Source organism: Clarias gariepinus, chromosome 14 (assembly GCF_024256425.1).
Source record: "Clarias gariepinus isolate MV-2021 ecotype Netherlands chromosome 14, CGAR_prim_01v2, whole genome shotgun sequence".
Classification (NCBI taxonomy): Eukaryota; Metazoa; Chordata; class Actinopteri; order Siluriformes; family Clariidae; genus Clarias; species Clarias gariepinus.
Genome location: NC_071113.1, coordinates 17,004,172 through 17,148,350, shown reverse-complemented (window position 1 = coordinate 17,148,350; position 144,179 = coordinate 17,004,172). Strand labels below are relative to the sequence as shown.

At 40.5% G+C, this 144,179-nt stretch overlaps 2 protein-coding genes across 28 annotated transcripts in view; both read right to left on the bottom strand.

The window, feature by feature from the left end:
• Positions 1-33,938: 33,938 nt before the first annotated feature.
• tcf7l2 (transcription factor 7 like 2) lies at positions 33,939-111,426 on the bottom strand. Of its 26 annotated transcripts, none has more exons than XR_008365617.1 (15): positions 110,733-111,426; positions 110,477-110,543; positions 110,185-110,309; positions 85,979-86,080; positions 49,370-49,502; positions 47,896-47,998; positions 46,902-46,988; positions 42,004-42,144; positions 41,735-41,909; positions 41,506-41,613; positions 40,483-40,546; positions 39,706-39,756; positions 38,548-38,620; positions 37,894-37,966; positions 34,860-34,995 (listed from the first exon to the last, which is right to left on the bottom strand). XR_008365617.1 is itself a non-coding variant. In XM_053511192.1 (15 exons), exons 1-14 carry the CDS (start codon positions 110,919-110,921, stop codon positions 37,367-37,369), a joined length of 1,428 nt encoding a protein of 475 aa, XP_053367167.1. In that variant the 5' UTR covers positions 110,922-111,426; the 3' UTR covers positions 34,908-34,995; positions 37,349-37,366. The 26 variants fall into 26 exon arrangements, 25 of the variants coding, with proteins under 25 accessions (XP_053367148.1, XP_053367149.1, XP_053367153.1 ...); XM_053511192.1 differs by lacking the exon at positions 37,894-37,966 and adding an exon at positions 37,349-37,376 and having other exon boundaries at positions 34,908-34,995; XM_053511193.1 differs by lacking the exon at positions 37,894-37,966 and adding an exon at positions 37,349-37,373 and having other exon boundaries at positions 34,908-34,995.
• A 24,508-nt stretch (positions 111,427-135,934) lies between these two features.
• vti1a (vesicle transport through interaction with t-SNAREs 1A) overlaps positions 135,935-144,179 on the bottom strand; it is a 100,800-nt gene continuing 92,555 nt past the window's right edge. For both annotated transcript variants that reach the window (XM_053512247.1, XM_053512246.1), the window contains exon 8: positions 135,935-138,149. Coding sequence is in view for 1 of the 2 variants with exons in the window: in XM_053512246.1 (XP_053368221.1) it covers positions 138,056-138,149 (94 nt within the window). In the remaining variant the exon portion in view is untranslated. The remainder of the gene's footprint in view (positions 138,150-144,179) is intronic.

Genomic DNA, 144,179 nt, shown 5'->3' with positions numbered 1-144,179 from the left:
CAATAATTATCACAACATCTATTTCGATGCTAAGTTGCAGTCACTTTTGTATAGAATTTTGTATTGCTGATGAGATAGTCCAACCAAACTGTAAAGTCTTCTCCATAGACTTTAGATTTCAATGGGGTTAAGGTCAAAAGTCTGTGGTGGTCATTTTATGTGTTAAATGAGTCCTCATGCTCCAGAACAACTTTTTTCCCCAATTTGAGCTCAATGCATTTTGACATTGTTGTCCTGGAAAACACCCATTAGGAAAAAATATAATCTATAAGTGAGATAACCTAGTCATTTAGTGCATTCAGATCATCAGCTAACCTTATTTTGTTGACACATAACATTTCTGAGCCTAGACCTGACCGACTGAAAAACCCCAGATCATACCACTGCCTCCAGAGGTTTGTACAGTGGCCATGTATGATGGGTGCATCACTTCACATGCTTCCCGTCTCTTACCCAGACACATACATCACACCAGTGACCATTTTCCATTGCTCAAGTGCAATCATTATGCTCCTTAGCAATTTAAAGCTTTTATCTGATTAATATCAATAACAGTGATACAATGAGAGTTTCTTATGGCCACACAGCTGATCCTATGAGTTCTCATCACATTGTGCAGGTGGAAATTCTCTCACCTTCACACTTAAAGATAGCGGTGATTTATGTGATGCAACTTCACTAAGCATTAAATAATCTCCAATAACAGTCATACTGTAGTAGTTTATGATTGTTTTCTAACCCCATTTTTTTCACAAAGTTGGATGACCATATTCTTTTCATATTCTTTCTTTTTTAACCCAATTCCAGTAATTTTAGCTACATGTCCTTGGTTGTTTTCTCTGCTTGATGCAGGCCAATAATGTTGCCCTTTCAGAACACAGTATTATCATTTCTATGATCACAAAATACATACTTCTGCCATAGTAGTTTAATAAATAAAGTATATCAGTTAGGGTTAAAAGAAAGTTCCAGCTGAATCATATTCATCGCTGCAGTTATTATCTAATCAAAGGCTTTTTATTCATTAACTGCCAGTTTTCCTGTACATGTTACAATAAATTTTTAAGTCTGTGTCATATTATGAGTTTTATATGTCAAGCAGAAGTTAAAGGTAGCATAAAAGCACACGTTCTTTCTGTGATTGAATGCAGCACTCTTTTTTCTTGCTTAGTTGCATTTTTTATGCATGCTTATCCAGTGCATAATTTTTTATTTAAATGATGCACTAGACATTTTATTTATTTTTTTAGCATTTGAGAGCTAGTTTTTTTTTTTTTAAATAAATAAAAATAAAAAAGTTTGTAATCTCAAATAAAAACATATCCTTTAGCCACTAGAATAATAGGGCATGATTTAAGAATACAATTAAGCTAATCTCCTGTATGAGAAGAGTTCGTATTGTTAGAATAACTTTTTTTTTTTTTAAATAAAGGTAGGTCTTTTGTCTTTGTTTGAAGACAGTCGGTGACTCAGCTGTTCAGGCAGCCAGGGAAAGTTTATTACACCTCCTGACTGCCAGTACAGAAAAGTCTACCTTGGGTCTGGCAGTGGGATGGTTTGTGGCTTGAGTGGAACATCTGACAGAGGTGAGGTGGACCACTGTTTTGTACTGTAAGGGCTAATTACATTACAGTATGTATTTTTGAAGTCTGTAAATCTGTGAACATCTGCAAGCACTATAGGCACAGATGTTTAGAGGTTTAACTTGTAAAATGAACATGTGCACTAGGAGGCAGTGTTGCACATACCAAACCAAAACACAACAAAAACAAACAAACAAACAAACAAACAAATTAGAAAGTCTGGCATTTCACTGCAGAGATTCTTGTTTTTTATGCAGTATTAAATTATTTCAATTTTAAGAATCATTCATGTGAATCAAGAATTCAAATTTCTCTTTCAAACAACTCCATTCTCTGCATCTTGTTAGAAAATGTAAAAATTATTTTTTAAAGCTATTATTGGCATCGGTATTCCTGAGACAATAACTTTGCCATAATCCTACACATGTTCCATTTATCTAGCAATCCATCTCCTTTTTATTTATAGTCTACTCTACCCCTGCATGCTCAAAATAGTTGACAGGCAGAGAGGACCACCTACTGTACTTACAAAGATCTTCCAGATTGATAAATATAGATGGACCATACTGAAATAGCGGATTACAAAACAGCGGATTACATTTTATAGCTTCATTTTTAGTGATAAGTGTCACAATATAAGAATGGTTTAGCCAAACTGATTAAAAAAAAAATTACTTACAGCAGCTTTAATGTGTTGAATATCTATTCCCAGAGTACTGTTTATGCAGCATTTGTAGGGTAATATATGAGACCTTCATGGCAGCCCCTCTAACTCCTCATTAGCATTCAAAATCATTCTCTCATGGCTGTAACAGGGCATTAGCACAATCTGCTGTGAAACAGCACTGCACTCTGTGTCTGCCCCCTAGCATCATGATAATGCCCCCGCACTCAACTTTGTCTCTGACCCACAATGCTCTACTCTGTGGGGATTGTTCACACATGGGTTAAGCAGGGAAAGGCATGCCTCGGTTTCGAAGGTCACGTTCAGGAAGCGAGTGAGGATTTGTTCACATTGATGAATAAAGCAATAAGAAACCAAATGTCATATGTTTTACTGTAGATCAGACTATAGTATTTAAACAGTTGCATCAGCATATAAATCACATAAAAATGCTTTTTTTTTTTGGTATGTGTTCTTTTTTTCATAGAGCCATGCAGACATCACTGTTTAGGAGTCCCAAGATACTTGACCGAGAAAGACCCTGTTTAGCACAATCATTAGCTTTAATTTGCATTTGTGGTTCTTCTATAGTAAAACCTAAGCTTAGTTAGTATCATGGTGTGCCTTTGAATGTATGGCATCTCAAAGTCTTCATAGACACAGCACTCCTTAGAGACCCCACTGTCAAATTCTCCCCAGACCAGGCCATATTGATCACCTTGTTATTGACATGACACCAACCAAGCAGGGCTTTAGCTATTGATAACCAATGCTATTTCTGCCCCAGATCAAAACCCAATAGCCAGCTTTTATGTTTGTAAACACTATTGATTTGCATAATGACCTCAGAAAAAAGTACCTAGGATTAAGCAAGGACAACTGGTTTCCAGGATTAATTATGAAGCATATACAGTACCACTGGCCTAAATAAGATAAGCGGGAAGGGGTGTTTATTAAATAATAAACTCACTTCCTCCTTCATCACAGTAGACAAGTGCTGTATACCTTTTTTTTTTTTTTTTATAAAGATGCAAATTATTGGTGTGCGTTACAATCATATTCATTCATAAACAAGTTCATGGGGTTGCTTGTTTACCTGTTTTAGTTGAACAAACAACCCCATAAACTCATTCCGCTCTCCATCAGGCAATGTGGCACACTGACAGAGACATCAGGATTCACCAGAAGTCAAAAGGAAACTGTAGCTTTATCTTTTCCTGACATGCAGCCATCAAAAGTCCAACAAACATTTTCATCAAAAGTCCAACAAACTAAGTCAAAGACCTAACTGTATTTCAGTTACCGAGATTCATATGCAATCAATGATAAAGATAATAACTTAAATGATGACTATTGTGATTTTTATGGCTGCTATGATTCAATGCTATTCATTCAGTATTCGTGCTGTATATGCTATTTATTTCATTTTATATCCACATTTGCTGTATATTTGCATTTATGCTATTACAATTTAGTGTTTGGCAGATACTGTACCTTTATGTAGACTGTTATGTTTTGAAGCCTCTATCAATATATATATATATATATGGTATTCCTAGTGACCTAGTGAACCAGTATCAGGATATATATATATATATATATCCTGATACTGGAATACCATAAGTGTGTACAATCAAGCTGTTGAGGTGGTAATATAATAAGAAAAGCACAGAAGCAACACAAAATTTGGTGTGTTGGTCCACTGCGGCAAGGGTATTTAACCTACTGTCTTTGAACAACCAATGCAGCTTTACCACTGTCACACCTTAATGTTTTCCCTAATTATAGATGTATTTAATATAGAGAAGAAAGTATTGCAAGTATTTAGGCAACTAAATTATTTGGGAATAATCTGGGCCATTTACCTTGCTATTATGCTCTGTTTTTCACATATATTTTTCTCAATAACTTTGTAAAAAACACAGTTAATGTTACAATAAAGAGAGCAATAATTTAGAGATTTGTCTCATTAGAAATTTTTTAAATCCAGTGAATCGGGTAAACAATCCAGTGCCACTTGTGCATGTCTAATGCAAGTCTATCACTTGCATTAAAATGCATTTGCATTTGTAATGAACTGTAATTGCCAAAATATTTACAGTCCTTTTTTTTTTTTTTTTTTTTTACAAAATCCATAATTAAGTCAAATGTAAAGCAGTGACACTGGTGAAGAAATAGTGCAGTCCTTTGCTGGGCTGTTCTGTGAAAGTAGGTTAAATACCTTCCCACTACAGTCCAACACTCCAAATTAAAATTCAATGTTTAGTATTCAAGCATTTAATGAGAGAAAATGTTTTTACAACTGTAACACATAATAAAAATAATCACATTGTCCATGTGCTTTTCTTACTGTATTACTTTCTTAAAAGATTTAAGATTTAAGAATGATTAATCAATTACCCAGTAAATCAGCATCAGGATATTCAGTATTTATACAGAGACTTTGAAACACTTCGCTCTGGCTGAGTGCATCTGCTAAATGTAGAGTAAATGTGGATATAAAATGAATAGCAGATACAGGAGATACAGAATAATAAATTAATAGGACAGTTAAAGCTGTGGAAACCACAAGCAGCTATTAGGAAATTTATCATATTCCGGTACACTTTTTAAAAAGTAGAACTAATACTAAAACATGCATGATTACCACTGGATTATTCCAAAACAATTTATAATAAGAGCAGGCTTTAAGAGTAATCGAAGTTGAATCAACAATGCTCTCATTATTTTAATGGATACATTTAGTCTTTATTTATTTATTTATTTTTATTATTATGCTATAGATGTATCCTTCCTGGTGTCTCATTACATATATATGAAAATGACAAAAACTGACAGGCATTCTATTTATCCTGTTATCATACATTTTAATTGCCCAAATGTTATCGGAATTCAGCATTAGGTGCAACTACTGTCTAAGAAACTTGAGTCTTGAGAATGTTGTGTTTGTCTAAATTTAGATAAGACAGAGATATTAATTATTGGCCCAAAAACCAGTACACAACAGCTCTCACAATTCAGCTTGCATTAAAAAGGATGTACTGTTACTACCAGCTCCACAGTAAAAGACCTGGGTGTAATCTTAGACACTAACTTGTCTTTTGAAAATCTCCATATCTCCAATATCACAAGAACAGCCTTTTCCACCTTAGAAATATTGCCAAGCTTAGAAACATCTTATCCGTATCTGATGCAGAAAAGCTAGTTCATGCATTCATGATTCCCAGACTAGACTATTGTAATGCAATTACTTGGTGGTTGTCCTGCATTCTTAATAATCAAGCTACAGTTAGTCCAAAATGCAGCTGCTAGGGTTCTCACTAGATCAAGAAAATATGATCATATAACTCCAATATTAACATCCCTTCACTGGCTACCTCTTAAGTTTAGTTAATTCATTGCAAAATGCGTTTTCATATTTAGCTCCAAAGCTTTGGAATAGCCTTTAATGACAATGTTCGAGGCTCAGACACAGTTTCCCAGTTTAAAAGTGGACTCTAGACGCATCTCTTTAATCTGACATACGCGTAACTCATCCCATAACCTCATACTCCAGTACATCTATCCTGAATTCTTTTCAACAATTCTTTATTTTTCTACCCATCCCAAGGCATCTGGTGATTGTGCCAGCTTCAGTAGACAAAGGCCAACCCTGCGAGAATATTGAGGCATCCAGAGAAGGACCAGCTCTATCTGAATTCTGTTTTATAATGGTTTGGAGCTACACGTGCTGCTCCTATGCTCCCAGTGATCCAGACCCCACCTGGACTCTCCACCTGCTGACTCATCCCTGTGCTGAACTGGACTTTCTTCTTAATTAAAATAACTTCTGTTATATTGACCTTTCAGCTGCATAACACACATGATGTTATATAATTTCCCTCTTGAGTCTGGTTCCTCTCAAGGTTTCTTCCTATTGCCATCTCAGGGAGATTTTCCTTGCCACTGTCGCCTTGGCTTGCTCATCAGAGACAATCTCTTTATTATCTGGACACATTTTTTTCACACATATACACTTCCATAAATTTGCTTTGCAAATTTTCTTTGCATTTTTGTGAAGCTGCTTTGAGACAATGACCATTGTTTAAAGCGCTATATAAATAAAATTGAATTGAAAATATTGAATTGAATTGCGGATGAACACACATTGTTTTGATCATTCTTTTCCTAATAACAAGCCAAATGAAAAAAATAATTATTTATCTTGAAATACAGTCTAAAATACATAAATACATATTAAAATCAGCATAAGAAGGTAAAGATTGTAGTATGGTTAAACAATTTGAATATCATGAAATAGACTGAGCTTTTACTGTGTATTTGTGGTGTGAAAAGAGCTATAAGCAAATGCTGAGCATATGTTATATATTGGGTAATGTTTCAATTATTTTTTGCAAATTGAATTTTCTCCTTGGAACAACATATCTTTAAACAGGAAGTGACTGGCTACAAAGCTTTGTCTGTGCCACCTGACACCAGTGACATCTAGTCTTCAGAATTCTGTGTTTATTTCCTGATGCAAGGTTGACAGCCGTCACCCAGACGACTCAGAGGCAACTTTGGCTTCTTCACATGAGGTGAAATAGTGTCTGGCAACAGACCCGTGACACAAGATGTTGAAACGGAGGTATGCTGTGACTGTCTGATATGCGGCTAAAACCAGAAAGAGGCAGACTGGAGCGAGTGGGAGAAAGGAGAAGCAGAGGGATGGCAAGGGAGGGTGTGCTGTGTTGCTTTTATAAAATGGTGCAGATAAGAGCAGCAGGAGTGAGATGGCTCTCACAGACTTGGCTTGAAAAATAGAATAATTCCACATGTGCATGGCTGAAAACCACTCCCCATACACTCGCCGTTATTTACGAAGTGCTGACAACAAGGTCTGAAAGAATTAGTATTCTGTTAGGTAAATGTTTTCCTCTGAGGTCCTTCTCAGCAACAGCTTGCAGATGTTTGGCAAAGCAGCCAAAGAGCACACATTCTCACTGCAGACTAAATGAAAAAAGTATGTTAAAAAGTTCTCCTTCGACAAGCTCTTACTATGATGTATGATCTTTTTCACTGTTTTCTCTCTTATTGCACTATGCCAAAATTCATTATCACATTTTGGCTGCGGGATATTTATCACTGGTTTGGTAAATTCGGGATGTTTCCTCAGCACAAGCATTTTAATGTAGTACAAGGCTTGGGATGCAGTCTAGTAGCAGATTTTGTTGTGGATGTTGGTGCTCTAGCTTCAGCACATTATTCCTGTCTAAAAACACAGTTTGGCCCATACTGGAGGATAATTAAAACAATTTCAAGGCTCAGTTGCATCTCTTCATGATCACAAAAGGTGTGGATTTATATTAGTCCTAAACAAGTATATGGCCATATTATCCTGTTGTGTGTGTTGTTTAAAATCCAATTTTAACTACTTTGATTAACTTACAGTCCCATTATGGCCACCCTATAAAAACATCAAGTGCAACATTGTAAGTAGAATCCTGGCTATTTCATATGAAAATACAATTTATACATGATGCCTAATAGATTTATGCGTGAGCAATGACAGGCATCTGTCAATTTTTTTTTTTTTTTAAATTCTTAATAAAAAAGTCATTGTTTGGGTCAAGTACTGTTGTATTCTGATAAATCTTGTGGCTGAAAATTATTCATAACAATTAATATCATAAAAATGTAATTTGGTTTCTTACATTTCCAACACTAGTTTGAAAAGTCTAAAGATTGTACTGAGGCCCAGGTGTAACATGAAGAGCTTCTAAGCAAAGACAGGAAATGCTTCACTCTGCATCAGATAATATAATCCTATAAAGTAGAAAGTAGAAGACAAGTGTCTCATAGATTTATGAATTGAAAATGAATTATTATTCAATACACAGCTCTTTACACCTCGCTTACTTGCTTATTGCCCCTATTGGTGAAAACTTCTGCCAGTCCCAGCTTAATCCATTTAAACATTTGATTAAACCTTGTACAAACCTATCAGTACAGAGATTGCCTGATGCAGGTGGCAAATGCCATCTCTGTACAGGTAGCAAGTGGCACAGAAAACATTATTATCAGCAGGCTGGACAAAACACCTCTGTGCAGAGCTATCTGCCTCTGGGCAAATAGAGATCTTATCCAAGTCAGCGAGAGTATGTGTCTAGAGGGATGACAGTTTTTAAAGCTTTACTACGGTGGGCCTGGTTCAGTCTGCAGAGGACACCTCTGGTTCAAAGTTTGACCTCTGAGCACAAACATTATCGCTGCAGCTGCAAAGAGAATGTCTTAAGAAGATATTTAGATGATGTGATGTGGCCAAGGAATGCATTTGGTTTTACAGAATAGCTCTGTTTGTCTTGGTGCCTGCAGTTAAGCCAAAAATCAGATAAATATTACAAGATAAATAAAAACAATATTCTGTTTAATGGGTAGTAAACTGAATATTCAGTTAGTGGATGTTCATTCATTTGGTTTATTGACTTTTTTTTCATTGGAAGAAACATGAAAAAAAAAAAAAGGAAACAGTAGGAAATCTGGTAATGACCTGTAAAAAGTTTTTTATTTGCCTTTTTGTAGATATGTTGATAAGAGGTTGTGGTTGTTGGGGTTGCTGTTGTTTTAAATCTTATTAACTGCAAACATTCCCAACTTATTATTTTAAGTGAATTGTGTTTGGGAATTACTATGAATCTTTTAATACTTGTTAAAACTAACAGAAAGGGTAGACTCTTAAGTAAATAAAAGTTTTTTTTTTGTAGTTAATGGGTTTTTAGGGCTTTACTTAGAACTCTCTCCTGTAGAAAAACCTTGTGCTTGTGTTAGAGAAATATGGAGTTCTCTATAAACCCTATTGATATGGAGGTGTAAGGAGATGTACAGTAGGTCTGACCTGCCAGTTTATGGTGTTTAGTGTATTTTTCATTAAAATCAGTGATTACAGTACTTAATATAAATAATGGGCTCTATCATAAATACTTGTTTACTTAACTCTTACATGTAAAGCACTGGTATTTTGGATTGAAACTAAGATAAACTAAGAAAAATACAATCAAATGTTTTAAAATAATGAAGCAACAACAACAACAATAATACTAATAATAATAAGAAGAAGAAGAAGATGAAGAAGAGGAAGAAGCGTCCTCTCATATTCTTGGGTTTGGGATTTATGTATTTATGTATTTTTTTTCTTTTCTTTGATCTTTTGCTTATGGTGGCTGAAACACAGATGGATTGCCTGTAATTGGTTTCAACTCCATCAGCTCTGCCATGTCTGTGAGTCAGAATAGGAAGTAGCAAGCTCAGTGCATTCTGTCTCTCGGAAGTTCAGTGCATCACGAGAGGATTCACTTCAACGCATTTTTGTCTCTTCTACACTTCTTTCTATTCCTGATTCTTTTTCTCTGTCTCTCTGCTCATATTTTCATCTGCTGTTCCCAGAGTTGCTGTAAGTGTGCGAGTGCCAGAGGCTCGGAACGACAGGGCTTTTTTAATCCTCTGCTGTGTGTGTGTGTGTGTGTGTGTGTGTAAGAGAGAGAGAGAGAGAGAGAGAGAATGTCCGAGCCCAGTAGCTCAGTGAGGGACAGTCCAGCTCTGTTCGTCCTGAGTCAGGGCAGAAAGTGCGCTCTTATCTCAGGGAGTCATTATTTTCGCGCAGTCCTGCCAGACAGTTCGCGGCTACACAGTCAGTCCCTGGTCCAAGCGCGAGGGGATGCTGCACCTGTCAGGAGTAATCAACACACACCATAATCATGCGCTGCAAATGAGATGTGGACAAATAAAGATGGAAACAAACACAGACAGGAGAGCAGAGCGCTGGCACTGACAGATGTTGGCAAACGAACGGGCAGGAAAACAACACTTTCATTTTATCTTTGTTTCATTTGGCTTTCAAGGCGAGGAAAAGCAGAGCAAGCGGTGTTTTGTCTCTACACACTGTGGGCCAGTCTCAGACTCTGGTTGCTGCATATAGCTTTTTTCCTCCTCAGATTTAAATGCCCAGTGAATAATAGAGCTGGAAAAACGCAGGAACATCATTGTGCTGTCTCGGAAATCAGCTGAGAAAATGTGTGGTTTTATTTGCGCTTTTTTGTGAGAAGAAATATTGGAGCAGACTGATGTGTCTAGTATTAAAAAAAAAAAAAAACATGAACAAAAGGGAAAGTTTCGTGTCAGCTTCTCTATTTTATATTCTTCATCTTTGAATATTTTATTTCGTTTTTTTTAAAATAATCACAGCCCATAAATGTTTAAATATGACAGAACTCTAATAATAAATGTTCTTCGTAAAGAGATTTCAAACTAAGGACGTGTCATGGAGAGGATCAGTTTCTTCCTAAAAATAATTCTGTACATTGACCACCAGGTGGCGGTAAAGACACGGTTAAAAACACGCCAGGCTCTTTCATCGACCAGATCGATAAGGACGTTTCTGTGAAACACTCAAGCATATGGAAGACAAGAAGGCCTTTCAAGCGATCAAGGCCTAAAAGCATAAACAATATCTACAGCAAATACTCTTAAAATATATCTCCGACTGTTTTATGCCGCCAGATGTGTCTGTGTATGTTTCTGGCCTTTAGGAGCAGATTGGATAAATCGGTAAGCAATATTCTCAGAAGAGTCCTTTTATATAAGGTTATAGACTAGGGCAATGATCCAAAATCAGGCTTAATGTTTTCAGGAAGAAGGGAAAAATAAAGTATGTAGGTCGCAGTGTTCACTGGGCTAGAGAAGGAAACGTTATTTCTAATATTAGATCAAAAGAGACGGCGAAGTTTAATCTGTATAAAGCAGCGATTAGAAAGAACGGGAATTTAAACAGGAAAAAAAATAAGATACTGCGTTACATTTATAGTACAATTAAGTGCTAGTTGTCCTGCAAAAATAGTAATTCAGTTTTTATTTAAACCTTTACAGATGAGCGGCACGCTGATATTTTATTTTGCATAAAAATATAATTCAGTTTAGCCTATAAATAATATTTAGACTGTATAATAATAATAATAATAATAATAATAACAATAATAATAATAATAGTGGTAGTAATAATAGCAGCAGTAATGTAAATGCGCAAATTGCGCAAAGCCGAGATATAAAACAAAAACTAATTATAAACTACAAAATATAATCATTATGGTGTAATCTATTATTATTATTATTATTATTATTATTTACCCTAAATATACCCGTGTTCATTTTCTAATTTATTTAGCTCGTTAATATCGTACACGTCGTTTTTGTCACGTAGAAATAATTGCAAAAGAACATCGTTCATTTTTCTTTTCTCAGATGTAGACTCCAATGTGCTGAACGCATTGCATTTCTTTTTAAAGTGTAAGATCTACAACAACAAAAAAAATCAGTGTGATGTCATTTTCACAAAAAACTATTTTATATATATATTTTTTTTTTCACATTTTCTTTTTTACAGTTACTTAATAATACGTGCCAGTTTACATACATGCAGTGTTAAAGTAGAAATACACATCATTACAATGAAAACCTCCTCGAGTGTCTTTATAAAAAGCCCCTGGTTGTGCAGAGACGCCAGTGAGGAGACAGTTCTAGAAGCTGATGGTCTCTCTGATGATGCCACCTACACTTAGCACTGATGTGAACCAGTATGAGATTTGCATTTGCTGCCTCAGTTAAACCAGTGCTTTAGTTTATTGTGGCTCTAAATGCGTGGTGTGTTTGTGCGCGTGCGCTCGTGTGTGTGTGTGTGTGTGTGTTCAAATTCATTCAAATAAACCTTTCAATCTAATTTGAAATGTTTGACCAGACTGAAGCTCTGCAGTCACTAAAGGCACAAGAATCCTTTCAGCCAACTAAGGTTAAATGTCCTTTCTTTTGAAGGAATGTTTCATTTAACTAGATTTTCATTTAAACCATAATTATGGAGCTTTTTTTTAATAGATGGAATTACTGTTTACTTGTCACAACGAGTTAACATGCTTTTGCCTGTCACACTTTTAATTAGTTAGTTATCTATCAGCTGGGTGTTAAATGAAATGAGCGATAGTTGCTTTCCCCATATACAGTTAGTATTAAATGGGATTATGGGATATAGTTAATCATTTCATCAGTCGATCATCTCGTCTCTTCACACACCGAACATCTCCAGAGATCCAGGCAGACCTCTGTCACCATGGAGACATAGCTGTTCTTTAGCTCATAGGAAGAGATTAAAAGTGGTCTGCCTATTACTGATACAAACCCAGATTTGAATTCACAGCTATTGAAAAAAAAAAAAGCAATGATTGGCTTCTTTCCTTTCCTGGTGTGGTAATACACTCTGTTTGTGTCCGTGTGCATGGACAGGTGTTCTCATACACGTGCGTGATGTGACAGGGGCGAGCTCATCTCCTTTCAGCCTGATGCGGTGCACTCAGCAGGGGATGGAGCTCTCACACTCCTCATCTCTACTCCTGTCTCTGCAGAGCTGTCGTGCTAATCATTTAAACAGTGCAATCAAAGCAAATAATATGTTCCACCAGCAGAGAAGAAAGCAGGCAGGGTGATTATTAGTGTTTGTGAGGAACAGTAGTGTGATGGAGCTGTAGGGGACTTTGATTTTTTGTATTTTCTTCTGTATGCTGTTACTCCAGGTTCGGCGTGTATTTCTTCTGAAATTGTGCATGTCATCACGTAAATTTAAAGTTTTTTATCCAGTCTAGACAGAGAGAGAGAAGAAAAACAGGAAAAGATCAGCAGAGATCCAAAGGAGACATCTAGTGCTTTGATATTTTATTATTTCATGTTAAAAAGAAATGCATTGTCTTAATCCCGTGTATTTTCAGTAAGAGTCGAAAGGGGGGAAAAGGGACCATATTTAAACACAGAGTCGGGGGAACAGTCCCTGTGATAAGAGTAGCATCTAAAGAGCAGAGGTTCCTGCTATAAATAGCAGGCAATATTTTACTACACATCTGGCTTCAGTCTGTGTTTATTAATTCTGTTAGGTAAATATAAGATCTTTAATAAAACAGAGAAGGAATGAATCAGCCATGTGTACCCCTTTCTGTGCTGCGTAGGTTAATAGACACATTTGATTTCATAGTCTATCAAATATCTTAAAAGGGACTTTTTGGTTTCTTTCTTAAAATAACAAATCGTGAATGCGCCCTAAAAGCAACAGCTAAGCTACTTTGTTTAATATTAAAACCCTTAATTGTTTTATTTAATGCACCAACTTTGTTAAGATTTACTCGTATGGCATTAAAAGTCAATAGAGAATTGAGTGGAAAACACTTCTTATCTTTTCTAAGGGAATGATATTAAGAACATATGGGTCAGTGAAAGACTGAAATGGCAGAAAGCGCTATTACTGAAAAGCAGCAGCTTTGTTCCTTAAATCAATGCTTTTGCTCTCACAATAGTGCCTGTGCATTTATTTCTGCCAGGCACTGACTGCAATAAAAGATAAAGTGTCCTTGATGTAACTAACTTGTCCTGCATGTGATTTGCTAAAGAGGATGTGTTCTGTTTCTTCAGTAGCGTAGTTGTGCAGGGCCGCAGATGTGTTGGAGTTCAGGTCACACAACTCCTACATGAGATTTCACCCTTCTCCTTCTCTCTCTGTTCTAAAAGCAGCATGCAGCAAACGGAATCGCTCCCAGTTTAGTGCCAGGCTGTATCTTCAGAAAGGCTACTGGCTCCCCTACTTGAAGTTCTAAAACGCTGGAGAGAAATTGTTAAAAAAAAAATACTTGGGAAATTGTAGGTTTGGTTGACAGATATAGTCACTCAAAGTATTTCTGCCTCTTGTAAAAATGCATGTTGCAACATTTACTGAGGTTTGGGGTGTAAACCTATATGTATATACAGTTAAAGGATTCGGCTTATTGTGCACTTATGTGAGTCTGTAGATAACAGTGCGAGTATAGTATTTCTGTGTTAATTGTTATGTCTATGCAAAAGGACTAAGCTGATTGTTTATGGTGTTTTTATGAATCCTGTGTTGCATGTTCTTCAAATTGTAGGAATCACCAAGAATCCAAAGTGCTCATTTCCAGCCTGTTTATTTGTCTATCTCTGATGGGTCATTACGGCACTGACAGATTGTAGCTTAGAGTCTTTTAAACCCATTTTTGGCATCAGTGCACAAACAGGCAGTTTAAACACAGTATGACATGGCACCATGATTACTCCATCGTTCATCACTTTAATGTGCATGCAGTAGCATGGCACAACAGAGCAGCTGGCAGAACAGATGTTCATCAATGTGTCCATCAACAGGCTGATTTTTATTGTGGTTTTCAATGTGCATACCTTTGCCCTAACAACTCCATATGTTCTGTATATGACTAGATTGGGTTGAGATGAAAAGAAAGGTACACAGGGGGAGGGGGGGTTATGGGTTGCCTAATAATGCTTAGTTTCATTTGTTTTAAAATTGACAGCGAGCAGAGATGTGCCTTTTGGATGTCTGGGCACTAATTAGGAATTTGATTTAGGATTCGGAAATCTTTAGCAGAATCTAACTCCAGAGAAGTGCAGTCTTCTATCTCCTAGACTTCTGATGACCTCATCAGAAAGGATGCCATCTTTGGTGTGGTTTGTCTTCAAATGCTGTCTGAGTCGCTGAGGCAGAGAAAAGCACAGCCACAGATCTCCAAAACGAACGCATCTCCTAGTGAGAACCCAGCACATTCTCATACTTTCTTCCTCCTGCCTTTTCCCCCACCCGCTCACACTTGCACTCTTTCTTTTTCTCTTTCTGGCTCCTCTCTCTGGATGGTTGAAAGTTGTCCTGCCTTTTATTTTCAGCAGTATTAATTTGGTGAAGTTTGCCAGCTCGGCAGTGGTGCACTCCTTTCTCTTGACGTTTTGCTGAAGTTTGTATGCCACTCGAGCCTGCCGTCTCCCTCACTAATGATAGCGGTGTTGAGTCTCTGGGGAGCGAGGGGCCGCCTCGCTGCTGCCACGCTCCCGCGCCTCCCGCGCTCGATATTTTGGGAGGCAGGAGGGGCCCTGTGAGGCACATCAGTCTCAGCTCATATCCCTTCCCTTCCTCTTGCTCTCTCTCTGTTTCTGTCTCTCTCTCTCTCTCTTTCTCTCTCTCTGTCTCTCTCCCATTCCTTCTTTTTTTGTTGTTATTATACTTCTGATCACACATATACTCTGAGACTTGATTTTTCTCCTTCTCTTCCCATTTTTTTCTGCTTCTGATTTTAGAGTGAAGGATGAGAGTGGAAAAATATGTGCAGGGGGAAAAAAAATCCTTTTTATTAACTTATTCATTGTATATTAAATCAAGAGGTTTTTTTCCCCTCTTCTTCTCTTGGTTAAGCCAAATGAATGTTTAAAGAGGTAATTTACTGGGCCCTGGCAGGATTCACATTGTGTATTGCACAAACACAGCAACAAAAGGAAATTCAAATCCAGACAGTAACATGGCTGCATTGAGGAATCTCAGTGGGGGATCCAGATGAATTATACAACAATCTATGTTCTCCCTAGTTTAATTTAAAGCTCACTTTTCAAGGCTATTGCCTGGTTCAACATCACAGGAAAGAGTCTGCCTGTAGAGGTCAAGCCCATATTGACAAATATCAAGAGAAGAAAAAAAGAAATGCTATTTAAAAAGAAGAAATGAATAAGTTAATGTACGTAAATGTACTATTAAGCAAATACAGAGCAAAAATGCAATAAAGGATTTTTTTTTTTAACTATAACACACCTAAATCCTCTTCCTGTCTGCCCGTAATTTTCACGGCACAACACTGAGAGAAAAAGTTGGTATATTAATCATTTTTTTAGAATGCATAACATAAGCACATAGCAGTCTAAACACCACCAAAAGTGAGTAAATCATCTGTTAGCTGTTAATATTTTGGTAAAATGATGGTGTAAAAGTCTTTATAATGGGTAACTCTGTAACTTCAGTCAGCATCTCACCTAGGCTGTTCTGTTTCCATGATGTGACATGTCTCTAATTTCTCTCTCTCTCTCTCTCTCTCTCTCTCTCTCCCTCTCTCTCTCTCTGTCACTTTTAAGTCTTCACATACCCGTCACTGTGGTAGGAAATGACAGACTGAATCTTCCACACCGAATCTATTCACCCTGAACACCTCACCTCTGATTTCCATCACCTCTGATAGCTCCTCATCCAACACACCCACAGCTTCCTCATCCTCTTCACCTGCAGCTCCCACACCAATCACCAGAGCTCTTCATGGCACAGCCAGTTCATCTCCAAACTTACCCTCTGCCTTGCACCAGTTTGTCCTGGTATGGAAATGTTGACATTCTGACCTCCTAAAGAGAGAAACAAAATTGTTCTTGTGTGCTTGTGGAAGAAAAATGGGTGGCTCCCAGACACGGACTACAGAAACTCAATCTCCTCCTGGTGACTGAGTCAATCATAGTGTCATAGGATTGGAAATGTCTAAATCTGGTTATTTCTCTTTATACTGGCGAATCTTTACTTTGCCACAAACCTGTTTGGTTAGAGAAGAAAATGCAGCTTAGCAGGGTGAGGATCTTGCTCTCGACAGCAATTTGGTTTCATTTGTGTGCACGTAAATCAACAGGAAAAAGCAAACCATTTTTGTAAACTGGGAATTTACTGCAGTAATATTGGCAAAATGTTCTTGGAACTACTGTATATGTTTCTGCTGCATGTTGGACTTTTTTCATTAGTAACAGACAAAAGATGTTATTTTACTTATGTACCTTAAAGTTGTGAAATAAGTCTGAATATATTTATCCTAAAAAAATGTAGCCAACCTGAGCTCAAAAAATGAAAAACACAATCCTGATTTTATCCTGATTTTTACTAGAGGTATATGAGAAAAGACAAAACTCATATACTTCCATATACTTTAATGGAATCAGAGATTACCTTCTTTGTAAGACTTTATATATACTTTATAAGTCAAAGCTGTCACCAACCCAAAGAACATAGAAAAGTTTGTATGTGTGTGTGTGTGTGTGTGTGTTGGGTCAGGGGTTGGGGGGCTGCCTTGGAGCAGAATTGTAAGTGAAGAGATGGATTGGAAACCTTTCTTATCAAAAGCTTTACTGAAACAGCATGACCTCTGAGTGGGAGTACACACACCTGTTCCTTTAGGCAGCTGAAGAAAGTGTGTGTATATGTGTGTATATGTGTGTGCACTTAAACTTGTATGTGTGTGTGCACGTGTGGCCTCTGATTTTACCAATCCACCACTTCTTCTTTTCCATCTTTGGCTCAAACATGAATAAGAAGTGTTTGCTGATACTGACTGATACTTCCTCATGCGTAGTGTTTCTGTTTTATTGCACCATCTCTATTGCACCCCTTTTATATTCAGAGTGAGCCGCTGAACAGGCCTGAGTTCTAGTGTTCTGTTGATTGCATTGGTAAACATATACATGGTTATGGCAGCCCGAGGAATGCTAGCATTAAGATTAATGTAGTTGTGACAATGGATTCATCTCTGCTCGGGCATGGCTTATGCAGTCATTACAGCATGATTGACAGGTCATTGTCTTGTGTGTATGCTCAGCGGGATGTCCATAGGGAAGATAAGTATGCTGTTTGTTCAAGCATACAACCCTGAAATCTTCGACAAATGTGTGGGCTGTATGTTGTGACACATGCTAATTATCACTCAATCATCTGAGTCAGGTCAAATGTAGGCGATAGCATGAGTCGCAAAGACAATTCATTTTCGGAAATGGATGCAAAGGTTATGGTATAATTGTCCAACAATACTTAGTATTTTCAAACATGCTTAAGCCGTACTGTATATAGATCTTCGTGATGCCCTTGTATTGTTCTGCCTGTGTTTAGTGTTTTAGAAAAAGATGGACTGGTAGTAAATTAAATACATTTTGGGATTCATGAGAACATTTTATTCATTATCCGTTCATCTCAGCTGGATATTATGAACAAGTGCACTGTTCATTTTTTTTTTAACTAAATGTTTGCATAAAAACGAAATTAAAATTATTATAAAATTAAATGTTAACTGTCACACAGCTATGCTGTATGTTGCCACTCAAATCACATACAGATGTGTTTAATCATTAGAAACATAATAGTTATCTAAAACTGTGTGCATGTGTAAAATGATTAGATGAATCTTATTTATTAATCTGGAATTAATAAATCTTTGCAGAATAATGATATTCAACGGAGTAAAATATTGTCACCTGCATTTACAGTATAACCTATACTTAACTTCATGTGCATGTACAAAACTGCCATATCTTTCCATCTCTCCTGTGAAACATCCAGCAAGCACAAATGCACCCACAGAGACACTGATTCACACACATCAAGTTTGATTGATGAGGAAATGGAGGGCAAATTGCATTGTCCGTGCTGATGGATGGCATCATTTGGCTGTTGTGCTGATCATGTGTACCTAAGAGTTGACCCTACTTGCTTTCCCTACCATTGATTTGCTTGAGCTTGTTCTATTGTCATTCTTTGAATCTAAAGCTTGTCAAATCTTGTATTTCTATCCATCAGCCAGTGCTCCTACAATTCATCTCCATCTGAGGGGTACTGGCCGTGACTATACACTGGGGTCTGCACTCATTCCCCCAGACACACTACTCATTTCTGTTAAATACGCTTCATTTCTCACCTGTGATCCCCACTGGTCCATGTGTGTGTCGCAGAAAGTGATATGAATATTCATTGTTTCAAGGAATAAGGTGCATGTTCGGTGTATGATCCCAATACCAATGTGTTATGATTTGGTGATTTGATATATTTTTGGATTTCTGAATAATTCATAGCAGTGCGAATGAAACAGAAATACTTCTTATTTATTTATCACTGGTGCTGGTGTGTGGTGACAGGTAATGCTGAGCTGAGCTGATGGATGGAGCGTGGCGTGCAGGGACACCCTGCTTTATGAGCCACACTGCATTTGAATATTGAGAGCAGCTGTAGTGTCATACATGCATATTGTGAATTGTTTGACAATGCGTTATAGTCAAAATTGGTTGTATGAGACAGATGAGCAAGAACACCCTGTGCAAATTAGTAAGTTTTTTACTCTACTCCTGGACTTCTGTGGGTAAACACCTGAATTAGAAGTGAAAAAAAGACAACAACAACATTTACTAGCAATTTGTTCTTGATGTGATGCTCATATGGATACAATTATTACATAATTAAATTAATTTACTTTATATTTTGCAAATTATAAAACTTTTTCAATAGTAGATCCCATTTTAAAAATTATAAAATAGTAGGTTAATCTAAAATATAGCAGAAAGCACAGTGTTCAAGGGATTAGGGGCATAGCTACAATTAAAATATAGAGTACATAAATAAATTACATAGAGTAAATCCCATTAAATGCCATAAAACTGTTCTGCAATGTAACCACTTTTCCTAAATGCCTCTCACTCCATCAGGTGTTAAACATGCCTTTATGCAACAAATAATCAATGTAAATGAATTAGTTCACTTTCATTATTTATTCAAGTTTATAAGATCTAAGTCTTTACTCACTCATTCTTCATATCACTTTTTTCCTGTAGGATATCTCACTTGACTTGGGGCACGAGGCAGGGTACACCCAAGAAAGGGTGTCAATCCATCACATGGTACACATGCACACTTGGACACTGCAGGAAATTTGGAAATGTCAATTATTCTAATCTGCATGTAATTAAAGTGTTGAAGGAAACCAGTGTACCCAGAGGAAACCCACCAAGCTCACGACCTTTGGCCGGAATGAAGCCCTCAACCCTAGAGGTGCTGGGCTAAAGTACTAATCATTACTTCACCTTGCTGCCAAAATAATCTAAGTTTTCTACATGTAATATAATTTTGTATTTAATATTTAATATGTAATAAAAAATTATTCCAAATAAGGTCTGATTAAGGTGTATAATTAAATTAAATATATGGCAAAGATTAATATCAATTTAATAATTGCTTTTTTGTTCATCAGTTGTATTTTTAGGAGACTCATCGGTCATTTTAATTATTATTTTTTAACAAACAATACATTTACATTGTGTCTATAAGCGAAAGGTTACAAACCGCATAATTATATTACCTAACTAATATTCTATATGTGCTCCTATCATATGTATTTAATTTTTATTTTAAGTCTAATTTCTTTCTTGTTCTCTTTTCTTTCTCTCATTACTAGACACATCCTTGGTGTGCATATGAGAGAGAGAGAGAGAGAGAGAGATGGGTTTGGCCTGGGGGGCCCATTAAGCCCTATAAGTGGTCAATAATGCCCGCCCCACTTCAGACTCTACACATGACTGACAGATGTAAAATACAGCTACATGACTCCGGGGAATAAGTTATTGACTCATGCTCAAGGGAAAGAAGCTGTTGAACAGCCAAATTAATTTTCCACAATCCCTCTTCAGTTCAGTGGTGAATCTACATTATCATCACAGAGGATATGTTCTAGTTAACCCTGGCCTCTCTTTATCTCCTCCTGAAGAGCTTTATACTCCTTCAGCTGGCATTTTACATGGTGAAATGCCAATATACTGTTAGGAACATTTGACATCTTGAGCTAAAAGCAGTCTAAAATATGTAAATTTGTTAGATGAATTCATTATATTTGGTAGATTGTCTTATGTTTGCTTTCTTTAATTTGTGCAATTTAATGCTTTATGCTATTTAGTTAGTAAGGTTTCACTATTGGTGCATTATAACTCATTATTTATATGTTTACATTTCTGTTAAATAATGACTGCCCAAAATATGTAAATAAAAATATGTACATCATGTGTGCTGTGTGTATGTGCATGCATGTGTATGCATGTTCTCTTGTGATATTGTTTAAGTACTGTACTATAAACCTATTTGGTACAATCCTTATTTATAGTCTGTGGTTCTAAAGGTAAATTGACAATTGAACAAATATAGCAAGCTAACCCAAAGCGTTTGCCATTTGACTGGCCTCCTGCTAGTTTCTCTTTCCGGCAAAAGTTCTGACTTCTGACTGAAACATGATCCCTCAGTCTAAATTTATCATAAATTTTATATGATTGGTAAAGACTACAGTATGATATCTACTGAGTCAATACTACATGTGTGTTGTCGAACCACCTGTTGGCAATAATTAGTCCCAGTAATTGCAGTTTGCATCCATTCTGTATTTATTGTTTTGTTATCACGCTGAGAAACTTGCAGCTTACATTTGCTCATTAGTTGCAGTTTGATGTAGTTTGAGTGACTCTTCGTCTAGCCATCCTCTCCCATGTTCCGTTCCCTCCTTTTGATTTATCCTGGTGACAAAAGTCCTCCTACTCATGCTGTATAACAAGCTGTGATCACTTTTACAAAGCTACACAGGAGCCGTCAGCACTAATCTCTTTACGCTGCTGTTCTAACATTCTAATTTTTGGGTATTGTATCTGTGCCTGTTTCCAGCCTGTTATTGTACTTTTGGGCATTTAACTTACACAGCAGAAACTGTTAAACAAGCCAAATGATATAAGACTTAGCTTAGCAAGGTGAGTGTCTGTAGGAAAAAACTATTTCATCGTCCTCAGGCTGAGAGCTGTAATGTTACATTTGGGGCCAGGATTTTGAAAGGCATTTTTCAAACAGTAGAAATCTGGCCTATCCTCAAGTTATAAAGATCTATCGATCTTACTAGCTGCCTGAAAACAATACAGTTCCTCAGTTCACTCAGAAGAGAATGATTTCCATATAAAATTGCACACATATCTTCAGCTTGACAACTGGCTACTAGGAGCAACTCTACCAACCATCTCTCTTTCAAACCCCTGAGACCTTTGGCTGAGTCCCAAACTGGCGTCTCAGAGACGTAGTCTATAGCTCCAGTCATATGGATGTAAGAAGAAAGGCTGTATCGTCAGCTAACTAAGCTATACTTCCAGATAAAGGCCTGCCAGGGACAGTGCAGCCTGTATCACCCTCACAAGGTAGCATGCATATGGACTCTATTACACAAACGATTTGTAAGCTGCTCTGTCTCTAAGGGAACAACCAAAAGGAACATTGTTAAATGCTAAATTGCATCCTGTATCTTCTTTCTCCCTCTCTGATACCTGGACCTTTGGAAGAAACTTAACCATGGTACATTTACCAAAATGAATGTAGTCACATCAGTTTAGGGTAGCATCCGTAAGTGAAACTACAATCTGAACAACTCTGATAACATCCACAAGCTATAATTCCTTGAAAATCTGTCTTGTGGTTTTCCTCTATACACCCTCAGAAAGTCTGACTAGCTCGTCTTGCCCGCAGGACAGAAAGCACCCAGCCCCGTGCCTGGTGGGGTTACCATGAGCCGAGCAGGTTTGAAGTATGTGATTGGCACTCTCCTAACTGTTACCAGGCTGCCGTTTCACTCTTTGTTGACACTCACATGAATAAGCAACACATCAGAGACATCCTCCATGCAGACCTGGAACGGCGCTCTCCCTCAATTCAGTCTCCTTTAATTTTGCAGATAAAATCAAAGAGGTTCATTTTCGCCTCTCTATCTAAAGCGGGGAGCTGGAGCGGGTGGTAAAAGGAAAATCAATCTGGTCTAAGTGAGAGATCAAACTCAGTATGTCCGATCAAATTCCAGTGACAGCATCTTCATTAAGGCAAAAGGATCTCTTTCCCGATCAGGTCATTCGTATTAGCATGGCTTCCTTTTGGTGCGCACTAAAGCAGTAACCTTAGAAATGTCGGTAGGAAAGATGAATTTTATTTATGTTACATTATACTTCAAAAACACACTGAAACTGTTAACATTTGCAAACACACATTTCTCCCTCTTATATATAATTTCCTTATTACTAAATAATATGTATTAACATCCCTAACTGCACAATAAGATGACATTTGAAGGAACAAATACATCAGATTATAATCAGACTGCTGGGGTTGTACCAGGGCTAAATGAAATAAATAAATGCTAAATTGTTGTAATTAAAGAATTTTACTATGCCACAAATTTGCACTTTTATTTTGATTTCTTTTAGATTTCATGAGACATTACTTAACTTACATCCATAATTCCTCTCACCGACTGAGTCAGAACTACACCAGGATTATATCAGTGGTCACAACGGAATGCTTCAAATGTGGACTGAGGTCTTATTTCACCGACAACAGACTTATCAAGTATTCATTACTGCATAGCAGATAAAGGGGGAGTTCTTTATTTTCTGGCAGCCCCTTTAAGGCCTGATGAAGTAGTTTGAAAATGTCGCTGAGCTCTAGTACCTGTCTATGGAGGCTCCATTGTGAGCTACAAACTCAATACAATATGAATTATTACTCTTTTTTGGTGTGTGTGTGTGTGTGTGTATGTGTGTCTTTGGAAAGGTTGAGTAAATTGGGATGAAGGAAGGCCTTGACGGAGAGATGTGGCATTAGCCTGAGGGCTCACAGCACAGTGAGGATAGTTAGCTCACAACATACCAGCATCATTAGCGCCACGGCTGGGCCACTGCAGTCACACACACTCACCTCAAACTCAAAAAACCTACACTAACCTGAGCGCTCCATCCCCCCACTCTATTCACCCTTTCATTCATCCTCGTATTCCTTTTATTCTCTCCATTTCTTTCTATTCCTCAGTTTGTGCATTCCTTTACAAAAAGCAAATAAATATTCACTATTAATAAAAATGAATTGAAATGCAGCTGCTGTTAACTATTTAAGTTAATAAAACGTGGCTTACCGTCAAATATTTGCTTTGCTGCTATAAATCCACAGGTCATTGACTGACCAATAGAAGGGGGCATATTGTGGACACATGTTACCCAACAATGGTACTGTACACTTTTTTACACTTTTTATATTTAAATTTCCAATGTTTAACTTTTGTTGAATTAAGCACGTTTTCCCCCCATGTTTTCTAAATGAGAAATGAATAAAAATACATTTAACATTATATATATATATATATATATATATATATATATATATATATATATATATATATATATATATATATAGTTTGCTTTTTTTTTTAAGTATGACCTTTAATATTTTTATGACACATGAATATGTTGTGGATGTGAATATGTGTATAGTGTTTATCTAAAAGTCAAATAATATGATAATACTGTAAGAATCTGTACCTGTAATATAAATGTATTATAAGTCATCAGCTCGGAATTACCATTCCGCTGTCAAACTGTTCCTCTTTTTTTTTCTCCACTCAAAGTCGTCCTGTCATCCACAAGGTTTGGGCCAGCGGTGACAATATCACTCATCTCATTACCAAAGTACACAGAGTCTCAGTGGGATTCTTGCCCTGTCTCTGCCTCAGCTTTCAAATACACATGTAGACTCTCTAAACTTTTTTGAGCTTAAAAAGTGTTGAGTCTCCCAGGAAGTACTGACAGCTTGAGGCGATAACTGGATGAAGTGACAGTAGGAAGCCACTCATTATGATCACCTCCGCTTCGTTCTCTCCTTCTCTTTTTTCCCCCCATTTTTCTCTTCTTTCTTACTCCCTCTTCTGCTTGATCTACTTCCCCCTTGACCAGGTCATGATTTATTAACCACTACACTAGTGTCATACCTGCCACAGTTGATAGCCACAGACCACAGCACATTTTCAGTCCTGTTTTTGATGCCACAGTCAAACCGCTCTGCTCAGACTGAAAGTTATGTAAATTTCAGACATAGTCTAGTTCAGTTTCGAAAATTGAGACAAAAAATGTTGGAGTTGTATATCTGCATTTGATTTTTTTTTTTACCATAAACAGTTGCCAGACAACCTAGACTTAATGCTTGCCCTATACTGTAGAACCCTGCAACAGGGATTACTGAGAAATTTACACAACAGTTGAGCAATGCTAAGTTGATACCAGCATTTTTGGAAGCATTTACTGCAACCGTACTGTGTGTACTGTACTATGAGACTGTATTACCCGTATCAATGTCTACATGGAGTCAAATTCCTTCAGAAATTCTTAAACAGTGGGATAGGGTTAATTGGGAGATAGCAAGAAATAGAGGTTAGAAGGGGAAAAAAACTTAGATGAGTCCCAGAAAAAAGGCTGGTTGATGTGAAATAAACCCACTAGATACATAATAACTTGATAAACTTTTGGTGATAGAAGAGTATGCATGGAAGGCCTGCTTGTCGCACAAATTTCATGTAAATTAAAAGACGATTATTTTATTAGTATAAATATTTATTCATTTATTTTTTTTGTACTAGAGACAACAACCAAAGCTCTTCTTCAGTTTTCAATCAGCTTTCAGCATGTTTTTTTTTGTTTAGTACTGTATATGTCTTTTGTTAAAATGCCTTTTAAAATGGCTGCCCAATGTATACTTTGTCCTGTTGCAGTCTTTACCCTCTGATATGACCTAATTGTTTTGTCTTACTCACTCCCTCACTTACTCACTCACTCTATCCCGTAGACAGTCATAGGGGGCCTGGAGCCCATCCCAGGGAACTTGGGGCATGAGGCGGGATACAGCCTGGACAGGGTGCCAACCCATCGCATGGCATGTTTACACACACTCTCTCACAAGTGGCAAATTTGGAAATGCCAATATGTCAAATATTTGAACTGGGGGAGGAAACCGGACTTCCTGGAGGAAACCCGCCAAGCACCAACCCAATCATTCGCCCATCAACCCCAAAACCTATGCCACTGTGCCGCCTCACAATTGTCTTCACATTAATATCTAATTTATTTTTTGTGGTCTGAATATTTTTAAAATACATTATTATCAGTAAGCTTGTAGCCTGCTTCATATTTATCCCTTTCTGTAATTATCTCTTAAATATATCTCTTTTAGGGTAACTAAGTGCATAATTCGAATTTGAACAAATAATATCTTCTAAGCAGACACAAATATACATACAAATAGGACGTGTACTCATTTTTTAATTATTACTATTGTTTTAAGGGATAATAAAATTTGTCAGAAAGGTTGACAGTACAGTACATCTCATGCAAACTACTGATCATAATCAAAACAAAACATTTGAAATAAAGGTTTGAAATAAAGTCACATATGCAGTTATTTGTAGCTGTGTGGTCAGGGTTGTGGTGTTTAAAATAGGCTACAAGGGAACTAAAAACAACTACCTGAATGGAATCTAAAAAAAAAAAAAAAGCCCAGTTCCATGCACATCTCTGGCTAAGGCTGAGGAACTGTCAGAGGCAGAATTCACAAACCATGTTACATGCTGACAGCGCTGATATTTGTGTCTGAAAATGGGTTCAGGCCATGCCCAAAACAGATACACACAGGAATATTTGAAGTGCTAAACAGGTACAGATTGCTGGATACTGATATATGTCTGTCTGTATTCAGGGCAAACCATTTTATCACACCTCTACGTGCATTATGGTTGTACAAAAGGAATAAAAAATAAAACGAAATATTATTCACAGTTTTTTGTCTTTAGTGCACTGTGTGGCTAGTTTGAACTTTAAAGTGCAGAGGCCTAAGTTTAAATCTGCCCTCTCATGTTGCTTTTTTACCTTGATTCTGTGTGCAAGGGAATGTTCTTCGTGTTTACGTTTTTTTTTCATTGATACACCTTTCGTCTTTTTTTCTTTATCATGCCACATCACATCTGCTTGTCAGAAACAGCCTAAGACTGATATGTGGACCTCTAGGATTTTTTGATGCTTGTGTTTGTGAAAAAAAAGAAGCTTTGCAGAGGCAATAAACAGTGCTGTTCTGAATCAATTGTTACTTCTTGATGTTTGTTTACTTCTGTGTCTCCTCTTTTCAGAAGAAAGACAGGCACAGTGCTTGCGGACATCTTTGTCCTTATTGATTTGTTCCTGTGAGGCCGACGCTCAGCATTCAGGAGAAAATCTGAACAAATGTATACGTGGGTCAGTTTGTAGCTGTACATCATCAGTCAGACACTTCTCTATGGATAAACAAGATATTATAAGATAAGACCAGATAATGCATGAAAAATTTAATAATCTTTACACCATGTGATCAAAATTATCTATCTACCTATCTGACTTGGGAAATCGACAAATTTAACTGTATTCTTGGACACATCTGTAACATCTGTAACATTGAAAATGTAAAATAAAAGTGACTAAATCTGTCAAATAATTATATATATATATTTTGTCATACAAAATGGGCCCTTTTAAAGGATATTGTACAGTACAGTATTTTATATAGCTGATTCCCATAAGAGACTGTTCAGATAGTGAAGGTTAAGAGGCACTACTCCACCTCATGTATGCTCCACACTTCCAGCACTAACATTTGTTCTTTGCCTCAACATCCTCTTCCAGCTCATAGATCCACAATCCTGCTTTTAATCCTAAATAAAAGACACTAATAGACACTGTAAAAGAGATTAGGAGGCATTAAGTGTATATAATAGATAACTGAGCTGTAAATGGGGACTTCCTTTATTCAGGAGATGGATGTTGCATGTTTTCAGTCACTGCACCACACTCATGATGAATGAATCTAATCTCAGTTATTTATATGCACCTGAAAAACAGCATGAATCCCACTACATGATACTGTATGCATCCATGATATTCCATGTGTGTGAGTGGATGATGCATTTAAGAAGCATATACATTGCTTTTCTTTTTGTTAATACGTATAAGAGAATAAATAGTGATCTCATAGTGAGGACTAGGCTCAAGCTACAATAAATAAATAAATAAATAAATATTTAAAAAATGATGTAATAGAGAGATTATGAACAAAACTACATTAAAAAAACTTGAAATAAACAAAGTAAAAAAAAAACCAACAACTTATTTTGTGTTTTATCAGAACAAGCATGTAGCAAAGCTTTTGATAGATTATACTGAAATGTAACATGTTAAATGGTTTACATCAATTTGCAGCAGCTCCTGGGCTTGGAATTTTATGGTTCTTTGTGTAAAGGATAACTGAGACAAAGAAATATAAAATATTACATTTCTGCATACATAATTCCGAATGTCAAAATAATTGCCATAATTACATCTATGTTACACATGCAGAAGATAAATTAGCTATTGCTTCAATAAATTTTTATACATCCTGCATTATTTGACTGGTCTCAAAATGTACAGCAGACACACACACCAAAAAAAAAAAAAAAAAAAAAAATCTAATGTCTATAATCTGTTGGTACACTTTACACGTTCTATGCTGTGTTTGTACACTTTATGGTCCTGCACACGTGATGGACGATGTAGGAGTTACTCTTCAGCTCTGTTTTCCATTTGTGTCAGGACTGATTACACACATTGGGCCTACAAATGTGCATTGACCACAGGTTACATCTGATCCCTGCACAATTCCCACGAGAACAAAAACCAACATGAATGAATGAAAGTAGTTAGCAGGCTGCAATCAGTTTGGGTCAATATACAAATAATGAAAAGAAATGTTTAGATTGTGTGTATGATGGGACTTTAAGCTGTTTAACAATATACACTCATGTATTTTGATTTGACGATACATAAGCATTTTAACTTAGATTTTTCAAAAAATACTTTTAATTAACATTCCTCTGATTTTGAAAGAGATCCATACAGGCATGAGGAGAAAAAAAGATGAACACTGAAGAACATATATATTTATTCAAATGTGAATAATGTCTTTTTAATATAAACTCGAATCAGGAATAACTCTACAATTCCAAGATCTCATGCATTTGAACATCTGTGAAGAACTGAAATGAAAAAGTCTTCATTGTGTCGTTGGTATCAGGGATGTTGTGTGTGGGTGATGAACAGACACTTCTTAAATGGCAGAGTCTACTGCTTTTGCTCTTTCCTTTTATCCATGAATGAAAGTCGGAGTGGTCGGAATGCTGCAGATGTGAGGATTGTAAAGATGACAGGAGGTCTGACTGCTTCACTACAATCTCCGGTGTTATACTAGCTCACAGCAGTTATTCCCAGTCCATTAGAGGTCTCAGTTAAAAGAACCTTGTTTATGGTAACTAATCAGGTTCATCTGTAGCTCATCTGTAGCTCATCTGCTCTCTGTCTATGTAAAAACTGCTCTCTTTGTGAAGTCTTGCTTATCTTTTAGTAAATCTGGATCTTGTTTCAAAGCGGGATGCATGTATCTCCTGTGCTTAAAATCTGGAATATTTTTTTTCTGTATTTTGTCATTATATTACCCCTGATCAGTGTTTGCCTGAAGTAATTGCGACAGACTGCAGCACATTTAATTGGACATCTAATTGGTTTTGGATCAGTTGTTTGCATTGGACTTCTTGGCTTTTTGAACACAGTTAAACCACATGAATCCTTTAACTCTGTTTAGCCTTTATTTGTTATTTGTCCTGTATGTACACTCTTAGAAAATTTCTTAATGGTTTCTTCAGTTTGTCTGCAAGAGGACCACATGAAGGTCTTTTGTAGAACCCTACAGCAGGTTTCCTTTTTACAAAAGGCTCAAAGTGAAGTCCTTTCAGAAAGCTAGAACTGCTAATAATCAAAAGACAAATTGAAACAGTTTTAATATGTTGTTTTTCTTTCAGCTGCTCTCATTAGGTGGCCACCGCAGAGGGGCGTTTATGATCTGCACATTTGATTTGCCACTGGTTTCATATTGGATGTTCTTCCTGACACAACCCTCCTGGTTTCATCCGGGCATGGGACGAGAACATTTTTAAAAATAATGAAAATATATATTTCGCGGAATCCCTAGTTCCACAGAATAACAGACAAAACTATGTACAGACAGGAAGAAGAGGCCTAGTTTCAACAGTAAAACTTTAAAATCATTTAATCACAATTCAAAGGCGTCAGTGTTGAGAACCCCACATTGTTGGAAGCCATGAGGTTTCCAGTTCTTGTGGTTGACAAACATCATTCTTGATTTCTAGTGTGATATCACAGGAGCCCAAAACCTCAATCATGTTGATAATTTTTTAAACAAACACGTCAAAGATTTTATTCAAGAAGAGTAAAAAATAAAAAATTTACTGAAACTACTAAAATAGGGGTCAAAATTGGGTTTTATATCGCATTATTAAAACAAGGAACTATAGTGCTAAACCATCATTTTCAAGGAAGAAATTTGGTAAAAAAAAAAAAAAATACAAATTGAAATAAGTAAATTATAATAATTATAGATAAAATGATTGTAGTGGGAGATCACTTAAATTTTTGGCAAAATCTAATTTTCAAAATCAAAAAACAACAGTACTCTCTGTAGGTTTAATAATGAAAGTAAGAGCATTTCCATATACTGTACAGTGTAAGCAAACTAAAGGGATTGGGACTAAACAGCTGTGTAGCCTTAATTAAACCACTGATCAATGAGGCTAATCAGAAAAAAATGCTTCAGTTTGCTAGGGAGCATAAAGGATAGACTGTGGCGCATTGGGAAAAGGTCACATGATGAGTCCAGATCTACCCTGCTCCAGAGTGATGGTTGATCACAAATGAATGACTAGGTTTTTCCATCAATGGATTTGTTTCTTCTCTGATTGAACAGGAATATTCCAAGATGACAATGCCAGGATTCATCACACTCAAATTGCGAAAGAGTGGTTCAGGGAGCATAAGACATAATTTTCACACATGGGTAGGCCACCACAGAGTCTGTGGATGAAAATAAATGTGGTGACATTGCATAAACTTTTCAAAATGATGCCATGGTGCATGTGTGCCGTAGTCAAAGATGGGTATTGGTAAACCCAGAAAGGCTAAACACTTCCACACAAGTAAGGTGGATTTAAATTCATATATCACTTAAAGCAATGGAATACTAAAATGGTTGAAATTACCCACGGAATGCAATATGCAAAATCAAATCACTTGGAAAAAAAATGATAGTCCACTCAAGGCCAAGTGAGAATCTTAATAGTTAGCAATAAAAAGCCAGCTTCTGTGACAAAAACACAATCTAAAAGTCTAAGCATCAGGCATTCCTGAATCCTTCCTCATCAGCCTTGAAGAGTGTTTATTCACATATAGAGGTGTATAACGTGTAAATTATGGGTCTTTCATTTACTGAGAAATAGAACACACTTCACACACAGTGAATAATAGCAAGATAGGGAAAATGTAATCGTCCCAGACTTTACTGCAGTGGGAAGATTAACAATAAGAGCAGTGAGATTTTGGTGGATGAAGAATGCTCAATTGAACACATGAACCTTGAATGTTTGCCTCCTGTTGCAAACATTTTTTTTTCTAAATGGTCAAAACAGAATGCACAAAACAAATCCTTACTTCTACAGTCTCTCGTTTAATTTATTTAATGTATTGCGAGCCTTTGAGGGTTTAAGCTCAGACAAAAAGCTTTGTTAGCACTCTGAAAGAGACTAAGGGGAACACTTTATGTAGGACTGAGTAAAGCCCTGACCTTCCACAGAAAGGGAGATGAGATATCGAGAGGTTGGCTGTTGTGAATGCAGCAGTCTTCCTCATTTATGTGTTCATTTGACATCTTTGAATACAACAAAATGTCTTATTTTTGCATTGCTTGTATGCATGCCATCTTTTTTTCCCCCCGAACATGACACATTGCATCTGCCTGTCTGATTGTGAACCTTGAACATTTTTTTGATGCCTGTGTTTTTGAGCGAAAGCTTTGCAGAGGCAATAAACAGTGCTGCTCTGAATCAATTGCTACTTCATGATGTTTGTTTACTTCTGTATCTCCGCCTTTTAGAGGAAAGGATTGCGGACATCTTTGTCCTTATTGATTTGTTCCTGTGCGGCCAACATTCAGCATTCATGAACAATCTCAACAAGCTTATACACAGGTCTGTTTGTATCAACAACGAAACGGTTCTGTTTGGATTAAAGAGAAATTAAACTAAATACCTTACTCGTCCTGTAAGAAAGTTATTCTGTTCTCTGACATGCTTTTTTTTTTTTTAAATGATAGAACCCTTAATGCCACTAGAGCAAAGACGAGATAAAAGAAGACAAGATTTAAACAACAAAACATTACGTTAATCTGGGTTGGATGGAATTCAAGTGTAACAACTTAACCTAAGCAGTACCAGGGCACACATTAAAAGCATTGTTTTTCCATCAATCCAAGTCTCTTAGCCCACAGTGAAGGGAAAATCAACAAAAAATGTTAAACACCTCTTTAGAGAGAAGTTAAGAAAAAACACTAAATAAACTCTTAGATCAACTGGCTGATTAATACAATAAATTTAGAAGTGAATAATGGATTTCTTCTCCATGAGTTGAGCCGGAAAAATAAAATATCTACCGAATCCTACTCAAAATGGAACCAGATGCAGACAGTGCCGTGTGAAAACACAAGATTTATGTGGCCCCCCAAGAGAGGTCTAACAGTTTTCAGGTGGATTTGACCCAGCTTGGATATCATTACTCATTCTTTACTTAGCAAAAATATTGTATTGCCTTAAAATTAGTTAAACACAAGGCATGGGATGCCATGCTGTCCAAGTTCCTATTAGAAAATTATTGGCCAGGAGCAGAGTGATGAGAGAAAGCAAGTCAACAAGCTAATCTGCACATACTAAGTCGCTTTTATTAATACAGAACTGCATGCTACAGAGACTGTACAGCATAAACATTTATTCATTACAAAAAAAAAAACATGGTCTGGGAACCACTTCAAATAACTAAAAAAAAAAGAAAAAAAAAAGAAAAAAAAGAAAAAAAGAACAAAACAAAAAACAAAGCAAACAAAAATAAAAGCTAAGAGCATAAAATAGAACAGGAACATCACAGCCGTTAAGGAAACATTCAAACTATTCATCATTAGCATCTTAATAAACCAGAGAAGAGATTGACGGCTTACAGTCGCATCATGTCAACTACAATGGCACCGAATGGATGATTCTCTTGTAGCTTTTTTACAGCTTCTTGCAACATCAACATGCCTATTTTTTCTATCTACCTATATGTAGTAGTGTACTTAAAAGTGGCAGTTTGTGTATTTTTTGTGTTATTTAATAGTTTTTTATGAACCTCCTAATATACATCATTTGGCCCTTGAGGGTTTATACAGTATGATGATGTTCGTCTTTTATTAAGTTTAAATTTTAATATTTGACAATCTGCTACCAAACACATTTGTTATAGCAACATTTATACTACATACATAGCAATCTATGTAACGTCACAGCAAAGTATGGTTTAAGAAAAAAAGAGAAAAACAAACAAACAAACAAACAAAAATAAAAAACCTGACAAACCTACAGCATTGTAAGAGGGGGAGTGAAAATTAGCACAATTTCGGCACAGAAACTCTGTACACAATTCTACAGTCCAGTGGAGATGAATTTGCAATTAAAAAAGGATGGGCTTTATATCATGAAAACTAATTCATAAAAACATGGTAGTCACTATCTTCATTCAAGTTTTCTTTTCTCCTATTGGAAAATGGCTTATAGATATGTTTTTAAAAATTAAGTTGTGCATACATCTGTTTTGGAGAATCTACACTGTGTTGGTGAAACTCTGGTCTTCAGCAAAAAAAAAAAAAAAAGAAAAAGAAAAAAAAGAAAAAAAAGAAAAAAGGAAAAAAAAAACAAATGATAAAATAAAACCATTCAACTTCAAAACCTCCTTGTAAAAATGGATCATTTATATATAAGTTGCTTACATTAAAAAAAAGAATATTTGTACAATGTATTAAGAAAAGAAAAATATTTCAAAGGGACAACATACAGGATACAACAAGCAATCTCTAAAGCAATAAATACTACTGGTCCTAGCGTTGTGACATTTTGTATTGTATACCACAATCCCCCCACCCAACCCTCCCTCCCCACCCTTAAAACAGTCCCCCAAAACATTCCTCCAAATGAGTCTACCCACCCCAACCCACCTCCACCGCCCTCCCACGGTAAACAATGACAAAAAATAAAAAATAAAATAGACAACGCAGTGGAACAATGCATATTAACACAGTTACCCCCCAAATATTTCTGTACATTTAAACAAGAACAAGTAACATCACAATTAAAGTTGTTCCTCAGCTGGAGAAGGATGTCTCCACGGTCCTCGTGCCCTCCGTGTTTTGAACAGGTGTAAATGATTGGTTCGCAAGCTCGTATTTAATACAAATAATGAAGAAGAACCAACTTTAAGAAAAGGGCTCACTGAATCCTCACCTAGACTACTTTTATATCTGTCTTTTAACATGTCTATGTCAATTTACATAACAGATATTTTTTTCTGTTGTACAGTAAAAAAAAGGAAAAAAAAGTCTTACATTTTGGCAGACTTATATAGCTATACTCTACAACTCATTTTACTTTATCATCAATATTATTATTATTATAATAGTTCCATTTATTTTAGATAATGACAGGTCAAATATTGACCAATGAACTTTGATAAAAGAATTAACTAATTTCCAAAGCCATATGTGACAGAAAAATAAAACAATAAAAAAAAAAAAAGTGTCAGCAGAAGGGAGGAGTTGAAAGCTGGTATATCAGAGCCAGTTTAGCCTAGTCTATTGACTTGGTTACGAGCGAAAGCGGTTGCGTTGGGGCAGAGCTGGGCAACAGAGAATGGGAATGACACGCCGATGAAGGTTGGGAGGAGGCGGAGCCTGAGGGGCGTGACGATGACACGTCTGAAGGGTCCAAGGAGCCGTTGTGGGCGGGGCCGGGGGGTTTGCCTGCCCCTGAGTTGTCCAGCAGAGCTAAGGGCGGAGGCGGGGCCATGGACAGGTGGTGGTGTTGGTGGTGTGAGGATGAGACCAGGGGGCCCGGTTTCATAGTCAGTGAAAGAGGTTGCATTTGTTCAGTCTGTGGTTTGGACTCTTTTGAGGGCGGAGAATTGGGGACCATGGAGGGGGAGGATGGGGGCGACTCTAGTAAGCTTCCATCCGAAGAGGGAGGACTGACACAGCTGCCTTCACCTTGAATGTAGCGAATGCACTTCTTTTTTCTCCTGCAAACAGAGAGCAGGCTTGTTTAACTCCTACGTAATCTTGGCAGTCCTTTGCAACTTGCCAGTAGGCTTAAAAGAAAGCCTTAGCATCCACTTAAATGCACATCATACATCATACAGTTCTGCACACGTATATAAAGACTGGTGATATTCAGTCAGTATGCCAATTGCAGCATGACTGAACTAAGCTCAATCGTCTATAGATTGGGCATCTAATTGGATGCTATTGCTTCCTGAGAATGCCAATACAACAGATGAGCAGCTGAGCACTCGCTCTCTGCCACTGACTTCCTCTCACCTTCCATCCAATATCATACATGCAAAGAAGACAGACATAGAGGAAAAGCATCTACAGAAATACAGATGCCAGATGAGGAGACAGTGAGACAGATGGGGAAAGTGATGACAAGAAGCACTAGGATGAGGAATTCCGAAGAATAACTACCTCTGAGGTTCAGAGGGACGCAGCCAAAGAGGAAAACAGTACATCTCTCTTTGTTTTCTCTTACTAGGATAACAGATCGAGCTTGAAACAAAGAACTCCACCCAGCACGGTAAACCGCACGGGACTCCATCCGGTTTACACATCAGCTTGAATTATTACACTCCTCTTTTTCCCTTCCTTTTTTCATGTCTCTTTACTGCTTTTTTCTGCATGTTCCTTGGGGGGAGTTCAGATGGAGAGGTAAGAGGTTAGAGGAGATGCGCTACTCTCAGCCTGCCCCTAAGACATGTGTGTGAGTGTTGTGCACAGAGGTCGCGCCGCCATGTTTGCATTTCTGCTCGGGTCAGGACCCTCCCTCGTCTGCTACGCCTACGGCCAGCCATTCCAGCCAGCCACACGGGCAAACACAGCAGCACCAAGCCAGTACGCCGAGAGGGGTACGAGAGGAAAAGAGAGCCAGAGATATTGAGTGAGAGTGTTAGCGAGTGAGAGAAAAGAAAAGAGAGAGAGAGAGAGAGAGAGAGAGAGAGAAAGAGAGAGGGAGATTTCCAGTGTCTCCTAGGTGCTTGGTTGCATACCCTGTTTTGAATCAGGAGGAAAGAAAGAGAGTAACCAGAGAGAGATGGAATGAGAGCTAAAACCCTCAGTGTACCTTGCCCTAGTGTGACCTGACCCCATACCCCTGCCAAAAAGGAGAGAGAAAAAAAAAACAAAAAAAAACTAATGCCTCAAGGCCACAGTAAGCTATTCAGCTTTCTACAGGTTTGTAAGACAGGGACAGAGAAAACAAACAGTGTACATGAGAACAGAAAGATAGGGGGAGCTACGGAGTAAGGAAAGATGTGAATTTAGTTGTAACTTTTTTCCTTTTTATGTCGTCAATTCAGATCCTGTTGAAATCCAGGTGAGGATTGTTTCTTAAGTTATACCCCTGCCTGGTCTTATGCAAGTATAGGGTTGAGACAAAAGTAAGAGAAAGAGAGCCAGAAGGACAAGGACATGTGTACAGACTGTCTGGGAGACGCATTTATAATGAGAAGGAAAGGATGAAACGAGACAGAAATGGAGAGAGTTGAAGAAAGAGGCAGACGTTTGATCCAGACGCGTACCCTGTATGGCTGGAGGACATGCACAACATGCATTTATTTCATGACACATTTAAAAAGAAGTGTCACTATTGGTACAGAAATGATGAACAAAGAAGCACAGTTAAAAGTAGTTAAGATTATGTCTTTTCTGGGGCAGAGATGTGAGAAGGAATGAATACAAAAAAAAAAATGATACTCATTTTCTTTTTGTATTCATTTTCACGAATTTCGTTTTTTATGAAATTTTTTCATAGTAACAGTGTAGTTTCCTTTGAACTGAAACCTACTTCGCTGTTCCCTAGACACGCTCCAGAGTGCAGCTCTGTGCTAACTGCCTGTCAAAAGGCTGCAAATAAGCTAATATCCATTTTTAAGAGCCCTATTGATTCCAAGTATCTTGCCTTGTTCCATATTGATTTCTGCATCTCTGGGGGAATTAGTGTGGATGCATCTTTCAGGAAACCGAGCCTAGTGGGGTCTTTTAACCTCCCAGCTCCCTGAATAAAAGGGCACGATTACCAGAGCTTCTCCCAAAGCAGCCAAGCACCCCGACACCCAGGGTGCTGTATAGGGACACTACTCCGCTGTAGCCTCCCTATCTAGGCTGAGTGTGAATGAGTTCATCAAGTAAATGAGTCATAAGTAAGGATTTAGGTCGAGCTTAAAGATTTAACAGGATGAAAGTTTGCTACAAACAGCACAGGGAAGTGTAACACAACAGAACAGGACAAATATCTGGCATTCACAGTGAGGGCAGGAGATGGAGTAAACACAAGTGAGACACAGAGAAGGGTATTACTTAGCAGAAACAAATACCTACCATCAACATATTTCCAATTCAAAGACTGCTTGTGTTAGAACAGAAAGACAAGAGGTTGGGACTGAGTAAAGGGTTATCAGAGAGGTGGGGGGGGGGGGTAGTTGAGGAGGGAGGACAAGAGGCTACATCACAACCACAAAAGTTTATACAGAAGGTTGATCAAGACTGTTCTGATGGCAGAGATATACCATAGGGCAGAAAATGGACAAAATGATAAATAATGGGTTTATAACAATCATTTCTTTGTTAAAAAAAATAATAATACGGTCAAATCTAGACTATGAATGATGTGCGATTATATCTGCATACAGGAACATGACATAGTTCCACTTTCTGCCCCAGGAGTTCAGCTGCTCTACTACAACACATCTCAATCACAGAGAGTGACAGATCCCCAAAATCAACCAGTTTGCCAACATATAAAAGACTGAAAAGATAGACGAAAGAAAACAAACAGTAAAAGTGGTGAGAAAAAGAAAGCAATCTTCATCTTTTCATAATCATTATGATCTACATCCTTCCCAAAAGTGCCTTTCGGAGTATACCTGCAGGGTTTGCACCATAAACTGAGTTGGTCAAGCCCGAACAAGGCACGGCACTTCTTAGGGGTATTTGCATCTGTTAGCCAAAAAGGTAGACACAAAAACACACAAAGAAAAAAAAAAAATGGACACGTCATTTGGACAAACAAGACATATAGCTAGAGCATAGGTTTCAGCTGGGGACACTGGCACTGCAACTTCCCCAACACTTACCGGTGGTTTCCAATCCTAACCCTTCTCAGCCACGTCCCCTTTTCAGTCATAACTTTCAATATATTTTACAGTTCATCTATTCAGATCATACGGTTTGGGTTTAAGAATAAACACGTACACTGTGCCAACCGTGACAAGAAAAAAGTCTGCTTGCATTTTAAAAGCACTCACTCATTCAAGTGCACTCCCACACAATAACAGTCTTACACCATTATATCGGTTGGCATGACCCAGCTTCACAGTAGCAAAAGCAGCTGATTGGTTGCTTAAGGGGTGGCGTGGAGAGGGAGTGAGACAGCTAGAGAGAGAGAGAGAGAGAGAGAGAGAGGGAGAGAGAGAGAGAGTAGAAACTTGCGAGAAGCAGACACAGGGAGGAGTTGCCAGTGTAAAAGTTTCCCAGCTGTCACCTGCTCTAGCGTACCTGCCAGCACACCAGATACACACCTGCAGGGGCCACACCAGTTATTCTGCTGATCGAGCCCAAAGCGTGCGCGACACTTCTTAGGGGCACTCAGGTCTGAGCCGATGAAGGCAGGAGAAGCCAGCAGAGGAAAGGAGAAATGACCACGAAGTGAAGAGAGGGAGGGAAATAAAAGGGAAACCAATGAATCTAAATCACTCCAAGTCACAGAATTATATTAATGTTTATTCCCAAAGATGATCCCAGATTCAAAGTATTACTTTAAAATGTGCAGTATTGTTTCTTACAGACGTGCATGTTTATGTTAGTTTTCAGAAAGTAGTTTAAAGGGGAAAAAAAGAAAAAAAAAGAAAAGCAATGTAAGGGTAATTGGTTAAGAAATCAATTGGAAATGAGAGCAAAAGGAAGAATATGTAAATAGGAATAAGAGCAAAGCAACAGAAATATGTAAATATGAAAGTGCTTGACTGTTAATAGCGTGTGATGCAGCAGATATGGTTACATGCCTGCTGCAGGCCTGTTCCCTGTTTTATAGGGAAGGACATGAGGGGACAGAGTGGCACGATGTTGATTAGTTGCAGCCAGTGAAACGTTACGCAGCCAGAGAGCGCAGGCTGCTGGGAGCCGGACCTGCGTTCATCAGCCTCTCACAGCCAGTGTGTGGAGATGTGAAGATGATGATAAAGGCAGGCCGCAGGACATCATGCTGAGGAGCAGGCAGCCGCTCGGGCAAACTACTGAAGCCAGCAGATTAAGGAGGTTTACCCTGATAACGTAACATTCCATTTTCTTTTTTTTTTTTTTTTCTTTCCTTTTTTTCTTTTGGTAAACATACTGCAACTTGTGTTTGTCAAATGGAAATGCTTTAATGTTACCGGATTCTTAATACAGAAGCATTTTCACCGAATATTTCATCACAAGCAAAGGAAAGTAAGAAATATTTAAGATTAATGCAAAATGAAAATGAGCGGAAGAGCAAAACAAAAGCGGTTCGTTCTTGAAAAAGAATTGAAGGATGAATTGAAAACAGAGCAATAAGGATATGGAAAGATGTAGCTAGCATTATTCATGAATAAATACCATATACTGCACACACAGATAGATAACTAGATATCTAAATGAACTAGAAGAGGGGGAAGAAAAGCAAGTTAGTAATTTAAGACTCAAAATGACATTAGCACCTGTAATCGGAGGGAGTGAAAGGCAAGGATTTGGAAAATATTCTCTGTGTTCTGGAAGAAAAAGAACAGATAGAGAGGTCTTCAAAAAGGGTTCCATTTTGGAAAAAAAAAAAGACCGCAAATATATATCATTACTCGCATTTCTCCTTCACATCTCACAATATAGATCAAGAATCAGAATCAGAAGAGCATTATAAAGAAGGATGTCAAATGAAGCAAATCAAAGAACTAGCAAACCTCCTTAATTTAAAGAGATAAGTGATTTTTCATTCATCCTTTTATTTATTTGAATGATTAGAGATTTCAGTTTGAGACATGCAGCAGGCACAGCGCAAAGTTATACACACACACACATGGGACAAAAACAAAGCACAGGAGTTTTGGCATGACGCTCACACACGGCAGCATGATCAGGGTTGGCACAGGAGCAGCACTCAGTCAGCACCATGATTAACACACATACACACACACACACACACAGAACTCACACTATGCTAAATGCTGGAGAGGGGGCTGTGCTAGGAGGGACGACGTGCTGGGGTGTAGGATTCATGCATATTCAGTGTTATTAGTGCTCGACATGGGGCTGGGGTGGGGGATAACAAGCAGTCTAACGTGTAAATATTGCATTGGGTAGCATAACTATATACAAGATGAGGCAGGCAAAAAAGGGATGAAGAGAGAAAAAAAAAAAGCTGGACTTTTATCTTTGAGATGTCACCCTTGTGACAGATGATGGATCTGCTCTAATATGAGACATAATTGCATCTCACTTACCAGTGCCATCTGCCTGCTGCTTTTCCCTTTTTCTCTTCTTCTTTTTCCCCTGTTGGTTAGCAGCCAAAAAAAAGAAATAGACAGGAACCTTAGTTATTATATTGCAAGAAAAGGCCAAGACACATACTGAACAAGAGAGCTGTGCTTTTACTCATTCATTTATTCATGCACGAGCCTGAAGGAGTGGAACGCCACTGTGGGCCATAGAACAACTTTCCCTTTCTCTCTCGCCCTTCTCGCTTTTCTCTGTGTTTATTCCTTTGTTTTTTTTCTTTTCGTGCTACTCCTTTATTTTCCCTGTGTTGTGAAATAATTTAGGGGCTCTTGAGAGATCTTTGATAACGTCAGATCACTCGGGGGGGGGGGGGGGGGATGAGGATGAGAGCGCTCTTCATAACTGCTCGTGTGTTGACTCACCTCCTCGTGGCTTTATCTGAACGACTGTCTACTGACCGGGGTCGAGGTTGAGCTATCGCACCTGAGCATGTATTTAATAATTAGGCTGGATTTAATTCGACTAAACCAACTTTTGTTGAGTCCTTTTCCTCAGCTCTGGCTGCAGAGCGTCAGACGGCAGTGGGAGTGACAGATTGGGCGGAGGGCGATTTGTCGGGCGTGTGGGAGCGGCACTGCACTCTGTCTGGGCCTTAAAACAGTGTGGTCATCTCCCATTGCTGTGGAGAGACATTCTCTTTCATCAGATCTGTGAGGCATTTAGGCCCTGCGGTTATTTAATTACTCTGATCTGAGCTCGTCTTCCTTTCTTTCTTTCTTTCTTTTTTTTTCTTTTTTAGATGAACCACTGGAATACTAATAGAAACAGCCGAGAGTGAGTGAGAATGTGGCTGAGGAGAATCTATGCCGTGGAGCAGATGCTTAGGGAAGCCTACAAAAGATGTGATCTACTAGAATCCTGTGTTTTCGGATGTACTGTATACGTGGCTGAAAATGTGCAGGCTGGAAGCCCCATAAACACCATCGAGCTAAATGTGTGACAGGAAGCCTGAAAACCTAAAAACATACATAGTTGTCTCGTGCTGACCAGCCGGGGTAGAGCTGCATGTGTAGCTGTCGTTCTTTCCTGGCCAACTCGTAGTATTTGGCCTGCTCCTCTCGAGACAGGGCATGCCACTGATGAAATACAGAAACAAAAGAGATATGTTGAGACATCAAGTCCGTTTTTCATTATTAAACAGTTAAGACTTCCCTTGTGTGTGTGTGTGTGTGTGTATGCCAGTCCCGGCACCCTCACCCTTCGTCCCAGGATCTGATTGATAGCTGCGCTCTCTTTCAGCGTGCACTCTGCCACTACTTTGGCCCTCATCTCCTTCATGTACAACATGAATGCGTTCAGAGGCTTCTTTATGTGCGGCTTCTTCTTTTCATCCTCCTTTTTCTGGTCCTGATGTTTCCTGTTGGATTGAAACCTATGTTTTAGGGCAAGGAGATGAGTGTCCGCATTGATGGCAGGTTGAATTAAAAATAGGTCACATATTTAATGTGTGTTGCTTTTGAACTCACGAGCTGTTGAGCGTGCTGATGTCGCTGTGAGAAGACTCCTGTTTGACGTTGGGCGTGACTATGGCAGGGTGCGGGATGCCCGTGGTGTGCAAACTGTGGTGGGGGGGCACCATGTGAGGAGGGAATCTGGAGGAGAGAAGACTGTGTAAATCGTCAGAGTGGACACGGGTGAAATGGGGGTTGATACACATACACATACACAGGACATTCATGCACAATGTTATATTTAGTAGCCTGAGAATTCGGGGGAAAACTGCAGATGACATCTCGCTAGGTACTTTTAAAATTTCATGCCTTCCTTGTTTAGCATTTCTTTGCATTATCACACCACCCGCATTATATTGGAAATATTCTTTTTATGTTCGGACTCGGTGGGGTGTCCTTCCCCTCCCTCGTGCCAATTTTCCATACTATAAAATTAATGAAATGGTTTCCCATGACTGTAGGGATTGAAGAGATTATCTTTAATAGGTTCATAAAGATACATCACATCATCCTCTCTAAACACAAAGTAATTAGCCTGGAGAAACCCTATATAAACCACTGTGTAGAAAGCTAGTGAATATTTGTGTGTGTGTGTTCGTGTGTGTGTGTGTGTGTGTATATGTGTGTGTGTGTGTGTGTGTATGTGTGTCAGCGCGCTGTGCAAATCCATACACATATCTAAGAATAAGAGTGGAAGATGATGAAAAAAAGAGCAGGAATATTTTAAAAAAACAGCTCATTATCCGGCAGAGTCTGGCTTCATAGCTTGGAGCCAGAATATAATGATGAGCATAAACTCACAAGGAACAACTAGTTTCTGTTCGAGGCGCTCTCTGGGGATGGTGTTTACCCAAGTCTCTCCTCCTCTCCTCCCGTCATCGCTGACACGTCTGCGTTTGCGCCGTGTCACATGCCTGCCTCTGCTGAAGGCGACCTGTACTACAGTGGTGGCTCCGCCATCATTAATACCCCCCTACTCCACCCATTCTCCTGCATACTTGTTAAAATTTCCTCTGTTCCCCCACCAGATCCCCCCCCCCCCCCCCTATGCTTCTTAGTGTCCCATCAGTCCCTGAATGCCCCCTCCCACCAGTGCCGTTTCCGCTGCGAGGCCCAGGTTATGGTTTAAACATGATGGCCATGTCTTTGAAGCGGAGGGCATCATCCAGCTCATCAGCGCAGAGCTGAGACTGCCACCAATTTAACCCTACTACTGGGGGGAGAGAGAGCGAGAGAGAGAGAGCGATAGAAAGAGAGGAATAGAACATAAGACAAGAAGAGAATGAAAAAAAGAATAGTGAGAGAGAGAGAGAGAGAAAGGCAGAGAGAGGGCCCCTGCAGGCTGCAACGTCTCAATCTTCTCCCTCACCAGCCGCGTGTCAGCGAGAGCCATTTAATTGCCGATTGGAGCTTCAGCCCCCGTGTCTGTTTAATGTATAATGACCCCGCTGGTGTACTCTTTCTCTCCCTCTAGAAAAAGAACGGATGGGAGCGTAGGTGCAGATGGAGGAACATATCAAAGGGCAGGCACAGACAGGGGGCCTTGCACTTCCTCCTCCTGCCACTCGGGATGGGTGATGGACCCGCGCAGCCTTCACCCCATTATCAAAATAATGTAGCTCATTTGCCAGATCCGACTCTTACTCTGTTCAAATGTATTTTTCAGGAGGTCGCTGTGGTACCTGGCTGCAGCGAGGATGGCTCTATGAGTGCTGTGCGCTAAAAACGCAAACTAAGCGGTCAGCGCTAATGCCATGTCCTGTAGAGGGGGAGACCTCACAAAGCCTTGCAACAGCTTTCTATCCTTCTCCCCTCTCTTTTCCCTCTTTTCAGAGAGAACTTCTTTTTACACAGACTAAATGATTATTCCTGACTCTCATTATTATTTTTTTTTCTTTCTAGGAGGTGGGGTGACCATGGGGTAGAGCACGGCCGTGCTGCTGCAGTTTTTGACACAAATATGCTAAAGCACTTTTGCTGCACACAGACACGAGACTACCACCTATTAATCTATGCTAATTCAATTATAGATTATCAAAACACATTAGCTCTTCCCCAGCCCAGCTCCAATCCCCCTAGCCCCCATTCACCAGATTCAATTAGGCAGCACTGGAAATAGGATGATCACAATATAAAGGGCTCATTAGGGGGGAATTAGCTGTCACTTAGGACCAGGTCCACTAGAGGCTGGGGAGCGTGCAGCATGCATGCACACACGCGCACACACACACCTGAGTGTAGAGATTTAGCAGAGCTCAGCCAGCCATGGCAGAGTACAAAATGCAGCCCTCCAGAGCCAAAGCTACTACCTACACACACACACACACACACACACACACACACACACACACACACACACACACAGGCCATTTGGGACGCCTCTGATAACTGGACCTACGGCAGGGTTCTTACTCTTTTCTTGTGAAAACATTCCAGACCTTTTCAAGTCTTTCTGTTTGTCTGTTGCTATTTTATTTAAGCTTATTAAACTCTATGAAAAAAAAAGACGATTTTGATATGAATTGCAGAGACAAGGATCTAAGTGGCATGAAACTTGGAAAAAATAAAGAAACAGGATATCCATACCTTTTTCTAATTATGTTCTGAAAGTGCATATGTTTTCAGGTCTGCATGGGGAAGGATATCTGGAGCCACTGCTAGAAGTGTTTTTACTATTTGTTTTTATTTATTAAAAATGATTTGGACCTTCTTATTCCCAGATCTTTCCTAATTTTAATTTCCTTCTATATTGTGATATAATTCTAAAGACTCTGTGATAATCTCCTTTGAGTATCTGTACAGACTTTAGAACAGCTCTAATCTGAGGTGATGTTTGCTAATTCTGAGGCTGCTATCCCGAAGGTGCTACAGTAACTCTGCAGCAAAGGTATGTTTGGGTCTTGCTTGGCTGGTTTGGTCTTCATTAGTGTTAAATAGGTTTTGCAAATGCTCTTGACCATACTGTTCTTGCAAAAACTATAACTGACTTTCATGTCTTAAAATAACAAATGACTATTGTTGCAGTTGTTGTTAATTAATAATAATCCCATATGTGTTATTTTATAGTTTTGAAAAAACAGTATTGTTCGACAAGGTAGAAAATAAATCCAAACTAGTATCCAAACTTTTGACTGTAAAATAAATAACGTAATTAAAACAAACAACGATTTCACGACTGATAGCAATCTTCTGTGTGAGGTGAAAAAATCCAGCCTTCTGATTGGTTATAAGAATTCGGTCTGGTCTATGATTGGTTCAAACCCCAGAGCATGAACATGGTTTTAACCCAGTTTGGGGAATTCTTGTTAATTATTACATCTCAGCAGAAACATGAACCACACTTAAGTATAATTAAGTTATTTATAGATAATAAAATGTATAATTATAATTTGTAAAAAAAAAATACATTCATTATAAATTATAAGATTGAAAATTAAACCAATAATAAACTTTTGCAAAACTGTTAGCCAACTTCTGGTAGCAAGCTTGTTTGAGGTTAAGAAATCCCGCCTTCTGTGTTATGACTGGTTGGGTGTTGAATTTGGTCTTGTTTATGATTGGTTACAAACCTAGAGAATGAAGGTGGGAATTAAATCAGGTGTTAAAAGTTTATTTTAAAAGATCTGTCTGATGTATATGAGTCTTTCTTGGTTTTGCTAGATATCACTGAAAGGACTTTTTTTTTTACCCCTCTACATATTTAAAAAAAAAAATATATATATTTTATTTACCTTGGGTGTGGGAATGGGACGAGGTCAAGAATGCACAAATATTTATTACATGGTATGTATAAAAATATTTATGGCTGCTAAAAAAAAAACTACACCTACTTTAAATTTTCTTTAAATTAATATAATATAATTCTAGTTTTTTTTTAAAGAGATTTAACTCGGGTAAATTTCTTGAAAATGTCATAGTAGTGATATTAAGTAGTTCTCCATCACTGTTAAACACACAGCTGTTTTGTGTGACAGGCCAGTGAGTGTTGGGTTCTTTCTGAGAACACTAACCCCAGGTCAAGCTTCACAGGAGATTCATTCACACCGGTTCTCTCCTCATTTCTCTCACTCCCTCTCTCACACTTATCCATCAACGTCCTGCGGCTCAGCGGGACTAGCCCTGTCAAGCTGTTTTTCCAATCGTACTGCAATTAAATGGGAGTTTGTCGTTGTCTGGAGACAGACTGGGCTTCTCCAAACTATACACCAGACCTGCCTCTCTATCTTTCAAAGCTCTTTTATCATCATCATCATCATCATCATCATCATCATCATCGGTGAGCTGCGAGTGCCGCGCAGCATGACGAGGGGAGAGGAGATGGCCGAGTGGGTGGAAAGAGTCATCATACGCAACAGAATTTTTTTGCCCGTCTTTTGGTTTTGAACAGAAGATATAAGAACTACAACATGATAAGATGATTTGTCATCTGCAGTTAACTCCTCCTCCTCCGACTAGACAACTGAGAATCTCTGTGGAACGACTGCACCGACACACACATTCACAGCACTATATATCCTCCCTTGGGCGTGTTTATGTAATCTTTATGGTCCCCACAATTCTCAAAAGCAAAAGCAGTGTGAAAAGCAGCATTCCCCATCCTCTACTTCTCAGCTATGCCTTTACGGGCTTATTTATTCTCTAATTTGCAGCACTGAAACTTTCACAAGAGGATATTCACAGTCTATAGCTCTCTGTAATGTTCGACGGGGATAAACGCTCTTCAGGGATCTCATTATAAAATAATAACAATAATTAATATTTGAATGGAGAGAAGAGTTCTGGGGATTTGCTTACTGAGTGCTGAGACATGAGCAGTCTCTTCTTAAGGGAAAGACTACAGCATGTTTGGCATGTGCTATATCTAACTCTAGCTAGTATTCAATACATGTGCGCTGTCCCAGGGCACAACTCACCTTGACATGGATGCGTTGACAGTGAGGGCAGTTGGGTAGGGGTGTCTAAAACCTCCCGTTGTGATTGGGTAAACCGGTTGACCTTGCCTGGGAAAAGAAGAAAGGGATGAAGGTAAAGCAGGGGATAAAAAAGGGGTGAAAAAAAGCTTCTCTCTCCATGCAGACTGCTTTATTCTCATTTGATCGTGACAAAAATCTAGGGGATTGCAGAGCGCCGATCAAAGGGAAGCAAACTCCGAACAATTTGAATTCCACAAATCTGATAGGAATAGCTAATTAAATTTCATAACCCTGTGCTTGGTGTCGACGGAGGCCCCTCTTCCCAGAGCTGGAACTAGGTGTTTTGTTGTGATAATTAAAGACGAAGCACCAGGCCCTTTAATGGAGCCATCACGCTAATTGAGGTCTACACATCCAAAGACAAACAATAATGAATGTAAATTTATACCAAAATAAAGTGCAGCAAATCAAAGGACCGTGGCTGTGCTTGGGGCCTCTCTCGGTATTTAGATCGCGGTGAGAAAACATTAAATTAACAGAGCTTAATTTGTAGCCTTTTGTCATATTAACAAGTGTTGACAAGAGTTACCAGGGGAAAGCCCCCATGTGGAATTGTGGGTAAAATACGGGCAATCACAGTTCATTACTCTAATCGGACAATACAGAAACATGCAAAATAGCGTTTGCCACAAAGAAACAACTTAGGGTTCAGGGGAGGAAGTGAGTCGCAGTGCATTGATGTGGGTCTCAGAGGTGTTTCACTTTAATGTATAACCTACATGGAGGAAGAGTGCTTTAATCTGACCATGCACAAGTCTTAAACTGCTTTACCAACAAGGTACAGCAATGGCAGACTTGGTCATGTCAGAGGAAGAGACACAGATTATGGAAATGACTTAATATTCCTAAAATTCTGATATCAAAAAATTCTAAATCAAACAAACAAAAGTGAGGACGTACAGACATAAATAGAGGAATAAAATGTTGTGCTTACTGTGGTACTAACCATCCTAGCGGATGGGGGATCTGGCCTACAGTGCCAGGGGATAGAGGGTAGTATGGAGATATATCAGGAGGATGTGGAGGCCTTGGGATTCCTGGTAAAACAGTTCAGACAAAAACAGCAAAAAACAAAAAAATGCACATTAGACATCACTAAAAGGTGAGCAAAGAGAGAGAGAGAGAGAGAGAGAGAGGAGGTGGAGGAGAATAAGTGGTTGTGCTCGCATATTGCCTGCGATAGCACGCGTTTTGATCAAAGCTTGTGGAGGCAGTCACAAAGTGCTGCGCCGAGAAATACGAGAAGAAGAAACAGCAGTAACCTGTCACTTGTGTCTGTTGAGTCGCTGGGTTAATAATGTGTGATAATTGTGTTTTGGGAAATGCTCAGTGTGCTGAGAGAGACTTGAAATTAGCATGAGAATTCAGGTCAAACCTCAGCTTTTCGGCCACTAGGTGGACCCTGCATGTCTGACTCAGTGCAATCTTGCTGTCAAGGAATGGACTTTGAAATACTTCAACATCGCGAATCTCTTAACACACTTATTCCAACTTAAAGGATGAAGGCTTTTCAGCTTTAGGACCATTTCAATGTCACAGTCACTGATGCTTACTAATAGAGCCTTCACTGCAGACGCATGAATCAAGCAAGTTTGTCAGAAACCATTAAATACCTCGATGACAGTCATTTCAGTATGTGTTGAAGATGAAGGTGAGGCGAAGAAAAAGGAAAGCAGACAGAGAAGTCCTGTACTACAGCACACAAGCAAGTTCAGGCACGAGTCTCAATCCAGCTGGTTAATTAATAAAAAGCCAAATCCAATTAAGTAGGCTTATTAAACGTTACATGGTACATTAAGCAGTCTTGAAATCTTTACCGGCTCTGTGATGAGGATCATAATGAAAACAAACCACAGCAGCATATTTTATAGACACATAGAGTGTAATTATTATTATTATTATTATTATTTATTTATTTATTTATTTACATATAAACATTATAAACAAACAGATTAAATAATTAACAAATGAATAAGTGAATGAATAAATATGATTGGTAGTGGTAATGTTTATTCCAGACACAAATACCTTTTTGCGAATACTCAGAAATGTTTTACATAAGTTTTAAATAACTTAGTATTTGTTCAGAAATACCTGTGCTTTTAAAGTTCATAAATAGAGAGTGAAGAAGGAGTCGTATAACCCGAGCCCTTTCTCTGACACCTGAGGTAAGAGAGGTACGTCTAGCCCACCCTCTCTCTCTTTTTTTTAATTTTTTATAAGCATAGATATTTTTTTCATTATGCTCAGCGTCCAGCTTCTGGTCCGCTGACCTGGACAAGCTTCTTCGACACTGTTGTTAACATGCATTTGATGTGGGTTTACCAGTGACATCACAGTAATGGACTGGATATGTGTGTGTTTGTGTGTGTGTGTGTGTGTGTGTGTGCGCGCGCCTGTTTTTCTACCTGTTTTGGGGTCCACGTCTGTCTGTAGGTGTGGAGGAGGGTTCCCCGGCGTGAAGTGTTCATTGCTGTAGGTGATCAGAGGTGTAAGCGGGTGCACATGGTGAGGGTGCTGTACCACCGGGACCTTATTAGACTGAAGAGACACAAAGAAGAAAGATACCGTTTTTAATATGTATGTTAGTTATCATTTTATTATAAACCTGTCAAGAAGCAATAAGTGCTACGCTATCAAATCAAGCCTGCTGACTCTATTCCAGCCACGGGCCTGAGTTCAGCATAGTGTGGTTTAAAATAAAAAACACTTGTGCGGAGGTGCAAGCCCAGAGGATATTGAAACAGACATCTGAAACCAAAAAATATAAAAAACAAAACAAAACATGGCTTCCGGTTACACTATACACTCCTCTCACCCATGGTTTTGCCCAAAGCGATCATCACAAGCGCAATCAGGCAAACCACCTAATAAACAAAATGCCAGGCAATCCAAACAAACTCCAGCAGCCCTACTTCGTTCTCACTCTCGGCTCCCCCTTTTCCCGTGGCTCCTACTCAGAGCTCCCTGAACATCCCTGTCCCCTTCCTCCTCCCCTCCTCCCGTTCCTCCAGGCTCTGGTTTTTGGGGAGGGCTTGCTTTATAAAATACTGCAAGGGGAGGTCGAGAAAATCCATTTCTGTGTTGTGGCCAAATTGGTTTTAGCTATGTAATCTGCTCTTTGTGCTCCTAAGTGGCACAGGCCCCATTTTCAATTACCCAAGATTACAGTTGAGCAGAGGGGTGCTGAAGCATAGCCTGGCATTAGCGGATTCCCAGCACACTCTACCTAACCAGATTATGGCTCCGCTGTAGATTAGACAGGCCCCACCGCAGCCTGCACACGAATTACAGTCTGCTTGTATTTCACCGACAATCCTTTCATTCGTCTTCAAGAAACTCTGATGAGGAGCTAGAGCTGATTCAGTAACTATGAGTTCTGTGACTGGGCGTCTGCCCACCTGGATGAGGGTGGCATGAAAGGGCATGTTTTAGCTTGTCATTTTCAGGTCAAATCTGACCCTCAGTGTGATGCTGTGAGGAACGGCGATGTGGGTTGCCACAAAGAGGCTGAATCGCGCATGAAACAATGACGCTGACTGCTTGTACAGGCTTTTTGAAAGCAGACACAAGCCATCCTTTTGTTCAGGCTAATCTCTCCGAGTCACTCCCCCTGCATTTAGCCAACGAGAGACCTTGCATGTCGAAGGTTGACTACAGCTTGGGTCTGAGTGGTTAAAGCATTCAGCTAGGGCCCCTCAGCTGGGGAAAAAGCGAGAGGGTAAGAAAGAGTGAGGGGCCACATTGAGAATTGGGATGGGGGGGTTTGGGGGGGGGGGGGTCGGGTTCCACTCCACCATATTCCCAATGAAAGATTAATGAACTGAGCAGAGCTGCTGGGAGAAAGAAAAGGGCTCTGGGGACTCATTCAGGGTCCTGAGCACAACCGCGGCTGGGGAGAGAGTTACTGAAGGAAAGACCAGGAAAAAAAAAAAAAGTAGTAGGACACCAGAAGGGCAACTGGGAATTTTTTTAAATATAAGGTCTGGGAGTGTTTTATCATTATTATTATTATTATTATTATTATTATTAATAAATCCCATAATCAGAAAAAAGAGATGTGGTGATGACAGCTGCCAAACCCAGCTGATGAGTTTGCCATTGAGGCAGCAGTGCCCTGGTCCACCCGTCTCCCCCCAAAAGAACCTCCCCCTCCATAATGATGTGAAAGAATGTTGTCAATTCTCCCTGTGCTGAAAGGCTTTAGTAGCCATTTAAATGAGTTCTTTTGTCCGGGGCTCTCCATTGAGAGACAGTTCCAAATGGCTATCCACTGCGGCCACATTCACCCCGAGACAAGCCAAATGATTTACATCACAGTCAGTGCGGGCCTAACAGGCGCCCTTTCAAACGCCCCACGTTTAATAGGGAGACATTCCGTTTATCTGGAGCGCTGGCTACAGTTATACCCTCTCCACACAATAACACGGCTCTGAAAACACTACCGGGACCGAGAACTGGAAGCACACCTCTACGAAACACAAAGCCCCGAATAGCTCCTGCGTGACATTATGTAGGGCGAGATTTGGGATCTGTAGATTTATGTCAGAATCTAACAACTGGAACATCGTCACTGAACATCTGTAGAACCGAGACGTCCGTGGAAACCATCCTGAAACATTTATTTAATGGAATAAAATGCGTACATTTTTTACTTATTAAAATCTATATCTAAAATAATTTCTTTCCATATGTCTCGTTCACACACACACACGATTAATCAGTTGTCTCATATTACACAATCAGATCCCGCAAACATTCTCCTCTCAGAGGACGATTCGACTGCATTAAATCCTAAACCCCACTTTAAACCTGGCATATTGACCCCTTCCGCTGTTATACGACGGCTTCACACTGTTCCTCCAGACATGGCTAATTGTCTCTAGCAGTTGTGAGGAGTGAAGGAGACCACCTACACACAGCACACAAACACCACAACAGCTTTCTCACAATCCTGCTCCAGGACTGAGGACTACACGAACGTTTATGCGTGAAAGAAAAGAAATACGGAGGCGTCTTATTTATATCATCTGCAAAGTAAAGTGTTGCGTTCGGGCATTTCTCAGTACCTCCCACAACCAGCGTTCGGCATGACTGGGAGAAAGAGATCATTAAAAGGGTAACTGGAAATGAAATCAAATTAAATCGGTTGCTTTTAGAATAGATAATTCTCAGACCTGGTTTTTGACACCTGTCTATGAAAACTGTACGGGTGTTTGGAGCCCTTGCCAGCGTGATGTGAGTGACGGTTCATGCTTGGGGTCGTGACCCCTAGTGGTGGTCCTACAAAGGCCTGGCTGTTTGAATGAGAAGGGTGAAGAAGCCTGCTTTTCGCACTCCTTCCACTGTCGCCTGATCGAATGTGAAATATCTGATCAGATAAAATTCAAATAACACCTTACCTATCGTCAAATATGAACGTGATATTTTGCACAGCAGTGGATCAAACATGGCGCAGATGTCAAAAGCAGTGGGATGAGAGACAGGAATGTGGACAGAGCAAGACAAGCTGTTTGCGCTGCATTTCCAGCTCGGTGGCACCTTGCACAGCAATTTAAAGCCTAAATGTGAAGGTGGTGACCCTGCGGTCCCCCGGGGGCCCGGGAGCATCTCCCCGATTTATGTCATGATCTGATGAGTTGTCAGTAGGGCCTGCGGGCCCTAATGAGCTGTGGTGAGGTTGCGGTTTGGGTTGGGGTGGGGTTGGGTTATGGTGGGGTTTTTTTTTTGGGGGGGGGCGGACTCTGACAGCGCTGTGATGGATAGAGGACTCTAAGGCCTGCAAATTCCAGAGCTAGCAGGAAACGCTGCCAGAGATTTGAATTGAAGGAGTGAACGTTCCAGTGGCTCGCATCCAAGCCCACAGAGGGACACGATGCAGAAAACACACTCGCATACATGTGAGAATGCACATGAGAATCACGTGCACGCTCAGCTATGATCGAGCTAAAGTATGAGAAATGTGTTAAGAAATCAGTTATCAAGTTGCGATTCCTCATGTTTGCAAACGGTCACGTGGGCTTTGGGGTCAAAACCAGACAAAACATAAAAGCTCTCTTATAATTACAGACAAAATATTTGTTGTCCATTGCACATGCATTTAAAAAAAAATCTAAATGCTTATCAGAAATTAAAGCGCTCTCTTGAATAATGTTTGTGTGTAAATGCTTTAGGATTAGTTTCTGAGCTAAATTTACAATATTATCATGGAACATGTATAAAATATTAAGTCTTAGAAAAAATGACCAGTAGCACTTAATTTAAAAATATTTAAAATTATGATCAAATGAAGATATTTAGAGTTATGGAAATTTCTGTAGAATAATTTAACAGCTGCACAGATGCAGTTAGCTTTAATAATCATGACAGAGAGACAACGTCAGTTGGAATAAGAAAATATAATCATACCTAGAAAATTGAATTAACAATAATATCCATAATATTTGTCGCATTTATATTATAATTTTCAACTAACACACTGTTATTGTTACGTGTTGTCTAAAATAAAATAAAAAAACATTTAGGTCTTTCGCCATGTCACACAGCAGAGGCATGCGTAAAAAAAAAAAAAAACCTAAATGATGGTACAAATAAGTATGAAAGCTCCAGGACAATGAGTACTCACCCAGGCAGTGAGAGTGAGCGGCCAGCAGCGGGCCTGCTGGAGCAAAGAAAGGCTGGAGGGCAGCGTTGCTCTCTTCCCAGCCCCTTCATCCAGCCCAAACGCCAGGCCTTCCCTCAGGTTCATAACCACGGCCCCCTCCCCTCTACAACTCCGCTCCGATGCTACAGCCGCAACAAACTGCACGCCTCCTTATCTTCCTTTCTTTTCTCCCCTTTTTTCTCCCCGTTTTCCGCCCCAGAACTCCTTTTGTGTTTAAGCGGACGCATGTGTGTCCTTCACCAAAAAGGCAACTTCACCGACGCGCTATAATGCCAGGGATGATATTTAGCACTGAACAGGGTGTGAAGCTGATCTCAGGATGCCTGGTCAGGCTCCTCAACCTCATCACACACCTCTCTCCATCTTCACACAGCTCAGCGCAACTCAGCCCATTCCTCTTTAACGGCCAGCCCGGCTCACTCCACAAGCAAACTTTCAAATGGTTAGCGAAAAGAAGAAAGAAAAAAAAGAGATCATATGAAAGCATGGGAGCAAAAAGAAAAAGCCTGTTTATGCCACTGCAGAAAAATCTTCCCACAAGCTAAAAAAACCTAAAAAAAAAAAAAATAATACAAATTGAAAAAAGAGCTTCTTACTTTGTGTGTGTAAGCAGTATGTGTTTGTGTGTGGGCTCTAAAGTGCCTCCAGGATGCCCAAAAACCAGCAGCTTGAAAAGCCTCGGCTACAACAAGGCAAAGTTGCCTTGTTAGCCGAGCGAAGGAGACAAAGAAAGAATGAGAGAGAGAGAGAGAGAGAGAGAGAGAGAGAGAGAAAGCAGGAGAAAAGAAGACACAACAACATCCACAAGGAGAGGGCAAGATCAGCAAAGTGTGGCATGTAGTCACTTAACGCTCTAATTCTGACACTCGCCGTGTGCGCGCGCGTCTGTGTGTGTGTGTGTGTGTGAGATGGAGGGTGGCAGAGCAGAGAAAGGTATTTGTCTCCACTTTGACACAGACGTGGGTTCTTACTTCTCCCTCCTTTATAAACAAGAAGAGAATAAAAAATATCCTGTGCTTAACTCCTGCTGACCTCTCCAGGCCTAAAAGCTGAATACACAAGGCCGTGGCCACAAGTGCACCCACCACATTTCCTCCTTTATCCTCTCTCTCACGCACACACACACACGCACACACACCTCTAAAACTTTATTGTGCTAGAATCATTTCTGTAAATATGTTGCGGCAGCGCTTTGCACTTTGCTTCAGGCGGGACTGACACACGCGAGCGTTTTCACATCGTCCCATCACATCTTATTCCTTTTATATCAAAAAACAACACGGACAAAGTATACAAATTTTGAAGTCAAAATTATACATGAAATATTATAAGATTTGTACAAGTCTTTGTATTTTTTTAGGTGTATATGTTTCAAAATGTAAATATCCCAATCAGATCAAGTGTTTTAATATTTGTCCATCACTGTCAGAATGAAAGAACACGCAGAGAGGGAAATAGAAAGGAGGAGAAAATGTACTGCAGTTGAAAAGAAGTACTAAAATATTTTAGGCGCTACTAAAATTTTGCGCTTTTGTCTCGCTGGCTGTCCAGCCCTCGGCTGGGGTTTGGCGGCTGTCCTGAGGCCTTTAAGTCCTGGGAAAGTCTCACAGGCGCTGCGCACAAAAGCAGCAGGATGCAGTGTGACAAGTGAAAGAGCGGCGGCAGCGTGGCAGCTAATTGCCTTCAATCCTTTTCTCCATTCAGCCGCCTGACACTCGCGCGCACACACACACACACACCTTCATCATGCGCGCCGTTTCTGCAGCAAACTGGCAGTCTGTCCGCGACTGACCATCAGCACACAAACACCCAGCCCTTTTACACACCCTCAATGAGGGTTAAAAATTAATATTATCATTTTTACAAATAGTGTCATTTTAAAATCGAAACAATTTCTCCAGGTTTACAGCATGCGATTTAGAATAGAATTAAGAAAAAGTGTAATTAACAAAAAAAAAAGTTCATCGTATTTATAATACAACAAAATTATAATTATTATTTCTGATTATTATTATTGTTGTTATTATTATTATTATTATTAAGAAGAAGAAGAAGAAGAAGAAGAAAAGGAAACATGTCCAACATTTGTTTTTATAAACCCAATTTTCCATACAAATTAGTGATTTATAATAATAATAATAATAATAATAATAAAAAAATAGTGTAACACTTTTACATAATTCTAGAAATAAAATAATTTTACAGTTATCAAAATTTAAACGAATTAATTTCATATAATAAACATTACTGGTAATTCTAAAATTTCTATAATAATTTTTACTCTAATATCAAACGAACAACAAAAACAAACATTATTGCATATGTAATAATTTTACACTATTGCATATATAACAGCAGTTTATTATTTCCACTATAGTTCCTAAAATATTACAAATTGAACATAATAAAACTTGTTGATAGTATATCTGAAAATAATCTCTGAATGGAAGCGCTAATAAATGTATTAAAACCAAAAAGTGTTTTTTTTTGTTTTTAAAGAGATTGAATATCTTCAAATATTTTAGTCGTATTCTTGTCTTTATAAAAAAAGCTGGATGAACGCGGCTGACAGGACAATCAAACAGAGCAGCCGTTCATTATAGAATATTGTCAAGCTGTCACTATCAACTTAAGTGATATAAATGGCTAAATATAAATGACACGAAAACGAGAAAAATAACTGGCAGGCAAAAAAAATTGGAAAATCGATCAAATCAAAGCAAGAATTTAAAAAAAGTTACATACATAAAGTTAAATAGATATAAAAATAAAGTCTTACCATTTAAAAAAGCTCTATATGGGATGGGGTCCTGATGCTGCTTGGTTCCTGGTTAAAACAAGCATGCTGACACTCGCCCGAGCGCTTTGACTACAACATGCACCTCGCCATGTCATCTGCTAATCCACTGGAGGGCAGCACCTCATCTGCAGCAGCCCGGCAGCCCTGATCTCCTCCGTCCGATAACACAACACACTCCGATATACAGCATTCCCAATCGCCCGGCAGCGCCCCGAACTCGTTACAGAGCGGGAGAACCTGCACCTTCAGCCCTAGAGTCAGACTCCAGCTCCCGGCTCACGCTACAGAGCCTCTTCCCCTGACTCCCTGACTCGCTCTCTGGGAGAGGAGAAGATGCGGCTCTCTCTCTTCCCCTCACTTATCTTCATATCTCCTTTAATAAGCCCTTTTGTGTCCATCTCTCTTTTTGAGCTATCCTGAAAGTACAACAAAAAAAGACGGAGGAAAAGAGAGAGGGGCTCTCCCAGCTTCTGCACCTCGCCGAGCATAACGCTACTCGAGCCTCTTCTATAGGAGTTGCCCTAACTTGGCTAAACTCAAGCAGCAGGGTGTCCCTCGTCATGTCATTAATCCCTAACGCCACGCTCCATTCACAGCGGCAGGAAAAATAAAACACAAAAGCAGCGAGAAAACGAGCGCAGAAAAAGTCAGAGCGAGTAATCCGATGCGACTCGAAGCGGCTGGATGCGGACACTTCTCTACATCGCCCCGCGATCCCGCTCGCCTCACCATGAACAAAGTTTGATGTGGGGATACAAGCCATCAGAAACGGATAAAAAAGACAAACTGACATTTATCAACAAAAGAGTTCTGCACATGGAAGCTAAGCTTTTCAACTTGCAAGCGAGTCCCAGTAATCTTTAAAGACAACACGGTGAACAAAAAAAAAAAAAAAAAAGCACGGAACCATAAAGTCAAACCGCCAAAACAGCCCAAAATCAACAGCAATAAACGCTAAAAACTGACAAGCAAAGCGCGGCGTGCTGATTTCTGGAAGATGAGCAATAGGAAAATTAAGCAGAGCCAACTGATGGCTGGAAGTGAGGAAGCCCACTCTTAAAGCCGTGATCCGACCAAACGCCGTGCCACCGCTGTGAGCCTTTTAACCATAGCAGGAAAAAAATCACCATTGATCTTCAAATGGCGATAATTGAAAAGATCAAAAAGATTAAACAAAAAACTGAGAATGTGCTGACTTACCATGTTACGTTCCTTTTTTGTTAAAACTTTTTCCGTTTAAAAAAAGAAAAATATTTGCTCAAAGATGCAGCATCGGAGGTGTCAAATTTTCGCAGTGGTCTCTTGATCGTATTACTTCCGCAGCCCTGCCTTCCAATGTGTCTGAACTTTTTCCTTTTCTCTTTTATTTCGTTTGTGCTACCTAGCCTTTTTTTGTTTAAGACTTTAAAAGCTTTCAGCTCAGTAAACCAGCACAAATTATCTTGCCGCCTTGCGCAGCTCTGATGCTTTGGCCGCTAACTTTGGAAGGCCCTTTACTACTGCATCAAAATTAGCATTGTCAAAGCAGTTAATGAATATTAATATTGTATTTGTCATTGGAGCTGGCCCGTTGCTGAACTCCAAGTCATCCATCAGGGACAAGATTAAGCACACAATTATTTCTGACTGACAGGGACTAAATCTGCCTGATTTTTTTTTCTTTCTTTTAACAATTTAAAAAGAAAGACTCTATCATTTTTAGGCAGGACTCAGAAGATAATAAAGCCGTTTAATAGACTTTTATTGAGTCAACATTTTATTTTCTATGTGAAGGAGAATATAGGCAGGGAAAAAAAAAATACTGTTCTATTATTCTGTGCATTTTTGATAAGCGGGTATTTTTGTAACCTTAAAGGGCAGCAATTTATTTCAGAGAGATTTTTTTTAACATTACAAATGACTCCATTCAGGAGAAATCAGCGAGCAAATCACACTATGAACATGAAAGAATCGGATGAACCGCTTGATAAATGGTTATGAAATAATTATGAAAAAAGACGGAGCATTAATGGGAAATGGCAGGCCTGATTTTTCTCTTCCAGAGTGTTTCATTGTCATCGTACTGGACAACACAGACCGCACTCAAGCACACACTTTCCTCACCTCCACCGCAAGCTCTTATTCACACACTTTACACACACTCTCACACACACAGCTAATAACCCAAATTTATCACCGTTTAAAACAAAAAATCATTAAAAAAAATTAATCTAAAAATCCCTCATAAATTAAGGTAGTTAAAAAGAGATTTTATAAGCATTTTCCTATAAATGACTTCATTAAGAACATCTTACCTTGGATAGTGCTTTAGATAAATTAGCCAAGTAATGTGCCATTTAATCCAGCTCAATTTCTGTTGTACGCTCCATCAGTAAGAGCGAACGCATGAGGTCGAAACACACACACACACACACACACGGCAACACACAAATATATTGCAGCTGTTTTTTTACACTCAAATAAAACCAAGAATAAGTAAGTCTGAGCTCGGCGCTTGGAGTCTAAGATCGAGCTTTTTTGGACCTCGACGCAAGTCTACTGGCGGCTTTCGCCCACATCGTCAGAAGCGCCATAAAAACCATCCTCTTTCTAAAAAATCTCGATTTTTTTTCTCCTCTTTTTCCTCTGAAAAAACAGGCGAATAAACAGCGGAATGAAAAGGCGCAGACGGGGGGCTGAGAAATGACAGATGCGCCGGCTCTAATGCTATCGGAGCGGTGAATCGGTACGGGCTCGGGTCAAGCTGTGGCTTCACCTTAGAGCTCCGTGCTCCTGCTGACCACCCTGTCGCTCCCCTAATACCATTAGCACCCTCAGATGAACACACTAAATTGGGCTTTTGTTCTGGTGGAGCTGCTATGAGGCCACCGGCTCAGGTTTTACCCATACAAGCGCCGAAAAACCAGAAAAGCCGCTTAGAGCTGCTTTCGGGTATTCGCCGTTGTTTTCTTTTACGTTCGAACTCTGTCGATCATGAGAGCTACGCAATCAATGGCTTGTTTTTATTTTTATTTATTAGTATCTATTACTATTTTTTTGGTTCAGTTTTAAATTGAAATTTATGAAACACAATTTGGAATTTCAGATTTATGAAAAAAAATGTGTTTATTTAATGTTTAAAATTAAACTTCTATATTATATAATTTTTTTATAATTGAAATAGATCTTAAATTTTACGGAAATTGTGTGTAATCGTGTGTAATTCTGTAAATACTCTAAAATCAGAGTGCTGAATTGAGGAAAATAGTTACATAAAAAAGGCAATTATACTAATAATATATATTATTTTATTTTATTATTATTTTTTTTTTTATTGCGTATAATGTATATATAATTGCCTTTTATACACTTTTCCTTTATTTATAGGATTTATGATTAGGAAGCCCCAAAAAAAAAAAAAAAAAAAAATGATATGGAAAATACAGAAAGACAAGGCACTGCTCCTGGAAAATAAAAAGCCTTAAAAATTGTGTGTTAAATCAGTGTCAAGTAAGGAAGTGAGCTGAGATGAAAAGATGCCGCCTGTTAATGTGCACCGAGCGCGGCAGAAATGGATGTGATGTGAGCGCAAGTGTGTCTGTGCGCGTTTGTGTGTGTGTGTGTGTGTGTGTGTGTGTGAAGAGGATGGAGAAGAGGCAGAGAGGTGCGAGCGAGTGGCTGGCGGCACAGCATGATCACATCAGCACTAGTATCAAATTAACTCTCCAACTTTGAAACTTATTGATCTGCTATTAAGACACTAGTGAACTTGATGAAGTGAGTGCTGTAGGTGACTCGGGGACTTCAAAGTCATGCACAAGCCACATAAAACAAGCTGCTTTGATTCCTTTCTCACTTCAGAGCTGGAGAGGGAGCGTTAAAAGGACCTCGATTCCTCTCCTCTGCCTCGCGTTCACCCGGTCCCCGAGCCGAGTCCCGGCTTCAGCCCGAGCGGCTTTTCTCCTCCGCCTCCAGGAACCGCGGCATCACGCGGCCGCCGAATCTACACCCACTGTGCGTTAGGCGAGCCTCAGAAACAGCATGCACAGCTCAAACATCCCTCCAACGCACACAGCTGCATGGCAGCAGAAACAATAATAATAATACAAAAAAAAAAAACATATGCGCGGCTAGGAGCATCGACGCCGAACTAAAAATATCAGCATTCAAATTCAAGAAGTGTACAAGTTCAGTTCTTTGTACATAATACACTAAAGCAATGAGAAGAATGAATCATAAGGCCTCTAATGTACGTTAATATTAAGACCTCTCCTGTGCCACTGGGTGGAGACACAAGAAAAGACAACAAAACAAACATCGTCTCAAACTCCAAAATCATATAAATTTGATTGGAAAAATGTAAACATGCTAATATTATAGATGCATTTTTATTGCGTATAATATAACCTTGACATATGAAAATATCATTTCGCATCTACAACCTAAAACTGACATTCTGCCTATTTGTCTTTCACATCTGTCCTCTAAATGGATTTCAACAGGCGCTTTCGTAAACAGAGGAGGTAAAAGAGCTCAAGTTTACACACAAGGCCTCATCTAGCCTGCAGGGGTTTGCTAAAATAAATATTAAATATTAACAACTAAATTAATCATTGAGAGGACACTGCCTGTGCTCTGGCTACAAATCTCCAGAGGAGTGTGCCATGGCACCAAGCGTTAGTGCTAAGCTGTGTGTGTGTGTGTGAGTGTGTGAGTGTGTAATTAAGAAGCCTAAACAGATGACAAATAGGAGACAGTTAAACATTTACTGTGTGTTTCTCCTTTCCCCTTCACACTAATTTATTTAGTTATGAATGGAATCAAAGAGGGGGTGTTAAGCACTTAACGGGAGAAGGAGATGAGAGTGTGTTTAAACACCACGCTGGAACATGACAGGCTGCATGGAGCAGAATGAGAAATTGTTTCGACATGTCCCCCGCTCTGTTTTTTTTTAAAATTATATATAAATAAAGAACATGATAATTATATATGTATTGTCTAGTTAATGCAGAAGAAAGTGAAATCCTAACATATGGTTGAGCATGTGATTTTTTTTAACTATTAAATAAATATGTACGTTGCTCTTGGTTTCAGCGTTCTGCTGCGGAGAATCAGTGTCAGTCCTGCACGCTACGGAAACAGTGCAGCAAAAAGGAAAGGGAAAGAGAAAGAGAAGGAAGAATGCCTCCAGCAAACACGTCATATTTAACCCACTTGCAATATCGAAGTAAAAGTTATCACTTCCACCGCAGAGGGAAAAAACATATAGCGTGCTGATGGGAGAGGCTGCAGCTGAGTAAGAAGGGGAAGCCGGCGAGGTAAAAAAGGGCCTAGTGCCACAAGCACACAGAACAACTTTCACCAATTAGTGAGCAGGGAGAGAGAGAGAGAGAGAGAGAGAGAGAGAGAGAGAGAGAGAGAGCTGCTGCAGCGATTCAGCTCAAAGTGTCTGGGCCTCACGGCAAACCTGTCACGCCGGCTGGATTGATCAACAGGCCCACCGTTTCTAATGGCGTGCTGTTATGAAGCCGCCGCTTCTATTGGGAGCCACCTGCCTCCCTGCTTATAGCCAGCAAAGTGTGTGTGTGTGTGTGTGTATGGTATAGGGTGTGAGACCGGGTCTATATGTTCCCGGCTCCACTACAGCGACGTATAATTTCTGAATTGAAGAAAAAAAAGAATGAGCTGATTTTTTACTCCTTTACTCCTTAACAGTGCTGGAACATAACACACCAGCTACAAGAAGACACACACGTAAATCCTGAAATATTCAGGTCCTAGACAATAGGTTTGGAGTTTTTCACTTCCATTGTAGAATAAATTTTTAAAAAAGCCATATTTTATGAAGAAAAAAAAACTTTTACAAAAATAAAAACTGCAAGGAAGTACCAATATTCATTTATATTTTCCAATTATTTTAAACTTAATAATAATCATAATCATAATAATAATAATAATAATAATAATAATAATGATTATTATTATTATTATTATTATTATTATTATTAATAATAATAATTTTACCTGTGCTTATATTTATATTACAATGCATTTTTCTCAAAATTTTATTAATGGTAAGTGCTGTGTTTTATAATTCTTCACATCAATAAAAGCATGCAAATATAAAAGTATAAGAATAATAAAAAGAAGAAGAAGAAGAAGAAGAAGAAATTACTGCAAGTATTAAAAGCAGTTTTAGCAAAAGTTATCACAACTTCCAATAAATGAATACAATACACCTGATACATGTATGCCTGTATAGAATGGAAAGTAGACCTCGCAGTAAGAACTAATTTAACGTCCAATAAAGCAATCACTTATCCGTCCTTCATTCTTCCTCTGAACGGCCACCAGAGCGCTGCCATGCTAACGATTAAAAGTCAACTGAAAGTTACAGAACTTTCGAGTTCAAGGTGGCGCTACTCATTTGGAGTGTATGTCACGTACAGGTAACCTTTTTATCGCGTCTGCCTCTGGTCTCATCAGTCGATGAAATTCTCTGCCCGCGGCAGTGGCTTAGCCGAGGGACACCAACCAATAGAAAAATATTTCATTGTGTTAGCATTTCAAATGGCGGGCGGAGGGCGGGTGGTGTGTTTGGGAGAAGAAGAAGCGCTAACCGATAGCTGCTAGTGGAATTAATTGGCTATTCCGAGAATAATGTCCCTTCCTCTGGATCCTCGGAGGGCCAGACGCTGGTGGAGTCCACTTTTTTCGGTGTCTTCAAAAAGAAGACCGCTTGGGGGTACTGGCTGTATAAGGGGTTTTAGCTCATTCCCCTAAAGGCCGGCAAAAAAAAAATAATCAGAAGCACTGAACCAAACTCGGCTAATCCACGGCCTAATTAAAAACACAACCCCATTACGCCCAGCCATATTGCCAATCGACAAATACATATTTGTGAGAAAAATTCTTTACATTTTACGTCACATGGTTGCACTGAAATAGTTTTATTTTCCTCCAAATAAAGTTAATCAAACATGTAAAACCGAGTAACACGCGATATCTGAGAGCAACAGCTTTATCTTGGGTTTCAGCCAGCAGTCGATAAATGGCTAAAGATGGCGCTACCATGGAGGTGCTTCAATCCTTTTATTTAAGGGGATTTGCGTCTGAGCTCCGTTCCACATCACCCAAACACATGCAATGACCCTAACTGATATCGGTGCATCTCTTAGACATATCTTAATCTAACCTTTTGAAAGCTCTACGGCTTTTCAAACTCAAAACAGCATTAAGAATGAGCATTGTTTGAAGCGGGGGAGTAGCCCTGGGAGATGAGTCCTCGAATTGTCTGGCCTGGTGCAGGGCAGGAGCCCTCTAGACACACAGCTGCTTATAGACACCTAGCAGAACCTCCAAAAAGAAAGACCAGACGAACCAAACCGCATAAAAAAATAACCAAAAAAAAAAAGATGTATTTGTCCAAAAAAGTTCTTCCAAATGTATTTTGCACCGAGCGGGTAGGACTAAAAGCATGGTGAGTGTCGATTTCAACCCGTGGAAAGATGGACGGGCGAATTCGTTATATGCTTTTCGGTTGCTCATTGTAAATTCCGTCAACGCAGTCAATCTTATTAACTTCCGCGCTGGTTCACACATGACATTTTCTTCAATTTTCTCGCCGACATCAAAAACATCAATTAGCAGCTCGAAAATGGGAAGGAGCGAATGACAGAGCCCGATAACGCTGACTTATTTGAAGCCGAGGGTAAATCTATTCTCCAGTTTCTGAATGTGTTCATTACAATTTGCGGTTTCAAAGAAGACCTCCAAATAGCGAAGAAATTAAATTTATCTCCAAGAAATGTCCAGAAACTGTTTTTTTCCCCCCGCTCTCCTGTGTCTTGGCCTCAATGGGAAACACAAAAGCGGACAGGCGCTGCATTTATTATAGCAGATCTTAACTCCAGAACTTGAAGCCACAGACCACAACATTAAGAGCACTAACAAAAGAATACAATAGATCTAGAGTTCTGATTGTGAAATATATGGATCTCGCATAAATTTGAACTAAAACGTGGAATAATTTACCTAATTTATATTGCATGTTAAAATAAAATTACAGCATGGATTATTGTAGATAAAAATATGGTCGACGTGACTGAAGATATAATTACACATGAGCAATGATTTACTCAACTCGACTGTAAATAATAATGTAGACCTTCGTATTTAAATAAAGGCCCTCGTAACAATAAATCAAAAAATGAAGAAAGAACTGTATAACTATATAAAGAATAGTTGGGTCAGTTTGTGCTGTTTTTTTTTCCATAATATTGCACAAAATGCACATGAATGCAGATATCTGCCAGACACACTGCTCTCGTTTGTGGCTGTAACTCAATGAAGCTCTGATAGCAAGCTTTAAGTAAAAGGCTATTTTTTGCCGATAGTCTGACACTGTAACTCAGCTTCCGAGTGCTTAAGTTACATCTCTAAGGGAGTGAACAAAAGCAAGTTCAGCGGCTATGGAGAGACACTGTGGTGGAATAAATGTGAGAGGCACGGGAGGATCACGTTCCCCTGGCGCATTGATTTCTGATCTTTTGACGTTATTTAGTTGCTTTTTATTTTCTCGGCTGTCCGTTGTTCTGCTCGTCACCGGTGACAGCCATGTCCAAACAAGCGACGGTTGGGATATCTACTATCTGTCAGAGGAGCGGGGCTCTTCCCCGGCACTGAACTAGCGGAGAGCACTGACACAGTGCCGAGAACCGGCGGGATGAAAATATCACTCGTTATAATGGGGGCTAATCAGATTTCGGATGCCATCTACTTTCTAGTGGAGGGTGTCGCGGAGCGGGAGTGGTGTAACCAATCCGCATGTAGCCGTGATCGTCCGCGCCCGACATCTGCCTGCCCCTCTCAGTTCAGTGGTGAAGAGTTGCTGTTCAAGGTGTGCAGCATCGCCTGATTGCTGAGCCAGTCGAGGTAAAACAGAACAAAACATGAAGAGATGCATTTCTAATGCCCGAGGCAGACAAAACCTCAACACTGATCTTTTCCATTACTCTGAGATTTGATCTTCCTCAGCATTCACTCTGCCAGTCCTTTAGATTAGATCCCCCTGAACACTGCCTCTATTTTTCCCAGTGTAATTATTTTGATGCGGTTGGCACACACTGACTATTTCTTAGATGAAAAACATAGAAGTGTGCTGTGCATGCACCCACACACACACAAACACACATGCATGCACCCACACACACGCACACACTCACAGACAAATTATTTTTAAAATCTCACAATGCCATTAACCCATTAAATGATTTTATTAAAAAGCCGTGATGAGTGTTTGGGGGGTAAAACATCGGACTGTTTTAGGTCAAACCAGGGCTATTATTATCCTATCTCTAAATACACAAATGGTGACAGTAATCTCCTCTGGCCTGACACTAATGGACTTTCAATAAGGTAGGGAAACTAGGAGGGGTGCAGGGTGACCGGGGAATGTTTTTCACATCCTGTGTCCGCTTTCAGTCACTCTCTCTAGAAGACACAGCGCGGGCTCTCTCAGGGTGCTGACCCGTAAACACGACGTCATGCGCATGCCAACAGGTCCTCGTTTTAACCCCATCGCGTTTCTGCTGTTTATGAACACAGCGTAAATGAAAACACAAAGGTTTATGAGCTGTGGTTGCACTTCCAGAGGTGGTACGTATCTTAGGAAACAATTAAAGGCTTCGTATGTTTGTCCGCTTCTTATTCTGGATCCTGTTGCAGTTAGGCCGTGTCACTTTATCACTCCCCTCCATATCTACCTTCGCAATTACTTTCAGAACTCGGGATTTACAAATTTGCTCTTTCATGTCCTGTGTTGGCAGATAAGTCTCTGCTCCTGGCCATGAAAGCAGCTTTTTAATGAGCTAAGCTGGGGTTAATTGCTTTGCCAAGATCCCAAAGTCATGTGTCTTAATATGAAATTAAGCCATTTCCCGGAGTTTCCCTGACTCATTTAATTAAAAACACTTCAGACCAATTTTCATTTTCCACAGAGCCGTAAACTACGACTGGGATCTCATTTGTTTTTTAGCGAACATAAATATTTTGTTTACAGCGATTAAGCGTAAAACGGTGCATATTTTCTAGACCGGGTGATGACGTGTAGAGCTGCAGACGATAGCCATGGAAACTATTACAGCAAGGAGGACGGACGGCTACTGAGGAAGCCTAGTACGGCTGGATTTTTTCTCTACAGTTTTTTTTTTTTTTTTCACGTGACAAAACATATATAAAATACTGTTTAATACTGAGAGTAGACGCTCTCCCTCGGAGGACACTCCATGACCATGTATTCACTTGTGATTAGGGATTACATGAGGTGCATCTGCCCATATGGGGGACCTTGTAATTAACAGTAGTGTGAACGTGTTTTGGTTAACCTCTCGTTGAGACGGTTCACTTCCATTGACGGCGTAATTACGGGTTTGCTCAGTCGGCCAAGCGTTTCACTACAAACTAATTCAATCCATCTTCATTTGGCCGGCGCCGCCCCCTCTGATTGATGGATAGTTATCATTAACCAGTGACAAAGTCGAACACGGACGGGGAAATGTGATAATTCCCAGAGCTAATGCTAGGCCACTACTGGATGCAACTTCTCTCTCTCTCTCTCTCTCACACACACACACACACACTGTAGTCTGCCTGCTCTAAACAAACATTACTGAGAAACCGAACTGAGTTATGGGTCACTAACTAAGGTGCTGTCTGGGGGGAGAGGGCCTGCTTATAAACACACACACACACACACACACACACACACATTTGGCTTACTGTTACCCCAGCACACAGAGGTTATGGTTCTACCCCCTTTTATAGCATGCTGCTTACACTGCTGAGAGACCGAACAAACACACACACACACACACACACACACACACACACACACACACACACACACGCGCATGCACACTCACAGTCTGAAAAGTCTCGCTCGCATATGACTCTGTCCAAAACTAACCACAGGCTGCTGATTAACGGAGACTCGTCTGCTTCTCTATATTTTAAGCCTATGGCTATATAAAGAGGCAGCCATATATCTTAATTATGTGTTCTGTTTTTTGCTCCAGAGGGAGACTGCGTTAGACCTCTGTAAATGACAGCCTTGCAGCCTCGCAGGTCTGTGTTTGCAGACGGCAATGGAGATTACACACCTCGCTCAGCGCCTGGAGAAATACGCTTTAAGGCCAGGCTCCTCCAAAATCCTGTGGCCTGAGCTAACCGCTAACGGCGGCCCCTCGTTCCTCCCTCCCACTGCTACAAAAGCAGAGCCGGAAGACACGGCACCGGCGTCCACGACACCTCATTATCTCACACTCAAGGGTTAGCGTGCACTTAGAGCAGGCAGCTGGACTCTTTGTGCACACATTAAGCTGCTAAGGCTTTGACCCAGGCCCGTCGTGGAGAGGCGCTCTATCCGTGATTATCCCCTGTCCCTCTCTTCTCTTCCCCTCTCCCCTGGCTCCAGGTTTCAGGGTCAGTGCCACTACAGGAACGCGCCTAGCCCTGCCATTTCACTGATTGAATTTTGTCTGGATTCTTCAATCGATTGTGTGCGATGACCCCTGGGAGAACCTTGTGAGAACACGCACACATCCTCTCAGCATTAAGGAGAGCATCTTCACACACTGTGCTCACACACCAGGGGACATGCCAGCCCACACACACGGACATATAGTAGAAACAATTCAATTTTATTTGTATGGCGCTTTTAACAATTGACATTGTCCCAAAGCAGCTTTACACAATCAAGTGAATTATTTAAGTTTGTATGGAATTTAAATGTGTATGAATCAAATCAAATGATATGACAGTATCAGTCATTTATATGAACAGTTTTACATTTTTCTGAGATATTACAGGTTAATATTACATGCACGCACACACATACACACATACACAATTACGTATAATCCAATAAGATTAAAACCTAGGCTTTGGGTGCCTCTGGGTGTGTGCTGCGGTGACGTTAGGGGCAGTGCTTTCTTCTGTGGGTTGCAGGGTAGGGCTTCCATGGATCCCATGTGTGCTCGATCGGATTGGGATCTGGGAAGTTTTTGAGGCCGAGTCGACGGCCTTGGGCTCTCTGCCTGCTGACGTTGAGGTTTTTCTGTGATTTGTGCCACATTGGCTTTTCTGTGGGATCAGACTGGACGGGCTAGCCTTTGGTCCCTGCACTAGGATCCATGTAATGCCCATTTATATTTTATATACTGTACATACAGAGGAACCCAAAAATGTATACACACTTCATCAGTTGTTATCTAGGGCCTTTTTTTAAAAAAAAACTCAAATTGAATTATGGCAGCAATTTGTAGTATCATGTTACCTCTAAAAAATGTCAGTTGGTGTTGGTCTTTCAGCGGATCCCACGAAGGGGTCGCCACAGCGGACCATCCGGTCGGACATACAAGTTTGGCACAGGTTTTATGCCAGATGCCCTTCCTGGCACCCCTCCCATTTTATCCGGGTTTGGGACCAGGGTATGGGCACTTGCTGGGAATCGAACCCGGACCTTTCGCATGCCAGGCCAGGTCATCAAATGCAGCACACTCCATCACTCTCCTTCTTGGACAAATTGCTCTTACATGACCTAGAGGTGTGTTTGGGGTCACTGACCTGTTGTAAAACAATAATGTTCCTACGATGTGCAAACCGGATGGGATGACATGTCTCTGCAAAATGCTGTGATCGACATGCTGGTTAAGTCTGCTCTCAATTTTGACTAAATCACCAACAGTCTCAACAGCAAAGAACATCATCACACCTCCTCCTCCATGCTTCACAGTGGGAACCAAACATTCAGAAACTGAAATCTGTTCACCCTCTTTACATCTAACCAGGACACGGCGGTTAGAACAGAAAAAAAATCTCACATTTAGACTCATCAGACTAAAGGACAGTTTTCAGGATCTAATGCCAACTCCTTATGTTTCTTTGTCCAAGCAAGTCTATTCTGCTTGTTGTTCTAATAAAGTAATGGTTTCTTTGCCACAATTTGACCATGAAGGCCTTACTCTCCCAGTCCCTCTGAACAGTGAATATTGAAATATGTCTCCCAACTGAACTCCAAAAAGGACTAATGTGGGCTCTAATCTGAGGTGCGGTAAATCAGCTGTAAACTTATCCTCTGCAGCAGAGGTAGCTACTGGCCTTCCATTCCTGGGACGGTTTGAAGTTATTTTCTAAATTAATTAATTAATTAACACTAACAGTCGGGACACGAAGGTCAGACGTTCCGGAACAGTATTGTCAAGTACGATTGCAAAACCCATCAAGCACCATGATGAAACCAGCCTCAAAAACCACATTAAAAGCTCTTCAGCAGACACATCTCAATATCAACTGTTCAAAGGAAACTACTGCATATTTTGGATGTTTTCTCTCTTTACAATGTATCAATAAATTTACCCAGGTAAGACCAGGAAATTAAAGGGTCTGTCCAAACTATATCGATATCTATATCTATACACACACACACACACACACACACACACACACACACACACACACACACACACACAATTTATTATTATATTTAATCTTGTAGATGTTTTTGAAATGCATGAGGACCATTTCTCTTTAGCAGGTTGTGTGTGCGTATGTGTGTATTTAGTTGAAAAGGATTTTTTTTTTCTAAGGTAAGAAAATGCTGGAACCTGTGCTCTCTTGTTCTGATCCACTGTAAGTGAGGAATGTGAGCCATCTGCAAGTCTTAACTAATAAACCTTCAATCCTCCGCACTCAAAGAGGGGAGACGTAGGAAATGTAGGAAATGTGTGCTACGTGAGCACGCACATGTGCGTAAACACTCACAAACACACACTCTAAGATGGCCAAACGAAGTGGCAGACACAGCTTGCTAGGCTCCAGACCCTGCAGTTTGTTTAGAAACACTTGAGTTGACGACGCCCGAAGGGTGCAATTAAGGCCAATTACAGGCTGTGGTTTTTATTAAGAGCTACAAGCTGGCCAGGCCGGTACACAGTGTGTGCAGAGGAAGCATTCAAATCTCTCTCTCTCTTTCTCTCTTTCTCTCTCTCTCGGTCTCTCCCAGAAACACACACACACAGATACATCTAAAGACCAAGCAGGCGTGTAACAATACCACACTGTGTGTATATATATATATATATATATAAAGACCAAACTAAGAACCTTCCACATTTTTGAAACTTGGGTCAATAGGTCAGTGACCCCACATGCTCCAATGATGTTATAATCAGGATCAGCTGGGGAGCTGAGTGTTACAGCAAAAGAGAGGGAGGTCACAAGCTGTTGAAATCTGCCACCGTGCATCACTCATAGAATAGAGTGCTGTGGAAATAGACTATACAATCCCGAGCCATTAAAACAACAAGAAATATTCACACATTCAGTGATTATCTCACGTTCAATAGCGGTTCATTATTATTCACAGCAAAAGAGAAGAAAACACCAGAAAAATATCAAAAGCCTGGCCCAGGCTTTTGATGAAAATAGCAGGGGCAGATGTCACAAAGCATTTTGGGGCTTCGGTCATGTGACCCCATGCTGGGCTTACTCGGGATCATGAAAAGTGAGCTACAGCTGTGACGGAACAAAACACAAGCACATCCTACCGCATTCATCAAGGCATCACAAAAATCAGCTCTGAATCAATCAGCCGTTCACACCGCCAGGGAAGTGCTTTCCTCTTTGTGTTCCTGTTATTGGGCTGTTTACTGATCGTTATCATCCCCCCTCTCCTAGACGTCGTGCTTGGACACGTTTCAAAAAAGCCATGCATCTTTTTTTTTTCCCCTTTCTATTTCTGTAAGGAACTCCACTCCTTAATGGCTTTCAAAACAGGAAGCACAACAATACAACTGAAAAGTGAGAATGCTCACTGTAGACATCCTCTCATTTTGGAGCATGAGTCTCTCTCTCTCTCGCTCTCTCTCTATGTGTGTGTGTGTGTGTGTTTATGTGTGGCATGCATGCACAGATGCTCATACACATACACACAGATAGATTGACCTTCATGCATTTTACACAAGTAGCTCCTTTATGAGATATAGATACGTTAGAGGGAAACTAAACTCCTGTCCTTGTGTCCAAAGTCTTGAATGCGTATTGTTCAGTCACGCAGAATAGTGAGGAGTTTCTGAATTTTATACGGAATATAAATGTTTATTAAATCTGATGATTTCCAGGGAACTTAAGCATTTATCATAGCAATAACAACAACATAATTACATTAATTATAACTCATTACAATTCTCATGGTTACATCATCATTAATATTTTCATCAATATCTGACTCTATTAGTCAAAATATGTGAACTCTTGCTTTTACGATAAATTGTTTTGTAGCTCATTTCGCTCCTAAAAGGCAATCTTCATCATTAGTTTGCATCTTCTCATTCCTGAATTATTTTGGCAGGAGGTAAAATGTTTGTTTTAAAAGTCGGTGGCCTAGGAGCCCTAACACAACTCCTTCCACAAAGGTTCTACTCAAGAATATTCCAGGAAATTCGGAAGTGTGAAATGCACGCGGCTAAATCTAACCGAGTTACCCGAGACCATAAAGTTTGCTTTGCGCGAATTTGAATACGGAAAACTTCCCTCGTATTTCTGGAACATCATTTGCACTTAAGTCCAGGCTGCATAAGAGCTAATAAAGGAAAATCAAGTTGTAAATCTCAACAGTACGGCAAGATTCACTGCCATCAAAGCCAGTGTACATCCACGCAGCGATGCTCAAGGCATGTATGCATCAGAAAGTCAGATGAACTTTGTCCACATTCCTCTGATGCGTCATTACAGAACCTCTCTGAGCTCAAACCTGTACACATCTCAGCAAAGCCGAACCCCATCCAGGAGTCTCAACACGACAGGAAAAGGGCTTTTTTGCTTTCTGACTCAAAGAGCTTGAAGAGACAGCTACACAACCTTCAGCACAGTTGGATAAAACAAATCCTAACCGCGCAGCTACACCTGACCAAAGAACTCCTTTTCTTCTCGGAATCCTCAAATGGACCGTGTTGTCTCTTGGTACCCTAAACCTATCCATCAATTCCTTCTAAAAACGTAACATGCCCCTTCCTTCGCTAGTGTGAGCACGTCCTCCCCCGTCGACTCTTCCTGGTCGAGGCCTTTTCCCTGTGCGGCGCGTTTCCACAGCAGTGTCATCTTTACCACTGGCCGTCTTTTAACTGACTTTTACTCCAGTGGCGGAATGTACAAACGGCGAAGGCGGACGGGAAGAAAGGGAGAAAAACTGATACATGCGCTACAAAGTTTTGTCTATTGATTTCTTTTTGATGCATGGCTGAAAAAAACGAGCGGGAGTTCAAAGCCGAGAAGGTCCTTTTTGATCACGGCTGCAGTAGCGCTGGTGGTAGTAGTCCAGGAAGCAGTGCTGTTAGACTGAGAGCGTTTGTGTGGATATCTTTGTTCTGGTCGTGATGTGGTTGCCAACCAATTTGATGCAATACAACGTTTACGCATGCAGTGGGTACCTGCCATGGCTGCGGTACCTCGTGTAGTGTAGTACAGACAGACAGACTCTGCTTGTGGTCATGTAAATAATATCAGAATGCCTGACAGGGGAGAGTAAAAAAACTAAACAAAAAAACAACAGCACACATATAAAAAGTCAGCATGCAAGTGTGGGAGGAGAGAAAAACAGAGCTGGAAAAACGGACATGAAAAAATTTTTCATGCATTCGGACGCAGGAGAGCATCGCTCCGGAGCGTGCCGATCCTGTGATCTGATTTGGTGTTGGCCGGTGCGTACGCCCCGTGCGAAGGTGTGATGAGCGCTCGGCCCGGGCTCTCTGTGATGTGCTGCGCTGTCCACTGGGGGCTACAATTAGACCATCAAACTCATTGCAGCCGGGAAGCGGCACACATCTCCAGAGCCTCACGCTCCAAAGAGACGGCTAACTTGTAAGACTGGGGGAGGTAAGCTTTGATGTGCCACGCACAGCAGAAGCCTCCCTCTTTGCTCATATTAATGGCGAGGAGATATAACAATTAAAAGGGAAAAAAGCAGCAGGCAGGCGGGCGGCAGACGGACGGGTGGGTGGGCAGCGGGACTGCTCGTGCGCAACTAGCATTAGCATAGAGGACCTACAGCAGACAAGGAGGTCATGAATGGAGTGCTGGAAAAGCTTTGAAAGCGGCTTGAGATTGCATTGCTAGCACTTTCGACAAAACACAGAGGACGAGGGAGCGCCTAACCTTAACTCCAATCTATAGATAGACAAAGTTACAATGACGCGGAAGGAAATTTCAAATTAGATAGATTGAGGCCCATGTCATAGATTCAACAATTAAAATCATAATTTTATTTGTTACCTTGCTCTATCCTCCGTCACTTAACATAATCTTACTGAAGACAAGTCATACAGCTTGTTTAAGTACAGTATAATGTTTCATTAAAACTTAAATTCTGCTCAATTTCGTAATCCGAATGTCTTATCCCACTATGCCTTTGTTAACCGTGGCGTCTTTATTAAGATCCACTTTCATGGATGCGGCATGACTCTATCCTCTGATGTCATCATCAACCCCGCCGAGCTAGAAAGCCACTTACAGGCCATTTCAACATCAGATGGCGACAGCGTGAAAAGTTCTAATTAAAGACTTAATTTAAGTGTTGCGTAATCACACAACAACAAAGAAAAATCATACAGCAATGCAATGCACGAAGAAAAAGTAACAAACAAACAAACAAACAAACAAACAAAAAAGCCAAATAAGAAACGCTGGCTCTGTACCCAAAGGTCTGTGGCAGCATCATCTGAGCTTTCCACATTCCCGTCTGGTGAGATATAAAAAGAGTGGGGGAAAAAAACAGCCTCGTGAGGAAGAAACGTCTTGTTACGGAGGAACAGAGCATGTCGCAGATGAGAGTCGGACAGTGTTCAAAGAGACGCAGGCCAGTGAAGCGCTCGCTCGCTCGCGTCTCCTCCATGCCGCTCTGTCCTTAATGAGCCTCCCTGTAAAGCCCGGGCTCTGCGGCTGTCTGTCTCGCTCCAATCATGGCCCGCCGCTTTATCCACATCCACTCGCTCGGCTCTGTTTACCTCTCCCAAAACGGCTGTTAACAACACAAATGAATGAGTAAATGCACAAACAAATGGGTTTAGTTAATGTTAATAATGCATGAAAAGTAAGCGGAGCTTTGACAGCTATCCGGCCGCACTAAAGCGGAGGAAGGCTCTGGCTAAAACCAGAGATGTTGGCGGAAGGTTGTTGGTACTCTCCATCCAAAAACTGAACCTCGAGTCCCCTTTTTCACCTGCCTGTCAAATTAGAGACTCTGCCAAGTTTCTGTTTCTACCGTGCTGCACGAGAAACGCACGCTTCTTTTAGACGGAATAAATGACCACGATGACATATCGACGCCCACACATCAACAACATCATTTAATAAGTCTTTCGAGAAGAAAACCCGCACAGGAGCAACAACAAAGAAAAAGCGCGTAAAAAAAATAAAGAGTGAGCTATGACTGGAAAGAATGGAAGAGTTCGGTGTCACTTTTGTTCTTTTTAAGACGCGATGGAGACAAAAAAAATGTAGATACTACTGACTGCACGTACTGGTGAGAAACATCAAAACAAAGATAAACAAATAAAAAGCCGCGAGACGACTGCGTCGAAACTGCTGAGAGGAATAAAACCGAATAAATTGGGCGTCGATTTCACAAAGGGTGAGCTGACACACATCTGAAAATGATCTGGAGGAGGAGAATGTGAAAGGACAATGCAAAACTGCGTCGAAATCAGATCCCAAGTGTTCCTGAAGTATCGCTCTCGTGCTTTCAGTGCGGCCTCGCGGAATAAACCTGATTCGGGTCGGCTTAAGAGCTCCCTGGAAGCGGTCAGCGTTCCAGCAGCCAACACACACACACACACACAAAAGTGTTACAAATGTGTCACGGCACCTTCAGTTACAATAATAAATTATTCTTTGGGAATGTCAGATTGAAGCTTTACCCCCCTCCTCCCGAACACTCGCTCACTCATTCTCACTCGGACTCACACTCGCATGCAAAAATGTGCACTCTCCCCGCCTCTTGAAATTTCCCTCGGCACATTACGTGTCCGGTCTGAGTGTCCATAAAGCATGCAGTAATTGTATCTAAAGCATAGGGGGCTTCCATCCAACCTAAACAATGGATTAGTGAGAAAACATGCTGTGAGACACCGAACGATTTCAATGGACCACAAACGCCTTCCCCTTTACGTCCCTGAAGGCCGGCGTCCATATGGTGGAATTTCGTAAGAGGAATTTTCACAGCCACAGATTTGGTGGAAAGTGCTATTTATTTTCACTGCAATTAAATTACTGCGCGAATCTATCTGGGTTTGGTGATGGAGGGTGCCGAGTAGGGGGCTTACGAAAAGCACAGCGCCTCCAAAAACAGCTCCCCTGTTCTAAGGCCACCCAGGGGAAGCAGTGTAAATCACTCATCCTTCTCCCAGAAGTTCACCTAAAACTTCCTGGAACCAGAGCGAGCGCATTTAATATAAATAAAGAGTGAAGTGGAAGAAGCAGCAGTGATTATGTAAAGTGGAACAAAAATGGAGAACAGAAAAGGCCACTCAGGGCTCATGAAAAACAATAAATGTCCAGTGTGTCAGTATTCAAGACGTCCCCCGTGGATAAGCGTATGACTGCTAATATGCCTCAGCACTTAGTTAATATAAATCTTTTTTTTTCCCATGCAACACTGTACAAAAAAATGGTACTAAATACACAATAATCCATTTAGTTTTACAATTCGTGAAGAAAAAAAAAAAAACTGCCTCATGTTAAAGTCTGGGTAAAAGGGAGTATTTTCCTCCTGTACTTCATCCTTATCTTGTCCCTTCCTCTTCCTCCTCTTCTCTCTCTGCCACTTTCCCAAGCTCCTCTATTACAGGCCTGTGAAAAGAGGTCATGTATCAGTTTACTGAAAGTCCCTCTCTGACCACACGACCCCCCCACAGCCCGCTCAGCCTCATGTCATTCCATCACTCCATCCCTCCCTCCATCCCTCCCTCCCTCTCGCCCCATTCTATTCTTCCATAACGCTGCCCAACAGCTCCGCCCCCCCGTCTACCCACGGCCCGATACTAATTGGTAAATCTGTCGAACCATAGCAGGCCAACAATAAGACACCTGGAGTTCTGTCAAAACACGTTTCTCTGTGAAACAGCCTCAAGTGCTAATACTGTACCAGCGAACTAAGCCAGCCTCTCCCTTAACACCGCAAGGTGTGTGTGTGTGTGTGTGTGTGTGTGTGTGTGTGTGTGTGTGTGTGTGTGTGTGTGTGTGTGAGAAACAAATCTGGATTATACTTTGGTAAAGTGCAATTCAGTGTTGCTTGATTTGGCGGCGCTAGCTATCAAAGTCTATTGGGTTTATGGTAGTGTTTGTGTTCTGTAAGCGTCCTTGTTAATATTATATTTATTAATATAAATCTTCATTTTTTTATGAATTAAATTAAAGCTTTTTGTGTGTTTTTAAACATCGACCATGTATGGTTATTTTATTTCCCCCACTATTTAAAGATATTTAGCAAACTTTAAAAAAAAAAGGAAATTTCCTTATAATAAAGAAATCTATTCTCTTTCAAACTATGAAAATATCTTACTTAAAATCTTATACTTACAAATGTATACTTATGATTATGATGGTTCAGCTAGTTTTTGTTGAAATATAATTGAAGTAACACAGTTTTTATGATCAAACAACAGGAAAAGTTGTGCCTGGCCCAGGGCGGGGTGGGGCGGGACGGGGGACTGACATCTGAAAAATTTGAATCAAATACACTAGTAGGTAAATGTAGGTCACATGTTGAGATTTTACACACAGCAGGACCGATCCCGATCGCAATCTAAATGTGCGGCCAAATAATTAGAAAAAAAAAATCCGTTCGTGTTTTGTCTGAGTCATACAGCCTCGAAGTGAGTGTACATGTGTGATTTTACGAGAGGAGAAGTGTGTATCCACTTACAGCCTGGCTTACAGGAAGTCATTGAGGAAGTCTCTTCATCAAGAATCTGATTCACATTTTCACAACACTCTGCCGTGTCAAGGCCCTCGTCCGTCCCGGAGACGGAAAGTGAACTGTACTGTTTCGGATCCGCCGCCGTGCTGCAGTGTTGCAGTGAAATCATGTGCAGCCGAGCTTGAAAACCTGACCCAGCCTTAGCTAAGACGTGCAGTGTACACATTTGCTTGTCATTCAGCTGAACTCACATGCAAAACAGGCACGGGCAGGAACACCTACGCCAAAAATACGTGGACGTGAAGATCAACACTTGGGATTAAACAGCCTTATGAACTTAGCACACACGCACTCACACCCACAAACCCAGCAGCACACGCTGAGCAGCCGCACCCCGAGCTTGTCAAACAAGTTCTGGCAGAAACATTTAAAAAAAACAAAAAAACCTTGCAGCAAGGTGGGGGAGGGGGGAGAAATGGAAATCTGATTATTCACCCAGCATAAGACCTCTTCAAAAGCCGAGTGCATTATTACCTACGTGCAGCGAGGCGATCAATGAGCAGTTGATCAGTGGAGCAATACAAACAGCTATTCCCTCGACGACTTGGCGCCACAATTCCACAGCTCTCTTCGTGGCGCTAAATGTAAGAAGATGAGCTGAACAATTTCAGTCCCCTGATCTCTGTGCCAACCTCGCACTTGGCAGACCAAGGCTGCTCATTGTACGGCGCGCTTTTGAGCTCCCCCAACTATTTGTGTCCACTAAGGAGGTTCGAGGCGTGAACGAGGCACTCCGCGGCCCCGTATCATGCCAGTCTGTGCCTGGCGAAGGCTGCCAAACGACTCTCTTTCTCTTTCACGCACTCGCTGCTCTCCTCTTAATAGATCGTTTCTCTGCCAGTGGACAAGAGGACAATTAATGCAGCTAGACTGCGGCCTTGTCTCGTGCAAACATCCTTAACCTCGACCCGCGTGACACGCCGCTGCACATGCGTGTGCATAAACACGACCCACTCTGCTTCCTCACTCATACGCTGGCATGCGTTCAAGCCCAGATGCCAGAACTGAAAAGCAGCCTCTTCATGCCAGCTGCTTCAGGAGAAAGCAAAAGAAAGAGAAATAATCGCCACCGTTCCGGAAGATGAGAGAAAAAATAATTTACATAACACAAATGCGGCTCGCTAGCAACAGCGCTCACAAAGATGACGCTCGGAAGACGACAAGGCTGTGAGGAGAACGCCTGGAGGGACTGAAGGGTTCAAACGTCCCGCAACAGACCGAGCTGAAAGTTCAACACCAGACGTGGCGTTTGTGCACCTACAGCAAACTGAGAGGAGAAGCTTCTCCCTTCTGTACCTGTTGTGGTCCTCAGAAGATCATGTTCTCCATCATGTGGTAACATATAGTAATATTTAATATTCTAACCTTTTAGCTCATATCTTGTGCTGTTATTGACATTTTAAAGTACCGGTTCATTTACATGTCTATCTAGTTCCGACTATGAGATCCGTGGCTCGTATAAAGATCTGTTTGTCCAGGAACTTTGAAGAAGAAGGACGTCACGGGTCACACAATCGTTGCATTTCACACACTCTTTTACGAGTCACATGAATCCAAAACAAACCACTAACATCCTTTTTTACTATCATCACCCGTTTATAGGTCATTTCCTTCGGCTAAGGTCGTACTTAGGTCCACATCTATTCATTTTGCACAGCAGGACACATACAGATTACAACACACACAAACACACACACACACACACACACACAAGCGGGCAGGCATTTCCTGACTGGGGGACTGTAAACCTGAGTGCATCATCGCTGCAAGAATTGAAAGCATGGCTGTGTGAAGCATGTGGACGGTCAGCCGGTGTGTAAACTAGAAGCGTGCGTCCTGAGAGTGCCACAGTGCTAACATGGCCGATAGGGGCTGGCTGCCAAATTGTGAAGGGTTAAAAGAAGGACGTCAGGGAAAAAGGAAGAGAAAGAGAAAGGAGGATTGACGTAAATGTTTCGCAGACCGACTCATTAGGAAAAAAAAAAGAAAAGAAAAAAAAGGACGATGCTAAAAACACAAACCTCAGAATTTAACGCAAATAGAAACTCCAGGCAGGCTTTCTTTATCCTGAGTTTATCCGATCATGTGACTCTTGTTGAATTCAGGGCAGGATGTTGTTGAAGAAACACACACACACACACACACAGACACACACACACACAGGATCATCATGTTCCTTAAACAATACCCTGTGTAGCCTGATTGCTGGGAGCGGGTTAACGAAAATGGAAAGGTATAAAAGCTCACAGGCTGATAACCTTCTCACTGTTTACCCCGAGTACAGAGACAGTTCCCCATAGGTCTCTTTATCACGCACTAACTACTGCTACATTTGGGAGGAGAAAGTTTAATATACTAACAGTTAAAAGCCTTGAAACATGTCCCATGATCCTGACTTTTTACATTTCTTTTTACATTGTATTGTTTCGTTGTATTGATCACTGAAGGCATCAATAATATGCAATCATCTGCTCTAAACAGTTGTTATTGCGATAAACCTTTAAAACGGCTCTAGTCTGAGGTGCTGTTTGTTAATTGGTTATTTTTTTGAGGCTGGTAACTCTAAATGAACTTCTCCTCTGCAGCAGAGGTGGGTTTTGGTCTTGCTTTCCTGGGATGGTCTTCATAAGAGCTAAGTTCATCCTGGTGCTTGACGGGTTTTGCAAATGCACTTGCTGAAGAACTTTTTCAGAAGAGCTGACCTTCATGTCTTAATTTAAAAACGGACTGTGGAGGTTACTTAATTACCTGATGCCATATGTCTTATTTCATAGGTGTGAAAAAAGTCCAGTATTGTCCTAGAATGTAGAAAATAAACCCAAAACCCGTGTCCAAACTTTTGACTGGTACTGTATATGGCTATTGCACCGATCCTGTACTTACCTGTGATTATCATTAGTATGTACAAGACCTAATGCGTCTTCTCACAAGTAGCAGTGCACTACACACACACACTGTATTAATAAAAGTGGATTATTGCGGTTCTACGTCTCAGCCAACACAAACGTCATCAGCATTTCCTCTCATTTCCCTTGTTGTTATTAATCAGTGAGGTCTTCTGTCAGGTTTTTTTTCTTTTCAGCTAAAATAACCTGTTAACCAAACAGCTAGGGAATAAATCATCTTAATCTGAGAACTAGCAATTCAAGTCTCATTCACTGATAATTCACCTCTTAAACTGCGGGAAAATGAAAAAGAACCAAAAGTTCTGTCAGGCGGCTAATTTATAGATGTTCAGCGGGAAAACTCTGTATGTTGTGTCTGGGTGAGAAAGTGTGTTTGTGTGAGTGTGTGTGATGGGGGGTTGGGTGGTGACAGGAGCAACTCTGACCATATTCACATTACACACACACACACACACACACACACACAGACTGTGGCTAAACATGATAGCCACATAGTCATGCTCACGTGGAACAGCGATAAGAGCGTGAAGTGACCATGAGGATTAAACAACTCTGAGTTTGGGACAGGAAAGGCCTTGGGAAAGTTGCAGGCGAAACGCCAATCGTTTGCACACCGTCAAAAGCGACAGAAGACTGTGCACAGTACAGCTCTTTGAGAAAGAACTAGTATGTGTGTGTGTGTGTGTGTGCGTGTAAGAGAGAGAGAAAGAGAGAAAATGCACTAGAGTTCAGGCTGAAGTCTGTGACACTGGGGTGCTCATTATCAGCGAGGGGGCTGGGATTTCCCAGCAGGCCTTTGGCCCTCCCAGCTATTGTCCAGCTGGTCCAGGTGCACCACTATTCACGCACAAAAAAAATAGAGCAAATTACCAGACAAAACTTCTGTCCTTGCAACATCCTCGGTCTCACACGCTCAGCGGGAGGGAAGATGCAGGGCACTGATGATTTTTTATTTATATATATAATTTTATGCACTACGAATCAACATTCGTGCCTGGACTACAAGAAAGCTGGGACTCTGTGTTGATCTTCATGGTAATCTGTGGCGGTAAGGACAGCGCAGTGTTCGGTGGGACAGAATGCAGGGTTTCAGGTGGGAGGTCCCGCTCTGCACGAACTCCTCACATTCCATTACTTCCTCACTACTAATTACCATACACTCGGAACTGGCACAAAACACAACTCTTCCCCCAGCTGCCCCTCCTTTCCTTTCCCCTTTCTCTGCATCATGCTGTTCCCGCGTTTTGGCGCGCGCACACACACACACACACACACACACACACACACACACACACACACAATTTTTGTGGGATATTCACATTGACATGTGTGTTGATTGTCACCTTAAGCACTCAGCACTTAAATAAAAAATAAAATGTACTTTCTGGTAAATCTCGTAATTGTCAGATAGTTTTCACCAGGTCCTCATAAAGCACTACAAGCCTACACATACACACAGCAGTGGAGTGCGGTGGGGAAATAGTTAACACTCCAGCCGTCCCCTGCTGCCAGTGAAAGCCCTGAACACAATGGAGACATTGTCCAGCCTCAACAAGACCCAGAGGGAAGGGTGGTGTGTGTGTGTGTGTGTGTGTGTGGGTGTGTTGGTGTGCCTGTTTATTTCTGCATCACTTTCCATGCAGTTTAAAAAAAAAAAAAATTTACTTTCACAAAGTTTGACCAACACAGGCATCCTCACCAGAAAGTATTCGGTCTCATTCCGGGCTTCATAACACTTTAAATCAACTCCACGCTCCGATGTCAATCTCACAGTCCGGCACCTGTCTGCACATTTCAATCACAACCTGCATTTGACTGATCAGTCGATCTGATTTCAGCCATGAACCTGGCTCCTGTGGTATGAATGAAACGCTGAGTCTCAGTCACATGATGGGAACACAATGGTGGCTGCAGGAGCAGCAGTGGACAGCTGTGCGCACAGGGCAGACGGAGAATGCAGGAAAGTGAGCCTGGAACGAATGGCCAATCTGTCACAGCTGTGGGGAAATATCCCATCTCACCCTGCCCCCCCAGAAGGTTTCCCTTACACCACACTGGACTGACGTCACATAAACGTCTACGTGTGTGTGTGTGTGTGTGTGTGTGTGTGTGTAGACAAGAGAGTTCAGGACTTTAGTGAGTTATGCATTACTAATCATGTGATGTGTGTGTGTGTGTGTGTGTGCTCTGGATGGATGTGAAGTAAGGACATGCATCGAGGTCTATTTTGAATAATTCCATATGGTTTACTGTATTTGAACCAGCAAGTTTTTTCAGCCGTTCCCTCACCTCTACCAGACTCAAACTGTCTCCAATGCCTCATTGATCAAATAGTACTGTGAGCTTGGGTCACTGTCTCTGTGGTGTTTTCTTTCTCTGTGGGTCACTTTCCAAAGTTTTCACTGTTGTTTACAGGTCTGCAACACCCTCAGCAGGGACCTCATTTCCCCTCTCATCTGTTCCAATCACTCAGCATTCAGCATCAGCAGTATACTAATCACCGGCCTGATCTTCTGTCATCATCTGTATGTGTTTCTCACTGATTCATGCCTTAAGATAGATGTTTCTTATGCTTGAATAATTCATAGGTCGCTGTGTGGCTAAACAATCAGAAAACATTCCTCTGAACTGGGCAGGTACAGGGACTGGACTGTATATGTGAGCCAAAAAGGAGAGCTAAAAAAAGTCCTTCAGGAAGCCTGAAAAACTATTCAAGATTACATAAAAAAATAGACATAAAAGTAGTATAAAAGATATATAATGCATATAATGATATATATATATATATATAAATCAGCCTGTTGGGTTTTAGTCTAATAAAAACAGGGGCATGTATCTCCTAGTGGACTGAAAGAGCTCCATGGTCCAGGGACGGATGAGTGAAAAGTTTCACTTTGCGTCAACTGGTCAAGCCGACTCGCCCTGTTCCACTCATTATACTTATATTATACACATCTGTCCTTTTTTTTCTTTTTGCTTTCTCGCACACGTGCATGCACGCACCTCTTTATCTCTCTGTCTCCCTCCAGCTGATTGGGAGATCACTTGAACTTCGGCTCCTACTCCATATCTCCTACCTATCGGCATTCTCTTATCGGGCCACGCCAGACAGCCCAACCTGGCAGCCTTGGGTCAAGGATGCCAGGTGTTTTTCCAATTTCACAGCAGCAAAAAAAAAACTGTTTACACATTGCGGAAATAGACTGATAAGAGGATCACTTACTCTGATGAATCAGAAATTTCCTTATATGCACTGGATACACTGGATTGGACATTTCAGATCTGACTGTATTGACATGTCTCAGACATTAGATTAATATGTGGCGTGACTAAAGTTCATTACTTGCATGATGCAAACGAAGGAAACTCTGGATCACGCACATAGTATCAGAGTAAGGAGAAAGAAAAAAGGCAAGCCTTTCCTTCTTGACAGAAAAATGGAAGGAAAACATGGACAGATTATTTCCGGTAAACAGCACATCTTTCTAAACCAGTGAGATCAAGCTTACGGTTTCTGATTCCACCAAGCCAGGACTTGATTAAACAAAAATCAAGACCCAATCACCACTGATAAATAAACAAATAAAGAGTATGATTAAATAGAGATGGAATTCAGAGTCAAGCTGTTTAGTGGAGAGAGCTTTAAAACTCTTCTCTAAGGCAATAAAAACATCCATTACACAAGTGTTTACAGCCTTACCAGACAGGCAGGGATTGTTGTCAAGCACAGCATTTACCTGAAACCGGTCCTAACTGCCTCCTGCAGTTTTAATAATTTTGAAGTGCACATTTTTTTCTACACCTCTTTAAAAAAAAAAGCATCCTTGTAAAAACCTGCCCGTATGCTCCCAGAATAGCCCGGTACCTTTACAGAGTGAAGATCTCACTGGCAGTTCAGTTCATCAAAATGCTGCCATCGCCAAGTCTTTGGTGCTAAACTTAACTTTTGACAGCTCTCTGTTTCAAATAAACACAGCATGGCAGAGAGCTATTCTTAACTCGGTTCTGCCAAGACGCACTGAAGTCTAGAATGCTATGTGCACTCTGTTCGCTTCAGAAAGGAATGGGAGCTTTCTCGCCATTTAATAATGGGACCCAAGTAACTCACAACAAACTCGGGAAGTGTCAAGAAGTTTTGCACTCACAAGCTCAGAGCTCTACATTTTTGCCAAATTATCCAAGACCGATTTAAAAAGTTATTAAGAAATAAAAACTTGAATTGGAAAAATCCAAGGCCAGTTATTTTAAAGGATGAGGGTTCTTAAATGACTTGATTGACCCCTGCCTGACCCTTACAAACCACACGTTTCTGACTAAAAAAAACAAAGGACTGTAAATCCAAATAAGGCTCTCGGCTTTGCTTTGGAGTAAACAGAGCGGTCGGTCTACTGACCGACACCATGAGGTAAAGTTACACACTTCCATTATATCAGTCCATCGACATGTCCACCTACGGTATGGCGCTACTGATAATGACTGAAAAGTTTTGGGTTTACTGACTGGCTATAATGTCTGCTACTGGAATCTGGAGATAGTTATCAGACTGGTGCCTTCACCTCATGGGCCTGGCCAATAATTAACCAGGTCCATATGAGAGCTCTGGGAGGATGTGTAGCATCTCAGCAGAAACCCTGGCTAGGCAATTCTATGCAATTTTTCTTTAAAACGGACACTTTTTCACAAGTTTACCTCCACACTTATTGTACTGTAGTGGAAATATTTTAATAACGATGCACATTTGACTGTCACACACCCTGCACCTTTTTGTCTGTGTGACAGGGTTTTGCTTTTTAACTTGTGATTATAAAACATGTTATGCTGAGGGAAATATAAATGCACTCGCATGTCTCCAAGTGGAACAAACATTAGTTACTGATAATAAATCAGCAGCATGGGAAATACAGCGTCTAACTTGCCACTATAAACCCGAATAGCGCCGTTTGCCAAGGACATGCTGGGAAGAACACAAGTCCAGCTATGATGGCTGGCAGTAGGTGTTACTAAACCGATGGAAAGACATGTTTGTCCTTAAATAAAACCTCTGAAAGCCAACAATGGAACATTTCATCCATTAATAAACACTATAATCAGAACACACACCACAATAACTAAGTGTTATCTCCAAATAAAGACTAATAAATCTATAATTGTGGCTTTTTTTCTATTTCCATAATTAAGAAAAGATTAATGTTTATCATATTATATTTGCTAGCAGCCCATAACACTCGCCTGTGAACCACACTCAAATTTAAAAAAGCACTAATTTACAGGGATAGAGACTTGTCCTTATAAATATTCCTATATCATAGTTTTTCCAAGTAGATATTAGTAAGGGTTTTCAAACTGCTTAAAAGCTTTGAATCTTCAAAGCTTAGAGTGTGTGAGATTGGAGTCTGCTCCTCTGTGTGCTGCTGAATTTTTTATCCTGCTAGCACCTTAGGTCAGTGCACAGCTCTATGCAGTCCTGCTCATCACACAAAAAGCTGCAGTCATTTGCACTCAGTCGTCAGGTTTGTTTTAGGACAGCAGTGCGAGATCCCCAAGAAGCGGCCAGCACAAGAGACAGGAAGGGAATCTTTTGTCTGCGCCGTAAAACAAAGAGCTATGTAAATATAATGACTAATAGGTGTTACTTACAACGATGTGTGCTGGAGAAGGGGACCTGGCATCTTTAAGTGCTTGTCTACTTTGAAGACTTCCTGCTTGAACATCTATCAGTGGCCATTTCATCTGTAGGTACTGAATGGTGGAAAGAAACAAAATGGAGAAACAAAGAAAAACATGTTAACAATGCAGAAAAGCAAACAGAGGAAGGAACAGAAGAGGGAGAAAAAATCCTGAGATGACAGTATGGTTCAGAAAAAAAAAAAGAGAAAAAAAGAAAGCAAAAGCAAATTGTGTTGAAACTCATCCTGGATTGAAAAATGCATGAGGTTGAAATTTGTTCTTTGTTTTCTGTTGTTGTTGCTATGAAGAAAGAACAAAAAACATCATTTCTTTTATTAAGTCACAGATGCCGTGGATGATTAAGAAATGTCAGTGTGCTTACTTTCTTTTTCGTGTAAAGCCTTATTCATGTAGTATAGGAAATGTAAGATGTATTGCTTTTATGTGTCTATAAAAGGTCAGTTCATAGCCCATTTGGGTAAATGATTGATCTAGCCAGGCTCCTTAAGACTGAATTACAGACATGTATATACACACAGACATGCAAGTGTTTCACAAAGTAGAACTGCAAACTTTAAGTGACAACCTGTAGCCAGGGATATTTAAAAGATTGTGCAATTAAGTTGTAAAACCTTATTATTATCCTTTACGGTTAGGATCAGAAGGCACACCCTCAGCTATATGTTTAAGAGACCGATATTCTTCAGTAAGGTCTATTCTAAAGAGGAAGTACATAGCAAGAACAAGAGTGCTGTAGGTGACTTTTTTTTTTAAGTCTTCCCCATCCGCATCACTCAGTCACAGGAAATCAGGGTGTCATTCCATCTGTCCCATCTTTCCTCCATTTTTCCAGAGCCAGTGAAGACATGCGTGCCTGATCCATGTTTGCACTCTGCCCCCCACATACCAACCATGTCCTCTCTCCAAGCCGAGCTGAGTCTTTTTCCCTTTTAATACCAAAAAACAACACTTAAGCAACCACCAGCAGCCATATAATCCAATATTCACAAAGCCAACGACCTCAGGCTGTGAACCTCTCGACCTGCAGATGTAATAAAAAGTCAGAACTTCCCAGCCTAAAGCACATGGTCATGGTCTGGTTCCAGAGTGTCAGAGTCATGACCATGGTCATGGTCATGGTCAGCTCGGCAGGAGTTGCAAAAATACTTTTTTTTTTTTCCCGACACTAAGTGCGCCCTCAGTGTTATCTCAATTACCCGGGTCAGAGGTTAACAGGCTCTTGATTGGTGATATTAGGGGGAATCCTGAATAGCATAATACACGGAGGAGAAAACATGCGTGCTTTCAAAACAGCTGCTTTATGCATTGCCGGAGAGTAAATTCAAACGATTATTCAAACAATTTAAGGACATAAGAGGAAGGTTGACTGGATTTGCATAAAGGCTTAGCAAATGCTTGATTATCTAATAAGGTTAGGGACAACTAATGCAGTTAGAGAGCTAAATAGGCCATGCAGGTAAACAGTGGAGTAAAAGCAAAATAAGCCAAGTCGAGAGAAAGAGAATATGTACTGTATGGGGAAAGGCAAGTTAAGCAGGCCTTAGCCAGAAGCTGCTTCTTAACCTTGGAACCACAGGCAACATGGTATGAAGCCTAGAGCTCGCAACATGAAAAATGGATTTGGAGTAAACTTGACATAAAAATGGATCACTTTTTTAATTCATAATGTATGCTGTGCTATACTACCCAGGATCCCCAAAGAGAACTTCTGACAAGTTGGTTGGCCTTGTAGGTTGGCCAGCGATTCAATCAGGACGTCAAGCACTGGGCTCGAATTCCAGGCAAAAAGAAAAAAACTTGGCAGGGCTGCAAGTAAGAACATTTTTTATCATTCCTTCCTCATGTCTAACTAGATCCAATCAGAGCTCTTCCCACTCCCGGTTCTTCTCTTTGTCCTGCTCGCCTTAAATCGTCTTACCGCACCGATGTGTTTGACCTCGACAGCATTCTATATGAAGCCATTTACAGTTTAACATTTGGAGTGCTAGAGATTTAGAGCAAATAAGGAGGCAGGAAGCTCAGGTTTGGAATTTGGTGTTGTCTTACATCAAGTTTTCAGTTGTTGCCTGTGGCTATCTGAACATGGACTTTGTGTTGGTGCAGTGCTGGTGTAGTGGATACATGTCTACTTCTTGGCTTTGTTGTACAAGAATGTGTGTACCATGAGTATGTGTGTGTGTGTGTGTGCGTGTGTGTGTGTGTGTGTGTGAGAGACCCTTTCGGAGAGCCAGTCTGTTCAGTGGTAATTAGCGGTAGGTTCACTGCAGGGTGCAGTCCTGTGGTTGATGCTGGAGGGACTTATTGACTCCCACCTTGGCCTCAGCTCCTATACTCCCCTTCCTCTGCACTCCTTCTGCCTACTCCTGTACATCTATTTGTTTATGAGTCTGAGTCGGTACTTGGGAGGGAAAGGCGCATCATAAAGTTCTCCTGTTGAGCTCCTTTTTCTTTAATTAGCCGCTGTTTTTTTTTTTTTTATCCCAAACTGTGTGATACAATTAGAAAAATATGAAAAAAACGTTTTTCTAGCATGCACTTTAGGGATTGGTTGTCAATTAAAGAAACTAATATCGCTCATAATAATGTAAATTTATTATAAGCACCATTTATAAGGAAACTAGAAATAGTGGTGCATGGTGGCTGTGAGCCAGGTGACGTCCTGGCTTTCAGCGTAGTAGTGTTTGGATTAAGGGGAGTGAAAGGGGACACCACGACGAGGGCATAGTGCACATGCTTTAACAGGCGTATCCACTTCGGACCACTACTGCAAATGTTCTCTTCTTAATCCCTGCCACAGTTTTTATAGGCATGCCAAGGAAAGCAGCAGTGCCAGAACTCCATCGACCCCCTTCCCAGCTTCCTCCAGCTCCACTGACGGATGCACTTGGTTGGGCCGTGACCCCTGACCTCTGCCTGCTGCCTCTCGTCCTCCACCAAATTCCCCCATAGTAGGCCCCTTGGGTAACTCAAGTGCCATTCTGATGTGTCAAATTGCTCTGGAGTTTTAGGATACGTCGCCCCCCCCCGCCAAATAAAAAAATAAAAAAAACTCCCCACTCCCAGCTCGGCTTCTGGGGTTGCTTAAAGTGTGCACTTCGTTCCTACGCTGACAGCAGGGGCTCCCCGTCACTCCCCCCAGCCTCTATCAGGCCTCCAAGTCTACCTCACCTCCTCTCTCCTGCCTCCAAACTGCCACAATGGCCCTGAATGACTCAATTGTCTCTGATGAAGTGAAAGACAAGAGAGTCTTCTAAATCCTCCCAGAGGGATGAACTCTCCCTCTATTGCCCAAAGAGTTCCCAGAGAGAGAGTGAGTGAGAGGAGGGGCACGTCGGCAACAGTAAGTTAGAAAAATAGTTGTTTTTCGCCATGTTCCAAAGCAGGAAGGTAAAAGTTCTCTTATTTTAAAATGAGTTTTGATCAAATTTGGGACATGCTCAGGTTTTGAGAGACAAGTTTTTTTTTCATACTGTGTCATGTCAGGACACAATTCACTACTATTTAAAAAATATATATATTTTAACACAGCAGGACCACCATGAATGGGATGCTTCTGGGCATCATAGGAGTAACGCAGTGCTGATTTATCTTGGCACTTGACATGATATTATAAGCACTACACAGTATTATGATTTAGATAAACACTCGGAGCTACTTCTATTTACTTCGAAATTATTCACCTTTCCTAGCTAGTCTGCTTTGTTAATTCATGTTACTTTATGTTATATGTAGCACCTTGGTCCCTGAGGCTTGTTGTTCCGTTTCACTGTGTACTGAACGACGTATGGTTGAAATGACAAAAAAAAAAAAAGCCTACTTGACTTGACTTTACAAGAGAACTCAGCATCACTGGATTATAGGATTGCCTTGAAATAGAAAGTAAATAAGGAAATCATGGAAAAAGCACATCCTATTTACTGTAACCAGACAAATTAATGAAGCAAAGAAGAAGGGGATCCATAGAAAGGTATTTTAGATATGTGAAAGACAGAGAGAAAGAGAGGAAGAAAAAAAAGGAGGAAGGGGAATACAGGGCTGGAGGCTGTAGACAGCATACGGCTGGCCAGCCTCCCACTAGAGACACCCAGCACGTCCCAGTCCATCTGTGCCCAGGGGTCAGGCGCATACATAGTGAAACGCACATAAACTCACACACACACACACATGCATACAGGCACCTACACCTGCACACGCACAGGGTCAGAGGATGCCAGGATTGGTGTAACAGCTTGCAGATTATGTAGACAGAAAAATACAAAGCCCTTCTTTTCACTAAAGCTGTGTGAAAGTCGTGTAAAACCCTGGAACTCCTGGTTGAAAGCTGTGTATGCAAGGAGAGGAAGAGTCGGGAGCTGACACTGCTGTGTTTAAATGCACAAGTCTGGTGAAACTGCTCCTGTTCTCATAGTCTCCACCGTCATCAGCCAAGATCTTGGTGCTACTGAAGCCCTTCGGCTCACGGACTCGTTCGCAGGTGCAGGAGTGCAAAGGCGCTCGGGGATGCACATACTTCACCTCACTCAAGTACAAACTCACTTTCATGAAAGAAGCAATTTTCTGTGATTGTCAAGAGGACAAAATGATGATCGAGCCAGGCTCTTTGAAAACCGCTGATCCAAGGAGAGGAATCTGTACCTATCTCCAGATGTAAAAGGAAAGCGTGTATGTGTGTGGCAGACATTCAAATGCCCTTGATTTCAGGTGAACAGAAGAGTTGGAGATGGAACGCAGAGGAAAAAGAGGATTGGTGATGGAAGACTTGCCCCATCACTACATGAAACTAAAAGTAAGTCTACACAAGAGCTCTTCACACTTGCTTAGTTCTCCTAATACACATTTTATGAGTAAATAAAGAAGGGGGGAGAAAAAAAAACGTGAAAAGAACGTCCCACCAGCTCAGAGAGCCTGAGGCAATTTGCAAGCAGGAAAATAAAGGCAGAATGTGGGCAGGCCTGGGGTTTGTGTGCCCCGGGGCAGGAGAGGCTCTGCAGGGCCTGCATTTACTCCAAAGGCAGAACCGCTGGGGGCTTCTCAGCCCACTGACAGCACGGGGCCTGAGACCCCAGCTCACTCTCCTCCAACCGCTCACCTCTCACCTCCCTCTTTCTCCCTTCTCCTCCATCTACCCTCTGACACTTTCTCCCTCGCTCTTTACTCCTCTCCTCCTCTAGACAAATCCTATAGACTATTCAAAGACAGCTGCCTTTTGAAACTCACGGTGGCGTCTTTCATCCTGTACTTCTCAAAGAAAATACTTGCAATGAGAAAAAAAAAAAAAAAAAAAAACGACATATATTTGTGGTATGCTTTTGTATATTTGTGGTTTGTGGTTAACCAGTGGTGGGGTTCTCACCTGCCATGTGAAACGCTGTAAAAACCAGTGCCATGTTAAATTCTGGCGACTCTTTAACAAAGGCAGACCATTCCCAATTCACCCCCCCCCCCCCCCCCAACACACACAAACCCGTGTTATAAAGGTGTGTTTATACTGCACAGTCCCAAACACTAAGGCATGAGGCATGCGTGGCCTCACTCGCAGTCTGTTTGTCTTGCAGGTGTGGGCTAATGCAGTAGTCAAACAGCAGCTGAGTCACCTGAAACGTTGAGAACAGCACCGGGCAACACCTCACGTCTGGACTATTAATGGAACGGGAGCTGCTAGCTGGAGAGCTAAGCTAACATGGAGAGATCCTGTCATGAGATATGCCACAATAAATCACATAAATGGCATCCTTCCAGGAGGTAATAAGGGAAGGACCTGTCGAAGTCCACAGAAGCTGAGCAGCACGTCTAACGTCAACGTATCTAGTTAAACCCCTTACTAAGCTAAAGGTACAGAAAGTCCAGCTCGGGTACCAAATGTACGCCTGAATCCGCCAACATGTAAGACTATATCCTGAAATGCAACAGAAAATAACAGTTTAGTCTATTTATAAAACTACACAGCTTTCATCTTATTTGTCGAAAAGAAAAAAAGAAAAAAGCTGGTAAAAAATAATATATTTTGAACAACATGACAAAAGAGGTGTTAATTTATCATAAGAGCATCCTTCCGATTTTCCGATCTGGTTGATGCGTGATGTTAATGCAAAGACTTTTTGCGAAAGCATCACTTTTCCTCAATGCCGTGGCTGTTCCACTCATCTCCCTGCTCACTCTATCCATCTTTCACTGATTGATTATCCTCTCCTCAACACACTTTATAAATAGACGCATGGGTCAGAGTGTTCAGTGCCAGAATTTGCACCAGCAGGGGCTCACAGGCATCTGAAATCTACAGAAGTCTATCTGACACCAACACACACAGTTCAAGCCTTCCACAGTGAGAGGTTCTCATTCCGGCCCTGTGGAATCTCATACACACTGACCTACTTAACAGCTACGTGTGCATAGGCCTGACTTTTAGCTCAGCACTAGGTGTGCCTGAGAACAGCTCGAATGGAGTCGGCGCGGGGTTCGGACTTTGGAGCGTGTGCGCAAACACACACATACATACGCACGTGCACGCACACAAAGTGAATACTGTACAGTAATTCCCTAGAGAGAGCTGGGTCATCACTGGCCACTATGAGGTGGTAATTATCACACGAGCACACTCCCAAGTTCAAAATGAAGTGGGTTCTCACCTCCAGCAGCAACAGCCGCCTTCAAAAAGCATCAAACACACACACAGACATGCACACACACCTTGGAGCACTTCAAACTCCATATTCATAAGGCCCTGGCCCTGGAGTGCAGCAGAAGCCCATTATCGGGACTCAGAGTCGAAATTTAGAATGGTTTCAGGACAAAAGCGTGGACACGTCCACAAAGAACACCCTCAGGAAACATCCTTACAAAAAAAATAAATAAATAAAAAATCCTAAACACCAATCCTAGTGCTCCCAAGATTAAACCCGCTCTCACAGAGCACGTCCAAGTGTCCTGCACCGTGCAGAGTAAATACATTCTACAGGACTCATGAACAGGAAAAAGATGAGCATGTAACTTAGATGTATATTTATACATTGTGGTTACATTGTGGAGCCTGTAATCACGAGGTCTTTCAGAAAACCCAAGTCAACCGCACAGACACCATCGTGGGAAATAAATCAATAAATAACGTGCTAGTGGTTAATTGGAACTGGAGCGGGCATGGACGAAAGTAAAACCCTGGGAAAATCAGGAGGCAGACACTATGGATAGAGTACAGTAGGTTTCCTGGTGACCCAGATCTTTTTCTGCCGTGCAACCCATGAGCAACACCCCTCATCTCCATAATGACCCGGACCTGGTGTCCTATCCACACCCACATTCAGCTCTCCTCCCAGTCTCTGTTAATTACCACCAACATCCCTGAACTAACGGCAACAACAGACACCACCATCGCACCAGACAATTACTAGAGAATCTTTAATGCCTTAGTGCCTTCTTCCTCCATCTCCCATACACACAGCCCCAGAGGTGATCACTGCCTGGGAAACCAAGACGAGAGAAAGTATTGTGGTCAATTACAGTTAGTCAAATCGACAAAATTAAATTAGGAAAAATGGTTACGATACACAAGGAAGATGTCCCTTCCTTGATGAACAATGAAAGAAATGACTGAAATAAATGCATCCTGATTTTTAGTTGACGTTAAAAGGACATTATTGTCATTAAAACAAACAAACAAACCAAATAAAGAATATTTCTGGGAAATGACGTACTGAGTACTTTCCCCATAATATTATAAGTATTAAATCACTCTGAATTTGAAACTGGGTAGAAGGCGCACCACTGGCGTCCTACAGATTCATTACATTACCCGCCGTGTTGTGGGTATATATAGTGAATAGCTGCTGATTTGGGATTCAGCTTCACTGTTTGTTTGGAGGCCGAAATATTGCTTGTGTTTGCTCGGTCTGCCTGTACGAAATTAAAAGCTTAATATTACTGCAATCCAGTGCAATACTTTTTAATAATTAAACGAAACTTCACCATGCTCTTTGGCTTAATTCCCTGGTTATTTCAGGGTGGATCAACCACAAGGTGTGTATCTTTATAATTGCTCACCAATGTGTCTGCTGATGAGTGGTGCGCGCTGGTAAAGAACTGAACTCTGGTTTAGATTAGACAGCGGGTTGGATTTTTTATTTATTACGACAAACTGTAAAAAAAAAAAAAAAAAAAAAAAAAAAAACACGTTTTCAGAGTCGTGCATAAACCATAGGACAAACGGGTTTATATTAGAGATCTGTGTTCCCACCATGACACAGACCCTTGTTAGAGATCACAACAGTGTATAGAGTGTGAGGCCTCTACGCGCACCAGCTGCATGTGGAATTTTACTCCTGTAACAGATTCAGACAGCTCTGTGTCAGATCAGAAGAGAAGGAAGCTGAATGGAGCTGAACATGCATGTAGCTGCTTCCTCAGCCTGCTATCGTTTTTTTAAATATATATATTTTTTTCATCAAACCTGCATTTAAAGAATCGCAGTATTGACGCAATACAGCGCAATATGGCAGGTGCACATCATCCGTCGCACAAGTATCCCGTTTATTTAGTCAACCAAACAGGGTATGGGATGTTAAAAAAAAAAGAAAGAAAAAAAAAACAGATGGCGTTTATAAAGGTTAGCATGTCCTAAAACAAGCCTTGGCTACAAACTGTGTGTTTTTGTCAGCTGAGGGAAGCCGTACTGAAAAAAAAATAAAAAAAAAATCCCTCAGCCAAGCCATCAAGTTGAACAGTGAACTTCACAGTAGTAGCTGCCTTTCTATGCCTCTGCTTTTGATGTTACCTCCAAAGCAAGGGATCAAAGGCTTGGAGTGTGGCGTGGGGAAGTCCCAGGCTCTTAGCCTGCCAGCCCGTGATATATGCAAAAGTCTATGCCAGAAAGAGAGAGAGAGAGAGAGAAAGAGAGAGAGGTGGGAGGGGCAAAGAGACAGAGACAGCGAGAGGGAGAGCGGGAGCAAGCTTGCATGGAATGTGACTAAATAGTGTGCTTCATCCTAATGAAGTCCAAAGATGATGCAATCACTCCTTTCAGCAATCGCTGATGTGCTGCTAATACAAACCAAGGGATTATTGTTTTGGCGGCGTGGGCACAAGGTGTGTGTGCGTGCGCCACCTTCACACTTGCACCTACACTTCTCTAGCCACTGCCACTTCTACTACGAAATCAAGAAGAACCAAGATCGTCTGTAAACAGATGACCAAAGAAAACCGTAGATCTGCATGCACGTTGGAGCCACTGCTGAAAGAAACAAGAATGCGTGTGTGTGTGTGTGTGCATAAGCACATGGACAATGGTCTCAGCTGTGCAAAATATGACCACAGAGGTGTGTTCAAAATGCCAGACCTACTGGACACATTGGGATACAAACACACACACTCACAAACATGCATGTCTCTCTCTCTCTCTCTCTCTCTCTCTCTTAGGCACACACGCCCTCTCCCCCAGGCCTATAGGATTAAGAGGTCCAGCTGCTGACAGCGAGCCCTTCCTTCCCACATCTCCCACGATGCACCTCCCCTCCCCACCCGGCCCTTCGGCCCTGTTCTGCCAGGAAGGAGGACACACCTGAACTTGACATTGATCTGCCCCAGCTTCTCTCTCTCACTCTCTCTGTCTCTATCTGTTTACACACACACTTTCACACACAAAAATCACATGCTATGGTATTCATGCCTGTAAGGGGTGGGAAAGTCTATAAAAGACAGACAAAAAAAAGAGTGCACTGAGACGAGAGAGGACAAAAAGTAACGTCCTTTTCTCCACTGAACACCACTGTACCCTATAACCCTGTGCATTCACAGCAGCCGCTATTAGCCTTAGTGGGTCAGTGCACGTGTGGTCAGGTGGCGCGGCCATGCTAGAGTGTGTACCGCACAGTCAGATTCTTCAAGAGTCACAGCCTTGAGAGGAGGAGGAAAGACCTGAGCACATATAATGGGCCTGTTGTTGGAGGGACGGAGGAGAGCGAGGAGGAGAGAAAGGGAGTGGGAACGAGTATGGAGGACTGAAAACATGGCGGGATCTGATTTCAGCCTGCCTGCCAGGTCCGGGCCAGGCCTGCTGGCACTCTGTCCTGCTCGAAGTGTTCCTGCTCCACTGGGTCAGCACAAGTGGAATCACAGTGAACTCTGCTAAGCTGATACAGCAATAATAAAATGAACAGCTTCATACTGAGGAGGTCGTACATTTCATGTATAAATGCGGTAACAAATAAGTCAACCTATGACTGGAAACATATTTAATAAAAGTGAAATGTTGCGCAGAACTGTGTAGCTATTTGTACATTAAGAAGTTGGATGTAAGAAGCATGAGTACAGGTAGAACTGGCCTGAAATAAAAATAAGCATCGAGTTGCCAACTGGGATGTGCTACTAAATCTGGGCTTCAATTTGAGCTGTAGTGATGGATAGCTAATGAGAAAGAAAAATCCATCCAGTACAACAGCAAAATACCACAGACACTGCTGATCGCTAACTCCCTGCGTAGCTGAGATAAGACGGGAAAAAACAGAAAGAAAGAAAGCGCGGGGTAGACAGCTAAAGGGAGGCAGAGAATGAGAATGAAGGAGTGAGAGCCGGAGGAAAAAAAAAACGGAATGATGACAAGTAAGCGCAAAGACCAACCAGGATTTACTTTCAAAAGAGCTTCCATTGATCTTTTTTGATAGACCTGCAATAAATCAAACCAGATTGACTCACATGAGAATGATGTCTAATCCTTTAGTCAGATCCAGAAGAACTCCAACCAAACCAGCTGTTAATTTAGGCTTTACAAGATAAAGCATGAGAAATCCAACCTGATGTACCCTAGGGCAGGGGGCTTACATCATGTCTGTAACGCAAACAACTTATTGTGAGTTTGGAGACATAATCAGTGTGAGAGAGAGAGAGAAAGAGAGAGACAGAGAAAAAGAGAGAGAGAGAGAGAGAGCGGGAGAGAGATTGAATACAGTCTTATAGGGCCGAAGGTGTGGATGGTATTTGTAGAGATAAATAAATTGTGTTATGTAGAATTCAGGCCCACAGATTAATCCAGTGTACAGGGATATAGAATGATGGACGCCATCAGAGAGGAAGGGAAAGAGGGAGAAAGTGGAGAGCTTGGAATAGGTTTCATGTTTGGACAGCCTGTAATTTCCCAGGAGCTTGGCCCAATGCCCATAGATAGTGCCACCTCGGTCATGCCTGGGTAACCACATAGTGGCCAGGCCATAATCAACCATGCTAATTAAAACCGCTATTTTTGTTTGCCTGTTTTTTTTTTCTAAAGTCCACACTTCCTGTTGGCGGAAGTGTCGGCAAACACCATCTAGCCCTCAATGGTTACATTTCTAATGTCTTTTTCAGCTCCACATCCTGTTTGTGTGTCAGAGAAATGACAGATGTTGGAGAGAGTGGGTAGGAGGGACCGAGCATGAAAGATGGGAAGGAACTGTACTGTATAATGATCACAAACTCAAACCAACAAACGTATTATTCACAAGGCCACATCTTCTTGCCTTTTAACATCTCCCTTTTACAAGAGCAACAAGATCTGAAATCTGAAATGCGATTCCAGATGACCAGGGCCTTTCACTCAGGTTCTGACGGGTGTCTGAAAAAAAGCAGGCTTGTAGCCTCTGGAAAGTGTCCAAGGGAAGCTGTGGCTCACGAGTCAAAACAACGGTTCACGTGAAATGGAGAGATAAAGCAGGAGCCCTCACCCCCTGCTTCTCCACACCCTTCTGGATACACATGCTGCACACAGGGATCACTTGGACTTTGGATGTCTGCTCTGTTCCAACTAAACTCATGCTAAATAAGCCGACGGGTTTTACCATGCACACGCATCTATGTACAGGAGAGTGCCAGTTTTTCTGCACTCTGTTACACATGCTATCTTTAGTTCTGCACTGAAGCACTTCCTCTCACCCCTAACCCCCTCCTTCCCCTGGTGTAATGGGATCACACTCACTACCTAGCCCCATGCCTCATCTTGCCTCGTCCTAGCCCAAGCACAGGGTCGCTCTTTTAATTACGCAGAAACAGTAATCCCACCAGACAGATGGCAAACAGGCCAGTTCCCGGCGACTGGACGTCCAATTGATTCACTGCCGATGATTTTGGGCTAAATTCTATCCAACACAGCAACGTTACAGAACGGGATTTGCTTGAAAGCCTTGTGAAAGCAGATGTGCCCTCTTACCCAGCATCTGTGACAGAAATCAAGAAGGCGTGAAGAAATAGAAGAACAGACTAGGCTGTGTTTCAAATAAAAAAAATAATATAATCAGTGGAAACAAAAGTACACCATTTTTATCCCCTCAGAAAGGCCGGAGTCTGACTGAGCCATTCGGAGCAACTCAGTGTGGTAAACCACATATCAAGTGAAAATGAGAAGTGACAATGATGTTCTTTTCTTAAAAGAGGGAACGTGTTTAGTTTATGGGTTTTATTCAGCACTGCGGTTTTTCTTTCGGGAGCATCCCAGGAATCTACTTTTTCCTTGAAAACCCAGCAGCAGGCTCAAGCCTTTAGCCGTTCACTGCCAAATTCTAGTCATCCTCCACCTCTCCCTCTGCCACCGACTCCAGTTAACAATTAGTGGTCGTTTGTTCCAGCATCTCGGACCACAGCTTCAACTATGCAACTTCCCTATCAAGCGGTCAACATAAACTCACTCGGCGACACTGTCCGAAAGGCCACCAGTGCCAACATCGAAACAATGCCAACAAGAATTTTGACTCCAATGTTTAACCGATGTGATTATGCATTCGAGCGCCTTCCAAAGTAAGGTCAATAAAAATATTTGCAGCCCGTCTTCTCTGCCGTACATTTATGAGTAGTCACCTGTCATGTTGCTTGGTGTTAATGAATCTCCGATTGTTACATGTTACAGCCAAACCCCTGGGTATCATGTTTCATGCCGGCAACTCCTCAGCCTTGCCCCAGAGCAATAAATCTGCCCTAACCATCAGAGGACATGTTACAATACAGCACTATATTCACATCTATCTGTTTAGAAAGCACAACAAGGCAATGGAAACATGAAATTCTAAAGCTGGTACACTCTCATGTTATCCGGAGCCACGGGGACATAAGGACTGTAGCTTTGCCCTTTATCGCTGCAAGCCAAATTATTTTAAGAAAGTCTCATGTTTGAATCCATATAGAATAGCTGGTTAAAACATTTGTCCTGTCTTTGCCAGCCTCCTCTTAAATGGAAACACTTGTGTGAAGAGGTATGTCGATCACTGTAAACTGATCTGAGGAGCATACAGGAAAGTCCAGGCTATGTTTTTGCTGTCTGTGTTAGACAAGGAATTCCACTCAGCAGTTGTCCTGTACCAGAGTATGTGAGACAGAAATGGGAGAAGAAGAGATTATTCCAACTACACACCCTCCAGAGGAAGAAGGGTTTGGCTTCCAAAGAAAGTACAAGGTGAAGATCGAGAACACTGTCTGGCATGTCTGGTTAAGCAAGGAGTACATGCAAAAGGCCTAAAAGACTACTTCCTGTAGAAAACACAGGGCAGGGAGAAAGCCGGAAATGGCTCTCAAATCCATTTGGCTACTGAAATGAAAGGTTTCTGAAAATAGTCCAGAATCTTGGGGGTCCTTTTCGTTTCTATAGAGATATATTTAGGGAATCCCAATGTTGTCATGAGGAATGTGTTTACTGGCCATCAGCATTATGTCTGTTCGCACTGAAGTAGCATTAAGCTGACCACAAGGAGCAACATGAGTGCAGAGAGGTCTCCCTGTTCTTTTAGACCCAGACCACAGAGTTGAGTATTTGAGGCTTTGGGCCACACAGCAACTGTAAGCAGACAGCTTGGCCAGCTGCCCAAGTCAGCTCCCCTTTCTTGACGTCACATACACAGTCAAGCGACAGGAGTCAAACCTTGCTTGTCCTGCCAGATTTGTGGTGGCTCAAACAGTTAAGTCTCTAGGCTACTGATCGGAAGGTTAGGGGTTCAAGCGCCAGCACCGCCAAGCTGCCACTGTTAAGGAAGGGCCCTAATCTTATCTGCTTTTAGCTGAGCCTTCGCTCTGACCCCGGATACCTAACTGGTATATGAATGCATGTGAAAAATAACCAAATCATAATCTTAATATTCAACACAGGACATGAGATGGGTCATGGTTAACCTCATACTGTACCGTGCATGTAATGTTTGGTGATGGCAGAATCTAATACCCAGGCACCAATAATGTGTCTCCCCTTGTGACAGCCTGTGTCCATACGCTGTAAAGCACCACCTCTTCCTTTCTGCTTCCCTGTGCTATGCTCAGAGTTTGCACACTGCTCAACTTGTCTAACTGTCAAGTGGTTTTCCCCACAAGACATTACACGTTTAAAACATACTGAGCGCAGCTGATAAAATCTTGGTTCGGTAGAGGGGGGGACTGTATACACCATGAAAAAAAGGTTTCATTCGCAAGAATATATAGCAACAAAAAAGTTTGATCTTAAAAAATATTGCCATGTGTTTTATCAGGAAAAACCTCTGTTCCCAAAAGGTAAACCCGTGAGATAAACAAAAGCATGGAAGTAGTGCTAGGTTCCAGCAAGCAGTAACTGCACACATCATAACGCTTACAGTGCTGCAGTAACAGCATTCCGCAACTGTAGCTTAATCTGAAATTGTAGAAAATGGACTTAAAATGTTACTTTGTTGCCTTGGCCCTGGTTTAGCCCAAAACCTTTTTCTTGACCTGTGTTTTTCTTTCAAATCATCCGCCTCTGTGGATAAGGTGTGTTACTGAGGAGTAACAGCAGCAGAGTGCAGCAGTGTATGGTATGGAGATGCGAAGGTCGAGGCTGCTCAATGGGTGGCCCGCAAGGAACATTTTGTCCTCTCTGCCTCATTTGCGTAGAGACACTGCTTTCCTGCACTCAGTGTATCTTTTTGTCACTTCAGCACTCTGGGTCCATTTGTATGATCCGCTGAAATGGCAGGAGAAGGAGTGATGGCAGGACAGGAGGGATATGGGGGGGGGGGTGCAGGTCCAAAGAAACCAGACATACACAACCATCTAGCCTTTTACACACCCCTGACTAATGTGCTCCGACACTCGTACATCACCCGCAAATTGGCCAAATGAATTAACCATGGCCCCTGCTTAGCGTTACAGGCTTTAAATAGATTTTCCTCTTTCCAGGTCTGGCCAATAATTGCATTTATCCATCTTGTTGAAGCACGGTTTACACACTTGCTAACATCATGCCAATCCAGGCTACATTTTCCGCTCCACTGGCAGGAGTGGGGGCGATTTGTCATTGGATCACAACAGGTCATTCAAACAACAATTAGTTGACTCCCCCGTATGTCAATGTCTACCTCTCCAGTAGGCACGGTCTTGGTGGAGCAAAGGGGTCTATTCTATTTATCCCCTGCTTGCTCTGTCTTTACACAGCCTCCGTTGCTTTGCTTAGTGAGATGAATTGGGCTTAGCTGTACTTCAATATCAATCAGCTAAACCACCAGGCTCTAGCAAACACCATCCTGAGGACTAAATGGAGCCTGAAGCTAGGGAGCCTGACTATGCAACTTTCAGCACGGACAAAAACCCAAGACAAACCTGCAGAAACAAATGCAAGCCTGTGCATACACAAAGACAAGCACACACGCACACACACACTCACACACACTAAGGGCTTGTGGCTAAACTGCACTAGGGGTCAGCTCTACACTCTTGAGTGTTTGAACAGTAGTGCATTAGACACTGTGAGGCCCGCGGGACAATTGAGCTATGTAAACACTGAGAACTTCCTTCCCTGCAGCCATTCAGGCCTGTGCTGAGACAGCCCACTGTTTAAATAGCACTGAATACCACAGCATACTCACTACTAAACATCTGCTCTCTGTGGTACCAGGTCTAGGACAGAGCAGGAAAGTCGACTGAGGACTTTTATCGGCATTAAACAAAAGCATGCCTTTTTTCCTTGATCATTCAAGAAAGCAAAAAGCTACTGTACAAGTACTGTACAAGCCTTCAGCTAACTTCGAGCTTGAAACCAGGAAAGCCGGCCACTCGACGCCACTCATTATGACAAAGCAGGCAATTTATCTAGACTGATATTTGAAAAATGCAAAGTGTGACGGCTCATAAAGATAGAGGAGCAGTAAAGCTGCAGATAAAGAAAAGCTGCGTTCTAAAGGCCACACTGATGTACGGAACGCTGCCAAGGTCACATGACTCCGGGTGGCGTGTCTAAATCTGTCCAGCGTCCAAAGACAACAGCCCCGGGTCAGGATTAGGCCCTCTTTCCTTATAAATCACTCCCGTCTCATCGCTCACTCTTTTGCCTCTGTCAGATAGGCAGCGAAAACAGATTACTATTTACTATCAGTGACAGACGCTCATCATCGCTGTTAAACGAGAGGAGCCGCTGGATTACACACCTCCTCTGTCATTGTGACGAGCCTCACGCCCTGGAGATGAGAGCGCATCATTACAATCTCACTCCACATCACTGATCGCCGCCTAATGTCTAGCGCATCCTCCGCACCCTCAGGCCGCGCGACCACCGATACTCATGCACTCAATTGTCCTCCAACGGGAATGTAATTGACAATTCAACACAGGAAGTCAGTTCTCTCCATATCGGGAACTGTGTTGTGTTCCCTGGAATTTTTCTTCCTCGAAGTTTTGCATGGCTCTCGGATGAAATGCATTTCCCATTTAAATGAATTCATATTAATCTACGCTCAAATAAATTAGTGCATGGAGTGAAAAATAAATAAAGTGTCAAATCATATGAAACATTATCTATACTGTACGACAGACTGAAATTACTGAATATATCAACACTATCTCTAAGACTGCAGGTGAGCTCCTATTTCATGCCTATAATTTAAAAATACATGTGTTTATGAATGCATTATCCGTGACTGTAGGACTTGGGAGGTTCATTTGTGTGAAAAAAAAAAAAACACATTTTCTGTGCATGAATTGTGCTAAGGTTTTTCTCTGCTAATCCATAAAATAATATTCCTATCGTTAAGGAGTACTCGCTTTAGCTTATGCTCACATAAAAATGTAATAACTTAAAGAAATGCAGCTAAAGTATTAGTCCAAAAAAAGGGAGGATGCATCCGCGTGCACATTCAGACTCTTAGGACCGTCATCAGAGCTTAACTGCCAGCAATAAAAAAAGTTTAATTAGAAGATTAAAAATACGCAGCGCGAGTGTTATCATTTTTTATTCTGTCAATTGTGTTTCTCCGGTACTAAATGCTTCCAAAGTAGGCGCAGGAATTAGTGTTGATAATTAAAGCAAACGAGATTTTACCTTCAACAACAGAAAGATTCCATAAATCACAATTAGCAATCTGAACATTGAACACGTGTGCTGATCCGAATTAGACTAATTCTCTTATCAATTGGAAACATTTCATATAATAAACAGGCTTCCATGATCAACACACCCGTCGTACGAGTCGCACGATCACACACACAGGCCGCAATAACAACCACATGTAAACCACATGTACACTTCTTCCTCTTTCATTTAAATATTTTTTTTCATTCATTGTAAAATAATGCTGAAGGAATCCAAATTTAATAACCTACTTTCGAAACATATTGCTATTTATGCTGTGTAAAATCTTAATAACGGCTCTAATCTGAGGTGCTGGTTGTTAATTGTGGATTGTGGAACTTCTCCTCTGGTACGTTTTGGTTTTGCTTGCCTGGGACGGCCTTGATGAGAGCATGATGAACATGGTGCATGATGGGTACCAGTCTAATTTAAAAATGCACTTGACAATACTGTTCTTACAAGAACTATTCAAGAACAGCCAACCCTCATGGCTTAAAATTAACAACTGATTGTCGTTTTTACTTAATTAACTAATGCCAAATGTGTTATATCATGGAGAAATATAATAATAGAAAAAGCCAGTATTGTCCTATATATTCTGTGTTGTGTGTGTGTGTATATAAATTTAATACAGATAACAGATTTTAAATTCTTATTATTAAAACGAAATGCTCTACCGAAATACTTGAGCTGGTAATAACAATGTAGTTTAATTTCCACACTCATTCAGGTGTGTTCTGAACTTTGGCACTGATTGCTGTTATCTTTACTATTTTGGTAATAAAACTACAGTGAAATCATCATGACTACATGCACGCATATATACATAACAACATACACACACACACGCACACACACAAAAAACACAAGTACATACTTAGTCACTATCATTTGTCATAAAAAGGTTAAAGGGAGAACCCTTTCCAACAGAAATCATGTCAGTGTGTGTGCACTTTGGCCGAGCGTGTTCCAATTCAAACAAAAAGCCAAGTGCCGCTGAATTCCAGAGTCACTTCACTCTGAGCACTCGTTCTGATGACGAGGCTCGGGTCAGGAGGAGCTAATAAACGCAGCAAACCGGCCGATTCACTAAAAGGGAAGAAAAGCCACACACACGGCTTGTCCATCAAACGAGGCTATAAACTTGTCACCTCCCTGCCCGTCTTTTCTCGGTCCTGCTGTGTTTTTTTCACCCTCTTTTTTTTGACGGAGATAAATGCAAGGCCTCAGGGCTCTATTGTTTGGACATCTAACCAGGAACTATGGCCGCTCTCATTGCCCCAGTATTAGCAGCAATTATGCACCCTATTCAGGCAGGCTTTGTGCGTCTCCCTCCCCGTCATCCACCCTCGGCCCCTCCACAGCGGGCACATCGGCCACTGGCTTTCCCGCTTTTCTCAGCCTCCCAGCCCCCTCCACACCAATGCTGCATGGACTAACCACCTCATACGGCTCTGTCTAAAATGATACACTATTACAGCTTGAGATATTATAAAATATTATAGAATTGGTTGTATATTATGATATTAAACAGCATCTCGTAAGGCATTATATCACTATATATCAAATTGTATTTATTCATGTTATATTTTTTATAAATTACAAATTAAATATAATTCTTTATAATAAATTCTTAAATCATTATTTCTTTGTTGTTGAATCAAAAAAAACACACATTCCAAAACAATCTAAATAACATTTTTAATTCCCCTCCTAATATTACATCTATAATTCATTTTCTATTCTACAGAAAGTTTTCTGCATTTATGTTTTTTGTAACATATTATTTTGTATGCTATTGCTGCTGAAAAGTTTTAACACAAAACAAATTTGCACATAATGATGAAAATCAGCAGGAGCGCTGTGTGTGAAGTGCATAGGATATATGCACATGTGAGGCAGACAGAGACAGAGAGAAAGTGAGAGAGAATAATATGATTTCCATGTTTTGGGAGCCCTGCGCAGTGTGGGCCAGCAGGAGGACTATATTTACCAGATGACAAAAGTTGCATTCCAGATGTACAGTGCAATCTTTGTGCTGAACTTTATGGAAATGAATGTTGGACAAGAGGGGGGTTGGGTCAGCGACACACAGCTGCTAAGGCAATGCTGCTACGTGAGACCTCAAATTTACAACGGCTACAGCTTCACGTTTATCAGGCACAGGAGAGCGTCACGCTCGCTCACTTATTTACAAACACACACTTTAAAAAAAGAACAATCTGAATATTATTGATTCTAATTGATTATAAGATAATAATAATTGATTATTATTACCGTGGTTTTATTTTCTTTGTTCTTTTTCGTTCTTTTTTTTTTTTTTTAGAATATTATAAAAATAAGATTTTTTTTCTGTATATCTAAAAATGATATAATTACAAGATGGCAAATCCATGACATAATGTTCGTAATAAAGCTCAGCAGAGTGTAGATCAGACTATAAACATGAACACGTAAAACACGTGGATTTCACAAAACTAAAAAAACTTTAACACAAACACTTCCACACCACATTTTATACAAAATAAATGCAGCCAACTAAAAATCACCAAACAATAACTAAACCTATCAAGAACACACACTCATACACATAAAAAAAACCTCAATAAATATTTACAGGACTAATCTTTTCCATTCATTCACCAGGCGCTAACAAAACCTTACTGTACTCTCTCTCTCTCTCTCTCTCTCGCGCTCTCTCCCCTACATCTGCGATTCATTGACTTTACAATTTACCACATGTCGAGATGGGAGAGGTCGAGACTCCATCTGAATCACGGCACAAATATGCGAGTGATTTATTGTTTTAAAAAACGTGGGCCGATTTAGTGCAACTCCACTTTTCCTGCGCATTACTCCTATTGGCAGACCATGAACAATTACAGTTTGGACTAATTAAGGCCTGAGAATGTGCTGTGTGCCACTAATGTCTCACAGGCCCCAATTTCAACTTAATGCTGCCAAACTTTGCTCCCCGACTTAACTCGCTGAAATCCAAAACAGATTGCACTTTTTTTTCTTTTTTTTTTTTGTGCGTGACTGTTTATCAAGCTCGAGCAAAATAGCACATCGTTTCTGTCTTGCGTGGGTCGAGGAGACCGGGAGGAGGAGAAGAAAAGAGAAAAGGGACAGGGGGAGACAAGAACAGAGAGACTTTGCTTCTACCATTCTTTATAAACTAAAGTGATTTGCAAAACAAAAGGATGGCAACCATCTAAATAAACTGAGAGTGTGTTTTGCGGAGAGCAGCACAAAACCCGGCCGCGTCGCTCGCTGAACCCCCCGCGGACAGCAATTAGGAGCCATCAACATGTAAAGCCAATTTGATAAGGTAGGAGTCTATCCGCCCCAAATCCGCATTAAACTATCTTTTGCCCTTCACACGACAAGCTATTCAATGTGGAAGCACAACACACTTAATCCATGAGATACGGCATTGTGGGCTAGGTACTAATAAAATGGTTAGAAAGATAGTGTCAGGGTTTATTCAAATTTCTTCACTGCCACACAAAGGACTCAGCTTTTTTTTGCCGTAATAAATTCCTTAAAAATAACCCACATAGAAATTATTATGAATTATAATATTTATAATAATAATACATTTATTATTAGTAGTAGTATTATTTAAAATGACAGCAAACTATTACATAAAATAGAAACTAAGGGTGAAAATGGAAAAAGAAATAAAGGGCAGATTGTGAAATCAATCCCCATGTCAGGATTACTGTGGAATTTCAGAGACCATCTTTTTCTTTACTCATAAACGGAGCAGGGGACACGGGCTGTTGCAGGTTTTCCCCTTATTTTATTCCTGGCTCTTATTTATTTTTTATTTTTTTTTAAACTGTACGTAATTATACATTGAAACCTGAAACTCTTGCCAAAGGTCTACAGGCCTAAGGAATTATGGGGCCAAGGGTGGCGTCAAATATCTTAACATTCATAAGTCGCAGAGGCAGTAAATAAACCCAGAGGATTTACAGGCATAAAGCCCTTGGTCTACACACTGCCTCGAGTCGGCCTCTGCCTGCCTCTTCTCGCAGACCCGCTGAGGTGAAATGTTCCCCTACAGCAGCCCGCATAACCAGCGCCTTTAAAACCACAACACACACACACACACACACACACACACACACACAAACAGGCCGCAGCCGTACATATGCATACCTCTGACCTGCTCCAGCCGCGAGGGCTGACGGGCTACTCGGGCAGATCAGCGCTGAGAGAGAGGGAGCGCTTGCGCTGGCAGTGTAGCGTCATGTCAAATTTCTAAACGCCACCTAATCATCATAGAGATTTTGAGGCCAGGCTTGTTGGAAAAACAAACTTCCCGTTATTATGGCCCTCCGAGGTCAGACTAATTCAAGCCCCCTCCCGCCCCTTTCTGCACACACTCAAACACGAGCCCGGGAACAAGCGTTACATCACTATTGCACGAGACTGTCGAGGAAGAATCAGCTGACACAAGCAAGGCGTCCGAATATTCTAAAGATTGTCACATTTCAAATATAAACTTCAAATCTGCAGCCTTCCACACAGCTGACTCTCACTAAGACATTACATCATGCTTCGGAGCTGTAAATTTGCCTTAACCTAAAACAGAGGTCCAAAAAATAGGCTGATTTGTACTATTTTAATTCAAACAATGGTGCATTTAATTCTGCTGAATGCGAGTAAAAACACCGGGGTGAACTGCAGCGATGTCGGGCACGATGAGAGCTCAGCACTGGGCACTCAGATGAACGCTCTGTAATAAAGGATTAACAGCATCAGAGCCAGTTAGCAGGGTTCAGCGCTGTGTGTTTGTTAAACAAAAAGACAGCTAATCGATGCTCAGGTGAATTATTTATACTAGACTTAAGTAATGTGTTACTGTGAATACAACGGCTTTCAACTTCAAAGTGGTGCGGGTAGGATGCCCAGGCAACACACAGGTAGCGCAGCTCACAGAGCGAAGTAGAAAGAGGGAAACGGAGCGAGAGTGATGGATGTAAAACTGATGCACTAATAATTGTGGACAGGCTACGGTCACTATGATATATAATACCATTATATTATACCAAACACTATAAGCTAAAAAAATAATAAACTTACAAGATCCTGTATATATTTACACAAGGACACACCGCAATATATCTATTACAATCTAAAGGGAATAAAAGAATACATTGTATTAAGGAAACAATGAATATTCACTGATGTTACAGGATCTTCAGGACACAATCATCCTCGTCTTCATCAGCATCTCTTTCTACCTGCACTACATACACACACACACACACATATATATCCACTGCTTCTAAACACACAACAGAGACACAGCGAACCAGCACTCACACACTGAGCACCTACATCGTTTGAAGCAATATCCATTTTTATAAGTGCCCATAAACTTATTTAGAATTGGATGCATGTGCGTGCGTGTGTTTCATTATAAACTAAGTGCATGTCCCCTGTCACGAGTCTGGTATTACAGTCCCGACGAATTGTGTGAGTACAAGAATGGTGGAAAGAAGACACCGTGGTATAAAAAAAAAAAAATTCAACAAAGATGTAGCTTTTGTGAAGCATGGTGGCAGTGCCTATGCACTCACACTCTTATTCACACACTCTTAGACACACTGAGAGAAGAAGCATGCTGTTCCTCTTTAAAATACTAAGCACACAGCATTTAAAACAGCAGATACACATCACGGTTTTTACCTGTTCATTTATTTTAGATGCAATTTTAAATTTTTGATTTAACTAACATTAATGAACACAAGAAATAAATAGAAATAGAAATGATTTAGATTAGTGTGACAAATTAGTTTTTTTCTTTTTTAGGTTTTGTGTAAATCATATAATTTAAAAATGATAATAATAAATACTAACTGTTAATAAACTCAGCTGTGGAAGAAAGACACTGAGATCTTTTGGGATGAGGAATCATACTGGGAAAATTTGCAGAAATGCATAATTATATAATATAAAAATAAAAATATTTTTATACATATAAAAATATGTAGTATTGGTAGTAGTAATAATAATAATAATAATAATAATAATAGCTTTACAAATGTGCTGTGTGAATAGCTAAAATATTGAATTGAATTCTTTTATCACAATCATTTCTTGTAAATTGCTGTCAATAGGCATTAATATTTTATGTGCTGTGCATATTTTATTCTAATGTTTCCTTACTTCAAATGCTTTCATTAATTGCCTCTATTTCCCCTGGCTCATGTTTAGAATGTTTAGAATGTGCATACATTATGACTTCACATCTTCCACTGCTCGCCACATGTGCATAAAATAATAATAATAATAATAATAATAATAATAATATAATTTATAATTTAATATAATTCATATTGTTATTATTATTAATCACTGCATGCAGTAATATTAGAGCAGAATGTAGGATGTGGCCTCATGCTGCACGTGGCTGAAGAAACTAAATTCATTTCCGAATTAAAAGCTTAGACACACAGCAGCGGTGAAATAATTACACCTGACACACACACACACGTTTCTTGTCTATTATAGTTCCGTGAACAGTCGGCTTGTATTTGGTGTTTCGAGTACGAGTGTGTGAGAGTGTGTGTGGAGCTGTAGTCGTGTAGCGCGTTAGCTTTAGCCTGACCCTGAGCAGTGCCGCTGTACAGCAGCCGGATCACAGCGGGGACAAACTTCTGCGTGGAGCTTTCTGCCCCGAGCGGGACAGCTTTTGTTCTCACTTTACGTCTTTACGTGTGATTTACTCCTGGATGTGGATGTGTGTGTGGGTGTGTGTGTGTGTGTGTAAAGTAAAGTGGAAGTCAAACAGAAAAAATGACAAATAAAAAAATAAATAGCAAGCCAAAAGAAAAAAGGGGGCACTTACTGTGCGCGCGGTCGGAGAGAGGGATCCGTTGGAGAGGTAGGGGCTGGTCAGGTCGGGGATCATGATAAACGGGTAGCCCGGGTACGGGGGGCTCTTGAACAGCCCTCCATCTTGCCTTTTCGCAGCTAACATGGCGGGGGGAAAAGAAGAAAACTTTCTTAGGGAGCGTCAGGGGGAAATATAAACCATTTCACCGTGTTATAAGCAAGGAGGGTATGCTTGTGTTGGTATTGTTTAAAGGGGGAAAAAACAAGCTAAATCACAGGCTCATTTAGAGAAAAGAGCGACTCACCCTCCTCTAAACTTTCTCTTGTTTTGTCTCTGAAAGTTTCGGCTCTAGGCGGAGGCCGTCTTTCCGCCTTCTCATGCAGCAGCGACACGGGGAGCGGTGAACACAGCACAATGGCAACACGGTTAGCTTTAGTGTTTATCACCGCGGCGGTACACACACACATACACACACTCACACGGGGGAAAAAGTTTCGCGCTTTGCACAAAAGTGTTAAGTAAACTAACGGACAACTGATCCGCGGTGTTTTGTCACTTACCTCTGAATCCGAGGAGCTGTTTTGATTCGTTTCTGACTCGTTTACGAGCGAAGATTTGACATCTGCTAAATCCCTTTCTGCAGAGGAGTTCTCTGAAATTTTCTCCTCCTGTTCTCCTTCGTCTTTGAACGAAATCATTTCATCGTTCGCACCCAGATCGTCCCCTCCACCGCCGTTCAGCTGCGGCATTTTCTCCCGAGCAGGGTTGGGGGGCCAAAACACAAAGTTTTCAACCCTTGATCTCTGGGATCCCGGATCCGAGTTCGAGTTTAAGGTCTGCCCTGGTGTTTCCCAAGGACTGGCGATTAGTACCAAACTAAAAAAAGGGGGAATCTTGGCAGAAAAAGAAGCCGTAGACGGAGCCGAGGCGCTCGGATTGAGGGAGTTGAAGTTGGTCGGAGTGGTTTTCAGTTCAAAGGCGGCGCTGATTGACAGCTAGAGAGGGATGGAAATAGAGAGAGTCTGGATTCGGGATTATTGACAGGGAGAAACACACAAGAAACTAATGAGATTCAAACAGGGAGGGACTTGAAGTGACGTTTTCATAAATAGAGAGGGGCAGGAAAGTAGGGAGGGGGGAAGAGAGGCTGGAGGAAAGCGGCAGACCAACACAGCGGCTTGAAAAGCGAGGAAGGAAAAGCGAGCTTTGGTGGAGGAGAGCGAAGAGAGAGAGAGAGAGAGAGAAAGCGGCCCTGCTTTACTGCTGGAATGACGAGGAGCCGGAAGAGCCGCAGATACGCGGAAACTGTGTGTGTGTGCGTGCGCGCGCGTGTGTGTGGGGTGTGTGTGTGTGTGCTGCTTCCTTGTTTTTTCCCTCTCTCTCTTTTTATTCTGTACCTTAAAAGATACAGTGATTCCACTATATATATATATATATATATATATATATATATATATATATTAGTTTTCTTTACATTATATATGTAATGAAAAAACTAGACAGATTTACATTTACACTATACAGCAGTTTGTAATACAATAAACGAATTTAATCAAGACTATTTCTGTATTGTAATGAAGCATTATTATTATTATTATGCAGGCTACAAAACTATTTCAATCAAGACTATTTCTGTATTGTAACGAAACAGTATTATGATTATTATTATTATTGTTATTAATAATAATAATAATAATAATAATGTGGGCTGCAAGTGTAATGGTGAGATACCATTACACTGTGGGCCTGCTGTGTGATCTCTTGGGGTTTTGCAGCTGTAGGATGCACACACACACACACACACACACACTTGACTAAAGGATGGTGACCTCCACCCATTAAGAAATAATACGCTGTGTGTTGCCTGCCTTTCCTCCTCAAACAAACAAATCAATTAGTCAATAAATAGTAGGTAAAAGCTAGGGTTGAATTGTTACATTTGTTTGACTTGAATCATTTTCTATATTTTTATTAAGCTTAAAAATAGTTTGGATTATATGAAATATATCAGTAACATTATTTAAAAAAAAACGTTTACCAATTACAACTGATGATGACTATTTATTAACTCATTTATAAATCACCTCTTAAATGAATTCATGACACACCATGCCCTTTTCTCCTAACTCACTGACCAATTGTCTTTTCTGAATTTAATGCACCCAAAATAATTTATGCTCTTACAGCGTTTATCTTTATTCATAGACTCAGCCAGTTCCTGTTGATAGAAGCTCTGCCCAATATGCTCAGAAACAAACATTCAAGTCAGGCACATAGGCAAAGGTCAAACACACATCAGAGGGCATAAAAACGTTTTTGAATGTGAAAGTGATTTGCAGCAGTTTATCGTTCTGGTTTCTAGGCTTTTTAATATTTCCTAAGGCAATGAAATCTACAGACATAAGGCATGTAACCGTTAGTTGACAGCGGTATCTGTTAAATTATGCTATAAATGCGATATGTAGGATTATGTAAGATTATTTATAATAATAATAATAATAATAATGTATAGCAGTATTTCATATGTTACAAAAAAATAACAAAAGATTATCCTAAGCATGCTCAAATTCTGCACATTAAATTTTATGGTTCTGTGTGCTCCAAAAATGTGTTTAAAGTCTTTAAAATGAACATTTTAAATGGTTAGAAACCTATAGCTTATTTATTTGTTTAAATCTCAGTTGAATTTTATTTCTGTTCCTTTTCCTTTATCTTAGATATGTCTAGGAGCACTTGAAATTCAATTCTAAAATTAATTTTGTTTTTTTATCCGCAGACAATAATAAATGTAATTTTGCCTTTTCATACTTTTCACTCAGGGGTGGGGTGGGGATTTGGGGGGCTTTAATGGGTGATACCTCCTGAGATCCATGTTTGTGGTCTCTTGCAGAAAAAATCAGGCTTGTGTGTAAACAGTTAATTACCCACAATGCCTGCGTGTTCCCATACGGCCTGAAATGGCTCTGTTCTTAATTAGCATATTATGGGCTCTGTTGGGCTCTAATGGTCTTCCTGCTTGTTTTCATGGTAACAATATGTGCATTTTAGAAGGCTGTTTAATAGTAACAACAGCTTGATTTATGCCAGATTCCCTCTAAGCTGGACAAATAAAACAGCATAAACTTTTCTGGTTTTAACAAGTGGAACTTGGCATTTAACCTTTTCGAGTGTAATCAATTGTAAATTTCCCCATTGTGAAAGAGACTCTGGTAACCATTTTAGCATTTTTTCCAAAAGAGTTCAGTTAAATTATATCCGGTGAGTAATGACTTGAATATCCACAATTATGCAGTCCTAATAGCTTGTTGCATTTTGTGTCTATAAGACAATAATAGAGGAAATAATAATAGATTTATATGGTTATGCAAAAATCTCTTTAATGATGTGTTTTTAAAGCAAATGCGAAAGAAGGAAGATAATTTCATTACACAAACTTGCCGTGCTTTGCAGTAAATATTGATAAAATGTAAAAAAAAAAAAAAAAAAATAATAATAATAATAATAATAATAATAATAAACATTATTTCATTTGTAGTCTATTATGCAGTGTATCTATAAATCTGAGATGCTTTTAGAATCTCTATCATACTATTGATCAGAGCAGGTGAACAGCCACAGACCGAAGGTCACATCAAATTTCGCACAACGTTGCATCATGTTTAAAATAAAACATGCGGTTATGTTTGAGGGCATGTCACCTCTCCAGACGTTAAGTCCAGCCAAGCCTGTGTTTCTCACCCCTACTGTGTCTCAAATAGTGCATAGTGGGAAATATATGAGGCGGAGCAATATCTGCGTGCCTTTCCCAAAACAAACAGTTCGCTTTTTCATACATGGATGTGATGGTCATTAATCAGAGGCTTGACCAGCAGCAGAGCAAACATGCAGCCATCTGATTGTGTGTACCTTTACAGTACATGTGTGAGTGTGTGTGTGTTAGAGAGAAAGAAAGAGAGCGAGTCAGTATTCATGGCCCATACTGTCATATGTTATACAGCAGCCAAGTCACACAATCTGAAAAACTGCCACCGCATCAAGTCTACATTACACCGAGGACAGAGAATGAACTTGTGACCTCAGGGTGGTCGCATAGATACATCAGATTGTCCCTCTTTGATGAGTATATGTGCTGTTACATTTTGCATGTTATTATATTAAAACTTCATATATTTGTCATATCTGTATTAGTGTGTGCTGGATGCAATTATTATAATTATCACTAAAGAGCTGAATAACTGACTATAAATATATATATATTTTTTTACTATTTATTTGTTGATCACTCCAGGTTTCCTGTTTAATTCGATAAAGTTTTGTAGATTGATGTTTCCGTGCGACAGACAGTCTTTGTGTCCTCCTTGTAACCTGCCATGCTTCCCACCTCGAATAGTAAACAATGGCATGTCAGAAGCGCTGGACAGGACACATGTGGAAAAGACATTGCAATTCTGACCCCACTTTGTGCTGGTGACTAAAAGAAGTGCCTTTTTTAGTAACGACCCTGTGTTTTGGACGAGCCCCGTGCTGTTGTAGGGCCCGCAGCCGATTGTCCCTGGAGAGGCAGAGCACCTCATCTGTGGAGCTTCTTCCTAAAGCAGACACAAGAACAGCAGGGCCTTTTTTTCTCTACAGAGAAAGAGCAGGAAGAACAGTTCAACAACAGCCATAAAAATGTCTCACAATCAACACAGACCAGTGTGGGTGGTGTGTGAATTGGTGAGGGAGTGTGTATAGGAGGGGAAAAGACACACAAGGTGAGAGGGAAGAAACAGCCAGAGATCTATTCACTGCCCTTTATAGGATATTAATGTGTTTGTTTTTCATTTCTTCATTAACAAATGTTGCCGGTGATCTTTGCTTAAACTGATAATTCTTTAAAAAGCAGCAGATGACCCATAAAACTAATCCTGTTCAAACACAAGTAGTATCCAATTTAGGATGAACTAAAATAATTCTAGAGCTCGGAATTCCCGAACAGTGCTATTTCAGATACACCTAAACCTAAAGAACAGTGGTCCCAAGTCTCAAATCATATCATCATCAGCGGCTCTTAGCCCTTGTTTTGGGGTAAAAACCTGGGATGGTTTACAGACCAGGGGCCTAATTAAGAAATTAATGCAGTAAAATCAATCTGCCCCACATTTGGCTCCATTTCAGCTGCGAAAGCTTCGAGCGAAACCTAATCAATGCTTATCACAAGGAGGATCGATAGCTGCTTCTCTTTTGTTAAAAAAAAATGTAGCTGCAGGTTTTTAAAAACACTTCAGTACACTAACAAGCACAAGTGAATTATCTTTCTAAGTAAAATGGAAGAGTTTTTTTTATTATGATTATTATTCTGTTGTTATGATAGTATATCACTTGAGTGCATATCGTTAGTTTGAGTGCATTGTTGAAACTCTGACATTCAGTTTATGTCCATTTAACAAAAAAAAAAAAAACCTTCATCTAAATAAAAAAAAAAACAATTTTAAATACTGGATTGAGGGCAGAGTCTAAAGAAGTGAGCTCATACAAAATCAGTATCACTTAAGGTTTTTTCAAACCACTTATCAATATAAAATGTTAAAACTGCGCTGTTTTTTTTAGCCTTGAGATCTTTTTCAGCAAGAAACAAACAAGCTCATAATATTTCCAGAAAGCAATTCATGACCTGAACAAAAGGGCACCAAAGGGAACGTAGTTGACCTTTAAACTGTGGCAAATATAAGGCTGTATGACATTAACACTCCAAAACCATTTAAGAAATAAACTCAGGAAAGTCAAAGAGGGGTCAGAGTGCACTTCACGGGCATAGTAAAAGTAAAAAAGTTATTTTTGGTCACGTTAACAGGCAGAGTGAAACTGGTTTTCTAGTTGGATCATGTCCTAGTTGTGTTCATTAACCATCTCCGAAAAAGCATCATACGCACAGAGATCAGATCACAGTATATTTTATCAATATTAATAAGCAAAGGAAAAGTCCGCGTGTAATTAAGAGAGTCCCTTGGCTTTGATTTAGACCATTACTAACGCCTCTGCATCTTTAGATTAAAAACCGACCTCTTTTATTTAATAATATTAAATCCCGACATGTATCTTCTAAAAGCTTTTAATAAGACAAAGATAAGATTTGCATCCCCATACAAGTGTCTTTTTCAATTGATTATGAAGCCGCCATTGATGTGTGAGAAATTGATGTTTTCCTCTGTTCTTAAGGGGCTCTAATAGAAGGGGTGGGATTCGAGGAGGAGACTTTGCCACTTTGATCTTCAATCAGGAATAAAATTCCCACTTCTTTGTCAGACTATATTTGGTAAATAACAGTGACAATCCGTGTGCTTTAATAACATGAAATAAAGAGCGATGGAGTGAGGGGAAGCAAAGGTGTGTATATGTGAGAGACGGAGAGAGACGAGAGAGAGGAAATGACAGAGAGAAATAGAGAGAGAGAGAGAGAGAGAGAGAGAGAGAGAGAGGAAGATAAATAGAAAGCTGGTTCACTGATTTGTCATTTTGTAGCCTAATACTGTAAAGCGGTAAAGTAGAAGAGCCATCATTTTAGTCTATCTGAACTAATCTGTGCCCTTTAAGAAGTCCCATCTTAGGCACTTAAGATACACACACTTATTGTCATGGTGGTTTAAGTCCAATGAGACAATGCATCAGTTAGCATCTGTGTTTGGACTTGGTTTGCCCTTAGTGACTCAGGTTTCACAGTGCCGTCCTATTACTCGTATGAGGAATCTTTCGCCACAACTATCTCACCACCAACCAGTGTGTATAATCCTGTATTCCAGCCCACTGCTGAGGGCGATTCTAAACTCTGTCTCTGTTCATTCAGATTTGTTGATCCTTTTTGTTTATCATCTTCAGTTCTTGGGAACTTTGGTCATCTTAAACATCTCCATACCCAATGTGAAGGTGCACATGAAGAGAGAGAGAGAGAGAGAGAGAGAGAGAGAGAGCACACTACTGACAATCTATGGAAACAAAGCCTGGCCATGAACCTCCGGAGGATTTGACTTACAAATAAAGATGAGAGAAGACAAAGACAAAGCGGAGAGGAGGGGAAAAGTCTAATGGAACATGGCTTGACAAAATGGCCTCAGTCGTCCATGACAATAGAGGCGGACTTTACATTTAGATCAAAAGCTAGATAAGATGTAACTGAATGTTATTACAATGAAGCTACCAGGTCGACCGCATGCCCTAGTCACATGCCTAATCTACAAATCAATTATAAACAGAACAACAGCAAGAAATAATATAACGATTATTTGGTGAGACGTCAAATGTGGTATGTAACTAAACCAGGGAAAGCGGAGTCATGGATTTAGACCTGCCATTAATCGTGGCATTGCTGTTCACCACGAGAGTTTCCCTGTTAATGTGTTAGTGCTGTTCCAAATTCTTCAGTGATGAGAACATTGTGGGATTCGCAGGCCAGCGCAGGAGATGAGCACAAACATAAAGCCAAACAAGATCACTTCAAGATGGAGAAAGAGAAATGCAGAAGTCTGCCTACCAGGGAGCCATGAAAAGAGAGACGGGGTGTCAAAAGTGTAAAAAAAAAAAAAAAAAAAAGAAAGAAAAAAGAAAGCTAGCTAGAGAGAGTAGGATGAGGAAAATGGCCAGAGATGGAGTGTGAGATAGGGTGATTGTTGACCAGGTAGATGGAGATCAGGAGGAGAGAGAGAGTAAGAGAGAGAGAAGGAGAGATTGAGCGCAGTGGGGAGCAGCAGGAGCTGGGGGCTGGCTCCAGGCAGTCAGAGAGAGCACGCAGGGATTTACTTACACATCAACAATAGCACATTCGATAAAGCCCAATGGAGCGGCCAAATGGATCCACTTCTGCACTTGTGAGCCAAAATTTTCAAATCTTTACATCCTTTAAAAAAAAAAAAAGACGTCATGCATCCTGCTCGATATCTGCAGCAAACACTGAAAACAAACTTGAACTCTGCTTCATTTACTCATCTACTATAAAAAAAATTAAAAAAAAACTCCAAATTTATATATTTTGCACACAGAAAGGATGTCTTATCCCACAGGCAAAATATCATTTCTGAGTTATGATTTAGACTACACAAGTATGCACAGCTGTTGCATTCATGCTGTGACAGAAATTAAATATTATTATTAAAATAGTGATTTCTATCTATTCATGCACAATTTGCCATCTAGATTTTTTTAATGCTGTCCCATACTTGGATGAGTTATATATATATATAAAAAAAAAAATTTAAAGCTGGAAAAGTAGAGAGTTTGAGTTTCTGCTCTTCCAAGCTCACGGATAGTTACGGTAGCTCATGTGTGAGCAGGAGACTGACAGCTTTCAGAAAGCTCTGGTAAGGCCAGCGGGCTCGTGTACTCACTCCCAGCTCAGTGAAGCCAGTCCAGTATCCCCCTCTCTCCAAACTAACTGTAAGGATTTCTTGAATTTTGGTAGACCCCCTTTGGTCTACTCAGTGCTCCGCCTGTATTCTGCTGTCCCGCCTGAGCTCAGGGAACCCCTCAATGAAGCACACAAGTCAGTGTTCAGTGAGACGTTCAAAGTTTATTGTGGGAGACAGGAGTATATATACGCACACACACAAAGAACCAAAGAAAAGGTGGATGTGGGAATGTTTACATCCAGTCTGGAATGCTTTTAACAGATAAGGTAAGGAAGAACATAAATTTAGGAGTAGCTCTGCATTTACGAGCGTTCAACAGTTTTACGACCTTTAACATAAACTTCCATAGGATGTGTTTTTTGAAAGCACAGCTTATGTCGTGAGAACAGGAAGAAAATCACTCTGTTCTCATGCACACAGAATATCATGAAACACACTAAGAATTAAATATTTCCTACAATTCCCCCCTTTTATTCATAAGAAACATCGTTGAATAAAACTCAGAGCTTTTAAGAAGTCGCTGGCAGACGATAGGCCATCGGACGCGGCGCAGGAACATTCCCTGAAACATACTCATACAAAGAATTTTGCACACAGCGAAAAATACACAGAAACATGACAGGTTGAGTGCAAACTCGTGTGTGTCAAAAACCTTGTTCACAATGTCAAACTCATAAATAACTACTAGTGGTGAACTATTGCCTTTCTTGACGCTACAGTGCTCAGAGTGCGGGCACGCCCAATCTGCACTCGTCCCACCTCACGAGGCGCTAAGACACCACCAGGAATGGTACACTAATAGCAAAAGTAAAGTCGACCCATGGCAATCCAATCCCTCTGTGTCACGTCACTCCATCAAGGTCACGTCATGGGTTGGACATCACTGCAGCACGTCTTCAGTCTAGGAAACAAAAATCACAGAGACAGAAAGATAATAATACACACGCATTTATTCATCTTTTGGTCTCACGCCGACAGGACATCTCTTCAGCCTAGTAGCATGAATCCACTGTGGAAAAAGATCAGTTAGGATAGCAATACGAGTAATTGCGATTATTTCTGCTGGTCCGTCATATTTACAATCTCCCAGTTTTCTGGGGGTCAAAGATTTTACCAGAACAGTATCTCCCACATTAAAAGGATGTGTGGGTTTTGTTGAGGGTATTAAAGTCACATCAGCAATTTGTTCATAATGTTTAGTTAGAGTATCTATTAGAGCAGCAGAATATTCAGCAATATGTACATCAAGATCAGTTGTTCCTATCGCGGGTTTACCTTTCCTCCATGGCACGGGAAAGGGTCTGCCAAATATAATTTCATATGGTGACATGTGCACGTCTTTTAATGGTGTCATTCTTATTTCAGCTAGAACAGCAGGTAACAGATCAACCCAGTTTTTACTCCCCACAGTTTGCATTGCTTTAGTCAATTTTCCTTTCTACTATACCTGATCACTGTGGATGATAAGGAATGTGAAAATGCCAGGACAGTGAAAGATATTTACACAAATTCTGTGTTACCTGTGATGTAAAAGGTGTTCCTTTATCTGAGTCAATAGCATAAGGCACGCCATAACGAGATATTATTTCTTTCACTAGGACTCCACCTTTGCATTCTCTCGAGCTGCCTACCAAAACCAGAAGATATTTTAACGTATTCTGAGCACACACCAAGAATCTAGATATTAATGAATCAATTGTTCCAAGCATGTTAGCTATGTAAAAGAGTTCTTTCATATCTTCCTTAACCCCCCTTCGCGCGCGATGTGTAACACCATAGAACTCACGCACGAGAAACGGAAGACAATGAGACGGCAGGCACAAACAACCATCAGCACAATACCATAAACTATCAGAAACAACGTTGAGCTTGCCAAAAAGAGGAATCATTCTGAAGCTTGTAAAGAAAATAAATCTACATCTGGAATCAAAGAGTTAGCAAGAAAGGATGTATTGATCAAATCAGAACCAGAGTCAGGAAAGAAAATCTCTTTTCAGGCTGCTTCTTTAACAACACTATAAGCTAGCGTATTACCTTGGACGTCCATAGATTCACCAGTTGTTGATGTAGAAGACATATCAGGACGTATACTAGTGGAGTGAACAATCTCTAAGCAGCAGTCATGATCTCTTTCTACTAGCCTGCCATCCTGTGCATTGATCAAGCGTGCCAGAGCATATCTGAGGGTGTCAAAAGAAGAGGTGGATTTTATCTCTAAGTTACTTGTAGGACAAAGGATAATCTCATACCCAGATCCAAGCCTTCATATGTTGTGTTTGAAGGTTCTGTAGCACTTGTTTAACCTGATATAGAGAATACAAAATTAAAGGATGAGAGAGATCAATCTTCTCAGCATCTTGTACCATCACCCCACAGGTGGCCACAGCCCTGAGACAGGCAGGCAAACCTTGTGCCACAGCATCTAAAGTTTTAGATAAGAAAGCACATGGTCTCACTCCTCCCCATGTTCCTGTGCCAATACAGCAATAGCGGTGCCCCGTGCTCACAGACCTTTAGATAGAACGGTTTTTGATAGTTAGGCAGGCCCAGCGCTGGAGCAAAACATAGGGCCTTTTCCAGTTCAGCAGTCCATGTTAGAGGCTGTTGGAGCGGATCGTTGTGTGAGATGACTCTCCTGATGCATTTATCGTAGAATGAGCAGTCAGGAATCCACCGACGACAGTAGTTGACCAGTCCCGGAAAGCCATGAAAGCATGTTTAGTGCTCGGACGTTTAGTGTCGATGATAAGCTGAATTCGTTCCTTTAAGAGCCTTCTTTGACCTTGGGAGAGTTCAAAGCCCAGGTATTTTACAATGTCTCTGCAAAACTGTAATTTAGTCTTAGATACCTTGAAACCCTTCTTTGCCAGGTGTTTCAGGAGACAAGTGGTGGCTTCTTCGCAGCGGCGGACACCAGTAAAACATCTGCGTGCAATAGGACAACAGAATCAGTGGGGAGAGTTAGATCACCAAGTGCATCTCTTACTACAGCCGAAAAAACATTTGGGTAAGTCAATTAACCCTGCAGAAGACTAGACCAGGTGAACTGACGCCCCCTGTGGGTGAAGGCGAACAATGGCTGTGTCTGCCCTTCTACAGGAACACTGAAGAAGGCAGAACAAAGGTTAATAACAGAAAAATGCAAATGATGACAAGGTCTAGAGAAAACAATGGACAGCACATCAGGCACAACAGGTGCAACAGGGATAATTATGCCATTTATTTTTCTCAGATCTTTTGTAAATCTCCACATACCATTAGGTTTCAGTACTGGATTAACAGGTGTGTTATAAGAACTTACACATGGTTTAACAACACCCTGCTTGAGCAGTGAGCTTAAAATCTCATCTATTCCTGAGGTGACTCGAAAGTACGAAGTAACATCGCGGGGCTGGAACTCTGAGGGCATCCCTATGCATCATATGCTCCTACCTGCATCCCTGAGAAGGGATTGGATCTATATTGTTGTTGTTTTTTGCACTCTCTACGGCGGCTGCTGGAAAGGATTAGGAGAAAACACCTCATTAGCATCATGCCACTGACCATCATTCAATCGATTATACATATTTTGTCCACTACGTTCCTCATCTCAGGCCTTCATGCGACATTCACAAGCCCAATGACCTTATTTATGACAGTAATAAAAATTACCAGACCTACGGGCTGTACTCTGACCCTGCAGACCTCCTCTACCTCTGTATCCTCCACTTTCCACAGACAAACATGTTTATTTTCTAAAATACCATCTCCTTTCTTTGTTCTCACACGCTCACCTAATTTTTTAATATACATTGTAGAACCATCTGACAATTGAAACTTTAAAATTTTCATGATTTCTGGTCGACAATTATTCAAGAAGGTGGTAAGGAAAAGTGAGTTAGGGTTTGCTTCAGGCAGGGGCATACCATCCAAAAGCGTCCAGGTCTCTCGAAACCTCTCAAGAAACTTTTTCTTTTCTTGTCTACAATTAGTAAACATGTGACAGATCTTGACTAGCTTGCTGACATGCAAGAAGATAAGTAGTTAGCTCATCTTTTAAGAGTTTCATAGCCTCATTAGAATTACCTCAAAGAAAGTCAGATTTCTTCTTTTTCCACTACAGCCAATTTGTCTGTTTTAGAGTCTAAGCATTTTACCGTTTTTATCAAATCAGCCTCATCGTACCCATCTTCCAAAACCGATTGCAAAATAAAGCGATAATCCGCACCCACGGGCTGACAGTGCCTAGAAGCCTTTATCAGCATATCAACAAAATTCAAAGCTTTGTTGGGAGAAGAGAGCATCTTAATAATGTCCTTCAGCGTGCTTACGGATGGTGGAAGGATTTTTTGGACCCTTTGGTCCCATAGAGAAAACAAACGCAGTGCTTTCTTGTCGAGGTTTGGGGCGAGACCTCTCATCCGGACCTTCATCGTCCGAATTATCATCATCCTCACCATCAGTATCCTCGGGATCATCCGATAGAGGGCTGTCAGAAGTTCGTCCTGACACCTTCTTGGGAGTCTTTCCCTTTCCTGAGGCACACACTTCCGACGAAGGTGAGCACGGTTTTGTGGGAACGGGGAAGACAGGCACAGATGAGCAGCTCACAAAAGGATTTCACATAAATAGTTGTGGTCTTATTACCCATTTTATAAATGTGAATTAACCCGCGACAGAAATAACCAATATCTTCAACAAACAACACACAAAGACAAGTAGCAGGCAACAGAATACAGCTTCCACACTTATGCTTCAGTTCAAGGAACCTTTCAGAAGCGAGCGCGCGCTAAACAGGCGTAAAAGCCCCAAGACAATCCTCCCCCGTACTGTATATGGTCCAGATACCAAAAACCCAGGGAGTGTGCTTGCTCTATGCTTATAGAGAAAAAAATTTAAAGCAGCACTCACCTGATTAGAGGTATCCCGGACGAGCCCCCAAATTGTAAGGATTTCTTGAATTTTGGTAGACCCCCTTTGGTCTACTCAGTGCTCCGCCTGTATTCTGCTGTCCCGCCTGAGCTCAGGGAACCCCTCAATGAAGCACACAAGTCAGTGTTCAGTGAGACGTTCAAAGTTTATTGTGGGAGACAGGAGTATATATACGCACACACACAAAGAACCAAAGAAAAGGTGGATGTGGGAATGTTTACATCCAGTCTGGAATGCTTTTAACAGATAAGGTAAGGAAGAACATAAATTTAGGAGTAGCTCTGCATTTACGAGCGTTCAACAGTTTTACGACCTTTAACATAAACTTCCATAGGATGTGTTTTTTGAAAGCACAGCTTATGTCGTGAGAACAGGAAGAAAATCACTCTGTTCTCATGCACACAGAATATCATGAAACACACTAAGAATTAAATATTTCCTACACTAACTCAACCTATAAGTGAACATAAGAGAGTCTGTTCCTAGTTTCAGCTCCTAACCACATCTCTAAAAAAGCCCAGTTTCAGCTAGGCTAGTCCAAACACCATAGAGCCCCAAAGACGGCCAAAGCTTGCAATCTCTCTTCCTGTCCACCTGAATGCAGAGTCATCCAGTGCACATGTTGCTGGTTTTCTCTTTAAACACCTCGAATCGGGAGGCTCAGTCAGCCGGTCACACATCGAGACTTATCATATTTCCCTCTTCCAAAAAAACGAGTTCCACAGCATGTCCTCGGGTGAACGCAGGCCCGATGACAAACCTGTAACGGTAGGAAATGGATCAACCCAAAGGTTTAAGCTCAACAGAGGGGAAGGAAAAAAAAACAACATTATTGTAGGAAAGCTACTCTAGATGAGAAAGAAAACAAGTCATTGTGCATTAGAAGTTTCAGCAGGATTTAAGCTCATTGCGTTTATCACGAGTCTGGGACAAACACTGCTGACACATCGCGTAGCCTGTGTCAAAAAGTCTGTTTTCCAAATGGACCTCATTTGCATGTTTTAATAATGCATGCTGCTTATAAGAATATTAATCAGAATAGATCTGCACGAGATCAGACCTTCCACGTTAATTATAAAGATGTCAAATGGTAGATAGTGAACTGTTACCCCTGAGGTTGCCCCCTTTAGTTTGGTGATTATATTCACAAACTGTAGATAAAGTGTCATCATACAGACTATTAGTGCTCACTAAGCTGAAGGAAGACTGCTGTCATTCATATTCGGCGCTGGAGTAACCTGAAAAAACACTTAACGCTCTCACTTTCACACAATGAGGATAAAACACTAATTCATTCTCTCTTTCTTTCTTCTTCAGAACAATATTGTGAAAGCAATTCTAATAATAAGATATGAGTTCAAAGGAATAATGAGAATAAATTAAAAAAACGTATGCAACCATGTTAGTGTTCCACCTGTTGGTCTGTCTACACAAGTGTGTAAGCAGGTGGACTAAAGCCGGTCTGTTTGGGTCATTACTGTACCATTAAGACCCTATAAAAGTCAAGGAGTCAGCAACTGGAACAAAAAAAAAAAAAAGAAAAAGAGAAAGGAAGTGCATCTTAGAGCCGCCAGTCAAAGGTGAGTTCTCTCTGTGTTTCTGTCAGTCCTGTCTCTCTGAAGTTCATTTAAAGTGAGGTGGGACGCCTCACTAGCTCTTAACAGGTAAAGGAGCCATATTATCAGCCCTCAGAGGGGGCAGCACAAGCTGATGTGCTCTTTCAGCTGTACTAAACTGAGTCCGGCTCACAGAAGTGTAGCATGAACATCAGCCTGATTAAGAGAGAGAGAGAGAGAGAGAGGGAGAGAGGGAGAGATGCGGGCTGTTTAAGTAAGCATAGCAGGGAGTTCAGTATTGTGCTGAGTTTGTTGAGAGGAGTGTATCGCTCTATCAAGAGGCTAAGCTGGGCTGAGAGAAGCACTGCTGCCTCCATCTGTAGCTCGGAGCACGCTCAATATTTCATCCCCTCCTGCAGATCGCAACTGCTGAAGGCCGGCTCAGACTGGCCCCCAACGCCTGGGCTTCCATGCACTCATCTGGGCCTCTTACCGCTGCTCTGTGCCCTATGAACCACCCCCAACACACACACACACACACACACACACACACACACACACACATACTCCTGATTAGTGATTTTAGGCCTCGCTTAGCTCTCACTCACTACATTCTAAAAATATAAATCATGTGAACCCAAACCCCCAAAAGCAATAATACAGCAGTGTAGCCTATGCAATATCATATTTCTAATTGTACATTCTAAGATTTTTTTTTTCTTCAATTTTTTTCAATTTCTTTAAATCTGATTTCAGACTATCCTTACTTTCTAATCTTCACTTATACAATCTTTAAAGTCTACCATTTAAACATCTGGAGAAATGACTTAAAAACATTACTGACATGCAAAAAGAATAGTTGAAGTAGTCTCCAAGCAAATAATTCTTCTTATTATTATTATTACATTTTAAACTTGTTCTCAGTCTTCAGGATTGCGTGGTGTTTTTTGACCAGATATGAATTGACTCATATGTTTGTGGTCCAACACTGCAGAGAAAGAAAGTTAAAGACAGTTGAAAAATTTTCCCAGACCACATTGATGATGGAGCCAAAGAAGAACCCAAGGTATTTTGGGGTTTTAAAGTTAAAAAAAGAAGCTGTAAATGAAGCTATTTGGGAGCTACAACATGAGTCGTATGTTGTGTCTAGATGAGACCAAATTTAGACATTTTTTAGGGTTGATGATGTGAATCCCACCCCTGGTGTGTCTGTGGAGTTTGGATGATCTCCCTGTGCTTATTGGGTTTTCTCTGCATATTTCGGTTTCCTCCCACAGTCCAGTGATGTGGTGTAGTTGACACGTGATGACTACCATTTCCAAATTGCACATAGTGTGTGCTTATGCACTTACGCTCTGAGTTCTCTGGGATAGGAACCACACCCTCTGCAACACTACACAAGGTAAAGTGGATGGATGGAAGGATGGATGGAGACGTTTAATGACAAAATGAGCTGTATACAAGGAAATGCTTTTGTTACCCAAAGTTATACAGTATATAGTGATGGATCACTTGGCTCTGCCACAAGGTTCAGACTTAGTCTAAGATGAATCTTTCAACAAAATAACAACCTAAACATGCATTCAAATCATTCTAGGAATAGTTGTGGGAATGCAAAATCTGTGTTTTGTAATGGCAATCTCTGTCTCCAGAAGGAAAAGCATGTGGTCTGAATGAAAAGAGACACAGTACTGTTATCACCTCCAGGGAAGGCTTCACCAAATATTAATTGTAGGAGCAATAAATTAGAAGGAAAAAAAAAATACTGTCCCTTCCCCAAAATATGTTTAAATTATTAATTTTCACAAAGGGTGCCAATAATTGTGGAGTTGACTGTATACCAGCAATTCAGGCTTCCCAGTGTGTTTTGTGCATGTACGTGCACTTGTGTGTGTGTGTGTGTGTGTGTGTGTGTGTGTAAGCGGGAGTTGGCGAACGTGTGCAGGCTTTGTTTTTCTTTTTGAAAATCCCTTTGATATGTGTGTTTATTTATTTATTTGTGTAGCGAGCAGACCTTTTCGGGCAGTTAGACTTCAGTAGATGTGCTGCGTGTCCATCACTAGTGAGCCTCTTTGACAGCTGAAACCCTAACCTTCCTAGCCTACATCCTTACCCCTACAGGAGCAGTTTTAAGAATTAGCAACAAGACAGATTTCACCAGGGTCTGTTTGAAGGTTTCCTACACAGCTTGTTTATGGAAACTGATACTTTAATGGCTTTAATAAACAACAGCTGGAAGATGAAGCCACAACAAAAGAATATCAGACTGGTGATTATTTCAAGCTCAGATGTAATGCACATGTAGATGGCTTGCAGCTGTATAGATTTTAATTTGTAATCTAAAATCAAAGCATTATTACAATAAACTGTACGATGCAGATATACACATTTAACTGGATTGTATGCATAAAAAGTATAAATGTATGGCAAAGATGAAAAAGATAAAATCTCAGGTCACAGTGATGAGCATGCTTTGATACAGACGAGCAAAATTATATATATACTGTAGGAAGAGAGCTGAGACCGAGGTCAAGTGGGTCCTCTGGTCTCTTCCCACTTGCTTAAAACGTGCAGCTTTGGCAGGATAACTGCATTGGCCAGTTCAAATTGCCCCTAGGTATGAATATGTCTGTGCATGGTGCCCTGTGATTGATTTGAATCACACCTATACAGGGTGTGTCCCTGTGAACCTAAACAACCATCGCCAGGTAGGGATGAATGAATCAATGACTTAATAAGTATATTTTTTTACATTCTATGTTCTATATACTTCACTAAAATATATTATAAATGTTCATACAGGTGACAAAAAGTCTATACACATTAAGTTGCACCAGCTAGAGATTTGAGTTTGGTGTCTTGCTCAGCTGTCAGGTCCCTAGTGGACGATAGTGGATAGCATTCAGAACTCAGGGTCCAATCCCAATCACTAAGGGTTGCACACGACAGTTTCCTCTTAATGCCAGTCTCACGAATGGATAAATGGGAAGAGTTGCATCAGGAAGAGCATCCAGCATTGTGTGTGCCAACTCTAAATATATGGACTTCTGTGGAGAGCCCTAATGGGTGCAACCAAAAGATGTTGGATTAACGAACTTTTTGTCACCATACAGTTGCTTCAAAGTGTATCACACCGTTATGTAAGCTTTATTATGTAGTTTCCGACCCTATATAACACAATCATATAAGTGAAAACTGACTGATTGTGATAAGACAGGAGTCAAATTGTTAACCATTGTATAATATTATTAAATCAAAGACAACAAGCATGTAATAAATGTGAAATGCAGTTTCCACAATGCTAAATTGCCAGCAAAGAGTTCCCTTTATGTTGGTTAACAAAACAAACTTTTCGAAGAAAAGTCAAACTTCTATAGATTTTATAACTTTTCCCTTAAGTGTTTAGTGTGAACAATCCATTCAGTTTAAGGAAAGTTGTAAAGAATTCCGTAGCATCAGTATGCAGATGCCTCTAACCATAATCAATGTACAGTATATATTTAAAGAGTTTTTTAAAAAGACAGGTGGCTTAGAGCACACTGCAGTCGTTCCTGTGAACATTCAGCAAGTGGAAGATCAGGAGATCTTTGAAATCAACTAATAACTTGTCACCAACTTGTACACAAGAACTGCAGGAACTCTACACAACATCATTCACAAACACCACATTACAGGTACTCAGCAGGTAGTAATCGTCACATCCATGGTACAGTCCTGACCTCACATCAAGCCATTTCCACATGTTTGTGACAATAAAGGAGTTCCTGGGAGGCCAGCATTTCAGAGGTAAAGCAGGCAGTCCACCAATGATTCCAGCATACTGAGAAAACTTTCTACCTTGATGGTGTCCAAACACTAGTGCAACTCTGACAGAAGTTTGACTTGAATGCCAATTGTGTAAGTTTTTTATATAAAAAAAAGGAATAGAGCAACAAATTATAATAATCAAATATATATATATATATATATATATATATATATATATATATATATATATATTATATATATATATAAAACATATAACGGTAAAAAGTTACTTTAGTGTGAGAAAAAAAAGGTCTGTTTTTAATTTGGAGCTGTTCTTTATGCCTGTGTGAAGTGTGAATATGTGGTAATTGGGGTTGGAAGGAAATCTTCATAAGAGCCAAGTGCTTTCACCTTCTCAGCACTTGTCTTTGCCCCAGTGCACAGGAGGTGTTGTTTCCTGACACTTTTTAATCACTGCAGCTTGGCCATCATAAGGGGGTGGGAGAAATGGAGGGTAGGGGACCCCCTCCCAAAAATAAATAAATAAATAAATAAATAAATAAATCTAACATGCGAACATTGTTAGTGATAAACCATTTATAATTTTACATACATCATTATGTAGCCTATCACTTTTTTTTTTACCTAAAGAAATATGAAATCCATAAAACATGATGTGCCATAAGGATATTCAGTAATGACAATAATGAATGAATAATGACAGATATATGTAAAAATGTGAGTGTTTTCAGAGTAGGATATAATTATAAAGCAGTTTGCGAGTGGGATTAAAGGAAAGGATAACATAATGTAACATGAATTACAGAGACATACTATAAACAGTTAATAATAATAATACTAATAATACTAATACTACTACTACTACTACTACTAATAATAATAATGTAGAACAAGATCTAAGAAGTATTCTTATCTTTGTCTGGAAGTTGAATTTGACATTTTATGTAACTTTTCCTCCTTTTGTTTCTTACGTTTAACATTAAAAAAAAAAACACAACCATTATCAAATTTATTGATATTTTTTATCACTGCTTTTGTGTTTCCAACCACTGTTTTATCTGCCTTTCTACACGTTTCCCCTCAGTGCAGTGTATTTAGTTAAACTTTAGCAAATCGCAGTTCCCCTCCAGCTCTGCGCTGTATGTTTTGAACAGGTGTTCCAGATGATTCATGTTCTTACAATGCTGTGGAACTGGTCCGTCTCTTTCTCCTATGTCCCTTCTCCTCTTCTTCATGCCTCTTATTAGAGTTTCTTTCAAGGCCTTTGGGACAGCGATTTGAACATATTTTATTTAAGCAGTTTTGTAAAAGCTATTATTCAGCAGCTGTGATCTATAGCAGAATTACAATTTTCAGGGTCAAGGAGGGATTCTGATACGGGGCAAAAATGGATACAAATGCCGTTAAGGAGAGAAAAAAAAGCAAAGTAGATACCCAGAAGAGAAGAAAGAGAGGGAAAAAGCCTCATGAAAGATGGTCTTTAAAAATAAATGAGAAAATCGGTAATCCCTGAGTCACTGCATGGATAAAAGAAAATCAATATCTCCTCTCAATTCACCTGGGCCTTCAAAAATCCTTGAAATGAACAAAAGTTGTGAATTTTGTTGCCAATATCATACATGTCTTTTCGAGTGGCCTGGTGCTGCTATCATTAAAGTATAAACTCACTGGCACAAGCTGTGGAAGCTGTAATGAATAAGATGATGAGTGCAGATGTGATATGTGTCTGTGTGTGTGTGTTAAAACAAAACTGAGGTGTTTTAGTTAAGTTGTTAAATTTTTATGCCGTAAAATAAGCCTGCCTGTCTTTAAAATCACTGACCAACTTGTCCTTTCAGTGGCAGGCACGGTGGAGAAGGGGAGAGGAGGGGGACATCATACAGATTTTGTAACCTTTGAACCATCCATTCAATTGACCCTGTATGCCAACCTGCAGGGACCCCCTCGCATGAATCCACCTCCATTTCCTGCCCTGGGAGAAAGAACGCCAGACCAGTGCTACTATTGGCCACGTGCTGATGAATATTTAATCGATTCCCTCATCTAAGAAGGAGGTATCGCAGAGGGTGACTGGAAGACAGAAGTGGGGGAATGGAGGGAGGGAATAGCGAAGTGCCCTTTTGCAGGCATTACCCGAGACAATGAAACACACACAGACACACACACACGCCATGTGTTAAAGGCTTACCGAGCCTGTTTATGGAAAACCGTCATGCATATACAATACTTACACAATTCAGAGCTCCCCATCTCTGTGTATTAACTGAAGCCCCCTACCTTCATTAACGCACTCTTCAGAAGCCTGTCATGGAGGATGTGCTCCATCAAAGCTGATTGACTCCCATTTTCCACAGAGATGTCGTGGGTTATCATTGTATGCTCAGATCTCCTGCTACAGGGAACATGAATGGCTGGCTGCCTTTTGAACGCGCTGATTTTTTCACTGATGTCTCCCAGGTGAAAATTTAGGTCTGGTAAGTAACCATATGCAAAATAAATAACACCAATTCTCAATATTTAGATCAGTTTATCTATCGACCTCTCCAACCACCTTTCAGTCTTCCTCATCAGTAGGTAGATCATTTATCCCAAGAATGCCAAAACCTAAAATGGTTACCTTTCATATTGTAACAGAGTAAGTTGTATTTAATAATATTTAATTTAGTTAAATTTTTTAAAGTGCAACAGTTTAACAGTCATTGTCATAAGGCAGCTTTAGAGAATTACAAATTTATGGAAATAAATGTACAGAAAAAATATAGACCATAACTATCAGTTTGCTCCTGATGCGCAACAGTCAAAAGGCAACAGTGCAAGAAAAATTTTCCCGTGATAAACCTTGAGAGGAACCAGACTCAACAGGGAACCCATTCTCATTTGGGTGATAACAGATAGTATGACCATGTATGCAAGTATTTTATTATTATTATTATTATTATTATTATTATTATTATTATCATTAATATCATCATTATTAATATTAACATTTTAGCCAATATGGTAGCATCATCTCATAGGAAAAAAATAACTTGATTTGGGGAGAGAGTCTTTGAAACAATTACTATAGCTGGTTGATACACTATATGGACAAAGGTATTTGCCCATGACATTGTATCCAAATACATAAACTTTAATATGGAGTTGGTCCCGCCTGTGCAGCTATAACAGCTTTCATTCCGCTTTGAAGGCTGTCTACAAGATTTTGGAGTGTTTCTGTGGGAATTCATTCTGTAGAGCATTTATGAGGTCAGACACTGATGTTGGACGAGAAGGCCCATCTCTGTTCCAGTTCATCCCAAAGTTGCTTGATTGGTTTAAGGTCAGAGCTCTGTGCGGGCTAGTCAAGTTCTTCTCCACTGAACTCATCAGATCATGTGCACAAAGATGGAAGCATAACATTGTCCAAGATGCCCTTCACTGGGGATAGGGGGCTTGACTGAAACAGCTGAATTCAATAATAAACTTATTTTAAACCTTTGTTTATAATAAACAAAGATTTGCCTAAATACTTTTGTCCAAAAATTTAGGTCAATATCCATTTATCCAGTTCTATGAAGTGCTGTCCTATCAGTTGTGCAGCTCTATGATGTGGTACACTTTGGATCATGAGCTGTTCCTTTTGGTCTCCCTACTCTTCCTGTCATTTTTGTTTAATCTCGATTTCTGTTCAAATAAACTTGTCCCCGAACTATCAATTTTATTTCAACGTCTAATAAGTTCTTTGTGTTTTTAGGTGTTACCAGTGGCTTGCATCTTGAGGTACACTGGCTATATTAAAATTATTTATAAAGATATGTCTTGATAGTAGACTTTGACAGTGATCTCCTAAATTATACTGTGTAATATTTTATTAAACCACCAATCATTTACATATCAATCACACATCGATTTCTCCATTTCAGGATGTGCTCCATTAAAGCTAATTGATCAAAGTTGTAGTGGTGTACACATGCAAACATTGGATCACTGTACAAATACTTATGGATCTGTTTGGAAATTGTTACTTGCACTGCACAGCACTATTTTTGACAAGTTCTGAGCAACTTAAAAAATATCATGATACAACATATGAATTACAGAAATGTCTCAGGTATTATGGTATGATATTCTTGTCATATTGCCCAACGTTACTGATCACCATTTAGATTTAAAAATTATATGATGCTTGTATAAATGTTTAGTCATGCTAAGCCAAATAACAATGTGCCGTTTAACAAGGAACAATATATGAAAGCTGAAGCTTGCTGTAGGAGATGATGATTTAAAGAAGGAGTCACTGGTGCCAGTGATTTGTAAGGCTCAGTAAGTTTTCAAATAAGAGAAAGTCTTCAAAGCATTCCATGATATTACATGTAATTATAACCGTGTGACATTACTTCCAGCTATAAATGAAAACATTTAAGTATTGGGAAACTGTCATGGTATCAAAGGAACTAAAAATAAACATTGAGATGTGCTGTTGCAGGAAAATAATCAACCTCAGGGTGGTAAGAGTAACTCTGGTTCTGTTACACCACATTATCCAAACACCGGCATGTTTTATAGCTTTCAAGTAGAAAATATGTATTCGCTCCACTTATATCCCTCTGTGATAAATGTAAATCATACTAGCAGGTCAGATAATTTAAGTTAGCAGATTGAAGTTATTCAAGGATATAAAAAAATTGCAGCAGGTCTCGTTCCAATGTATATTTATATATCTTTATAAACCTGGGTTTTATAATGATTTTAATCCATTTAGACAAAGCATGTTGCATGGCATGTCCATCTTGTGCGCACTTATAAATGAATCGGTGTGTAAAATAAATAGTGTTTTATTTTCTTGTGAAGTGTGCAGGTCTGAGGAGCAGAACAGCAGAGAATACATAGAGAGGAGCAATGTGTTTACAGTTTGAGATATGGGTCAGTCCAGCCTCTTTGTTCACTGTGTAGCTGTGGAGTGCCTTCACACACATACAAACTCACACACTCTAGTGGCACAGTGGGGTACAGGAGACAAAGGGAGCGAGTGAAAAGCGCACGGCTGGTGTTTGACTGTGGTTGTAGCTGCAGGTTAAAAAGCGTAAAACGGCACTCTGTTTGTATTCCTTCCTCCTGATCGCTTTGGAAGCCCCAACTTGCAACCCAAGTTCAAAAGGCACCTCGTGGCACCATGCACTTGACATGACACACCAGAGCTAATCGTAGGCCTAATGAGCAGTGAAAACACACAGTGGTGTTGAAATGCAATACTGCTTTAATGACAGTGTTACAACTAGACAAGCACTCGGCACATCCACTGAGATCACAATCCATAAAAATCACTGACAAATGAAAGCATAGGAACAGTAGTCACGCTAATCGAGAAAGATGGATCAGATCAGTAGGAAGTCTGCGGCCAGATGCTATGTACTTGCAAACACACAAATATTATACTGGGCACATGATCACAGCAAACGCATCCGTGTCCAATCCATGGGCATTTACTCTAAAAGGGACAAACAAGAAAAAGAAGGAGACTGATGGATATCATTTCAGGTCATTCAGCATTTCACAGACTGTTACAGGATAGTGTCATGAAAGTGTGTACAACTTTCCTGTGTCTCACTGGAATTGATGTGATGATCAGCAACACAGGAAGATCTTAACTCACAAGTCCACACACACACATGCTTTATTCTGCAACATCTACAGTAAACCTAATATTGCTATGGATGAGGAAGGGGACAGGGACATTTCTCAAGGGAGAACCTTTACCTGATGAAACATGGATCTCTCACTGTGCTTCCAGCTTTATTTTTTCCCTCTCTTTTTCTTTCTCTCTCTCTCTCTCTCTCTCTCTCTCACACACACACACTAAGTTTTACATATCAGAGGGTGCTTTAAAACCTAAAAATGTTTTCTTTTTGGTTATTATATTCGTTATCCACTACATCTATGATATGCGTGATTACAACAAGCACTTTGTATATGTACTTTGAAAAAACCTGTTTTAAGTAATAAGGTTTTCAGTTGGCAGCACTGAGAAACCAGAATTATTATCTAGTTGTGTTAATCCTATGTATATTATAAAGATGTTTTTTTTTTTTTTTTACTGAAAAAGACATCTCATGTGGAATGATTAACACACACTATAAGCCTGGGATTAATGTGTATCCATGCTCGGATTATTGTATTACAGGAATGAGAGCGATGTGGTTAATCACTGTACCCCTGTTTGGCTGAGGGCCTGTGAGCTAAAGACTGCACGATGGTTTACATCAGTGTCAATGATGTAAGCGTAAATGTTAGTGTGAGCACACCTACTGCTGTAGCTGTCCCCTGGGATGAGATACAGCCTATCAGAGAGTCGTATTGTAACTACTGCCTCCATAGGTCAGGCTGTGGGAACATGGAAGTGAGGGAGGAGTAATTTGCTTAGAGTGAGGAGAAAGGAGGAAGAGGAGAACGAAGGAGGAGAATGAGATAAGGAAGAGAGGAGAAGGAGAAAGTGAGGAGTAAAGTAAAGGTAGGGAATAAGGAGAAGAGAAGGATAGAGTGGAGGAGAATAAGTGAGAGAGGGAAAAGGGGAAAGAAGAGGTGAGATGGATATAGGATATAGGGAAATGAAGAATAGAGGTTAAGATGAGTGGAGAATGTGGGGAGAAGAGGGAGAAAGAAGGGAGGAGAATGAGAAGGGGAGAAGGGAAGAGGAGAGAAGGTGAGAGGACAGTAATCAGAGGAGAGGGAAATAGGACAGGAGAAATGAGGAGCAAAGAGGGAAGGAGCACAGCAGTAAAAAGAGGAAAAGATCAGAAGAGATTGAGGAGAGGGAAAGGAAAGGATAGAGAAACATAGGAGAAATGAGGAGGAGAAAGTAAGAGAGGGAAAAGGTGATTATGGGAAAGAGAATGATGAAGTGAGTGAGAAGAGATGAAATTAGAAAGCCATGACAAAAAAGAAGGAGAGAATATAGAGAAGAGGAAGGAAGAGAGGAATGAGGAACAGAATATGCAGGAGGAAAAGAGGGAGAGAAGGGAGGGAGGGAAAATAAAAAGAAAGAGACAAAAGAAATATAGAGAAAAAGGTGTGTGGAGAAAAATAAATGCAGCACATGAGAGCGGCAGCCTGCCAAGGTATCAGAAGACACAGCTACTGTTTAAATAATAAAAAAGCGATATAAACAAATCATTAGCCCCCTAAGAGTTGTTTAATGCAATTTCTTAATGAACATAATAGTCAGAAGGCATAATGAAAGAAAAAAAAAAAAAACACATCTAAACGGGCCTCAACTTGTCATCAACGCTCAATTATTTCCTTGTCAAGTTGTTATGATTTAATGAGCCCCAGTGGGACTGACGGCTGTCAGTCAGCCCTGACTTTTTGACACCATTACAACTTCAAATAGAGCCGCAGCCACGCTGCCTTCCACCAGCCACTCACTACTGAGAGGATCTGACAGGCTGCGAGAGAGAGGGAGAGAGAGAAAGAGAGAGAGACACACTCAGTCAGCGAAACATGCACACACACACACACACACACACACATAACAAGCAAAATATACTCACAGCATGCCTGGATACAACACACACAGGTGCTTAGATCCAGTGCTCACACTCACAGATATTTCGAAAGGAGGACAGAGGACAAACACCCACGGAAGACATTCAGACACCCAGTCCTGTCTAGGCATGTTGATGAAAAACTCAATCACTGTGGTCATTATCTTATGAGTTTTGTCAAACAGGCAGGATTCTGCCCCTCCTCATCCTCCTCTCTGCTTTTTTGTTCATTTATTCCTGAACTTAATGATAACTCTCCACGGGTTGGCCCCACATGGGACGGACAGAGACACACTATTTTGTTGGCCATTAATTTGGTGCTTTGAAGCCCGAGCTGTGAAGCAGAAGCAGAGAAAGCCCCCCACCACGCTGCTTCCAAAATAAGACAATCTACCCGGCCTGAAACAGAATAGCAAATGCCCTCTGCCTGTCTGTCTGTCCATCAGGCCCTCAGCCAGAGGAGGAGAAAAAGTCTGTGTGTACGCATGCGTCTATGTATGTATGCATGTATCTGATAGAGAGAGAGAGAGAGAGAGAGAGAAGAATATGTGTCACATGCAGTGGGAATAATAAACACAGTATCAATAGGTGTGCTATGTGCGTGTGTGTGTCCTTTAAATGTCCACATGTGAACAGACAGTATATTTGGGCTGCACAGCACTGCTGATTTCTGATTCTGCACCAAGTCCTGACCGTATATACAATGTCTATAATATCCACACACACTCATACACGTGCAACCGTTCAAATCTGAACTACATGATTAACACAACAAACACTTGGTCCTTAAAATAAAAGGAAAATCACTATGGATCAAAAAGAAAAGCTTTGTAACATTATTCCATGCATCAAATATTAAACATTAGCCATAAGGTAATTAAACAGGGTTTAGATTTAAAATTGATGTCTCATTTTTGAACCATATACAGTACATACAGAAATATATATTATACAAAGATCAGGAAATTGTTTCATATTTAATGAAAGAAAGTAAATACATTAGCATAATCGTCATCTATTTAAATTAAAAGCATAGATATTAGTAATCTGCGAGTGTGTTAACAAATATTTATGCCGTACATTATTACTAAAGCTATGGGGGGCGATAGGTTTAAAAGTGGTCCTGCTGGGTTGCCTGAACACACACAAGGCCTTTACTGACCTTAGAGAAACAGCATGAGAAGCTACTAATCCTGGATGAAGCGCGACTGGGAGAGGCGTGTGTGTGTGTTTGCTGCTAAAGGCACTGACCTTTGGGCTGGGTGTAGTGTGTGATTCTGCTCCGTGTGCTGCACTAAAGACCTGGCAAAAGCACGTCACACTTTCAGACGTGAGCAGAGACTATGCTGGGACTTGAAGTGTACATACATGTGCTTGCAGACACGCAAATTCTGACATTATTAAAATACATATGTTAAAATATAAAGAGATCATAAAATTGAAGCCACTTTTCTTCCTCTGTCCTTATTCTACCATTTGGAAGATGTATATGGAGTCCTTGATCAGGAAGGTCCGAGCAGAATGACTGTAACGGGGTAGAGGGTAGAGTGGGCATGGCTGTACTCCACAAGAAAGAAAACGAGAGAGAGAGAGAGAGAGAGAGAGAGAAAGAGAGAGAGAGATGAGATCACCTGTCACTGCCCACCAGGAATGATTCATGTGAACAATTTGTCCTAATTACTCTAGCACGCTTTTGTTGCTATTAATCACACACACATGCACACACACACTCAGGACCCGTCAGTGGAGATCAGTGGCCTCGCAGATTGAAATAGATAGCCAAGACGATGGTGAGGAGGATGATGGCGCCCAGGATGAAGATCAGGATGCGGTTCTGAATGACCCTGAACACAGATAGAGAGAGAGACACAGAGAGAAGTGTTAATGAAACAACACACTTTTTATCCATCCTCAACGCAGGCTGTACAGAGAAACCATTACTGCGTTGTGGGATTTACATTTGAGCTTAAACGTATTAAAAGTTTAATAATCACACTGTAACAATAAAGTTCACTCTCAAACTTTCTAAAAATCTAAACCTGGGCTTTAAATTCGTATTTCAAAAGATGTAGCTTATACAAACCGCAATTCCAATGAAGTTGGGACAATGTGTAATATGTATATAAAAACAGAATACAGTGACCTGAAAATCCTTTTTGACTCATATTCAGTTGATAATTCCACAAAGCCGAGATATGCAATGTTGACCTTGATTGTCTTTTGCAAATATTCAGTAATTTTGAATTTGATGCCCCCAACACGTCCCAAAAGAGCTGGGACAGGGGCAACAAAAGACTGGAAAAGCTGGGGAATGCTCCAAAACACCTGTTTGGAACATTCTACAGGTGAACAAGTTTTTTGGAAACAGGTCAGCATCCTGAATGGATATCAAAGGAGGATCCCCAAAAGGCTAACTTATTCACAAGCAAGAAAAAGGCATAGTTCACCACTTTGTGAACAATTGCATGTGATAACAGGTTAGGAACATTCAGTTACAGTCTGAAAAAAAAAATCATCAAAAAAATTCTCAGAATCCAGAGAAATCTCTGCATGTAAGCGGCAAGGGCAAAAGTCAAAACTGAATGGCCGTGATCTTCGATCTGTCAGGAAGCACTGCATCAAAAACAGACAGCATTCTGTATAGGATATTAACTTTAATAAATATTAAACTTTAAATTAATATTAAAACTACAGTCAGTTAAGGCAGTTCGTTACAACACTAACAAGTGCAATGTGCATGGAAGGCGCAAGCCATACATCAACAACACTCAGAAACGCCAACGGCTTCTCTAGACAGAAGCTCATCTTAAATGGACAGATGCAAAGTGAAAACTGTGCTGTGGCCTGATGAGTCCACATTTCGAATTGTTTTTGGAAATCATGGACCTTGTGTCCTCCTGACTAAAGAGGAAAAGGACCGTCCAGATTGCTATCAGCACAAAGTTCAAAAGCCAGCAACTGTAATGGTATGGGGGTTTGTTAGTGCCCATGGCATGAGTAACTTGCACATCTGTGAAATCATCATTTATGCTGAAAGGTACATACAGGTTTTGGAACAAAATATGCTGTCATTCAAGCAACACCTTGTCTACTACTAGCGAGACAACGCCAAGCCACATTCTGCATGTGTTACAACAAAGTGGCTTTATAGTAAAACGTACTGCAGTGTGCAGGTACTAACGTGCGGTCTAGACCTGTCTCCCACTGAAAATGTGTGCCGCATTATAAGCGCAAAAATATGACAACGCAAACCACAGACTATTGAGCAACTGTCATACATAAAGCAAGAATGGGAAAGAATTCCATCTATAAAGCTTCAATAATTAGTTTCCTCAGTTCCCAAACACTTATTGGTAAAAAGAAAGGTGATGTAACACAGTGGTGAAAATACCCCAGTCCCAGCTCTTTTGGAACATGTTGCAGACATCAAATATGTCTTTGTGGTGTTTTCAATTAAATACGAGTCAAAAAGGATTTGCAGGTCAGTGTATTCTGTTTTTATTTAGGTTTTACACAACGTCCCAACTACATTGGAATTGGGGTTTGTAATATTATAAATAAATAAATAAATAAATAAATAAATAAATAAAGTTTTAGGATTTGTGGTGTCCTGCTTGATCATCTTTAAACAATCCAACGTCAATCAATCCAGTTCTCAAAAAGACTCCACCCTCTGCATTTCCACCCTCGGCCTGAACAAGGTTATGCAGGTTACTAATTACAGGTTAGTTTTCATCATATAAATATTTTTACTTAATAGTGTTAGTAATGCTCCATTTCACCATTGATCTATTGTTTTTGCAGGCATTGAGATGCAGATACAAAGAATAAAAATATAGTCACAAATGCACACATAAGTACAAGCTTTAAAGATGGATTTGCATATAAAATAATTAAGTGGCTTTAGCAATAAATCCCTCATTTCCTGTCTTCATCTCTCCCACCTTTCAGAAACGACAAACTCACTGCAACAAGGTCTACAGTGGAGATTTAGAGTTAAAGTGGGTGTGACACGTATGTGTAAGGACGTGAAGAGGAAAGCAAGGGGATGACAAACGGGCGAGACCCCGGCGTTGGTCTGTGGTGAGAACTCCTGTACCAGTCACTCCTGATAAATGACAGAATTATCCCACGTGCTGACATGTGGAGAGAGCAGGGCCACTGTCCACTGCACCAAACAGGAGATGAATAACCCACACCCTCACCATCCATCAGCGCTGCAGCCAAGCAGCAGCACACTGCTCTTTGACACAGACAAACACACATACACACACATACACACACACACGCACACACACGCAAGCACACGCAAGCACACGCACATAGTCGCACATACACTCTAATTTGTACCGGAAAAGCACTGAACACACTCATTCTCTTGTTAAAAGATACATACACCTTTTCAGCAGATCTCCTCTAACACACATATTCCATCATGGTTTATAGGTCACAGTCAATCACCTCGATCACCTGATTAATTTTAGGTTTGATTGCTGAAATACTCATGATGAAAAATAGCATGAAGCAAAAATTGTATTCGTCTCCTTTTCCCCTTACCTTAACAACCTAAAAAAGTATTTCATGTGTCTTATTAGATAAGGTAGGCTGAATATGTCTTTAAAAGAATGCTGAAATTGCATGGTTTAAAGCAGATTTTACAGTAACTTTTGTTTAATTGCTTTCTTCCATCTCAGACCCAAGTATAAGCTTCCTGTCCATTAAACTTTAAACTTGGTGGGGAAAAAAAGCCTTATGTGACACCTGGCCCTGGGAGCTCTAAGTTTTTACATGTTACACACACACAGGATCAGCTGAAGCAAACCACAGTTTACAGGCTTAAACGGGACCAGAGATGAGTTTTTGGGATTACACTCAGGTCGGCAGACAGGTTTCATGTTTACTAACTTTTGGTGCATGTGCTACTGTATGACATCAGGTTAAAAAAGTATGATAAGGCTGAAGTAAAAAGGGAGGGCAGGGGTAAGTAAAAAAAAAGTTGTATATTCTAATATTTTGTTAGATTGCCTTTGTTAGACTGACACCTTTCATTACGGCATGCAATGTGGTTGCCAGTTCAAGTGTGAGATTGATTACTCATACTTCCAGAACCATCATAATTTGAGTCCTGGTATATGCATGTGCCAGAAGGGGAAAAAAAAAAAAAAACTTTACTGATGTGATAACATGGTTATTCAGCACATTCCGGTCATCAGCTGCCTTCATTTTATTGCCACGTTGAGCCAAGACCAGACCAACTGAAACAACTCTAGATCATAACACTGCTTCCAGAGACTTGTACAGTGGCCACTATGCATGATGGGTGTGTTGCTGCATAATCTTCTTACTCAACCCATTGCTCTGGAAAAGGGTCGATCTGGACTAAATTTTTTCATACCCCCTATCAAAATGAAGCCTTTTTTTTATTACTCTCACTAAAAAGTGATTTTCTTATGGTCAGCTGTTATGACAGCTGTTTAGTCCCAATGCTGTGAGCTCTCATCACATTGTGTGTGTTGGAAATGGAAATGCTCTTACTTTCACAATCAAACACAGCTGTGGTTTTCTACTGCAATCTTTTTTTTTTTTTTAAATGTGATGCAACTTCGCTAAATGTTTAAGCAATCTTTGATCACAGATATTTTGACAGTTCAGCACTATCCTTCCAGGTATTCATAATTTGTTGGGCAGTTCTTTACCCAATTCCATTTATTTAAGTGATCTCCTTAGTTGTTGCCTCTGCTTAATGCAGGCCAATAATTTGTCTCTCCTGAAATGTGATTTTCTTTCGGCAGGCAGTATATATACAGCATTTGTTCTTGGAGAGCTGCAGTGTAAAGGCCTATTCGGATTGGCTGACTGGCCTGCATAATTCTGAGCATATCGTAGTGGGGGACATTAATCAGAGCTTGTTTAGCATGGCGAGGTCTCCCCCATGTCTCTTTAAGTAGTCTGCATTATTTACAATGATTATTTACACATGCTCAGATGGACTCGCATGCACATTCGCACATCCAGACGTGAGTCCAGAGCTATAGAGTTATATTTCGCCACATGAGGAAGACCGATTGGGGATGTGGCTATTGCTTAACATGCGTGGCTATTTCTATCTTAAAACACTACACCCTTGTTTGGGTGGTATACTGGAGCAAATGAGAACATGAATACATAAGATATGTCTTTAAATTTATATTGTGGTCATGCAAACTGATTTATTTGCTTTAAAACATTCCTTACTGCAAATATGCTGTTCATGCAGCCATGAGGAAATGGATAGCGGCTCCTTTAAGGCTGGTCAGTGTTTTTGACTCTTACACAGACCCTTACACAGGACGCTCAGCAAAGATTTATTTTATGAGCATAATACAACTATCCAAATATGAGGATCATTATTTAAATGTGTGCAATTTTATTTTGCTGAAACACAACAAAGCTTCCGTTATTTATAGACTATTTATACTGTTAAGTTACTGAGGTTTGCAATAAACCCATTCATTAAATCACTTCTCTTAGTCTAACACTCCTGCCTTCACGGCACCCAGTTACTGAATATCAGAATGACTGACAGCTTTAGTGCAGCACCTATCTATTTAAGAAAGGCCAGATGTACAGTAGGTGCTCTACCCGTGATGACCCCTCTGTCAAAAGCCTTTAAGCTGTCCACTAAGAACTGGAGACCACAGACTGCTCAATGCTTGGGCCCACAGTACAAGCTGAATAGTGGCAGTGGTGAGTGCAGTGATGTGATAAGTGTGAGAATGCGAGAGAGAGAGAGAGAGAGAGAGAGAGAGACAGAAGGCCATGCTGTCTGGGATTTGATGGAGGCTCTGTCCTATGCTGAGCCAGGCCCAAAAAGAACAGAGCAGAACAGCAGCCATCAAACTGCATCCATCTTTTCACTCTGACACATGACAGAGTGTTGGGAAGAGCTGATCGTGCTGTCACAGCTCACAGCTCAGGGTGAGCCTACACACACACACACACACACACACGCAAACACTTGCTCTGAGCATGAAGTACACTATATGTCCTACATGGAGCCAAGCACGGAAAACCGCAATGGCAGACAAGAGTCCCGATCTTGCCAAAATAACTCTTTCCAAAAGCAGAAGCCAAAATTACACTCAGTCAATGGGTTAAGAATATTGCCCTAAGCTCAAAAAGAGTTTGAGGGATAGAAAGAAAAAAGAAAGAAAGAAAGAAAGAAAGAAAGAAAGAGAAGCAGGAAAAGTCCGTTTATCAGGGGAGGAGGTGGAGGACAGGTTGCTCGGAGACAGACAAAAATAATGAGGACTTTTCTGTCAGGAAAAATTTACAAAATCATACCCGTGTTATTAAAATTTAAAATCTTTTCCCCCCATCTCTCTCGTGTTTTTTCCTCTCTCTCTTTCTCTCTCTCTCTCTCTCTCAGTTCTCCTTATTAGTGGCTCTAATGAGGACAGTGATACACCTCTACACTGGGGGAAGGGGGAGCTGTTCCCTTAAGCCAACACCATTCAACAATAACACTCCTGAGCCTACTGGGCACTCTCTCTCTCTTTTACACACACACACACACACACACACACACACACAGACACACAGACACACAGACACACTGAAAAGACCCATGAAATCTAAGTTTTTTTTTCTTGACAAAGGCAATAAAACAAAATCCAATTGGCGTCTGACTGCTCTGAATTTTCCTCCAGCCAGGATTTCTGCAGAGAGAAGAAGAGAAGAAGGAGAGGGGAAGAAACAAAACAGTGGGAAAACAGTGAGCGAGAGACAGAGAGACAGAGAGGGAGAGAGGGGAGTGTCGGCACGATCAATGTGTTCACTAATGGTTTGACTGATGAACATCGTGCTCTGCGTGCGCTGTAAAAGTTGGGGGGTCG

Coding starts and splice junctions, on each gene's coding strand:
- tcf7l2 (XM_053511173.1), bottom strand. CDS start 110,921: ATGCCGCAGCTGAACGGCGGTGGAGGGGACGATCTGGGTGCGAACGAT. Junction 49,503..85,978: donor CTTCTCCAGCACACATCGTT/GTAAGTAACACC, acceptor GTGTCTCTTCAG/TCTAATAAGGTCCCGGTGGT. Junction 46,989..47,895: donor CTAGGATGGTTAGTACCACA/GTAAGCACAACA, acceptor TTCTTTTCCCAG/GCAAGGTCAACCGGTTTACC.